Source organism: Lycorma delicatula, chromosome 1 (assembly GCF_047948215.1).
Source record: "Lycorma delicatula isolate Av1 chromosome 1, ASM4794821v1, whole genome shotgun sequence".
NCBI lineage: Eukaryota > Metazoa > Arthropoda > Insecta > Hemiptera > Fulgoridae > Lycorma > Lycorma delicatula.
The window spans coordinates 135,305,039-135,427,993 of record NC_134455.1 but is presented as its reverse complement, the minus strand read 5'-3'; the positions used below and the strand labels follow the sequence as shown (position 1 = coordinate 135,427,993).

Below are 122,955 nucleotides of genomic sequence, written 5' to 3'. Positions count from 1 at the left end.
GGAGTTGCAGGTGAACGAAACATAAAACTATTAAATTTATACATATAAGAACTCCAATTTAAAGAACCATCAAACACATTTCGAACATGACAATCTATTTAAGTTGGCTATAACATCTGCACACTCACATCTGTTTTTAACATCTCATTACAATTTTAATTAGTTTTACCTTAGTGACCAAATACCTAATGTCTTATCATTTGTGTTATATCTTGATATAGCAACTGATGATAGATCCAGTGGGTCCGAAAAGGCCTTTTTGAATAACAAAAGATTTTAACACTTAAAGGTGAGATCAATCTTATTTTTTACATAGGTGCGTATACAGTGATTCTTAAACTATAAATAATTAATTGTGATTTGACACACAGGACATGTTTAAAATATATATATAAAGAAACCAAATCAATGCTCATCCCTTAATTTACAAGAACATTTCCAAATCAGTAATTTTAACATTTTAAAAACATCTTGAATGTTATTTCATCTTTAGTACCAGATATATAGATTACTGAAATCCAAATTTCTTTATAATAATATAGGAGATATTGCTTTATCTTAAAATATATAAGTATTTAATGAATTAAATATATAAATTTTAATTTAAAATAATAAGCAAATATGTTTAAAGAATAACACAAGTTATAAAGCGGTAGCATAGATTTGTTAATGAACATAGGCTATTAAAAAAAAATTAACCTTTCGAGGTTGGGCATTACAAACTGGTTTCTGTAGCAAAGTATAAGCTAAGCTAAAAATATTGTTATTTTTCAGTCAGTTACATTTCATTCTGTACTATTAGAGTAGTATGGGTGAAGTAAGGAGGTGATTGTTGCAGCTCCATATAAATGGGTATTTTGGCGACACCATTCTTTAGAAAGGGAGTAGACAAGCTGGTGTCACAACAAAAGTGCTTGAATTTGGATGGAGATTATGTAGAGAAGTAATGTAAATAAGTATGTATTTTGTTTATTTTTATTACCTGACAAAAGATTAATCTTTGTATATAAAAATAAATTTTCAGTCTACATTGGGTAAATTTGTTTTTAAAATAATTGGATCATAAGTTAAAAGTGAATACTTTCAGCCCCAAGCCTGTGTATTGTTTACTTATTTCTACTTAGTCATTGTAAAAAAAAACTAAAGTTTACAATTGTTTAATACCCAAGATCAAGTATACTTAATATTACCTATATATGTTTGAAAGTTTAGAAACTACAATGAATCAAAGAACAGATGCATAGGACAGTCAACAGTATTAACTAGGACATACAAATTTCAGTTGTTATATAAAATATCATATACTTATAAATGAATTTATTTTTATACTTTCATATCAATTTTTATTTAAAAGTATTCTTAAGTTGAATTTTTACAAAGACGTGGTCTATTTATAAAATAAAGGAGATATTAGAAAAATTTTATATGGGATAACAATTTAGATGTATGCAGAAGTAATTTTACACTAATGATAAGAACATTACAAAAAATAGTTGGTATTCTTTGTTTACATACACATTAAATAGTGTGGGATTGAAAATGTAAACTAATAAAGATTGAATAAATTTCTAATGTCCTATAATGGTACATGATGATAATGAAGCTCATAGATATACAATAATAATCGTTTAATAAAAACTGTTTAATTACAAAAAAAAAAGTTACCATTTTCCAAAGATTAAGCCCTAAAATGAAATATTACAAAAAAGATAAAATGGCAGTGTGTGATACTACATCATTACATACATAAATTATGAAATTAATAATACTATCATGAGAAAATTAAATTGCTCATTAAAAATAAAAAAAAAAAGAAGCATATGAAAATAGCAGTCAAATCTTCAAGGTTCATCGCTTTATAGCACATTTAAATAAAAACAGGAATTCTTAACTATTTAAATATAGAAATCTACAAATTACTGACTAAAGAATACATTATAAGAAAATCACTTGTCCTTTCAAAGACAATACAAGAACACCTACTGTAAGAAGGTAGAGAAACTGTACTTTCTAACTTTAAATATATTTAAATACCAGTCGGTGAAAGAAAAAAAGAAATCTTATCTGAAACATCATCAGTCATCAACATTAGAGCACTTAGGTAAGTAAAATGTTTTATAAATCTGCATAATGAATACTATAAAAAAAAGGACAGAACAATTACATTTCATCCCAAAAACTATTATTATCCATTTCAAACACCTAAGAAATTATATATATGTAAGTATAATATTTATTTATTCTTCATCTCTGTTTGGTTTAACAGTCTTAATCTGATCAAAATTCATATTATCAAATCGATCAGCTGCTGTGAATAGTGATATAAAAATGCCAGACAAAAATAATTTAACTAATTTTTACATTTTATGCGACTACAAAGTTAAAACACTTCAAAACAATGCTTGAAAACCATATTCAACAGCAAATATATCTACACTACGTCAGCACATTAAGAAGTATACCTTTTACACCAAGTACCAAAAATACATTTACTCAAAGTATCTCAAAGTACATTTACGTTTTAAGAAGAACACATGGTATTAAAAATTATAATTTGATATTGGAAAAATGTAAATAACCATTACATTATAAATAATTTTCAGGCACAAAATAAACTTGAATACAATGCTGATTGTGATATTCTCCGATTTAAGTAATAAACTGGGAAAAATATAACATTATAAAGTCATTTTTATAATAAAAAAAATTTAATTTATCTAATAAAAGTGTATTTGCAAAATAAATCAATAGTAAGAGACAGAAAACAATTAGATGGGAGTGAAAGCATTAACAAAATAGTGAATCGCAGAAATAATATCATAATGAATAATAGCAGAAAATAGAATAACCAGAAACAAATAATCAATAATAAGAAATAAACTAAACAGAAACAAAAATAAGTAACACTATAATAAATGCATTATATAATAACTTTCTTTTAGTAATGTTTAACAACCTCTAAATTACATAAAAGTAAACACACGCATATACACACACACATACACACATCAAAGTTTAAATATTAAACAATACACACTTCATTACAACTAAGATTAATAATGATATGGATAATAAGCTAATTCTAAGAGATAAAAATTTAACAATTATTATTGCATCCATATGGTAATTTTTCATTAACTGACCTAGCACCACTCTCTACTTTAAAAAATATAGAGTAAGTCATTCTTCTTTCATTCTCCATTAACAACTGAAACACTGTTTAAACATCAAAATATAATTATTACTTACCAAAATACTGATATTCTATACTGCCCAAAATATTACCACTACAGTCATCTATAAAAATATCCTTTAAAAAGTATATTTTTATTTTGATAAAAACTTGATATAAAATTACATTTTATTCTGAAATAAGCAGTTATACTTATTATTATTATCATTATGGAATGATTAAGCGAATAAAATTTCACCCGTTCAAAAAGAGGAGAAATTTATAAACATCTTTTTCACAGTTTGGTATGTTTAACGTTATCAGTCCAATAATTCTGAATTGTCATCGCTTCTAAACTATTTAAGAATGAATCATTATCCAGGCTGTACATTTCTTCAGAGTTGTCCTGAAAAAAAATAATTAATAATAAATTAACATTTTAATTACTTATCTGTCTATCAGATACATTAATATGTTTTGTAAAAATTATCTATGCAATCAGCAGTGAAAATGATAAAATATTAATATTTTCAAAGAAACTGAAACAAATTAATATAATTCTAAACTTGCATAACTTTTACTCCCAATTCCAGTTCTCTGGTAACACTGACAGTTGTTTTTTTTTCATTCTGATATAAGCAATCTCTACACACACGCATGCACACACACACACACACACACACACACGCACATACACATACATAGAGAGAGAGTGCACAAATGCTCATGCAGACACATATACATACACCAAAGTTAAATATTATACTTTGGTGTATGAATACTAATTTTTTTTTTGTCTTCAATCATTTGACTGGTTGATGCAGCTCTCCAAGATTCCTTATCTTGAATATTATATGGTAATCATACTTCTTACTATTATTATGTATATATTCAGTGAACATCTTAATTATGTCACAAGAATCAAGGATATCTAATTTAGTTAATGCAACACTTGAAACAACAGAGAGATGCACAGCCTGTCACACCAAAACCACATCAAAACATTCACAGCATCTCCTTCTATTGTTTATTGTCCGAAGTTCCTTACCTACAGTAAATAAACTATCTCCTGCTTCATTCTTCTGTTCAGTAGGAAATAGACCAATACCTACTCTTACTGTATAAACTTTGGCATGCCAGTAATATGAACATGAAGAATAATCCTGAACCTGGTCATGTACTTAAGAAAAATCAGAATAAATAATATTGGATAAAACTTTAAGTTCACTTACAGCATATGTTGTTAACACCAGCAAAAATGACTTGAGCTATATCCTATTACACAAAAGTTAAAATGGTATAAATACTTAGAATATGGTGTACAGCTCAGCATCAAATGTGGATTTGCTGGGATAGAATCTAATCAGTGAAGTTGTCCGATTGAGATGAACAGACAACTAATTAGTTTTTTAGAATATCATCAGTATATTACAACCACATCGATACTTACTTCATACATAAGAGAGGTGATTATAATGTAATGCACAGTTGCCCATACCTTCCAAATAAAAAGACAGTCAAATGAAACAAAGATGGCATAAAAGTACATTTTATTTGCTACAAAAACGTTTAATTTATTTTTTGAATAGTCAGTATTTTACAACTATACATTTCTCCCACAGATTCTCTCATTCCTTCAATGAAGAAGGCTGTGGTCTTTCGTTGATCCGCGTGATCTTATTGCATCCTTTAGATCATTATCAGTGATGAAATGAATTCCCTGAATATCACTCTTTAATTCCATTAAGTGAAAACCATAGAGCGTCAAGCAGGGTGACTGTGGAAGGGGTTGAATATGTTGAAATTTCAAAATTTCAACTTCACAAGAGATGATAAACTTTATCATCCTGTAAAATCACTGGCTCTATGGATTGTTGAACAAACATATACATCTCCTAAGGTGTTTTAATGTCTCAATGTATTACACAGAATTTACAGCCTACACACTTCCAGAAGTCAAGTCATATAGATATATTTAGAATCCCAGAACACTGTCAGGAAAATTTTTTTTAAGGAGAGTTATGTTTTGAATTTTTTGTTTGTGCCAAACCAAGCACTAGTATTTCATGCTCTGCCGTGTTTCTTAAAAGTGTTAGTAATGCACCTAAAATTTATATTCAGTCACAATAGTGAAAAAGAAATCATCTCCTTCATCATGATAACTTTTCAGAAGCTGAACACAACATTTTCTTTTGTTATTGTTTTTTTTTTTTTTGTTAGTTTGCATGGCACAACCGTAAACAGATTTTATGTTTTATGTTAGCCCAGTTGTGCAATAATGCGTCCTAATCATTCTGGTATGCCTTTCTGGGTGATGGTAAAGTTGTGTGATGCATTGGTTATTTTGGATCAATTCTTCTCCCTCCTTTCAATGCTTCTCATCAGTCACAGAAACTGATCGATCACTGCAAAATTCATCTTCAACGGTCGCTATACAAGCTTATGATATATAAAATTTGACTACCCGCTTACTCTAAGTACTCTGATCAACAGTTTCATCACCAATAAATGATTTTAGACAATGAATGTCACTAGCGTTCACATTTTTCAGTTAAAATTTCAATTGCCTGCAAACAGCAAGCGCACTCAACTTCGTAACAACAGCAACTGAGAGAAAATGAAAAGGCATATATCAATAATTTTGGAATTTTAATGCTAAGGAAATGAAACTACAAAATGACAGCACATGTTGCTTTTGCGACACTTTGTTCTGTTACATTCCACTGTGCATTGCATTTCAGCCACTCGTAGTAAAATTAAAAAATCCTAAAAATATTTTAATTGACTAAAAATATTTATGATTACCTTCAAATACCTAAAAAAAAGCAATTAATTAAATGTTAGTTTCTCAAAATGTGTCAAATGCTCATAAAACAGTAAATCTCATGAAGATATGGTATTATATAAGCTTACAGTTATTTAAAAACTTAACAATCAAAAGAAATAAATAACAATTAGGAAACTACACATTCCATACTTAAGTAAATTTAAAAAACAGACAGGATAGCCACAGTAATTTTTAAACTTTTGTAAGTTTTAAAATATTTTCCTCATATATATTTATTTTTTATAAATTATCATCATTTAAATTATATAATAAACACAGTTATATAATGTATATAATCAATATATATTTTTAATATATTATATTTAATAAATAAAAATTAATTTAATTTTTTAGAAGTGTTAACAAAAAAAATTGACTTGGAGGTTCTAGAATATGAAAGTAAATAAAATAAATTTTATAATTATAAACAGATGTTTTTTTTTGCAAAAAATGCTTTTGTGTTACAGCACCCGGGTCAAAAAAAATAATAAAAAAAGCCCCTTCTCGGACGTTAATAAAACACGGGTTAAAACAAAGATGGAAACAAATATAATAATAAGATTAAAAATAAAATAATAAAAGAAATGTGACCATTACGTTAAAATATATAACACTAATAACAAAATAAACATTAAATTTTATGAAGATATTGATTTTCTTAGAAGTTATGATACCTGGTGTAGTACATTCTTATTATTTCTTAGGATGCAAAGAATGTCTGTCTCTCTGTAATTTGAATTTGCAATGTAAGGCCGCATAACACATACACTCCACAAGGGTGTGGTGCACCGTTAAATGGACTGTACACACCATTAAACCTCAAACGCACAGTGCTGCGCTTTTTGCTGACATCAGGTATTTGTCAGTAGCTCTTATATATCCTAATCGTAAGCGACACAGGACCACTTTCTCTTGGTGAATTTTTCTACATGAAGAGTCCCACGGTAACACCATATATTTGATGTGTAAGAGTTTATTATCCACTATAGCAGCCCAGTCACATTGCCATCTTCTTTGAAGAATATGTTTAATGAAATTAATAAAATCCGTAATAACATGAATGGTGAAAGACAATTGGCTACATGTATCTTTAGCAGCTGAATACACATGTTCGTTACCCAGGATTACCACATGGCTAGAGATTCAGCAGACATTTACTTGCATGTTGTTATGATTCAACTCAGAGTTATGAATTTCGGTGATACTAGGGTGTCTAGAATACAAATTTTCTAAAGCTTGGAGTGCACTACATGAATCACTGCAGATAAGGATGCAACAGTGTTTTGACTTAATAATATTCAAAGCCATACTGATGGCATACAGTTCTGCATTGTAAACATAATGCCAGGCAGTCCGAGCATATATGTTCTGTCATTTACAACAAAAGCACATCCATTGGTATCATTCTGCTTCAACCCATCTATGTATATTACTGCAACTGGGTTTGTCTTGGACAGAATATGGTAAAATGTTTGTTAAAAGACGGAAGGTGTTAATTTCAACAGAAGCACAGTAAAAAATGTACAGGTTATTTTGAAGCTGGATGTTTGTAGTGACCAAAGACCAGTAGACACAGTGTTAAGAATGATGTAGTCAAGGAGGAAAGGAAGATGAAATCTATTTTAGGTGCAAAGTAAAATTTTTAAAATATTAATAAGGAGTTATTTGAATAAATGCTAGCTGAGGCATTAGAAGTAAATTGTTAGATTGATTTTTTCTATGATGTTACCTTGGAAGACGTAATACAATTGACAATATATTTAAAATAAGGCAGCTGAGAAGGAAATCTAGAAGATTACACAGTTCCTCTTTATATATTATTTTCAGAAAGCCTTTAATTCGATTAAAAAACGATCAATTGTTGGCAGTCTACAATGGATGGGAATAAATGAAGAAATTGAATATCATATTCATTAAAAGTAGACCATCAATACAGAAGTTCATGCAAAATTAAAAAAAAGGTAAGGTAAGGAAACATAAGCTCACCAAAAATACTTCCTTCAATTTCTTAAAATACTTTTAGTAAATTAAACTGGTCTAAGAGAGAAGTAATTTAAATGGTCAGTAACTTTAATTACATGGAAATATTCTTCTACTCACATTCTAGTTATCAGGATATTGCACATTATACAATAAAACACATTTTCAGTGTTAATGGTTGTAATTATTTCTCAATTGTAACTATATTTATCACCTTAACTTCAAAAGCTATAAGAATATAGTTAAGATTTCATGCATAGAACAACTTTAACTTGATCATAAAACAACCTTTTAATGTTTGTTAATGATCATGTTGGATTTTTCATTTCCAGGAAAGAAAACTTAAAACTAAAAGGATAGAGTAAAACATTACACTTCTTCATGAGCAAATTTAAAATTTAGCAATTTATAGCAACAGTAATGTTTGGTAAGAATAAAGATACGCATAGTAATAATAATCTTTGCTGTTTACGTTTCATTTGTTAATTAACATTAATCAAAAAATATTTGTAATCATTACCATCAAAGATGCCTAACATGAAGTGTAATGCCTGTTATTTCAAGCCTAGGAATACAATTACAGGTTTACCATTGCTAATCTTTTTTGGCAAGGAAAATATGAACAAAAACATTTTTGTTGCAATATTATTTCACGATTTCCATACTTGAAAATTTAATTAATACTTTACTACATTACTTTAGAAGGCAGATATTCAACTTGCCAAAGGGTCAACCCACTTGAAGTGACCCAAGAGTGGTTGCTTGACAAATTCAAAAAAGATTGAAACTTACCCACTTGTTTTCTACATGTCTCAGGACCTTAAAACTATTTTTAAATCTTTTATTTAAGCAGTTTACCTGTGACAGCCATTTTTGTTACAGTGTGCACACCTATTTTTGTGATTGCAAAGGTTAACAGAAAAAATTATAACTAAAAAACTATTGATCCTGGAAGGATGAAACAAAAAGCAATTTATTCATATTTTCTCAAGGTCAAAGATTGATCCAGTGGTTAATTTACCTATATCTCTTCTTTCTAAGAGAAAATTATCAATAAAGTTGAACATGAAAAACTGTGAAATTTCACTTTTGGTCATTTTTTTCAAGAGGCATAGATGGCATACATAGTTTGAGTTATTATTTTATATGTAGGTAGATGTTAGCAGTTTTACCACAAATAATATTAATGGTGATATACTTACACCTAATTTTTTATGAATTACAAATAAAAAAGTTTCTTGTGTATTGTACTAATAAAACAGTTATAACCTCTAAAAATCATGAAAACCCTGTTACAATAGATACCATTTTGACTCGCTAATTAAATACTCTAAGGGGGTTTCTTGTCTTCTTGGCAATTTAATATTTTTTATACTTATTACTATAGTTGAAATAGTCTTGTTTGAATCATTCAACTGTAGTGATCAGGTTATAACATGTGCTTGAAGCTATTCATGTTGCATCATGCTCCTTTATGCTTATTGTATCATTTAGCTTTGCAGTTACAGACTGATCAGTCTGACATTATTCAGTGACCAGTTCACATCTTTACAGTGTCTCAAATTTCATCCTGTGTTTGGAAGTGTTTATTAAATAAATAAGTTTTATTTAATAATATTATACTTGCAAATTTTAAAATCAGTTACATTTTTACACTATTTGCAACTAATTTCATATAAAACAACGAAAGAACAATATTCCATAAGAATTTATGTGAATGAAGAGTGTCAAAATATTATACTGGTACAGTGCCAAAAGAACTCAATTTGTGAACTTAGTGATGAAAACAAACTTATTTTTTTACGTGTTAATTTAAATATCACTAGTGTTTGTAAATATTGTGAAAAAAGTTTATTGACAAAATTCAGTCACCTGCATGGAAAACAGTTAAGAAAAACCTAAGACAAATAACATTAGAGCAAGCTCTTAAGAACACATTTTTCCAAATTTAAATTTAGTTCCTGGAAAGTTTCTTTGTGTTAACTGTTTCAAAAGTATTTTTTCTCAGCAGAACAAAGAACTATATGAATGTAAATTTTCCAAGCATTTTTGAATCAAAATTTTATTAGGTTGCTGGTACTGGTAAAGTTATCATTAAATTACGATCTATAATTAATAATTAAAAAAAAAACTACTTTAAAAATATTGAAAATGTCAACTTCAACAACATAGGGGCTAAATATAAAAAATATAAAGTGCAAAGAAGACAAAAAACTCCCTTGGGGTACTTATTTAGTATTTAAAATGGTGTTGCTTTTAACCAGTTTTTCATGATTTTTGAGAGATTATAACTTTTTTAGTTACAATATTAGTTACTTTATTAGTACAATACATAAGAAAATTTTATATTTATCATAAATATCTACAAAAACACTGCAAAACTGTGCAAATTTGAGATTTTTATCACCAGCCCCATCATAGTTATTTGAAGTCAAAATTTTATTTTTTTAAAATTAGTTTTAAAAAATTCATAAAAATTTAGGAGTATGTATATCACCATTAATATTATTATAGTAAAACTACTAACATATACCTATATATAAAAAAATAATTCAAACTGTGTATGCCATCTGTCTCTTGAAAAAAATTACCAAAAGTGAAATTTCACCATTTTTAATGTTCAACTTTATTGGTAATTTTCTCATGGAAAGAAAAGAGATACATAAAAAACCACTGGAATAACCATTTACCTTGAGAAAATATGATTAAATTTAAAAAAAATTTAAATAATTTTTTGTTTCATCCTTCCAGGACCAATAGTTTTTTAGTTATAATTTTTTCTGTAAACCTTTACAATCACAAAAATAGGTGTGCGCACCATAACAAAAATGGCCACCACAGGTAAACTTCTTAAATTAAAAATTAAAAAAAAAGTTCTATGGTCCTGAAACATGTGAGAAAAAAGTGGGTAAGTTTCAATTGTTTCTGAATAGGTCAAGCAACCAGCTTATGTTTTTTTGGGAAACTTCAAATGTTTTTATGGAAAACTTTGAATGTGTAAGTATACTTCTAGAAATGCTTAGAGAAGTGGTATAATACCTTCAGTACTGGTCAGAAAAAAATAATATTCAAACGTAATTAAAATCCTTTGATAAGAAATTTCTATGCAATTATCACTAAATCAGACTTACTTGTACATCTTAAAAAAATTTATATTATCTGACTATAAAGTATCAATCAGAATTAAATAAAATGCAGGACAAAATAACAAAAAAACAAATTTTTATCACATCTCTAACTTTTCTAAAAAAAGATGATTGTATTTTTTAAAAAGTGAAATATTAAGATTTTTCCCTTAGATTTATAAAACATCAATACATATTACCCATAACCAGTAACAATATACTTACTCGAAGGGTGCTGTCATCAATGTAACCGCTTGAATCAGCATTACTGCATTTATCACTTAATGTTTGTGGTTTGTTCCAGTATCTGTGTCGGTATACCACGAACGATACAGCACCTTGAAAAAAAGAAACCAACAGTATAAAAACAACGTAGCAAGCAATACTTAATCAAGTTGGTAACAACAACTAATTATAATATTCTATAAATCCAACCTGAAATTAATAAAGATTTAATAAAAAAGTGTACAATTAGTTTACAAAGATCTTTCATAAAGCATAAAAAAAGCGTCAAATAATGGGCAGGCAGGAGTAGGTTTCGTGATGAACAAGAAGATAGGGAGGAGAGTGGAGTATTTCAAGACGCATAGCGATAGAATCATTGTAATAAGGAGAAAATCAAAACCTAAACCAACAACGATTGTTAACGTCTATATCCCTACAAGCGCCCATGATGATGATGAGGTAGAGTGTGTATTGATGAAGCAATTAAACACGTAAAAGGAGATGAAACTTTAATAATAGTTGGAGATTGGAATGCAAGCATTGGAAAAGGCAAGGAAGGAAATATAGTGGGTGAATACGGGCTGGGCAAAAGGAATGAAAGAGGGGACCGACTTATATAGAGTTTTGCATGAAGTATAATTTAGTAATTGCCAACACCCAATTTAAAAATCATAATAGAAGAATATACACTTGGAAAAAGCCAGGCGATACTGCACGGTATCAGATAGATTATATCATGGTTAAGCAAAGATTTAGAAATCAACTCGTTGACTGCAAAACTTACCCTGGAGCAGACATTGATAGCGACCACAATTTGGTGATAATGAAATGTAGATTGGGATTTAAAAACCTGAAGAAAAGGTGTCAGATGAATCGGTGGAATTTAGAGAAGCTTGAGGAAGAGGATGTAAAGAAGATTTTTGAGGAGGACATCGCAAGAGGTCTGAGTAAAAAAGATAAGGTAGAAAATGTAGAAGAAGAATGGGAGAATGTTAAAAAGGAAATTCTTAAATCAGCAGAAGCAAACTTAGGCGGAATAAAGAGAACTGGTAGAAAAGCTTGGGTTTCAGACGATATATTGCAGCTGATGGATGAATGTAGAAAATATAAGAATGCTAGTGATGAAGAAAGTAAAAGGAACTATCGGCAATTAAGAAATGCTGTAAACAGGAAGTGCAAACTGGCGAAAGAAGAGTGGATTAAAGAAAAGTGTTCAGAAGTGGAAAGAGAAATGAACATTGGTAAAATAGACGGAGCATACAGGAAAGTTAAGGAAAATTTTGGGGTACATAAATTAAAATCTAATAATGTGTTAAACAAAGATGGTATACCAATATATAATACGAAAGGTAAAGTCGATAGATTGGTGGAATATATTGAAGAGTTATACGGAGGAAATGAATTAGAAAATGGTGTTATAGAGGAAGAAGAGGAAGTTGAGGAGGATGAAATGGGAGAAACAATACCGAGATCTGAATTTAAGAGAGCATTAAAAGATTTAAATGGCAGAAAGGCTCCTGGAATAGACGGAATACCTGTAGAATTACTGCGCAGTGCAGGTGAGGAAGCGATTGATTGATTATACAAACTGGTGTGTAATATTTATGAAAAAGGGAAATTTCTGTCAGACTTAAAAAAAAGTGTTATAGTAATGATACCAAAGAAAGCAGGGGCAGATAAATGTGAAGAATACAGAACAATTAGTTTAACTAGTCATGCATCAAAAATCTTAACTAGAATTCTATACAGAAGAATTGAGAAAAGAGTGGAGGAAATGTTAGAAGACCAATTTGGTTTCAGGAAAAGTATAGGGACAAGGGAAGCAATTTTAGGCCTCAGATTAATAGTAGAAGGAAGATTAAAGAAAAACAAACTAACATACTCGGCGTTTATAGACCTAGAAAAGGCATTCGATAACGTAGACTGAAATAAAATGTTCAGCATTTTAAAAAAATTAGGGTTCAAATACAGAGATAGAAGAACAATTGCTAACATGTACAGGAACCAAACAGCAACAGTAACAATTGAAGAACATAAGAAAGAAGCCATAATAAGAAAGGGAGTCTGACAAGGATGTTCCCTATCTCCATTACTTTTTAATCTTTACATGGAACTAGTAGTTAATGATGTTAAAGAACAATTTAGATTCGGAGTAACAGTACAAGGTGAAAAGATAAAGATGCTACGATATGCTGATGATATAGTAATTCTAGCCGAGAGTAAAAAGGATTTAGAAGAAACAATGAACGGCGTAGATGAAGTCCGACGCAAGAACTATCGCATGAAAATAAACAAGAACAAAACAAAAGTAATGAAATGTAGTAGAAATAACAAAGATGGACCACTGAATGTGAAAATAGGAGGAGAAAAGATTATGGAGGTAGAAGAATTTTGTTATTTGGGAGGTAAAATGACTGGACAAAAAAAAAAACAAGCATAAAACGAAATAACTCCTGGACTTGCCCCTTTGTTACTAAGGTGGAGAGTAAGATGTGGCAAACCCAAACCGTGTTTTAGAGAATACCCTTGCATTTCAATTGTACAATTCATGAAAGGAAGAACATACTGTTATTATTGGCATCAAATCTTAGAGCTACAACTTTGGATTTGAAGAATAAACCACCAAACAGGCCTTGCAGCATTCAAACACCCAAAAAAAAAATCTAAAGAGTGAGAAAGACATACACAATCTCCATGATACTCGACTCTTAAACATATTGCAACTTTGGAATTGAGAGCTCAAACTGTGAGAAGAATTTTACATACAGACGTGAAGTTTTATCCGTACAAGATGATGGTCACACATCAACTAAATGAACGACACTGGATGAACGGCACTGCATCTTAATAGTCTATTCTTCAAAATAATCAAGCTAGCTCATTTAACAGGCTTGCTAATATACAGAAAACACTCATCAAAGTGATTCACAGTGACAGGTGCCAAGCAATGAGCTGGCACCCCATTTTTGTATCCTGGAAATTTTTTCTGAATTTTTAAGGGAGTCACAAGAGACACTATGCAGCAGAAGAGACCCAATATATTTATAGAGATTATAAATAATTAATATTACATTCAGTGACAAACAAAGTCTGTAAATAAAGTAATGAGGCTAATGTTTTTTGGCAGTCAAAGTGGCAACACTATAAAAAGTTACTAGTAAACATATGGTTATACGAACAGCTGAATTATATTAGGTATTAATATTTTTAGTCTATTGTTGCCACGTGAGATGTAAACAAACATTTCGTGAAACGAGTTTTTGTTGTGCGTTACAAAAATGAGTGTTACTAATTATGAGCAATATTGTGCAATCAAGTTTTGTAATAAACTCTGTGAAAATGCTATTGAAAATTTTTTTAAATTTAAAAGAGCAAATGGAGATGATGCTCTATCACGAGCCTAAGTTTTTAGCTGGTTTAAAGCATTTTCAGATGGCCGGAAATCAGTTGCGGACAATCCATGCTCTGGAAGACCATTAACATCAAAAAATAATGATGACAATGTTGAACGAATCAGAGATACAGCACGGTATGTATTGGTGAAATGTGTTCTGCTTTGGGGGAAAAAATATTGCAGTGATTAACCCTATCTTAAAAGATCAATGTATGAATTAAATTACAATCGCATTTAAAAATGAATGCTTAACATTTGATACAATTTAATATTTTTCTAAAAAAACAAATACATAAAACAAAAGAATAAAGAGTAAAAATTATTTACCAATCACACTTGAGATAATAAGGATGCCAACAGCTATTCCACTGATGATTGCTATATTAAAACCTGATGTTCCTTCAATTGATTTCATCGTATGACCATCTGCATTAGTAGTAGAAAATGTTTCATTAGTTTCTACTAAACTTCCATTAACTCCTCCCACATTAACACTACCTGAAAGATAAAACAAAACATTAACATTAAATTAATAGTTAATAATTGACCTTAAACTGGTAAACAGGTTTGGAGGAAGCAGTTCACATCAGATATTCCAGTAATTTTTTATACCAATCTACCCTACTTGTAACACCAGTTTAGGCTGTAACTTATAACATTACTATAACTAATAAGCCTATAACATTAACACAAACCTAAAATGGTTATATCAATTAGATTACTATAGTTATTTAGCGAACTGGAAAACATAAAGACTTTTTTTGTGAAGGGTTGAAGAAAGAGGTCACAAGAATTAAAACAACTACATTACATAAAGGACTTGGATATACCAACTTCCAATTAACTAACAAATAGGAATATTTACTCATGTTTCAGATTCTTTAATTGTTTTCTTTTTAGGATTATTTTATTTTTCTTTGGTATTTAAAAAAAAAAAAAAAATCTGACATTCTATGGGCAAAGTTCCTCATCAGGGCTTAATGCTGCAAGATCTCAGCTTGTAGCAGAAAAAAAATATGGCCAGTACTTCTTTAATACGCAACAGATATAGAAGTGAAAAATATAATTGCATTTACATGAAGTATTGTTTTTTTTTTATTATTTAAAATTAATTAATTGTTGGATGAAACATTTAAGAAATTTTTTTGATCTTACTGAGAAATCATCTGCTTGACAAATTTGTCACGAATGAAGAGAATGGAAATCTACTATTGTAACTCTTTATATGCATTTTTAATATGAAAAAAAAAACTGTTAGGCACTAAAACTGAACTGCCTTAAATGGAAACAGAGTCATGGAGGGGAGGTAGAAAATAGTAGCAATTTGTTTGGAAGAATAGTAAAAGTAAATAAAAAGCATACATACCTTCGACAGATATCAGCTTTCTTTTTCTGTTTAGCCTCCAGAACTATCATAAGGTATTACTTCAGCTTCAGAGGATAAATGAGGGTGAAGTGTATGAATGTAAATGAAGTATATTCTTGTACAGGCTAAGGTCGACCATCCCTGAGATGTGGTTAATTAAAACCCAACCATCAAAGAACACCAGTATCCACAATCTAGTATCAAAATCCATATAAAAGTAACCTTTACTCGGACCTGAACCTTAGAACTCTCAACTTCGAAATCAGCTATTTGCAATGATGAGTTCACCACTAGACCAACCAGTGGGTTACAGATAAGATCTACATCAATGTATATTAACTGATAAAAAGTTTCCTTAACTACATAATTGTTTTCTAGTTCTTTATACAAATATGTTCCAAAAGAAAATAAAACAATCAAGAATAAAAACTTTTCTTTAGTTATTCACAATAACTGGTAAAAATTTGGTATTGATTAGATAAAATTCATTAGTTCTTATACAAACTAAACTGAACATTTTTATAGTATGTTTTTACTTATTCAATAAATTAACATTTAAAGGAAGATAAGTTTTCCTTAGACCAACCCCCTCCCAATTGTTGTTTATCTTTCAATAAAAAACATCAAGGTAAATTAGAATCAACAAATCAGTGTAGTAATCAATTTATGACTACTAATAAATATCATAAATCCTGAAATATTAATCAAATATTAGTTAGAAATATTAGTTATCAAATTTCAATTTAGAGGATTAAAGAACAATCTGCTGCAGTCATATTTAAATTGTTGGAATAATTGTACTGATAAAATACTTATCACTTATTCATGGCTGTGATAGAAACAGCAGAAGCAAACTCAATCTACTACTACAAATATAATAGCATACATTCCTGACGGCACATGTAATCATCAATAGAGTTTGGTTTTGTGGTCAGATATTGTTATTTAAATTTAATTGATTATGCACTTAATTTAATAATTCATTTTTATGGAGTAATTCTGGATAACCTCTTGTAACACATTTAATTATGAAAATTTAAAAAAAATGTATAACATATGTTTTCTATAAATCCCAGCTTAAAAGCTACAATTTTGGAAACTTAGAATATAATTAAAAATCAGTGGATCAATTTATACATCTATCTTAAATTAATTTTTTCTAATTCATATAGGTTAATTCATTAGAATAAATATTATATATAAATAGTGTAAATAAAATGGTAACTTAAATGTTAATATTACTAAAATTGTTGTTAAGATATTTGAAAATATAAAACTATTTTTTGCTAAGATCACTACAGTTTCTATGTTTAGTACCACTTACTTTTCTTAGCTTATTGTATTCCTAGTACAATAAATTTTAACAATGAAGTGGTTCTGAAACACTCAACAAGAGACAAAAAAGTGAAAAAAGGTAAGCGGTACTAAACATAGAAATTAATATTACTAATATAACAAAAAAAAACTTTTTTTTTATTGGCAATATAGGCTAGCACTCATTTACAGTCACTCAACATTTTTTTAATAAGATCAATATTATAATATAAGGCTAGCCTGATCAATATTTAAAGAATTTCAAAATAAGAGATAGAAATGATAAATTTATCAGAGCGAAAAGTGGAGTCATCTTCAATAATGTCTTTAATTTTAAGTTTTTTAACTGTTGAGGATTATTTGTTGGCCAGTTCAGAGCATAAAGATGAATATAAATAATCTTCATAACCAAATTATATTCATTTTTAGCTTATTATAATTGCAAAAGGTCAGACTTTTTATGCTGCCTCAACTTTTTGAGCACTTTCAACAATCATTATCTATTAATTCAATTTTAAACTTAAAAAAACCGTAAAAAATATAAAATCAAAATTAAAATACAAAAAAAAAAAAAATAATAAAAGAACTGATACGGTTGAAAATTTTATATTAAGATATATATATATATATACCACAGAGTTTTAAAAAATATAACAAAATTTAATTTATCATAGTGAATTCAGTTTAACTATGATGAAATATATTAAATATTTCATAAATTATTCATAATAGAATTTTTAATTTGACACAAGTACTACAATAAGACATATAACACAAAATAACTATTAATAATTATGAAACTACAGAAATACAAATGTAAGAAAATTAATTAATGTAAAAAATTATGAATTCAAAAATTAGTATACAAAAATTGCACTGACATGTTTCATAACAGTTCATTAACAATTCTAAACCCATAGCAAAACATAAATTAATATGTAACATAACTAACACAAAAGGTAATACTTGAAAAATTAATGAATAGCGTTAAAAAGATAACAAAATTATCTACGTACTTATAATGCTTGTTAGCCAATAACTAAATGAAATTTTTTTTAGTTTGCCAGCATACTGATAAAACTTGAAAATAAGTTTTCTGTTCATAATATAATTCATAAGATACAAGAAAAATTTCAAATGAAATTAATTTTCTTTGTTTTATATACTTAAATAGTTTTATATTTTTATTCTAAATTTTAAACATGTACGTTACTCAAATTAAGAAATAAAATATCTAACAAAAAAAATCCCACAAAATATTATTAAACAAAGAGAGTAAATATACAAAAAAAAAGTATTACTCTTATACAGGGTTTTTTTTTCTTTTGTCTTCAGTCATTTGACTGGTTTGATGCAGCTCTCCAAGATTCCCTATCTAGTGCTAGTCATTTCAATTCGGTATACCTCCTACCTCCTACATCCCTAACAATTTGTTTTCCATATTCCAAACATTGCCTGCCTGCATAATTTTTTCCTTCTACCTGACCCTTCAATATTAAAGAGACTATTCCAGGATGCCTTAAAATGTGGCCTATAAGTCTGTCTCTTTTTTTGACTATATTTTTCCAAATGCTTCTTTCTTCATCAATTTGTCACACCACCTCTTCATTTGTCACTTTATCCACCATCTTATTTTTAACATTCTCCTGTAGCACCACATTTCAAAAGCTTCTAATCTTTTCTTCTCAGGTACACCAACCGTCCAAGTTTCACTTCCATATAAAGCTATGCTCCAAACATGTACTTTCAAAAATCTTTTCTTGACGTTTAAATTAATTTGTTTATGTAAACAAATTATATTTCTGACTGTTGGCTCATTTTGCCTGTGCTATTCAGCATTTTATATCGCTCCTGCTTCGTTCATCTTTAGTAATTCTATTTCCCAAATAACAAAATTCTTCTACCTCCATAATCTCTTCTCTTCCTATTTTTACATTCAGTGGTCCACCTTCATTATTTCTAGAACATTTCATTACTTTTGTTTTGTTCTTGTTTATTTTCATGCAGTAGTTCTTACGTAGGATTTCATCCATGCCGTTCATTGTTTCTTCTAAATCTTTTTCACTCTCGCCTAGAATTAGTATATCAGCAAATTGTAGCATCTTTATCTTTAACAGTACCTTGTACTGTTTCTCCAGATCTAAATTGTTCTTTAAAATCATTAACTGCTAGTTCTATGAAAAAATTAGAAAGTAATGAGGATAGGGAACATCCTTGTCGGACTTCCTTTTTTATTACGGCTTCTTTCTTATGTTCTTAAGAAACTTCATATCAACAAGAATGATGATTTACATGCAACAACTAATGTGACAATCAAATGAAGTATCATAGCAGATAGTGTTTAAGGCAGTGAACAAATTAATGCAAAAATAAGATCACACTGATCTGTACTAATAAAGTAAAGGAAGAAGTTGTTAACAATGGTTGGGGTGAGGACAAATTTATTGAGAAAAAAAAAATGGTTTTGAAAACTCAATCGTGACCTCAATATAATCATAGAGGTCTCCTTTATGAATAATGTTGAATTTGCTCTAATACTTGGCAACTCAAAAATAAATTTTATTAAGTGACAAATTAATGATATACTAACTGGAATCATTTATTAAAAAGAACAAATACAAATAAAAGATTATTCTCAATTATTTTTGCTAAATACAAAATTTTATTTTCAAACAAGCCTTTGTAAACTAATTTGTTAACATTTGGTTTTAATTTTATTTTATTACTAACCCTTTTTAAATTCTAATATTTTTAAAATGTATTTCTATTTACTTGATAAATGATGAATAAGGTTTGTAACTACATTATTTGTTTACATATGTATATATTAATTTAAGCAGTATGTGCTTTAACAAATTTGTGGATTATCCTGATTTTTCAATTACTATTAACCTTGCCCTTATCATTAATACGGGAAAAATCACAAATAATTGGAAGCTTCTCTTCAAATAATTTTGTACACAGTTTAACTTTTATTAAATACCTATTCATGGCTTAATTCTTATTATTTCAAGTTTTAGTAGAACTGAGGGTTCTCAAAAGTAATGCACAAACATGTGGTGCAATGATTATTTTCTAAAATCCTTTTTCCCAACTAAAGGATCCTCAAAACATTTACATTGTGGGTTTCCTCTCGAAGCAGATTTAAATCATGCAACATTCCATAACATGTATGAAATTTTGGTTTTGCAGTCTTTATAATCAACTGATGTAACTGCCATAACTAGCAATCATTTATTGCTCACTTCATTTTTTCATCTACGTTTGAGGATAATGGCATTTAGATAACCAAATCAAAAACTCCTTTTATGTTTTAGTGTTGGTAAAAAAAATAATTAGTATACTGCTACTATCCATAAAAAATTCCATTCGGGATTTACTAATTATCCACTATGGACTTATTAACATTTAAGTAAGTTAAATATAAAATCTGAAAATCTGGAGACACTTACAATGCTCCAGGTCAGGTAGGCCTTGTTGTACTTTTGAAAACAAACAACTTGTTGCAGAAACACTAATAAAAAATCCCTCAAATAATGATCAGAAAGGCATCTGTTAGGTAGTAAATACCCAAAACAAGTTTATAAAAGATTCTAAAGGAATTGAAATTTGTTACTGACCAGGATTACTTTATGTATTTCCTAAAAATGATTTTGGTAAAAAGCTGGAATTTTCTGAGAAAATAAATATTCATTGTGAAACAGATTCTCGATTCTCATATTTGCTGATACGGTCTGACGAAACACGCTTCAAATTGAAGGGTCTAACAAACCGTAATAATTGTATTTAAATGGTCTGATGAAAATTTTCAAGAAATATGGAGAAGCTGCTTAATATACGTAGAGGACATCATTAGCATGAAATCACAAAAAAACTGTTGGACTTATTTATTTGATGAAAGTGAAACAGGAAATTCATTTCTCAATATATTATGACTTGCTGTCCTGAGCTATTAAATAGTCTGTGTTTACCATTCTTATGTTTGACAGCTAGAAATGTCACCTCCTAATACCTCAACAATTAGGGCACCACCAAAAAATAATTTAATGCCAACAATTTAAATACGCAGAGCATCAAGTGATTTGATGTTTTGCAGTTTTTTTTTCTAGGGAATAGTAAAGACATGGTTTGTTTTTTTTACTTGCTATATTTTAACTCACATGTTTTTTCAATTAAAATTTTTTTTCATGTTTGTCTTCAAATTTTGTATTCTTAATTTAACATACTTCCTCATATTGCCTATTGATGAGATTTTACACAGTTACTAAGGTCAGGTGACAATACAATATTTCGCCATTACTTTTGCAAAAATCCCCCCATATGGGAGTAAATTAAGGATGCAGGTGTAAAAAAATTGCAAAATCTGCAAAACAGCTACGCAGGATTTTAAATCCAAATTCACCTACTAATTAAAGTCATGCAATGTATGATAATAATTTGATTAATGTATGACTAAAATGTATGAAGCAAGTTTTTAAACATTTTTAAAAACTTGCAATATTATTTTTAATTTGAATGTCCTGATATATTGAAAAATCTGATGATTTTAAAAGTTGGGACATAACTTCATTGAAGAAAAGTATAATTGTGGTTAAATGTCATTCCCACAAATGCATAAGGTCAAAGTATAACACTTTCAACATTTCCTCTGATGTGTATTAAATTTCCAATAAAAATATTTTTTTATTAACTATTTTCTTATTATTAATCAGGATACTGATATTTAAACCACCTATATCATTGAATTTTGAAATAAAAGTATTGCATAACCAAAGAAATGTTTTTGGAAAACGGAGCAGGATGTGCCCAGTCAAACAAACAGTTAATAACAAAAATGTCATAATACATAGTTACATCCTCCTAAAAGTTTTGTAATAATTAAAAAAAAACTGTTCATAGTGAAAAAAGGAGCAACAGAGGGGAATGAAAGAGGGAGAAACAAATACAATAGAAAGAGAAATAAATTGAAACTAAAACAGTAGATAATTGGGCAAACGTTTATCCAATCAAGGCATGTCAGCAAAAGAAGATGTGCAGTTAAACCTGCTACTCAAACTTTTTTACTCTTGATTATTCAATATTTTTTCCATTTCCCTCCCCCTCTTCATAAAATTAAATCTCATTAAATATTAAAGTAATAAACAGATAACTCAAATTTGTTATGGGCATAAGCTAGTATTTACAAGGCGCAGTCCAAAAGTAGGGGCTGATGAGTTGTAAATAGGGATTGGCAACACTAATCTGTTTGGTCATGCACAGTAACTTTAAATGGACTGTTAGGCATGTAACTGCCAGATTGCTAACAACAGATTGTTGTTTGCCTACACAAGACAGTATGTTAAAATGAGTGTGGTAATAACAAATCCCACCAGTTGTGAAGTTCGATCAGTGATTAGATTTTTAAACATATGAAGATACAATCCTGCTAAAATTCAACTGTGTGGAATGTATGGGCCTACTGCAATAACTGAAAGAAAAGTGAGGCAATGATGTGAATTTAAGGAAGGCCATTCAAATGTTCATGATAACCAGAGAAGTGGCAGGCCTAGTGTCTAGACGGACAATCTCATTGAACGTGTGAATGCAAAAGAGAGACAATCATTACTTTACGATTAGCAATCTTTTACTAGAATTTCCAGAAGTTTCAAAGATAACATTGTTGAGAATTGTGACTGACACTCTATGTTATTGTAAACTGCATTCACAATTGGTGAAAAAATGTTGAAAAGTGCTCATAAAGATCACGGAGGGCATCTGCACATTCTTAACTGCTTTAAACCATGAAGGCAATGAATTTTTCCCCATTTCTTCACTGGTGAAGAAACATGAATTTCATATGGCAATGCTGAGATAAAATAGCAACCTATGCAGTGAGCGTCATTTTGGTTCACCTAAACTGAAAAAACTCAAACAAGCCCAGTCGCAAAGAAAAATTTCTTGAATAAGATATTTCATTCTTCTGGGCCAATTGCCGATAGAAAAATTTTTAAAAATATTACTGAACAATATCACAGTTGGGGTACTAATAAACCTTGCTATCACAAATTACCTTATGTTTTAAAAGAAATTAACATGGTTGAAAAAGATATTTTCATAAAATATTAGTCATAGAAGATATACCTATTTAAGAAGTTGCTAAAAACCATCAGAAATTTTCACAATAAGAAAATAAAAAGTATGATTTCAGTACACTGGCTCATTAATATACTTTACTATTTCAAAACACAAATTCATTACTAATTTTGAATATTTTATTATGTAATAGTGTTTATTGGATGAATACATTTTTAAAAATGTGTGTTACCATTAATATTTAATTAATATGCTTCTGTCTACACTAAATACAAATACCAATACTACACAAAAATTTGGTTTACCTACTTTTTCACAGAAAATAACATTCATATGTTAGTTATGATAAAAATAACATAAGCCAAAAAAAATGAATAAGGTTTAAACTTGTTTGGTGTTAGTGTGTGTGTGTGTGTGTGTGTGTGTGTGAGTTTATTTGTGCACGTGTTGTGCAGTGGACAATTAGAATCTTATTTCTAAGAATTGGAATTTGTTATCCACGTTGATAATATTGAACATTGAGTTGATAACATAAAACAGTGAGAGGTAATTTAATTTTAATTTGATTACTGATAACTGAAGATAGGTGCTTATCATAGCTTGATAAGAGACTTTTATAGCTTTGTTGGTAAAGCTATTGTTGTAATTAATTTAAGTGATTTGAATTGAAGTATATTGAATTTATTTTATTTTAAATATAGTTGTCTAAATCAAGTTTGCCAGAAGAAGCAGAAAAGGAGTCTGAGTTTCCTTCTCAATGAAGTCGAAAGTCAGCTAGGTCGCCTAAGTTGACACTGGCATCCAGTATGATGGATCTAACAGTAAAAACTGACAATACAGTGGTGAGGGTCCCAAGAGGAAGGTGGAGGTCATTGAAACTCGTAGTGAAGGGGATCTCACAGAAGGGACAGATATGGACCGCCTTCTGGAGGCCATTACCAGATTGGTAGAACTTTGTCGCTGGTACACAAACACCAAAAGAGAAATTAAGAAGTGCACAGTTCTGGTCAGTGAGAGTGAGGTATGTGGAAATTGTAATAAAAGAGCTGTACACATTATTGCATCCCAGTATTATAGGGGAATGCAGTAGTGGTGAATCGCTGAAGGATGCGGCCACACAAACTACGAGAACCATCAACAGACAGCAGTTGTCACAGATAGAGGAGGGTGTGCCAGACGAGGAAGTCCTGGACCTGGTTATCAGGAGGTGGTCAGGGGAGTGCTTTAAAAATTGTGAAGAGATAAAGGGGTCCATCTTTGAGGCCAGTGGTGATATTTTAGCCACATATGATGTAACGGAGGATGGCATGACAAGCCATAGTAGGAAACTGCTGGACAGGGTCGCCACCATATGTAGGCTGGTGAGGCAATCTAAGCTGAAAAGGGGTCAGCTGGTAGTGGAACAAGGCCTAGCAGAAGTGTTGATGGGATATCGAAGAAGATATCTACGGCAGGGTGTACATAGTGGTAGTGGACACTAGGGTTGGAGAGAGTAGTTGCAGAGGACTTACATAGAGTTGTAAAGAAAATGCAGGAGTTTAATGCCAAGATTATATATCGCTCAGTGGTGAACAAGGTAGGCGTACTTCTTAAGAAAATGCTAGAGTACCATGGTAGAAGGAATGGTGGTAATAGGGTTGTGTATTTTGACAAAGCGATAGTGAACAGAGCAGCGAGTAAATGGTTGCAGCAGCCGTGGAAGCACCGAGGAAGGTGGAGAAAGATGGCTGAACAGTGGATGTGCTGAGGAGTGCAGTGGTTTATGAGAATGGTGTGCCAATCCTAACTACCGGTAAGACAAATGGATTCGTATGGGTTGAGCTTCCAGATGTTGCGATCTTTTCTGTTTATATTTCATCGAACTCTGGTCTGGATGATTATGAGCAATGCTTGGAGGATCTGGCCGGCTGATTAACTCTCTCAAAAGGATATAGTCATGGGTAGTAGTCTTAATGCAAAGAACATGTCATGGACCATAGATGGTGGATTCTAGAGGAGTATATAACTGAGTTGGGTTTGGTGGTGCTCAATAATGGGACAGCTCCTACCCTGGAGAGGGTAAATGCATGCTCGTTTATGGATATCACGTTTGCCTCGCTGAGGTTGGCAGAGGGGTCATGGTGGGAGGTGCTAACTGGTTTTAGATTGGGGACGATGGGTCTTATAGCGTGGCAGCTGACAGGAGATTATGTTCAAAAAAGAGCCTAGCTAGGCTTAAGAAGTTGGTGAAAGAGCGCTTTGGTCATCTGGAAAACGTCTTCCCCAGCTACCTGATGATGGTGGTATCAAAGGCAACAGAAGAGTCGCTGGACCATAGAAGTCTGCAAAGAAAGAATGTATATTGGTGGACTGCTTGGTTGATGGAGGCAAGAAGATGCTGTATTATGGCCAGGAAACAGCTACAGCAGGCCAGAAGGGGGTATCACAGACATCCTATGATGAGAAAGGAGCTGGCTGAAAAAAGGAACGCTTACTGGAGTGAAATACTACACAGTAAAAAGAGGAAGTAGAGAGAGCTCCTAGACAGGTTGGAGAATGACATATGGGGTGATGCCTTCCAAATTGTAAATGGTAGATTTGGTAGGGCATTACCCATTCTTGCCGAGGAGGTTCTTAGGAACCAAACTGATGTTTTGTTCCTTAAAGGTGACTGGGTCATCCATCAAGAGGTAACTGCAGCGGATATCCCTGTATTCAGAATGGGCAAGCTGCGACAGGCAGCAGGGAGACTGAAAGCTAAAAAAAGTCCCGGCCTCAACCGGGTCACTAATGAGGTTGTGGCTGCAATGGTGGAAGTTGCTGCGAACCAAGTGCTGGCGGTCTTCAACCAAATACTCCTGGATGGTTGTTTGCCACCAGAATGGAAGGAGGCCAGGGTGGTCTACTGTGGAAAGGTGGAGGAGAGGTAGGAGGGCCAGTCAGATACCGACCTCTTTGCGTATTGAGTTAGTTGCCTAAGCAAACTCTTCGAGAGGCTGTTGGTGAAGCGTCTCCGAGATGAAATACAATGGAAGGGAGGCCTTAGTGAATGTCAATATGGATTCAGGAGAGGGTGTCATAGCTAGGGTGATGAGGATTGTTGATGAGGTTGCAGCGGGTTCTAGGAGGACAAGATGCATCCCAGCAGTGGTGATGTTGGATATCAAGAATGCATTCAACTCACTGCTGTTCAGGTGCATCATGAATAAGTTTATTTGGAAAGATTTCAGCTCCTATCTTGTGTGAGTCATTTCAGGACTCGCAGGAGGATAGTTGGGTCATGCAGAGGGCAAGGAGGTTATGACCAGTATGGAGCACGGTGTCCTGCAGGGTTCGGTAATTGGACTGATCCTGTGGAACCTAGCACATAATGGTGTCCTCAGGTTGCAGTATCCTGAGGGAGTTTCGGTTTCCGGTTTTGCCAATGATGTCTCCTGAACAGAACAGAGAAGATAATCAGGAAAGGTGAATGGGCCATTCTATTGTTCAATAGATGGTTGGCAGGCCACGGCATTATTTATTTTCAGCCATGGTCTTGCTGAAAACAAAGCTGCTGGTGATGGCCGGGAGAAAGGGACTCTCCCCGTCAGGCTACAGGTATAGGGGTCCGTTATCGAGCCGGTCAGTAGAGCCAAATACCAGGGAAGCAGTCGACAAGGCAGGTAGAACAGTGTCGGCTGTCTCAAGGCTCATGAGCAAGGTTAGTGGGCCAAGCTCATCAAGAGGAGGATGCTGGTGGTGGATCGGTTCGTTGCCTTGTATGGCATGCCAGTGAGGAAGAGGGTGTTGTGCACAAAAGTGGCCGTTTGGAGGCTTGCAGGGCTGCAGCACCGACTGGCAATTGGCGTTACTAGGGCTTACCAAATGGTCTCTACAGAAGCAGTTCTGGTGATTGCTTTGCTTCCCCCTATGGAGCTCTTGGCAGAAAAAATGAGTGAGAGGAAGAGAAGGGATGACAAAGAGGATGTCCAGGAAGAAGACGACAGAGCGCTGGTAGAAGATATGGACCGGATCACAGGGGGGTCTCTGGACGAAGAAGTTAATAACAGATATCAGGCCTTGGCTCAGACATGAGCACGGGGAACTCATGTTTGCGCTAACCCAATTTTCATCGAGGCATGGTAGCTTTAATAACTATTTATGCGGCAGGAGGAGACAGTTGTCTGAAAGCTGCCACTATTTTGGAGAGCGGGATGCCGCATACCATACTGTCTTCTAATGCCCAAGGTGGGAGGAAGCCAGGATGATGATGATGTGGATGCGGCTGGGAGAGGTTACCTCAGATAATATAGTGGAAGTAACGCTTCATGGTGAGTGGAACTGGTTAATAGTCAGTGAGGTAATAGGGAACATCATCTGAAAGAAGACCCTGGAAGAAGTGAAAGATGGGTGAGGGGTGTTAGTGTTAGGGCAGGGAGGACAGCCCCGTTCAGGAGGGATAGGATGCTCCCACCTTCAATGATTGAACGGGAACTCCTGGGGTCCTTAGGTGAGGAAAAGAAACACCAAAACCCAGTCTGGGGCACCGGATTAGAGGCAGGCGCTTATTAAAAGACCCAAGACCCAGCCACAGGAGGGTGCTGTCAGGAACGACATAGCTAGGTCTGAAATGGCCTCCCAGGGGAGTAGAGGAAAGTGGCATCCTCAAGGCCATGTTATACGGGATCATGGATCGGGCCTTGAGGGGTATAAAAAAAAATTAAAATCATGCTGTGAGCAGGAGGATATGGTAAACATTTTTGAAAAAATGTTTTAAAAAATCAAAGAATCGTTCAAGAATACCAAACAAATATGAATACACTTTTAGAAGCATTCTGGTATGATTTCATTTCCTAACGTAACATGTTCTATTTTTATAATTTCATTTAATGAAAAATATACTTGTAAATACAAAAATACATAACCCCAATTATTTTCTCTAATGAGTTTTTCACTGTATATCTATAAATGCAGGTACAGTATAATTTACATAATGGTGGACTGCACATTCCAAACACAAAGTAATTCTTCAAATGCTTGTGTTAAATTATAATAATTAAAAGTTAATTTATCATAACAAATCAATAATTACTTCATAAATACTCTGAATTGTACATTCAAAGCTCTATTAAAAAATAATATTACTGATGAAAAACAGAAATAATACAACATACTACCAATCAAGAAGAAAGTAACATTTTTCCTGGGTATAACAGTACATAACATTCCTAACCACCTGGCAGTTCCAAAACAACTGGAATGTCTCATGAGATAGTAACAAAGGATATGAAGTAAGGGTAAGATGTCAATGAATGAAATTATATTTACTAAACTAGACACCATAAATAATAACAGACATAGTTTTCAATTCATTAAGGTACTACTGGCATTTTTTGCTAACGACTTGACAGTTAATCTTTAAAAATAAAGTAAGTTTTAAAATTTGCCAAACAGTAGCTACACATATTAATTAATATATACAGTAACTTAGAAAAAATTTAAAACTGTTTACTAAGTAACATTCATCACAATTAAACTTTTGTTACAGATATGACTTTATATATGAGAAGTTACAGAATTAAAAGAAATGACTTACTATTGTCATGTAAAGGAAATATGTCTTCTTCCTCAGAAACAACTTCAGGTACAGCAATGGCAGAATGACTTTTTTCTCTGCCAGCAGAGTCTTCTGGTTCATCACTCATTAAAAAACTTGTATCATCATTAGGTACAATTCCAAGTTGTTGTGACTTTGTGTTTTCTGTGATATCATCACTTAGATGGTTAATGAGAGCTTTCTTTTTTGATTCATCAGAATATTTTACAACTGGATTTGAAACATTTTTAGTGAATGATTTACTCTCTTGTAACGTTTTACTTTTATTTGATTTTAATGAATTTTTAAAGATTATAGATGAATCTTTTCCCACTTTTTCTGGACTTAATGGTATATCGATATCCACATTGGAATTTGTTTTTTGTTTGACATCTGTTTCATCAGTATCTTTCAATGAATCATTGCCATTTTTAAGACTTGCACTGACGTAAGTACCAACAGTCCTATTATTACTAACACTTCCTGCTCTATAATCTGCACTTTGGTCCCCATTTATAGGAGATGAAGGGAATGAACTTAAGTCATCAACTGATGTTGATGACCTATACTCTTTATTTTGTAACAAAGAGATTTGATCTATTTGTGTACTTTTTAAATATGGTATATCAGCAAATGTATTACTACTACTATTATTATTATTATTGGAATTTGTATTATGATTATCCAATTCATATGCACCCATTCTTCCATGGTGATATAATTTTGATTCTTCTTGTCGCATTTCTAATGACGATACATGATCATTGATATGGTCGATAGCAGATAACTTAAAAGAATCTTTATCTTCATTTTTTAAACCTATATCATGTATATTTAAATGTAATTTATTTTTTTGTGCTTCTAAGCAGTATTTATCACAATTTTCAATTTTGCTGACATCAGAATTATTTACATTATTCACAAATATACCATCATCGTTAGAATTAACTGTTTCATTCTTATCAAATTTAAAATTATTTAACTCAACTCTTTCTAACTGTCTATCATCATCATTATTATTATTATTATTATTATTATTTTGTACACTTAAATCCTCATTAGCAAATGAAGTCATTTTTGGAAATTCTGGTGAAATTAAAGTACGAAATGTTGGCAAGAGAGCAATATTTCCTTCAAGAGGTACAGATGATTTATTATCACCAACAGTAATATCCTTCTCCTTTCCTGAATCAGAAGAATCTGATGTGACTGCTGCTGCAGCTGCCACTACCACCCATAATACTGCAACAATAAAAATTAAAACAAAATAAATAATTTTAAACATAAATTACAGAAAAGTTAAATTAATTCATCAGCAGAGTAAGTGATGAGAATTTTCACCAATCACCTAATATTACAACCATTCAATGATGATGTGAGATTCATATTCCAAGGTTGAAACAACTATAATTTCAACTGAATGTTAATATGCTTAAATTTAAAGGTTCAATTAATCTAAATTACTGATAATTGTACGTTCTAAGATTGAAAAACACTCTCTAACAAAAATATGCGAATAAATAAAAAAAAAAGAAGAAACTTAAGAAGAAAGAAAGGAAAACAGTCTTTTGAGATAAATATTTAACAAGAGGAAAAAGAAGGAACATAAATACACTAGATGTAAGTAATTCAGCTTCTTTAGGAGTAAAATTAAAAAAGAAAGACAAAGCATTGCAAGAAATTTTGTGGTACTTAACCATTCCAGATATTCACAATCAAAATTGTAATATTACCAGAATTAAGAACCCTAAAAGAGCTTTTCAATGGTCAATCTAAACCAGGTTTGAGGTTTTTACATAGATATTTGGCATCTGCCAAATCTGTCTACCCAAATATCCTCCCTGGCTAACCAACTGCAGCAATTCATTATGTTTCTCATTCTGGATTGTCTCCACATTTTCTAATCTCATCCTTTTTAATGTATTTATAATAATTTTATCATTGCGAAGTACATAATTACATCATATAGCTCTGTGAGCTATATGATTCATAGAGTTGACAGGAGTACAAAATATATGAACGAGATGGTTTACAAGTGATAAAGATACCAGATATAGTCAAGTCTTTTATTTGGGTAAGTATGTAATAATACATTTAGAGATCACATCAGAAATGGGTAAATAAGCTATTAAATGGTTAATAAAGACTGCAACCAGCATTTGCCTGGATGTATCAAGGAAAATCGTGGTAAGATGTTGATTAGATCAACTTTAAATGTTATATTCACAATTATAAAATAAAAATAGTTGCGATTAAAGTCCATACTAATTATTTAATATATGATGAACTGAGAAATAATGTTAAGGTAAGATATATAAAGACAATAAATATAAAAAAATAATTCACAATTCAGAAGGCGTTAATAAAAATTATTTGTGTAAATATTTGCCTACGTGTTGATCTAGAAACAGAAAATTAAGATTTTTTTAACTGTTTTATTTAAAAATTAATAATATACAATAATATTTTACTTATAATTTTAAAAGAAAATCTTTTTCAATAAACTGATGAAATTTTTTTTTAAGTAGCTCAATAATTTCTTAAAAATGGAAGCATAATAAAGTTCTTTCTAGTACGTTAAAATATTGTGTTAACTAAAAATAAACATTTTTTTTTTTGATTTGATAAACAACAATATACATAAGCATGATACATATTTAATAATGATGGACCAGCTTAGCATTTTATTAAGTTGCATCAAAGCAAAGCGGTACGGTTTGATTTTATTGCGAAAATCGACTGCGGAAACAAAATCGATTTGATTATCCCAAGATAATTTGTCTTCTAATAAAAAAACCAAAAATTTCACAATATAGGCAACATAAATACTACAGTTAATAATGGGAATTTTGTTCAAATGATTCACAATCTTACAACTATTTGAGAAGATCAGTGCAACATGTTTATCCAATTTGGAAGCTAGATGGTTACAATCCATCCAGAAAATAATGTTTTAACTGCTAATGAAGAATTTTTAAGTTCTCTTTTAAATAATTATCTTCCGGTATAGATACAATTGTTTCCACTGAAAAGAGGGTAACAATGAATGATTCAAGATTTTGAGGGTGATCATTAATAAACAATAAGAAAATCAAGGGACGGAGTCCACTTTCCTGTAGCACTCCATGTTCTACCTCATGAAGCAAGGACCTAAATTTTACATTAGTATTCTTATCAAGAAATGAAATTTCCACTGCCTGTTTACATTTGGAAGATATGACTTTAACCAATTATAAGCAGCTCCTCCAGTATCATAGTTAACTAAGTTTTCTCATCAGTAAAAGATGAGGAATGAAATCGAATCCTTTACCAGCGATTGGAAAAAATTGAAAAAAGGATTTTTTTATCAACATTATTCAGAATATTCTTTATAAACTGGGAAATAGCTATCGATAGACAATATTTTCCTAAAACCAGGCTGAAAGTTTATAAACATGTGTTATACTTCTCAAGAAATATTTAATGCCTATTTTTCAAACAGTTTGCAGGAATTCCAATACCTGCTAAATTTTTTTATTTAAATACAAATTTTACCTCCCTGGAAGTCAACAGGAAATAAAAATATTAAGCAGGAGTATACATAACAAATACTAAAAATAAATTTTCATCCCAAAAATGTTTTTGCTGTAATTTTTCCCTAAAATTTCCTAAAAACTTTGATATATTTTTTCTTAAGTTATCTCTAAGTAAATGGAAAATTTTTAAATATCGTAGCATGTCACCAAAATTTCCTCTGTTTAAAAAAAAAAATGTACGTTAACAAATGTAAATAATGTTACATACAAGTAAGAATGAATGTGGAAAATATAAGAATGCTAATGAAGAAAGTAAAAGGAACTATCGACAATTAAGAAATACTATAAACAGGAAGTGCAAACTAGCAAAAAAAGAGTGGCTTAATGAAAAATAGTGTTCAGAAGTGGAAAGAGAAATGATCATTGGTAAAACACACGGAACATACAGGAAAGTTAAGGAAAATTTTGTGGTACACAAATTAAAATCTAATAATGTGTTAAACAAAGATGGTACACCGATATATAATAGGAAAGGAAAGGTCGATAGGTGGGTGGAATAAACTGAAGAGTTATACAGAGGAAATGAATTAGAAGAGGAAGAAGAAGTCGAAGAGGATGAAAGAGGAGAAACAATACTGAGATCTGGGACCATTAAAAGATTTGAATGGCAGAAAGGCTCCTGGAATAGACGGAATACCTGCAGAATTACTGCGCAGTGCAGGTGAGGAAGTAATGCACAGTGCTGATATGTAATATTTACGAAAAAGGGGAAGTTCTGTCAGACTTGAAAAAGAGTGTTATAGTCATGATACCAAAGAAAGCAAGAGCAGATAAATATGAAGAATACAGAATAATTAGCTTAACTAGTCATGCATCAAAAATCTTAATTAGAATTCTGTACAGAAGAACTGAGAGTAGAGTGGAAGAAGTGTTAGGAGAAGACCAGTTTGGTTTCAGGAAACGTATATGGTCAAGGGAAGCAATTTTAGTGCTCAAATTAATAGCAGAAGGAAGATTAAAGAAAAACAAACTATTATATTTGGCATTTATAATGCCAAATGTAGACTGTATAATGTATAATGTAGACTGGAATAAAATGTTCAGCATTTAAAAAAAATCAGAGTTCAAATACAGAGATAGAAGAACAATTGCTAAAATTTACAGGAACCAAACAGCAACAGTAATAATTGAAGAACATAATAAAACAGGAGTCCGACAAGGATGTCCCTATCACCATTACTTTTTAATCTTTATATAGAACTAGCTGTTAATGAAATTAAAGAACAATTTAGATGCAGAGTAACAGTACAAGGTGAAAAGATAAAGATGTTACAATCTGCTGATGATATAGTAATTCTAGCAAAGAGTAAAAGAGATCTGGAAAAAACGATGAACAATATGGACCAAGTCCTACGCAAAAACTACCGTATGAAAATAAAGAACAAAATAAAAGAAATGAAATGTATTAGAAATAATGTAGACGAACCACTGAATATAAAAATAGGAAGAGAAAAAATTACGTAGGTTGAAGAATTTTGTTATTTGGGAAGTAGAATTACTAAAGATGGACGAAGCATATTAAATGCCAATAGCAAAGGTGAAATGAGCCTTCATTCAAAAATATAATTTGTTTACATCAAAAATAAATTTAAACATCACAAAAGCATTTTTGAAAGTATATGTTTGGAGTGTAGTATATATGGAAGTGAAACTTGGACGATCGGAGTACCTGAGAAGAAAGGATTAGAAGCTTTTGAAATGAGGTGCTATAGGAGAATGTTAAAAATCAGATGGGTGGATAAAGTGACAAATGAAGAGGTGTTGCGGCAAATTGATGAAGAGGCATTTGGAAAAATATAATTAAAAGAAGAGGCAGACTTATAGGCCACATATTAAGGCATAGTGGAATAGTCGCTTTAATATTGGGGGACAGGTATAAGGGAGAATTGTGCAGGCAAGCAACGTTTGGAATATATAAAACAAATTATTAGGGAAGTAGGATGTAGGGGGTATATACTGGAATGAAGCAACTGGCACTAGATAGGGAATCTTGGAGACCTGCATCAAACCAGACAAATGACTTAAGGTAAAAAAAAAGCTAGAAGTACATTTTTTTTATTTTGTAGGAAATTTTTTGTTATATTGGTTTATACATTTTTCTCTGTGGTAGTAGCATTGTTAGCTGTAACAAGTTTGTTTTCCAAAAAGTGATCAAAAGCTGTATGTTACAAGTCATAACAGAAAATAATATGGTGCCCTTACAGACACCACAATTAAAAAAGCTAAGTATTATGGAAATACTATTTTGGCTAACACACAAATGAAAGTGCAACTGAAATGAAGCAGTCAATTTTAGCTACACTTAAAACATTGCACTTCAACTGATGGTAAACCTACACATCATAAGTACTTAACAGGAGAGGAATCTTGGTGGTTTTATAACAGAGTGCAAGCACATGGTAAAACTCCTGCGGAACATAAAGATAATATGAAAACAACCAATCAGTCTAGTCTGTTTGTTTTGCAGCATATTGAACCTATATATGAAAGATTAACAGCCGACTGCTTTCAAGACACTAGAGGACTAACCCAAAGCACTAATGAAAGTTTGAATAATTGCATATACTGAAGATGTAACAAAACCTGAAGTGCTTCTCGAAAAATCAATGAGGTGGCTGTAGCAGAAGGTGTTGGTGAGTACAATTATGGAAATATATCTATTTTATTAGCGATGGACAGAGCCAAGGTTTCCCCAGGCTGTTCATCCAGTATTCTTGTATGAAAAATGATTGGGAGAAGAAAATGGAGAATCACTAAAATACAGTCAAACACACACCAAGAAAAAAAGAAGGTTAGGTTTAACGAATTTAAAAGATAAAAATCATGTGCAGGAAGATGTAACATAACATATGGAGCAGGACACTTCTGATTCAAAGTGAATTTTAGTTTTTAATTGCTGTTTGTCTAGTTAATATAATTTTGTTGTTTTCCACAAATTTATTTTTTCCATGTTTTCATTTGATAGATCAATCATATCTTTGGTTCTGTACTTGGTAGAAACATAATTTTTTTTCCAAGTGTTAAAAATTACATGATTATGTTCGGATAGAACCATTTATAGTGTTTTTTTGTAAAAAAAAAAACACAGTTATATCAATGAACTTGACTTTTCATCAAAAAAAAAAAATTAAATAGTTGCTTAGAAGCAGTATATTTTTAATCTGTTCTTAGAGTTCATAAAACCATGAGAGGCCTATTAAATGACACTAGTTTTGTTATTATAGGTTCAGTACTAATGAAATTATAATTTCTCCAGCAAATCACTGTTTTTGCCACTTCAACCCCTATGTCAGGGGTTGTAAGTATTGGAGTTGAAAATTATGCTGCACACTACTCATAACTGTTGTAAACTTATGACAAAAAATTGTAACTATAAGTTTTATATTTAAAAAAATACCTTTTAACATATACTCCTTAATTCATTAATAAAACCATTTCAGATGACTGGCTTTGTCCAAGTCAATATTATTGTTATTTGAAATACTGGAAAAGAATTTAATAATCCTCTGCTACCTAAACAGAGGATGAGTTTGCAGAAGTTTAGTTTCCTAGTATTTTTGGTGAAGATATTTGACCTGTTTCATTTCCAAATCTACTTTCTTTTTTTTTTAACTGCTCACACACTTTTAGAATTATTTTTTGAATTAAATGTTAAGGTATAATACAATGTTAGAATTACAAACTTTAACATAAATTTGTTCATAATTTTTCAAATAGTCTTGGATATTATCAAACAAATTGATATATTTAGATATTAAAGGAGATTGCTTATTGAAAATTGAGATTTTGTAAATCTTTTCGTAATCTATGGCATATTACTTTTTAAAGGGCAAGCTAGAAAAAAGCTTGTCTTGAAAAATATTAAGAAAATTGTAAATTTTTCATCAGTTACAATTAAATTTGTATTGTTGGCCTTGTTAAAAGAATAAATAAAAATAATCAATGTCCCATCGGACAATCATTAATAAATAATGATACTGCAATGTGAGTGCAAGTATGACCTGAAAGACTGTAATCTACAAAAATGAATCAATAACTACACTTATTTATCAGTAAAAATACATCAATATAGAAACCAAGGTACTTGTAATTGTGGTCGGCTCGAAGATAGAAATAATAAGTTTCGCTCTCTCAAGCTAAGTTAATAGTTCATTTGCATAAGATTGGAATTGAAGTTAATATTAAAATTGCCATACATTATGTTAGATTTATTAGAAATTTTAAAACGGGTTTGCAATTTTAAAAAGAGGTATATGAAGAATTTTAAGATAGGAGTTATTTCAGAGACAGAAAAAGAATCCCTCTTATCATTTACAAAAATTTCCAATGACAAAGCTTCAACCAGAACAATTTTACAAGCACTGTTTAAATGCAACCACACAACATACAAGTCATGAGTACACATTGTACAGGAGAATCACATTCGAATCCATAAAGGAACAATAAGACAACGTACTGAAAAGTCTCTTTATATCCATTCATTTTTCTTCATCTAGTTTCAAACACCACTTCATTGATGTCAAAGCAAAGAAAAGAGGAACTTCGCTAAAAGATGTCATATTGATGACATTCGTATCTTTTGGAACTTTCTCAAAAAAAAAAAAACAGAACAAATTTTCACGAGTAGAAATGTGGGATGTCAGATTATTATTTGATGCTAATAAATATGAATTATGTAGATCAATATTTAGAAAATTAAGAATGTAAATTAATCCTTTGAGTTTATTTGTGAATGTGAAATCTTTTCTAAAAGGTTAGTTGCTTAAAAAAACACTAATATCCATCCTCCAACCAGACAACAGAATTGTTATTGTGTAACTTAACACAACACTTTGACTTACAAGAAAATGCCTTAAGCTTCCATTGGCATTTTCAATAAATCGTTAAAATATTTAAAAAATCTTTCCACTAATTTATTTAGAAAACAAATGATTTTCTTTTAAAATATAATATGACTGTTGATGAATGTTTAAATAAAACAATTTAAAAAAAACCTTAACTTTCTGCTTCTAGTTCAAATAATTTTCAGAATACCTTAACTTTAAATTTTTTTTACATTTATTTCTTTACATATTTACCTTAACATTATTTCTGAATTTATGTTAAATAATTAACATGAACTTTAATCATTTTTATTTTATAATTGTGGACTTTTTTAATGCTGATAAAATCTTACCACGGTTTTCCTTGATATATATTCAGGCAAATACTAGGACAGTTTCTTTTTTTTAATCCACCATACCTGCCCATTCCTGAAATGATCTGTATAATAAATTACTTTGCAGAATTAACAATCTGTTTATATAGCAGTTAAATAATGACAATGGTTATATTTAAGAACCTTGGGGTCCTGTACTGCTATGTATATATCTTATACATCTTAAATTACATTTGTGCGTTATAAGTCTTCCAATTTCCCTATTCCCATAACATTCACTGTAACTGCAACTATATTTACGAGTAAGTATCTGCATTTAAGACAACCTTTTTACTTATGATATTTAAATTTTTTAAATTTACTTTGGGCATTTTACATTTTTCTATGACTTATTAATTTTTAAAATAGTTATTTTTTGGCACATAGGAATAGTTTTTTTATTTTGTTCTATTATTACCTTAGTTGATTTTATAACTAAATAGCAATATACTTTTAACATATTTTTTCTGGACAAAGAAAATGTTGTTATTTTGTTGTTATTGTATCTTATGTCATAAGTTATATCGTAACAGAAAAGACTACTAAAAGAAAAAAAATTTCCTTTTATTAATTTTTATTTTTCACTTAAAAGACAATTTTTTTATTAAAAAAAAAAATAATTTCAATATTAACATTACTATTGTTGACAGCTTTTAACTATATAAGTTTATTTAACGAGTAAGAAACTTAAAACTGAACCACTACAAAAAACAGTTGTGACATATGACATTTTATGAATAAAATGAAAATACAAATTAAATTACATTCTGTATTTAAATTAAAAAGATTTTATACATTTACCATATTTTTAAAAATGTTGATTTTCATTTTTATAAAAATGAAAATCATTTTTTTAAAGGATGTTCAAAGTGACTATCCTGCATAGGAATGCACTTTTGTGTTCAAGTGATGATAGTGACACTCACCTGATGCAAAACAATGCATCAATGTCGTCAATTTCTTGTTGAATGTTTGCCTCCAGTTCACTGAAGTGGGGATTTAATCCATAAACACAATCCTTCAAATAACCCCCAAAAAAATCAATTACAAAAATCTGGGGTACATGGAGGGCACCACACTCTGTTGACAGTTCATTTTTCTATAAAATCTGCATGAATGTCTGCTAGTGAATCGTTTAATGTGCAAGATATTCCGTTATAATAATAATTACAATGCTCAGTCTAGTTTGAGGAAGCCATACTCTTCTTCTGATAACTGAGCGTAGAATTCTTGGAAAATTGTTTGGTACACTTCTGTATTGACAGTCCAGTCAAAAGACATCAGCGCCACTATATGATTAAAAGAAATAGCATACCCTTTTTTGGTGTAAAGTGGAAATTCAAACACCCAGCGAGAATTTCTGGTCATCAGATACCTGGTGTTAGGCGAATTAAAATGCCAAGATAAATGAAACCATGCCTCATGTGACATGAAATATAACATCGAGTCTATCGGTCCATCGACAATGTTTTTGAAAAGCCACTCGTAATAATTAAGACATTTTGGTTTGTCTGTATTCTTAACTTGTTTCACAGTTGTTAACAGATCAGTTTTCTGATATTGTTACACAATATAGTTTCAAATTTAAATTGTGAAGAATCTCATGGCAAGATGTGTATTTTACATTACTTGTGATAACTTATGTAAAGATTTTTTTGAGGTGACAAAATATCTTTGAATATCGACCTCTGGAGTCCTAACAAAAAGTCAACTACTTTGAGTACCGTTTGAAATCGACCATGTTATATTAATTTTTAACCAAATTTGTAATGCTCTCTTTGCTCGGATACTAACATTTGGAAATTTTTCTGCAAATATTTTATGCCTTTCTTGAAAGAATTCAGAACACAGATAAGCTTATGCTGCAGCAACCCTTTCCTCATTCTAATAAGGCATTTTAGAAAAACACAATTGCAAAGAATGCAACTATACTGCACTGAAGCATGAACAGTTTAGAACTGATAACAGATGAAAGTAGAAGCACACACAACCAGTAGTAATAGTAAGAGCATTAAAGTCACACAAAAACTGCAGTTTGAACTGGCTTGGCTCAGTTCAGTTCGGTTTTTTAAAATTGGTCAACTGACATAATATGTATGTATACTGTAATTAGTATTTTAATTAGACAACATAATTAATAAACATTATTACAAACATCATTGTAATATTAATTACAATTTTTTCATTTTATTATTCAGTAATCTAAACATTTAAAGTTTTCCTTTGTTTTCAGAAAATCATAAAATTAATTTGAATATGCATAATAAATAATTTTTTATAAAAAAAAGTTGTAGTCTTATATAGATCTTTTAACAAAAATTGTTATTTTTATAGCTATAAATTGTTTAATATTATTAAATTATATTTATATTAAAATTAATTATATTTATATTATTAAAATATTTTACCTTAAAAGAAAAATTAATGCTGCAACTAAACTTTTTCATATTTTTTTTTTATTTTTTTTATATATTTGATGATATTAAAGTAATTCTGAATCTTCTAAAATATTCAAGCCTCCATGTCTTATATAACTTTATTTTTTCTTACATTTTCACTAATGTAGATAAATTTTTATTAAATATTTATAACAATAATAATACTTACAAGAATCCGGAAAAAACATACGGAAAAAACGTGTGTGTGTTTTTTCACATATATATATATATATGAATTCATGTTTGGTTTATATGAAATAAATCCATTTTGCTTTCAGTATGCCAGTTACATAATAATAATTATAAAAAACCAAAAAAGAAACTAAATTTAAATATTTTCAAATTGTAAAAAGGTAAAAATTAAATTAAATTTATTTTACTTTTTATAAATATTATTATTATTATTATTATAAATACTACAATATAAAAATTCATCTATATAATAAAATTGACAAATAATAAAAACAGGTGCACTTGGGGAAAATGAGAAAAATATGGAAAAGATGAAAAAAAAATGATATGGTGTGGTCTCAAGTAGGTCACTCCGAAATAAATAAAAATTGTCTCATTAGCAAATAAGTAAAAAAAATTAAAATTAAAAAAAAACAAGGAAGCTCAAACTAAAGACTTCTCGATTATGATATTGAAATGCTCAACACCAGCTGCTACTGCTATGATTGTAGTTATACGGAAAAGCTACTTGAACCAATAAAAAAATTTTTTAATGGAATTTACTGCAAAATGGAGCCAAATTGGAAGCTGCCATTTTGGATTTCAAGCAGGATAACTCAAAACTACAAAATTTAAGACCAAGAGTTATAAAAAAAACTCGTAAATATGCAAGGACTAAAAATAGGTGGAATTTTAAAAGGTAAACAATTTAAGTGCTTATGATAAAATTAATTAGAAGATACATCATTGATAACTGATTTTTAAACAATTCGATCGACTTATATGAATATTCCAAAATCTGGTGGCTACTTATTTTTCACTTTCAGTCTACCTCAGCAATTTCAGTTACAGAATTCTACATTACTTTGAATAAAGAAAAGAATTGTCTAAAAATAGCCCAAACTTTACAACACAACGCATTACTTTTCACTTCTGTAGAAAAGAGTAAAAATTGTAATGCAATAAGTCACACAAATTGAAATCTTAACAGTAAATACACATTTTGAAATGAAATATATATTTAGAATAAAACAGGATTATGTAATCATTCGGTTTCAAGCAGACAACAATAAAAGTGAAATGTAGGCTCATTAGTTGTCATCACAAATGTATTTGGTAAATAACTCTTCCAAGAAATCTGTAAGTTTTTTTTAATGCATATCTACTTTTCAAGGAGCACTCGTAATTTCAGATAAATAAGGAGATGATACTTTCTATGGCATTAACAGAGTGGTTTCAATCAAATTGCAGACTAAATAAAATACTGTACATATTGCAATACTGTAAATGTTGTTTATGAAGCAATCATATAGGGTGTACAAAAAATAATATATTAAAGCTATTTAATATCTATTAACTTTGAACTACAGCTATTAATCACAAATAAAATAAAAGAGTAACTGTTACAGTTTTTCCCTACACGTGTTCAATGTGAGCACCCTTTTGTCATGTGACACATATAACACGATAGGAGAATTTTTCCCATACTTTAACCCACACGTCTGGAGTAATGGAAGTGACAGATGCTTCAATCCTGTGCCTCAAATCAAGTAGATCAGTAGGTAGTGGACACACATACACAAACCCTTTATAAAACACCACAAGAGAAATCACATCAGAAAATCAGATCAGGTGACCTTGGACACTACTGCAAACAAGCTCTGACACTGGATCCACCTTGAACGATGGTTCGGTCAGGGAAAACGCCATTCAACCGACCATGTAATGAGATCCCAGTGAGGAGGTTCATCATCTTGTTGCCAAATAAAATTCTCTGGTCCCTTTTGCAGTTGAACAAAGAACTGTGTACATCCTAGTAAACATCTCCTGGCTAGCTTCAGTGTAAAAGAACGGCCGGCTGGTAAACTTGTTGTCAGGAAAGTGTACAGAAAAGATTAAATTTTTATGAATTCCTTTTACATTGTAACAGCTCACAGGGATTTTCTGATTCCCATATACTGATATTATGTATGTTAATTTTTCCGCTAAGATGAAATGTAACTCGCCATTTAACACGATACAATCAAGAAAGTTGGCAAACACAAGGTAATCGTTAGGCTTCTAGCCTGTAAATGGTATGGCTGCATTTATAATCATTCCATATTGTTATCACTTCCACTGCTAATTCACAGTTGGCCATCCTAACAGACCTTTTAAATCTACGTAGGAAAGACATCAGGTATCCTCAGTCATCCCATACTCTTCCCTTTTATACAGACATCCAGTCGTTTCAAACTGATTAAGCTATCGACAAATGTTACTGCCACTCACATATCACATTTAAATTTTTTACAGAACACAAGTTGAACTATAACTACAAATTCACATTTAGCAAACTGCAAAAACAAAGAAGGCTTTCTGTTCAGGAGTCACCATCTTTGGTAGTAGGCCTGTCAAAATGCAAAGAAAGGGAATCAATTTATGGCCATACGTTTTGATTCCAGCCTTAAATCAACACTGAACACCTAGTCCAGTAAATATTTTAACAAATTAAAACTCCAATAGTTTCTTTGTACACCTGGTATTATACACTGCACCTGAATGGGCTCATAAAACCAGGGCATTGTACTGAAAGACCAGCTTTTGTTTTATATTTTTAAAACTTGGGAAACGTACAAACACTATCAAGGAAGTCACGTAATTACAGTTAAATTGATATAACTGTCATTTGATGTAGACCATCACTTGAAGTGGCCGATCAACTAGAACCACAAGCATAAAATTAATAATACATGTTTCAAGCCTAATGGGACCAGATAAGACAAACCTGATAAGCACATAATAGTTTTGGTCACAGTAATGAGGTTAGCCAAATGGTTCTCTCCCCATTAATATGTTATTTAATTTCTTACTAGACATAATAAATTTGAAAAACAATTTCTTACAAGGAACAACAAATTTTAATACCACTTGACTTAATCAGGTCTATCAAAGAACAAATGATTGGATTAGTAGGTTTAAGAAGAAAGATGTCAAAAACCTTGATAAAATAAAAAAGATGAAACAAAATCAGTTATGTGACTGCAGTATATGCATCAGCGACATCCTGACAGCAATTTAGGTGAATAACTCAAGTAAATGTTAAGTGAGCATGGAAATGTTAGAACTCTGATTAAACAATTCAGGATTAGGAAGGCAAAAATGATTCAAGTACTAGGTTTAGTAAATGATAATTCCAATAAGGTGGAGTCTCCTGATTAGAATATCAGATGTATTATTCTCCTCTTTTTCTTTTTCTAGGAAATTGCTACAATAAATTTTAATCAATGATTACTGAACCATATGTAAGATGCTAAACAGCCAAAACCTTAATACAGCTTCACTAAACTTGAAATTAATATCTCACCATGTACAGAGTAACAAAAAATCCAATACCAAATTAAAGAATCTTCACAAGAATGAACAACAAAATATAATAAAACTTTTCCATCAGATGGTACGTTTCAATAAAAAGGTGGTGTTAAATCCTCAACAAAATAAATTCATTAACACCTTCCCAATCACTCATCTATTTAACAATGAATATAGTCACTGATATGTAAAGAATTTGTTAAAAATATTTAGAGAAATACATCACTGTGATAATTTACACCAACAAGATATTTTATTAACATACTTCTGTCACAGTAACTGAATTATCCTCATCTACAGCATGTGAATAAATATTAAAATGAAGAAGACTTTACAACTCGAGTTGTTCAATAACTAAACAGACAAATGGCTGTAGAAAAATTATTAATTCAATAATTATTAATTATTATTAAACTAATGCTACTTTTTAACATAATCCCTGGATAAATTTAGCCATGTGTCCCATCTTTCTGCGAGTTTTCTTATTTCAGTAATAATGTGATGTCCATCTTGGTGTCTGGGTCATTCTTGTACCAAATTTTTGACCTGCTCATTGATGCTAAACTTGGTGTCATATAAAACTCTTTGAGAGAAAAAAACAAAAATAAAATCTCATAGTTCGAGATCAAGACTGTTAATGTGGATATGGCAAAACCCCAACCCAACTTCTGAATAGCTTCAAACACTTTTTGAGTGGTATGAGGGCACATGCTAAGCAAAAGAACTACATCTTTTGAGAGGGAACCAGGATATTTCCTCCTTATTGTGGCTTCAGTTTATTTTCTAGCACGTAACAGTAGTATTTGTTGTTGATTCTACATTGTTCTTCTAGATAATCACAAAAAAAATTAGACCTTTATAGTTTCAAAACACTGTTAGCACCACTTAACCAGCTGATCCACAGGTTTTCAATTTTTTCCTGCCAAGCAAACTCCGACATTTCCATTTCACACTCTGACATTTGGATTTAGACTCAAAAGGATATATCTAAGCCTCATCATGAGTTGTTATGAGTTCTAAAGAAGAACCTTCTGCTAAAAACTGTACTTCTGTAGACATTCTAGAACACTAGTTCCATAAAGATGTGAATTCAGGTATCTTTGTGTTTTTAGCTTACAGACTTGAAACCCACCTTGAACACATCTTGGTTTGATAATTCAGATTATTAGAGATAATGGAATGAACAGTGCTGATAATCACACTAAAAATTATCAACAATTTCCCAAATTTTTATTTGTCTATCCTTACGAGTAAGATAATTAAAGCAATTTTGCAAAATGTTGGTTCAAACTTCCACCTGTCTTCTACTATGGCAAAAATCAGTGACACCTGTTCTGCCCAACTTAAACTGTTCAATCCACTTACAAAATTTGCACAACTAATACAGTTTTTACTATATTGTTTTAACATCCACGAGTAAATTTTGATGTTACATCTTCAGAAAATAAAAAAAAATCTTTTTACAGTTTTACATCCACAGAACATATTTCAAGTGAAGCCAACAGTTTTAATAAACAAAACCGGTTATAATAATGGAAATTTTTTTTTCAAACACTTGATATTTTCTATTGCAAGGATGCCAAATTAAACATCACTGTTTCAGTTAATTCTATTAAATAGTTCTCTGCTGTCATTATTTACCTCTAATTATAATGACTCTTGAACATGATAAATTATAACAGATCAGAAGCTTAAAAACAGGATATAATTAAGGGTAGTAGTAAGGAAAAGAGAAGAGCACGGGGTTCATAATTTCACTAACTCCAATTAATACTAATAATCATTATTGTTGAGATAAATATGACTAAATTCTAACATGTTAGGAAAGGGAAAATCCCTTCATGTATTTTTTGCTAAATTTTGCATTCAATTTATTGAGTTGTGTATGCTCCAGTTAATGCTCGATAGTTTATTATGTAAAGTACAGACATGTAAGAAAAACATACACAAAAATGTAATATTTAGAGTTGAAAAACTAAGAGCATGAACACAAAAAGCATATGCTTAAATAAATGCAGAGAAAACAGAAGTTTTGGAAAAATTAACACTTAATGTAATTTTCACAGAGGTGTCTTACCAGAAAACTGACTCAATCATCAAAAAAGTTTCAAGTATCTACTTAAACATTTACTGATATTAAAAGAAGAAAAGTTTTTTTTTTTACTGTTACATAGCAATTTTTAAACAGTTACTAATATAATACTTAAATTTGCAATATTTTTCACTAGGACAGATTTACACCAATTTATAAGCTTTACAATTCTGATAAAGCAAGTTTTAATTAAGTAAATAAAATGTTAAAATTTAGAGCAAAAACAGCCCTAATGTTAGACAATATGTAGTAATGAACTACTTTAAAATAGTTTTTTCCAACAAGCAATATTACAACTCATGAGCTCAACCATGGTCTACGTAATGCGTACTTTATCACACTACAAGGCATCGTGACCAAAACATTCTACGAAAGATTCATATTCAAGGTTAAAGATTTCTAAATAACCATTCCTGTACATCATAATAATAGTAAAAACTTCAATCCTCATTTTTAAGTAAACTTTACTAAAATCCAATGCCGAATATATAAGAAACTGCCCTAAACTGCTACTTCAAAGTAAAAACCAGTACAACATGGTGTTTGAGGGCGACAGTTTTAAGTTAGATAACTAGACAATTTTTAGAAAATATTATTATTATACTCACAAAATTTATTCTTCAATTTAAAAAAAAAACAAGGCAATAAAATAAAAAACCATCCTAACATTTGTAACTTTACGCAATTAAAAATCTAAAATTATTATATGGTTAATTTGTCTATATTTACAATGCGAACAAGCATAGTATTAAAAAAAAACCAAAACTGAAAAACTCCCTATAAAAATAACTTAACCAACACAAAGATAATTAAAAAAAAAAACACAACAACAAATTAACACAAATAAAACTCTTTAGAAATTGAACAGTTCAAACTTCAAGTTTTCAGATTCCACTTACCACTCTTTTTCAAATGTCAGAAGAAACATTTTACAGTTTACTTTAACAAAGAACAACACAATATAATGAAATAATGTAAAGTTTCCTATCAGTAGTAGATTAGTTTCTTACAATTATTACTAGACTGAATCTTCAGTATATAAAGTTTTGGGGGACGGCAATTCTTGCACATGCTTTGTTTTGCATAGAGGTAACTGGATGAATGATGGTTAATAAAAAACTCTAAACCCAGACACGGAATCATCGAGCCCAGTGCATTTGGTATAGTGTTAATTAATCTCCAACTGCTACTAAAGGACTTATATTTGTTATCGCTTAGTAATTTTAGTGGTTGTTACTCAGATAACTGGGTACTTCCCTATCAAGTTTGTGTAACAGATTTTTTTACAAAAAGTATTGTTTTTTTACCATAAATTATAGAAAAATTAAAATGAATATTAATCAGCCAAATATATACTAACCATTAGAATAAATTAATCTCATTTTCTAATTACAACAAAATGGGATGAATCTATAACACAACTAAATGACTTTAGAGAGAACAAATCTTGAACACTAACCACTGACAATATAATTGTCTCAACTACTAGAACGGTACTGAATATCAATGTATTATTTCTGTCTAAGAAGCTTTACAAATGTATAATCCAATTTTAAGTTATATCACTTTCTACTCCCTCAACTACACTTAGGGTTGAGCAACCTAGTTTAACATAATGCAATAAAACAAATAAACACATAATTTCTTAGTTAAATAACCTACACTCTAAACAAAATGAAATTATATAACAGTTTCCACTTACCAACAATCTTTAATAGTATGTTCGAGCACTTTCAGATCAGTAATCCCTACTCAGGAACATTGATGTGTTATAATTATAATTATTTACTTCACATATTATTAATTATATTAACTTGAATTTTAAAAAGAAAAATTATAAATATAGCAATAATCATCAAAAGGTAAAATAATGTCAACACTAACCGTCACGTCAGTATGAAGGTCTCAATTGTTCAATAAATAATTTAAAATAAAATTAATTATGTTAAAATAAAATTAATTTCAAATGAAATAAACATTTGATTCTCTTGTTACATAAACAAAACAGACAGTAACAGTAATAACTAATGAACAGTATAAATAATGAACCACACAAAGTTCATCTTCTAAAACATTAATAACCCTTACACCCCTAACATTATTAAAATTATTATTTTTATTCCAAAAACATGAGGTCTCAATAAACATTGTATAACTCAGTCAGATCAGCAGTTTAACTTATCCAATATTGATTGGTTAACTATTCCTCACACACCATTAATAATTGAACCGTTAATGATCACAGTAATACAGGTATTCAAATCCAGTAAAAAGCACTATAAATAACTTCAACCAGAATTCTGCAGCATCATAAAATGTTTTCTTAAAAAAGGTTATACATCTATCTGCTCTTATTTACAAGTAACTGGGCATTAAGATAATATTTAAAGAAAATAAACTGTTCAGTCAGGTCTTCCCTGGAGATTGCTTCTTATCGCTGAACAATAAATGACTAAAACTATTTTTGATAAATTAGGTACTGCAGATAATCTGTACAAAAAACAAGCAGTAACTGATAGAACGAACACACACACAAATATAAAGTATAATATTAATATACTTTAAAATTCAACCTTTTACAATCCAAATTAAGGGTATCAGTTGTTTCTAATTTGGCATTACTTCAAGGTTAAACATTTACAAATGAAATTAATAATATTATTGTTTACATCTCATTTTCTTTTTTTACATCAATTTTATTTTCATTCATTCTATTTAAAATGCGGGTATAGGCCAACAAAGAAAAAAACATAGTTCATAAAAAAAAAACCAACAGAAAGAAACTAATAAAATAAGAATAAGAGAAACACAATCCTCCGTGACAACACATTCTTTCATCTAGAAGGTTATGGGTTATATCCTGGTCAGACTTGAAACTTTCTTGAACACAATAAAATTTATTTTTTATATTTTATCATACAAAAGAGAAAAGTGACTACAGTCACTTCAATCAGGACAACCAGTTTTTAATCACTGAATAAATAAATCCAAAAATATGAGTTTTATTTTTTACTTCAAATTTTCTAAATAATTTTCATTAAGCTTTGAGTAAAAATATTATGTATATCACAATGCATTAAACTGTACAATTATGGTATAACAGTCTGACACTTTAACACTATATAATGATTATGATAAATAAATAAATAAATATATATAATCTCAGAGAAAATCTTGTACTTAATGGGAAACACCTGCAATGAAACTGCTAAACCAACTATCTCTATAACATAACAAAAGAATAACTGAAATAGATCCATTTTGTAAATAATATGGCTTGATCACAAAAAAAAGTGTAGAAAAAAAAAGGAAGCATGCAGACTTAATTTTACTATTAACCGTTACATATGGAATTGGTATAGAAAAAAAAAATTGTTTATGAAAATAAAGAAATGCACAATAATTCTTCATACTGTTTTAAAATAAGTTTATTTTTGTCAGAAAGATGTTTGTAGCAAGTATGTACGAGGTCTGTAAATAAAGTAATGAGACTAGTTTTTTTTCCACCAAAGTGGCAGTACTGTAAAGTTACTAGTAAACATATGGTTATATGAACAACTGATTTAAATTAGGTATTAATATTTTTAGTCTATTGTTGGGACATTAGACGTAAACAAACTTTTCATGAAATGAGTTTTTGCTGTGAATAACAAAATGAGCTATACTAATTATGAACAACATTGTGCAATCAAGTTTTGTGTTAACCTCGGTGAGAATACAACTAAAACTTTTCAAAATTGAAAAGGATGTATGAAGATGACCCTCTGTCAATAGCCCAAATTTTCAGGTGATTTAAACTATTTTCAGATGGCTGGAAATCACTTGCAGGCGATCCAAAATCTGAAAGACCATTATCAAAAAGTTCACCTGTTGAGTGAATTAGAGATTTGATACAATATGACAGGTGATTAACTGTCAGAATGATTGCAGAACAACTGAATTGGAACCACACCACAATAGTCCATCAAATTTTGACAAACAAATTGGACATGAAAAAAGTTTGTACAAAATTGGTCCCAAAAAATCTCACTGTTGAACAGAAAAACAACAGGATGGAAGTGTGCTGCGATCTTCTACAGCGAATTGAAACTGATCCTGATTTTATAAAAATTTGATTACTGATGATGAATCTTGGATATTTGAATACAACCCAGAAACAAAATGTCAAACAAAGTCCCAAAAAAGCAAAAATGAGCAAATCAAAACCATGCTAATTTGTTTCTTCAATAGCAATGGCATTGTCCATATGGAGTTTTTGCCTACATTACAGACCATAAATTAATATATTTTCAGAGAAATTCTTGAAAGACTGCAGAAAAGAGTTGCCTGCATAAGACTAGCCATTAAAGACAACTGGATGCTGCATCATGACAATGCACCTTGTTATACTGCAATCTCAATTAATGAGTTTTAAACATTTCTATAGTTCTTCAACCACCTTATTCACCTGACTTGAGTACATGCAAATTTTTCCTGTTTCCGACTTTAGAATAACACCATTTTGGAGCAATAGAAAAACATTAAAAAAAATGTAACCAAAGGATATTCCAATTTCTGAGTTCCAACACTGCTATGAAGAGTTGGAAAACCATTTGAAGCGTTGCGTGACTTCCCAAGGGAACTATTTAGAAGATGATAGAATCCACATATAATTTAATTGTAAAAATAAAAGTTTTTCTGAACCAGTCTCATTACTTTATTTACAGACCTTATATGTATGTATGTTGGCCTGTATTTGGTCTTATAACTCTGGACCCATTAAACGATATTCTTCAAACTTGGTAGGCAGGTACTACCTTCAGGGAGAAAGAATGTGTTAAATTTGTACAAAAATTAGAAAAATGAGTGAAGGTGTTTTGGCTGAAATTAAATTTCAAATCTTTATTAGGGTACTCTTGAAAAAAGGTTGGTCTTACATAAGTTGAAGTTTTTATTACTTTTATTTTACCAAACATTTTTATTTAATGTTCACCCAACTCCCCAAAAATGATTTTATATATTCTTCTTCTTTTAACTATATCTTGCTTTAGCAAATGGGTTAATGAGAGTTTTTTGCATCTACATTTCCTACATCGAAACCACTATAAAACTATTTTTTTGTCCATCCCACTCCCAATGATCTGCAGTAACAAAAAATATTTTTTTAATTAAAAAATAATTTTTTGATAGCCCTTACTCTTTAATATTTCTTTTAAAAAAATTAGCCTAAAATGTTTGCCATTCCTTGAAAATTAAAACTTTAATTTTAAGCATCTTTGTACTTTTTAATCAGTTTTAAACAATTCTTTTTAAATTTATTACAATCACTTAAAAATTATTTTATTAACAATTAATTTTATCTTCTTAACTATGAGAGCCCCAAAATGAAAAAGAATTTTTTTTTCATTTTTCAAAAATATAAAACTTTAGTCCCACCAATCAACGTATTTTGTATTTGAAACTATAAATAAATATTTTAATATAAAAATGTGAAAAAAAAGAATTCATAATTTTGGTTATTGTTTTTCAATAAAAAGGAATTATTTATCATAAAGATACAAGAAGAACTTAAAACGATTGAATTGAAAAAAAAAACTTTCCGACTCTGGCTTTGCCGAAATGATTTTCAATACATAACTTGACCAGAATGTAGTCGAAAAAGTTATGCAATTCATTACCGGCTCTATTATAACATTATTCACTTCTCCGCTACGCTGAATAGTTTTAAGTTTTCAGATAAAAAATAACAAAAATTTTAAATAACAAATGAACAATTTACTTTATAAACCTTGTAAATAGAAGTACAAAAAATGTAATTTAAAACTTACCTTTCAAAAATGAAACAGACAGAGTCAAATGTAGCCAGCAAAACATCATAATGTGCACATTTTGCTTTGCTTTAACCCACAGCCTGTAACAAACACACAGTAAATACACTGCTGAAATTTAAAGAGTTTAATGCAGATATCTTGGCATCCAACTTATTTCCTTATATAGATAAGGAACTTTTTAACAATAAAGGTAAAGGAAATCCTTTATTATCAAGAAAAGACAATTTCCTTCTTTCCATTTTAATGTATGGTAGTTCATATCTTACGTCTTTTACTTCCAAGTAACATACCATCACATGTTTTAAAACTATATACTTTTTATAGGAATGAGGATTACTAATGATAACACATCAAAAAAAAAAAAGTAACTTCACTTTTATGATATTATCTACCCAAAACATAAGAAAGTTTTTTGGCACTTACTCGGGTTAAAAAAACCGTTATAAAACCTAAATCAAAAAAATTAACTTATAAAAATACAAACATCATTTTAAAATAAGTTCTCGTTAATTTAGCTCAACAATAAGTACTGATATACTACAAGTTAAATTAACCACTACTTAGTGAAATTATAAATAATTAAACATGAACCGATACGAGTAGCTAATTAAACACAATCATTTTTCATTTTTGTAATAATACAACTCAAGAATTGTTTGAATATTATATAGTAAAAATTTAACTGAAAGGCATGTAAAACAATAAAATAAAACACAGCCCAATTAGAATACATATGGTATAAGCTTATACGAGACAGCATATCCATTTAATGCTTGGTACTTTTTCACATAATTATTTCATGTATTTATATTTTAAATTAACGTGGACTTTAACCACAACTACTTTCTATTTTACAATTAATTGTATATTTTGTGATGGTGGTCTATTCAAGGTTTTACAGTATTTTCATTGGTTCCTCAGTCCATTCAGGCGTTTTTTTTTCACCTACCATTCCTTATGTGATCTATAGAATGTATTATGTACTGATTGTAATAAGAGATCTATTCATTTACAAAAAATTTAATATTAATAGTAACTTACATATTTAATAAAAATATGTGATTAATAAAGTCAATTTTTATGAAAATCTATATTTTATCAATAGTTTTCATATTCTTAGAATGAAATGGTTCTGTATGCAATATTGACTAACATCTGTGTCAAATGAATTATACTTTCAGTTACGTACTGTACACTGATGACAAGAATTTGGCTCATTGGTAAAAATCATTAATAAGTTAATTAACAACACACAATTATTATTACTATTTAATAATCTACTTTTATTAGTAGCAGCAAGCATAATCTATTCTAAGTTTTGTTTCTACATTGTCACGAAATAAATAATTTCTTTTGTATCCTTTGACAAGAGGCTATAAATTAATTTAATTCCCAGCAAGAGCTGTCAGCTTTTGAAATGAAAGGGATTTACTTTAAAATAATATATTAGGGGATGTATTTTGATATAATTCAAAACACATTAATAACATATACATAAAAAGCTTTATTTTCTAAAAGAATACAAAAAAATCTGATTTGGATACCACATGACTACCTTTTAAGCCAATTAAATTACATATACATTTTTTTTTTTTAAATGAGAAATACATAAAATTTTATTTCATTAATAACTTCTAATATTTTATCATATTTTTTTTTTATTTTTATTATTGAATTATTATTTATCGTAAACATTTTTTTACAATTAGAAGTTAATAATTATTAATAAATCAATATATTTAAATTAAAAAAAAAAGTTAAAAAAAAATGGAATTGAAGTCTGATTTGAACCAATGTGCATTCCTCTTGTAAGATCCAAATATTTCATTAATTAGAATTTTATTTGGCTATAACTCTTGAACCAATGTAAATAAGTACCACTTATAATAAAACATTAAAAAATGCTCAATGAGGGCTTATTACTGCCGTTAAGAAAAAGTCCAAAATCCAAATTTTTTGGACTTTGGGCTTTTTTGGACACTCTTGGTCCAGTCGAATGCAATCAAAAGAGGAGGTGCACAACCAGATGTTACAATAGTCCTAAATGTAAAATTTCAAAATTCTATGGCTAATTGTTTTTGAGTTATGAGAGAAACATACATAATTTCATAAGTACGTATAAACATCAAGCTGAAACTAGTCAAAATGGATTCAGGGATGGTCAAAATGGATATTTCCGTTGAAATCTGAAAACCAAATTCTTTCGCGATCGCAATACTTCCTTTAATTTGTACAAGGAAGTAAAAATAATTTATTCACCTTAGAATATGATTCTAAATTAAATAAAATACAAACCACCAAAACTCAGGAACTAGATACAAGATCTGTAAATAAAGTAATGAGACTGGTTCAGAAAAACCTTTTACTTTCTATCCAGTTATACACAGACACTACACCTTTGAAATAGTTCCCTTGGGAAGCCACAAAATACTTCAAACAGTTTTCCCACTCTTCACAGCAGTGTTAGAACTCAGAAACTGGAATATCCTTCAGATGGTTGGTTACATTTTTTGTTATGTTTTCTACTGTTCCAAAATGGTGTCCTTTAAGGTATTTTTTAATGTCGGAAACAGGAAAAAGTGCAGTGTGACAAGGTGCATTGTCATGATGCAGCATCCAGTTGTCTTTGATGGCTGGTCTGACATGGGCCACTCTTTTCCATAGTCTTTCAAGAATTTCTAGGGAAACATATAGATTTACAGTGTCCTGTAAGCAAAAACTCCTTATGGACAATGCCATTACTATCAACGAAACAAATTAGCATGGTTTTGATTTGATTCATGATAATGCACCTTGTTATACTGCACTCTAATTAAACATTCCTGTAGTTCCTCAACTACCTTATTCACCTAACTTGAGTCCCTGCAACTTTTTCCTATTTCTGACTTAAATAAACACCTCAAAGGACACCATTATGGATCAGCAGAAAACATTAAAAAAAAAAATGTAACCGACCATCTGAAGAATATCTGGTTTCTGAGTTCCAACACTGCTATAAGAGTGGAAAAACCATTTGAAGTATTGCATGGCTTTCCAAGAAATCTATTTTGAAGACGATAGGGTTCAAGTATAATTGGATAGTAAATAAAAAGTTTTTCTGAACCAGTCTCATTACTTTATTTACAGACCTCGTAAGTTAAACTTACCCTATTAATTTTCAATAACAAGTTTTTGCGGTATCCTGCATATTCAGTAGTATTAAATTCTAGATTTATAACATTAAAATTTACTATTTTTAATAATTTTTCATGTTGTTTTGGAAACTGAAATATATTCCCATTGTCATAATTAAAATAATACTATAAAAGTACATGTACTTGTGCTGTCCAGAACTGGAAATACAGAATATATGCAGAATACGATTATACGAGTAGAAAATTAAAATCGCATCAGAAATGGTAGATAATCTATTCCATAGACAACAAAAAAATAATAATATGCTGCAGTATCTATCTGGAAGGATCAAAGAAAAACTATGACGGAATCTTGATAAGTAATAATACAAATTTTCATACCTAATATGAAGCAATAATGACGTGAACTACATGAAGATAATAAAAAAACAAATTGAAATTGATAAAGAAAAATAGCGTAACTTCCCAGTTTTGCCCTTGACAGTTTTTGTATTTTAAATACACCACAGAGTTTTCAGATATTATTGACTTAATAATTTAATTTATTAAGCAATATTTGGTTATGATCATTTGGTTTTGATTTGGCTTCCTTGATTAAATGTCTTTATTACCTGAAATTAAGCTGTATTAAAAGAATAAGTGAGAAAAAATATTAATTCTTAGTTACCTTCATTCTACAATGGGTTTGTGTTGACCTTGATCAAATTATGTTTTTATTATCAAAATTACCTGTAATTACAGAATAAAAACTTAAAAAAACAAAATATTTAACAAAAAAAATTTGGAAGCATTTGATCCCCATGCTCGACATCTACAACATCAATTTAATAACGGATCCAACTTGCAAAACAGATAAAGTATCAGAATTAATAAAAAATTTTAAAAAAAGACTTCAAAATTCTGAAGTTGACTCAACTGGAACACCCCTTTTTTTAAAAAGTTCCCATGTGTCAAAATTCATATTGGCTATGGCTAAACTAGAATTTTCAATTGAAAATGATAGTTTAAAAAATTGGATTTTAAGAATGGTTCCCATTCAGCACCCACCCCCCTGTTTTTGTGAGGCTAAAAGTTTATTTATTAGAGTAATTATTTACTTCAATTACTTTGCCCAATTTGGCACAATATTATTCCACAAAACTAAAAAAAAATTATATTTACAAAAAAAAATATGTTATCACGATGCCTGCCCTCTTTTTTGATGGAAGCAAAAGTGAAACCAAAGCTGCAACATAAATGTAGCCAAATATCTACACAAAATTTGAACTTCTTTTAAAGATGGATTTTTGAGGTTCAAGGCAAAATTTGTTTAGAATTAATGATAAGACTTGAAACTTTGGAATTTATTAAGTTTTTAAAGTATTTATTAAATAATTTATTTTATTTTATTTATTTCTTATTATTTATTTGGTTTCAGGAAAAGTATAGTGACAAGGGAAGCAATTTTAGGCCTCGGATTAATAGTAGAAGGAAGATTAAAGAAAAACAAACCAACATTCTTGGAATTTATAGACCTAGAAAAGGCATTCGATAACGTAGACTGGAATAAAATGTTCAGCATTTTAAAAAAATTAGGATTCAAATACAGAAATAGAAGAACAATTGCTAACATTTACAGGAACCAAGCAGCAACAGTAATAATTAAAGAACATAAGAAAGAAGCCGTAATAAGAAAGGGAGTCTGACAAGGATGTTCCCTATCCACGTTACTTTTTAATCTTTATACAGAAGTAGCAGTTAATGAAGTTAAAGAACAATTTAGATCTGAAGTAACAGTACAAGGTGAAAAGATAAAGATGCTACGAATTGCTGATGATATAGTAATTCTAGCTGAGTGTAAAAAGGATTTAGAAGAAACAATGAACGGCATGGATGAAGTCCTACGCATGAACTACCACATGAAAATAAACAAGAACAAAACGAAAGTAATGAAATGTAGAAGAAATAATGAAGATGGACCACTGAATGTGAAAATAGAAGGAGAAGAGATTATGGAGGTAGAGTAATTTTGTTATTTAGGAAGTAGAATTACTAAAGATGGACGAAGCAGGAGCGACATAAAATGCCGAATAGCACAGGTGAAATGAGCCTTCAGTTAGAAATAAAGTTTGTTTACATCAAAAATTAATTTAAATGTCAGGAAAAGATTTTTGAAAGTATACGTTTGGAGTGTCGCTTTATATGGAAGTGAAACTTGGATGATCGGAGTATCTGAGAAGAAAATATTAGAAGCTTATGAAATGCGGTACTATAGGAGAATGTTAAAAATCAGATGGGTGGATAAAGTGACAAATGAAGAGGTGTTGCGGAAAATTGATGAAGAAAGAGGCATTTGGAAAAATATAATTAAAAGAAGAGACAGACTTATAGGCCACATATTAAGGCATACTGGAATAGTCGCTTTAATATTGGGGGACAGGTATAAGGGAGAATTGTGCAGGCAAGCAACATTTGGAATATATAAAACAAATTGTTAGGGATGTAGGATGTACGGGGTATACCGAAATGAAACGACTAGCACTAGATAGGGAATCTTGGAAAGCTGCATCAAACCAGTCAAATGACTGAAGACAAAAAAAAAATCAAATTATTTAATATACTTTCATTTTATAAAGCTCAATTTTATACAATTATAATACAGAAAGTAAAAATTATAACTTTCAAAAAACTCCTCATCTTTTTTTTTATTTTGTCAAAAATTTAATGTCTTTAATGTATACACAATTTTTTAGCTATTTCCAAAGAACTGCTGTTGAGCTAGTTCGAAGATATTAATGAAAATACAGGCCAACACAAACGTGTATTTACAAATTGTATATGATTTTTTTTGTAATTTTTTATTTTTATTTTTTGGACTAAAACAGTCTTCAAATGCTAACATTTGCAAATATCAATATCCAAAATTTAGAAAAATTGGTATACTTTCCCTTTGTGTACTGCTGCAATGGCAATAAAATTATAACCAAGAAAGTAAAAATAAACTTTGAAGATGTTAACTGATGAAAACTGAAGTATATTAAAAACAGAACATATTAAGCATAAGAAAAAATTCTGGGTACGTAATATTATTTAAAATAAAACTAACAGATTAGGTCTAACACATAGTTTCTATAAAAGGAAATATTTTAACTAAATTTTAAGTAAACTCTTCAGAATATATTTTTGGATTACTAAATAATATGTTAAGGGTAATGAAGCATACAGTCCTTTCCTGTAAACCTACAAGAAATATACAAAACAAGAAATAGCCAAATTAATAAGTAGAACATCATGAATATAATTCTGTTGTCTGGTTTGATTCAAGATAAATTCAACACTTCTTTTTTTTTAATGATTTATTTTGGCAAAAATAAAATGCACTTTTAAATGTGAACAAATAAAAAAACAGAATTTTTAATTTACTAAAAATTGGTCTTTACAAATATTTACAGCCACCAAATAAATATCTAAATGCCTATTTTTGTGTCATTAAAACGTGTCTAACTCTCTGACAAAACATCTTTATATAACATTATGCTTCTAATGGGAGTAACCACACAATACAAATTTAATTATGATGACAAACCTATATTTAAAGTGAATTAATATAGTTGATCTTGTTGCACAAAAACAATTTTATCTTTTCTTTATATATATGTTTGTTTGTCCTGTATGCATTCCTACATTCATCTAATTGTGATGAAACTCTGGTGAATTGTTGTGCACACGCCTGTGAAGGTTTCTGAATTAGTTTGGACCCACTAGGTGGCACTGAGGTCAAGACATTTCAAAAAATTGTATTTATGATCAGATTTGGCTCATATTCCAAATAAATATTTTTACAAAAAATGGAAAAAGGGAAATAGGTGAAAAGGGACAAAGAGAAGAAGGGGAAAAGAGAAAGGGTCAATTTTGTGAAGTTCCGTAATGTTCAGTTTTTTAATGTTTTATCAAACTTTCATTTAGGTTCATTTAATCTATATAAATATATATATACTCAAATCTAGCAATGGGGAAGCATTGCTGGGTCAGCTAGTCATTCCATAAAAATGAATTGCTTATCTAGAAATGCAATTTCATTGGCTATAGACTAATTAGCATTATTATTAATGTAAATAGTTTATCAGTAGGTTTACCTGCAAAGCACACTGCATATTTTAAACAATAGATAGTTGTATAACTAATGAACAGAAAATATAAATTTTCCTCGGTAAAGTAATTACTATTTTCTACTATATATTCAGGGATATTGGCAGCTAAGAGATTTACAATTAATAACTGTTATTTTGACAATACTTAGAGCAGAGAATGAAAGAACTTCTCTAGAGCCCTCCACATCCTAACATTCCAAACTAAAGTAAAGCCTATCTTAATCGGTTCTTAAAAAAAAAATGTTTAAATAGAAAAAAAACTTTACATTATTAAATTCAACCATTTGTTTATGATTGGTAATTTACAACTTTAGCTGAAAGCAGTTGTTCTATAATTACTAAAATTCTTCATTAAAAGGTGTGCTAAAATAAAATTATTTTATGGAGACTGCTTAAAAAAGGGAATGTATTTTTTTTATCTATATTTAAATAATTTCTAAAAATTGAGAAACAACAGTGAAGTCATCTCATATCAGTTTAATCCTTCTTCCACAAGGTTGTATCAATGAGGCACTCTCTTTGAACTGTGCGTGCCAACAGAGGCTTAGTGAGGAGGCAGTGTGAATTACCCAATTTGACATTCATCCATAACATACTGGAGAACTGAGGCATGTTTCGTTTGATAGTGTCATTCTTAATTTGCATTCTTACAGAACAAGGTCAAAACTGTCATACATGACACAATCTTATAGTAAGCATCACAATTTTTCCAGTTCTCTCAAGGACGATTTTATTACAGCTTATTTTCTTTCTAAGTATTATGGCTATCCAAGTAGATTTATACCAAATGAAGAAATTAGTTGCAAATTACAGCGAGAGGTGTTAGATGAAAATGAGGATAATGATATCAATGATACCTGCAGTGAAACAGATGATAAAATTTTATCAAATGATAATTATGTTCCAGTTGTGTCTCACATTCTGCAGATGATTTATCGAATATTAACTGTAATGATAATCATGGTATGGAAGAGGATTATGAATATGACAGAACAAGTTATGTTGGACAATGGTGACAGAAATTTCATACTTCTGTAACTATTTTGAATGATAAACATTTCATCAGTGTTTACTCCAGAACACAAAAGAAGAACATTATTTCTCACATTCTAGGACCAAAAGAAGCTGCATGAGGATTTACTCAAGAACTTAAAATATTTTTATTGTTCATAAGCAATGCCATTATTGACTGTATTGTGTTATAAACCAATGAAGAAATGATGAGAAAAACAGCAAAGTACACAATGAAACAATGGTACAATTCTAAAGCAAATGTTTCAGAAATAAAGGGATTATTAGACCTTTTGATAATGCCTGGAATTCTAAGAAAACTCAGGGCTGACTCTAACACAGATGTTTTCTTCTATTTATGATCTGCCAATCTATCAGTGTGCAATGATACAAAAGATTAAAATTTCTCCTGATTGCATTTTGTTTTGATTCTAAAATTACTCAAGAAACAAGGAAGAAAAAGAAATTCTCTATATTTTGAGATATCTAGACCATATTGAACAGAACTGTAAACAACACTACAGTCCGTACAGTATAAAAATATTGATGAAACCTTCCTGAGTTTCAAGGGAAGGTGCCCATTAAAAATGTATATTCCTAAAAACCAGACAAATACAGACTAAAAATAATTTCCATGTGTGATTTAAGAACATTTTATTTTTGTTGAGGGATCCCACACAATGGGAAGAAAGAAAAGACCAAATCCCTGTTTTACTTACAACTCAACACATAATGACTCTAAATGAGCCATTGAAGGCTTAAACAGTAACATCACTTTACTGACAACTGCTTTTCATCATGAAAGTGGGCTGAAAACTAACAGAAAACAAACTCACATTAGTCAGAACAAGAGAGATCCCTATTTTGATGTTGAGCGGTAAACCCCCACCTGGCTCATGCCAATTTGTGTATGAGCCAGACAAAATTTTGTTTTCTTATACTCCTATGAATAACTAAATAATTCTATTGTCTTCTATCCATTCTACCAGATATGTAAACTAAGAACCTCAAACTTCAAACCTGAACTTATTTGAATTGTACAATCTCACTAAATGAGGTGTGGATGTCTTTGATAAACTGTCATTAAAAAACAACCAAAAGAAGAAGCAGCTGTTGGCTGCTGTTATTTACGAACTATGCCTATAACAAGAAACTGTTCTGGTGAATAAGATCTGAGTTTGCAGCGATAGTATAATTTCACTGATAGCAGTTTCACAAGTACTGTTATCTTCTGTCCCTTAAGAGCTTTATAATAAAAAGATGTTCTTTTTCAGTCTTCATGCTATGCAAAGTTTATGTTCAAGAATACCAATAAACTGTATATTCACCAAATTGTTCTTATGCAGTTCTATTGTTGGTGGAGGAGAAAATTTTTTATTTCCGTTATTTTATTTTTCTGTTTTTCTTGAATACAATGTTATTATGCACATTTTTTTCATTCAGAAACAGAGAAAGAATTTTTTCATTAAGAAAAGTCTAGTGAACAATCAACGTTCAATAAGTAAGTTCTGTAATTTTCTTTAACTAAAAAACTTAACTTTTTTTTCAAAGAACCTGGTAATTTTTTTTTGACATATTGTTTATTCAAGTTAGTATTGCTATTGTTTAATATATTGTTATTCAAGTATTTTTATTGTTTATACTTATATCAGCTTGTTTACATTCAAAATTTACAGTAGCCATCAATTTAATTAACTGAAAAATGTGTTATGTAATTTGCCTAAGCAGACAGCCAGATCTCTAAATTAGCAGCAGGATTTTATCAATGAAACATTTTTCGTTTGCCACTTTCAATAAAAAGAGACCAATAAATGCTATGCTTGTTTATCAAAGTTTATTCTTATTTATTCCAGCCCAAACCAGTAATATTACCAAGAAATAAGACCTTTTTGGGGACTGTGTCAAATACCCAGAATAAAGCCTTGGGAAGTAAGGGTAAACCTGTATGAGTCAATTTTATTGCTTTGTATTTTTGAAAAAGTAATTTATCTTTTCCATATTTTTCCTTACTGAGACCTTAAAACTAATTTCTTACTTTTTTCTTTAAAGGATCAACCAATTTTAGACCATGTGCCTACTATAAATTTAGTTTTTACAAACAACTGCACAATTAAAACTTTCCTTTCAATGCAGGCAGTTACAGACCAGATTAAAACCACTTTTCTTAGTTTGAAAAATAATATTAAAAAGGTTTCTTTTGCTTTCTCCTATACAATTAAACTTTTAAAGAAGAAACCATAACTCTTAGGACCCATTGAAACAAATTCAATTATATAATCATCACCTCCTAATTCATATGTCCATTCACCAAACATCTGGTTTCTATTGTATTTTCATCATCAGATAGATCAAAAATTATTCTTACTTTTGAAATGAACTACCACTTTTTAACTGCTAAATACTTATACAGAATATCCACAGAAATTTAATAATACTAACAATACAAACAGAATAAAAATAAGAGAAAGAAGTAGTTATAAAATAAAGTAAGAGGAGAAAAAAGAGAAAGTAGTTGGAAAATGGATAGGGGTGAGTTAACCCTCAAGTGGTCACATGGATGACAATGGTCATCCACACCTGTATAACTTGCTACTGTGTATTTGTTTTAGTGACAATGAGGTTAGGGCACCATGAGTCTGCAAGCGAGGTCCCATCCGTCAGTTGGTGTTTGGCCTCACTGATGTCCAGTGACCCTTTGTTTTGTGTAGATGACAATCATTCTCCACACATGTATTTTTGTTTTTGTTTTTTCTTTAATTTGTGAATAATTCGTACATTTATAGTCATACATCGTCAGTTTGTTGTCTTTTGTTATTTTGTGAGATCTAATTAATTTTTCATCCATGTGACCTTTCCTGTAACTTTTCATTCTGCATTTGGCAGGTTTACTTTTTTTGTCTATGTCTGAAAACCACTTCTGATTTACTTATATTATTTTATACGTAGCAAATTTATAATTTTTAAGACTATTATTTCAAAGGTAGCCCATACAAAGGTAAATTTTATTAATTTATTTGTTTTGTCACCTTAGCCTACCTTCTTTTAATTTATTTTGTTTTTATATTGCAGAAGTAGGGATTCTGGTAATTTCCATTATAGTGGAGAAGAGTTCAGACCCTTCTGTTTGGAAACAGCAGCTGGAAGAGGGCAATTTAGAAGATAACCTCTCGATGGCGATAGTGACCTCAGTGACAGTGACAACAATAATTTAGTAGCAGATACCAATAATTCAGAGACAGAACAGAATGCAAGTGACAATGAAGAAAGGCCAGGTCAGCGATTCAGATATATTTGTAGGAATTAACAGAACATCTAAGTGGAGTAAAAAAACCACCCCAGAAAAATGTGAAAGTTCATTCACACAATATCATAAGCCATATACCGGGGCCTAAAGATAGAGCTAAAGATGCTAAAACAGAAATGGATACATTACAACTTTTTGTTGATGACGACATAGTCAAAATTATCACAGTTAGTAAAAATCTCTATATTCACAAAATAAAGGAAAATTACTCTCAGGAAAGAGATGCTCGTCCAACTGACGAAACTGAGATTAGAGTCCTCTTAGGAATGTTTCTTATCGGGTCGCGCCATTATAGCAGAACCTGTACATAAAAAATTTGGGATAAAATTTGGCATAATTCCAAAGGGTGTGGAATAGAAACCCGTTATCTCGCTATAAGTGAACACAGATTTCATTTTCTGATGCAATGTCTCTGTTTCGACACCTACCGTATGAGAGAAATAAGGAGAAAATCGGACAAGCTGGCTCCTATTTGCAAAATTTTTGATGAAATTATAAAGAAGTTTCAACAATATTTTACACCAGGGGAATACCTCACGGACACATGAACAATTGCTTCCTTTTAGGGGAAAGTGTTCATTTCAGCAGTTTATCCCACGCAAACCTGTCAAATATGGGTTAAAGTTATTTGCACTAATTGATTGCAGGAGGATGTACACAATAAAATTAGAAGTTTATTAGGAAAAACAGGAATCAGGGCCATATTTGGTCAGCAATGCATTAAAAGATTTTGTTCATCTAGCCAAACCAATTTATGGATCTAATAGAAATCTAACGGGGGACAACTGGTTTTCCAGCATTCCTCTGGTGAAAGCATTGTTTGAAAAAAATCACTTATGTTGGAACCCTAAAGAAAAACAAAAGGCAACTGCCGAAAGAGTTCCTTCCGAGCAAAAACAAGCAACTAAAAACCTCAGTTTTTGGGTTTCAAAAAAATAAGACTCTCGTATGATACAGTCATAGGAAAAATAAAGCAACAATTTTGGTATCTTCTATGCATGAGGATAGTTCTATCTATAGACATATCTACTGGCGAACAAAGAAAACCTGAAATAGTCGGTTTTCATAATCATTCAAAAGTCGGAGTTGATGTAGTTGACCAACTTTGTGCTAATTATTCTGTTGCCAGAAATACAAGGAGGTGGCCTGCTGTTTTATTCTTTAACCTTTTAAATTTGCCAGGAATAAATGCGATGTGCATATTCTTGGCGAATAATGATTACAAATAAATTAAGAGACAAATTTATCGAATCATTTTTTTGGGAACTAATTTGATCTCAAATACTAAGACACATACAAATTCCTCAGGTGCCAGTCAAAATCAGGAGAAGAGATGCATTATTATTCAAGGTAGATGTACCAAAATGTAATCAGCCAGAAAACAGACCAAAGGGAAGATGCCAGATCTGTGGCCGCTCTAAAAATAAAATTACAAGAAGAGCCTGCTGTAAGTGCCAGAACTGTGTATGCCCTGGTCACTGATCTAATGTTCGTGACATATGTATTTAGTCATGGTCCATTAAATAGTAGTATACCGATGGGAATTTCACTTATGGCATTTGCATCGGTGGCATCCTGGCCAAGGTGGACTGGAATATGTCAAAAGCCAAGGTTTCAAAGATGACCAGTAAATCCCATAAGGGCTCAGAACAGAGGGGAGTGGCAGAGGGTGTCTTCCCCTATGGGGGCAGGATATATATTTATTAGTCTAGTTTTATTTATTACATTTTACTATTGTTATCTATTAATATCTGTGTAATTATATTATAGTTCTGACAAATGTTCTTTATAAAAAACATTGTAAATACAGTCTAATTCTTTATACATTTTCATTTTTGGTAATATTAAAAACACTATTAATGTATAATTTTTTTTTAACCTATATTATGTTTATAATACAAATGACATTTAAAGAAACAAAAAAAAGGGTTTAAAATTAGAATACTTAGTGGATGACTATTGTCATCTACAGGACCTCTCATCTCATGTAACTTTGATACATGTGACCACCTGAGGGTTAAAGAAATGTTTTATCATAATACAGAAACAAAAATATGAATGAATAAAAAGTAGTTACAAATAACATTCCAACTGTAGAACTACACAGTAACATTCCAACTACAAAGACAACAATAAAAGATTTTTTTGGAATGGATTTAAAAAGAGTAACCAATGCTGAAATAATTAAGAGACTTTTTACAGAAAATATGGTACATCTTGTTACAGATATAAGGATCTAAACTATGCTGATAACTACCATACACAAAAAGGATTGTTTAAGTCATAACAGACCTTTTTTGCGACAACATAATGATTTTAACATTTTAGATGCAAAAGATGGTGAACTTAAAAATGGAAAATTAATGGTTAAAAATGAAATTTGTGGATCATGTAACATGTATTTACGTGGTTAGTTTTCCAAGTACAAGTTAACAGGGAATGGGGTTAAATTTACTGTAAAAACGTATAAAATTAAAACAAATTTTAAGAGAACCGGAAGCTGTTTTCAAGGGATACAGAGACAAATTTATAATTATATATAAAGTGGAAGTTACAGATGTTAAAATAAAACAACTTTTAGATTTACCTGGAATTTTAGATAAAATTAAAAGAGACTATTATGTTTTTTTGTTTTGGATGTTAACACAGGATTTTACAGGGATATTTAATAAAAGAGAAATGGAAACATATTTCAGCGAAAATTACAATTTTTCCGTAGCTAGTGATAGGTTCAATTAAAACACCACAAAAGTAATTGTTAAAAATTACTGCATTGTAGAACTAAATTGCTTAACATGGCTTAATTCCACCACAAGAACTAAGATTTATGACAAGTTAATTTATCATTTAAACATCTGCTGGAGTAAATAAAATACCAGATAACCACATCATAAATTTTGTACACTGTCCAGATAAGAGGTTAGGAGAAACTTTTAAAAATGAAAAATCCAAGAGGCATGAGAATAACAAACTTGAAAGCTACAATTACAACAAAGATTTCAAAGTAGACTATTACTATTCAGTTAAAAGATCTTTTAAGACATTATGTAGAAGTTTTTAGTAGAAATTTAAAACAGCTTTGCAACGAAAATACTGATGATGCTAGGAAGGCCAAACATGTATGTTCTGTTGCCAACCACAAAAGCACAGCCAACAGAATTAACATTTGTAGAGTCATCAATATAAACTGTAGCATAAGGATTCACACTGTTAATAATATTATAAAATTCGTTTTGTAAGATAACCAGATTTGTGTTCTCTTTATGACAAAGATCAAAGCAGTAATTAATGAGAGAAGGCCACCATGGGGAATAATATGGAGCACTATTAAGGACTGGAGGTAATTGTATATTTACTGCTGAGAAATGGTGCTGAGCTCTGAAGCTTAGTAGAGCAGTAGATCTAGGCTGTTCCTGGTAACAATTATCAGATTATATTTCCTGGTAATGATTATCACATTATATCACGCTGTTCCTGGAGAATATCACACTGAAGGTTGAATGATTTAGGTTGGATGATTTGATTGCACTTTACTGCGAGCCACATTGGAGCATATCATTTGCTTCCGTTTATTACAAGAAAACTCACCACTGTCCACCAGCAGATTTACCACAGGGTTTGACCAAAAACAAGAGACCTGAATCGAGAGATATGGGAAAAGCCCAAGGTTATTATGCATTTTACATCATAACATAATATCATATGGCAGAGAGATGTAAAATAATAGAAAAGAATTGGACAACCTCCAGGCTGGAGAAATTTAACAGAAAATTAAATTTCAGGAATAATAAGGAAAATGAGAAGAGAGAATAAGAAATGCAAAAATATGAGAAAATCTTAAGCAGAAAAGTACATATTAAACTGAAATAATAGGATGTGTTAAGAAAGCTTATGAGAAATAACTATGAAAGAACTGTATGATTTTACTCCGGAAGAAATTATGTCATTATATCAACTAGAAAGATTATAGGAACTGCAGGGATGAACCCCAAGGCATAATATTACAAACTACACATTACATATTACAATTACAAACTAATCACTAAATACAGGAATTTCCTTCCCAAGCAAGTTAGATGAAGCTCCCCCGCCAACTGGTCGCTAAATTAATAAAAAAAAGAAAAGACCCAAAAATAAAAACAAAATAAGTTAACAATTACACACTAATCACTAAATAAAGGAATTTCCTCCCTACACAATTTAGATGAAGCTACCCTTTTCTTGGGTGACCTAAATGGTGCAGAATGAATAAGGAAAACTTTGGGTATAGAATCAGAAATGGAGTCGGGAGAAAACTTTTCTTTTAATCAGGAGAAAGCACACAAAAATGTTAATTCTTAAATAATAATTAGGTATATAATTATGAATGACCATCATTAACCTGAAAAAGAAAAACCAACATCGAGAATATTATGTAATACAGATACATTAACTAAATGATAAAAAAAAATTTGACAATGAAAAAGAGCTTTTTAATAATAGCAATGCACCCGCTCATATAAAAGCAACTGCACAAGAAAAATTAGATGAATACACTACCAACTGCTTCCACATTAGCTGTATTTCCAGATCTAGCACCAAGTGATTTTAATGTTTCCAAACATGAAGAAGATTTGTCTGCTGAAAAGAGATCTGCACTGAACAACAAAGTAATCAATTAAACAAATCCATATTTTGAAGGTTTTGTTTTTTTTCTGCTGATGGTATAACAAAGTCTGAATATCACTGGGAAAAGAGAATAACACAAAAAGGAAGCTACATATATAGGGTGAGCAACACAAAACCAAACCCATAATGAAACTGCTACTCAACACTATTTATGAAAAACTCTCACACGACCAGTGTATGTTTATGTTATTACTGATTGTTGCTGCCATTTGTCAGGTAGTTACATCTCAGGAACTGAGACTGTACAAGACTAGATTTCATTTACATTCATACATATCACCCTCATTCATCCTCTGAAGTAATACCTGAACGGTAATTCCCAGAGGCTAAACAGGAAAAAGAAAGAAAGGAAGTTACATGTCAGCAGTACAGCATATGTTTTGTTGCTGTGCAGTATTGTGAGTGCAGTCATGTTTGTGTAAAATACCTTATTCAATCCAGGAGAGGATAACTATAGTTGAGGCCTATATTCGTTCTGGAACATCTGAGCTACCATATCGAGTATTCATACAAAAATTTCCAAATGCCTTTATCCCAGCGAAGAGTAGCATACACGATTTAGTTAAAAAATGGTGTGCAACAGGTTTGGTTTCAAATGCAAAACAAGATTAGCAACCTTCCATTAGGATTCCACAGGCCACTGCCGACACTGAAAGGAGAATTTCTGCCAATCCAAGAAAATCTCTTTGCAAGTTATCCCAACAAACTGGTGTTAAATGCACATCTTGTCGAAAAATTCTTCATGAATTAAAATGAAACCATATGGCATTACAACTGTTTAACAATTGAAGAAGACAGACAACCGGAACGACTTGATTACTGCAATTGGCTTCTCGAAAACACTGTTGGTGGACAGATAGAGTTATCTACTAGTGACTTTTTCCTTTAAGGCTACTTAAAGGAGAGAGTTTATGCATCTAATCCCCACAATATTGATGAACTGAAGGTGAACAAATAACAAGAAATCAATGCAATTGACAACGTTTTAGTCAGATGACTCTCAATATGACCATTCAAGCACAAAAGTGCATCAATGCCCAGATGGTCATTTTGAACATCTTTTGTAACAATAAGGTAAATAAATGCAGCATTTAAATTATTTTTTATGTTTTTCTTATTTAATTTATCTGTATCATTCATAAAATTTCATTCCAATATACCCTACCAGTTCTGCAGCGGTTACATTACAGGTTCAGTTTTATATTATTCACCTGTATATTAGCTATATAAAAAGCGTTTTTCAAAAGATTATGTTTTCATCATTATTCCAGAAAAGTATCAATCAATCTTAAAAGGTCTCGATGCTGCAAGACAATGTTCAATCACAAATTACTTTACTAACACAGCAAACACTAAAGAAGCCAACTGGTAAATCCTTCCAAAATCAGACAATAATCCAGCTTTTTCACCTTGTGATTTTCATCAACTAGATCTACTCATGCTATGATTGGGAATGACTAGGAAAAACTTTAGGTATAAAATCAGAAACAGCATCAGGAGAAAACGTTTTTACCAGAATAAGGTGTTTTTTAAAAAGATGGAGCACACCAAAATGTTAATTCTTGGATAATTATTAGATATGTAATTATGAATGACCCTCAGATAACAAGTTTCCTATCTCACAGATTAATCTAATTAAGTTAAAAACTCTTGACTATTCACTTAGCAATTGTATTAAATTAATTCCTATAAATCTATCTAACACAATCAAAAAAATTCAAAGTAGGTTGTAAAAGATAAACACAAGAAAGCAATCGAGGACTTATTAACACTGTTAACTATTTGTACTAAATAATGTCAACATACAAATGATTAAGTACCTAATAATTAAAATTAAAGAAAAGGAAGATAAATATTGCATATCTAATAGGGAGGCTTTAAAAATTTTTGATTTTTCAGTATTAAAAAAAATGGAACCCAGTCTCCCGTTTTGCTTTTCATAAATAATATGTATTCAGGGTCATTATAAGGAATGACTTCATTCTTGAAAATCTGTAAAGAATTATAGTATCCAATTATTACAAACATTCAAAATCCAGTTTCCATATTCCATGTACAAACTTCAGAGCTTCTGTGGTGAATTAATTCATTAAGCATAAAAAAATAATAAATTTTGTTGCCTAACTAACATAAATGGCTAAAGAAGAAGAAATATGTTTATTTTCTTATACTGAAGTACCAATGTACTGTAGTAACAAAAAAATTCATCAAATTTGTAGTAACAAAAAAATCTATTTCATCAAAAACTCTAAATTATACTCAGTAATAACTGCTACACTACTAAACACACATACATATATCAAAGCAATTAAAGTACTAAATTTATGCCTCCAGTCAAAACAAAAGACTTTTAATTGCACCCAAATTGTCATGCAGTACAGTTGTATCAGCCAGTTTTAAATAACGTTACATTATTACTCATTAGTTCTGTTATTTTTGGGTTAAAAGATAATATAAGATATCAATTATAAAAATTATGATTTTTGACACATCTAATAAAAAAAAATATATATATATATATATATAAAAATTTGACAGAAAAATAGTTAGCACCATCACAATACACAAACATAATAAACTAGCACCTTTAAATGAATTTGGACAACATTAAAGAAATTCTCAATCCATTGAATAAGACAAGAGAAAGCTATACTTAATTAAATAATTAACAAAACTAAGTATATTTTACTACAACCTTTTGTAACATTGATAAATAGATTACTATTACAACTCCCAGTATAATAACTTTTATATTGTAATTTTTATTTCAGTATAAAAATTAATTTGATTAAAAACAACAATTTTTTTTAACACCACTGAATCCATTTATTGCAAACTGCTATCTACCCTGTGCTCATGGTCTTTGAAAAAATAAAGAAGCTTAATTTTTTGTAAGTCCTCTTCCATCAATCAATTAGGTATTCAAGAATTTTTATTCACAAATATTTTAAATATTTAAAGTTATTAAATCCAAAACCAAGATAATTTATAATTATTTGTCAAATGGTCAATAATAAAATTTTCAACTTATGGGGTTTTTTATAAACAAATTTTGCATGAAACGCAATGTTGGAAAATTACTTTCAATATTTTTGGTAATCCGAAACTTTCAAGGAAAAACTAATGGACAATCTGTTTTTAAATAACCTAAAATACAAAACATTTCAACTAGCTAATTATACGTTAGTTAACATTAATTTCAATTAAATTATTACACTAAAATTATTCTACCTCCATTCAGAGTGAAATTTCCCAATAATAATGTCTTATCATAGTTTATAATAAACTAAGATATTACTAACGTTATTAGTTGTAGTTCAAATTTGTAACTTTATCAAGCTATTATTATGGAAATTATTATAGTAACTTCGTCTTTTTATGAATATTTAAAATAATAAATGTACTTTTATATCCCTTTACCAGTCTTTGACAACAACAATATTCCCTAAACTCAAATACTTTCTGTAGTCAAGTCAACATCGTTGTGAAACCAAAAATATATAATAATTACAAAGTGTTTCCCCAAATATAAATATTCTTGGAACCTAAAGATTTTTACCACTCACCTGTTTTCGCAATCTATAGCAGCAAGACGTATCACGTGTTTTATAACATTGTAGAGAAATGTTAACCTTTATCTTCTTTAAACATTTGGAAAAACAAATATTCGTAATAAACTAATCTAAAATGCATGAACAATAAGGAAGACTGTAAACATTTTCGATTCAGAAGCTATAATATGTCATCTAATTATTGCTCAATAAATCTACCTCGAACATTGACTGTCAAGGTTTTATTCATTGCCCAACATACCGTAAACAAACGAAGTGTCACTAAATAAACAGTTATCAGAAATAAATAATTAATTATTTATAAAATAATCAAAATCACATTTAACTAATACTAATCACGGTTTGTTGTACTGATAGTAGCTACACGATAGGTCTACCACCAAAACAAGATCAAACACTGGCTGCTTGTCAAATCAAAGATAAGTCCTCGGCTATCTTGATCTTTCCAAATTGTTTTATTTCTTCCAAATGAAAACCGTAACAATGTTTTCTAACGTAAAACAATAATGAAATTTTACTTTAATACGTGATTTTTAATTTCTTTTCAAAACAATATTTAATGATAAACTACAAGTTTGAGAAATATATTCGTTTTTATATGATGAGCTCATTACAGTTTTCAAAATAGAAGAAAAGCAGATTTTTTTATTTCCAGAAATCGCATTCGAATGTTATTAGTTAATTTTAAGTTTTAATTTATTTTCTTGATGTTAAAACTAATCTGATGCATTTAGTTAGATATATTAATAGTCAATTTGTTAAGAATCCTCTTTGGACGTTTGAAAGCTTCGATAAAGGAATTTACATTTAGTCATTGGTTAAACATATGAAGTGCAAGAATTAAATAGATGAACATGAATGATTCATTCCGAGATAAGTTTTTAAACACCATACAGACACACAGCATTATTAGTTAATTTGGTGTATCCTAATTGCCTCTTATATGTTCTTTCTGTTATTACGGATAAAAACTATTCATCGTGTTGATGAACATTTTTAATATTTTAAAACTACCAATCAAAATGGTTTCCCGTATCTTCTTTAAACATTATTGAAAACAAATATGCTTATATATTTTAATTAAACTATTCTAAAAAAATTAAATGAAAGTAATTGCAAACATTGCATTCAGAAAAATGCAGTATATAATAAGGTATTGTATGCAATAACTTGTTAAACTTTTTAAAGTCTAGGAATAATTTATGTTTTCTAAAAGTTAAATTTATTCTCTGGAATAAAAATTAATTTTATAATGCATTTTATCAATGGCAAAATTTATAATAAATAAATATCTTTGTATTAGAATGTAATATTGCTTTAAGAAAAACTACAAATATAAAAACAAATTATAAGATAAAAAGTAGAAGTAATTAAAATTCATATTACTTAAATATAAGCACATGAAATAATGTTAAGGCAAAATTATTTTGAATACATATTTATATACAGATACAATGAGATGAAACGACTGGCATTAGACATGTAATCTTGGAGGGCTGCATCAAATCAATCAAATGACTGAAGACAAAAAAAGAAACTGAATGCAGATAAAGTTTTTTTTTTTAATTAGCACTATTTAAAAATTAATCAACAGAGAAATATTGAAGAGAATAATTGTCTTTAAAAATTGTATTTTTAAACAACTTTCAAATAGTGTGGAAATGTATTAAAAATGGCAAAAGAATAATAAGGCTCTTTTTTGTAAGCTAAATTATTCGTGTTGAATTATACAAGAAATTGTTTGGTTTGGTAAAATCAATTAACAATGGATTTTTGTTTTATTTATATAAGTGACCATTCTTTTTAACAAACAAGGACAAGTTAACTATTTTATAAATATAGGATTACACTCCTCCTCTATGAATCATGAGACCTTGCCGTTGGTGAAGGGGCTTGAGTGCTCAGGGATACAGAGTAGCTGGACCGAAGGTGCAACCATATCGGAGAGGTATCTGTTGAGAGCCAGACTAAGGAATGATTCCTGAAAGAGGGCAGCAGCTCTTTCAGTAGTTGTTAGGGGCGTAAGTCACAATGACTTAAACGGCCATATCAACATCACTCAGTCCTCTGAGTACTGCGCAGCTGAAAGCAATGGAAAACTACAGCTGTTTTTTTTTCCAAGAAAATGTGGCTCTGCATTTTCAAAAGCAATAATGGAGTAATAATACCTTCCTTGGTAAAATATTCCGGAGGTAAAATAGTCCCCCGTTCGGATCTCCGGGTGGGGACTACTAAGGAAGGGGTCACCAGAAAAGTAAAAAATAACATTCTACGAGTCGGAGCGTGGAATGTTAGAAGCTTAAAAAAGGTTGGTAGGCTAGAGAATTTAAAAAGGGAAATGGATAGGGTAAACGTGGATATAGTAGGAATTAGTGAGGTTCGGTGGGAAGAGGAAGGCGACTTTTGGTCGGGTGACTTTAGAGTAATTAACTCAGCGTCAAATAATGGGCAGGCAGGAGTAGGTTTCGTGATGAACAAGAAAATAGGGAGGAGAGTGGAGTATTTCAAGACGCATAGCGATAGAGTCATTGTAATAAGGATAAATTCAAAACCTAAACCGACAACGATTGTTAACGTCTATATGCCTACAAGCGCCCATGATGATGATGAGGTAGAATGTGTATACGAAGAGATTGATGAAGCAATTAAACACGTAAAAGGAGATGAAAATTTAATAGTAGTTGGAGATTGGAATGCAAGCATTGGAAAAGGCAAGAAAGGAAATATAGTGGGTGAATACGGGCTGGGCAAAAGGAATGAAAGAGGGGACCGACTTATAGAGTTTTGCACGAAGTATAATTTAGTAATTGCCAACACCCAATTTAAAAATCATAATAGAAGAATATACACTTGGAAAAAGCCAGGCGATACTGCAAGGTATCAGATAGATTATATCATGGTTAAGCAAAGATTTAGAAATCAACTCGTGGACTGCAAAACTTACCCTGGAGCAGACATTGATAGCGACCATAATTTGGTGATAATGAAATGTAGATTGGGGTTTAAAAACCTGAAGAAAAGGTGTCAGATGAATCGGTGGAATTTAGAGAAGCTTGAGGAAGAGGAGGTAAAGAAGATTTTTGAGGAGGACATCGCAAGAGGTCTGAGTAAAAAAGATAAGGTAGAAAATGTAGAAGAAGAATGGGAGAATATTAAAAAGGAAATTCTTAAATCAGCAGAAGCAAACTTAGGCGGAATAAAGAGAACTGGTAGAAAACCTTGGGTTTCAGACGATATATTGCAGCTGATGGATGAACGTAGAAAATATAAGAATGCTAGTGATGAAGAAAGTAAAAGGAATTATCGGCAATTAAGAAATGCTATAAACAGGAAGTGTAAACTGGCGAAAGAAGAGTGGATTAAAGAAAAGTGTTCAGAAGTGGAAAGAGAAATGAACATTGGTAAAATAGACGGAGCATACAGGAAAGTTAAGGAAAATTTTGGGGTACATAAATTAAAATGTAATAATGTGTTAAACAAAGATGGTACACCTATATATAATACGAAAGGTAAAGTCGATAGATGGGTGGAATATATTGAAGAGTTATACGGAGGAAATGAATTAGAAAATGGTTTTATAGAGGAAGAAGAGGAAGTTGAGGAGGATGAAATGGGAGAAACAATACTGAGATCTGAATTTAAGAGAGCATTAAAAGATTCAAATGGCAGAAAGGCTCCTGGAATAGACGGAATACCTGTAGAATTACTGCGCAGTGCAGGGGAGGAGGCGATTGATAGATTATACAAACTGGTATGTAATATTTATGAAAAAGGGGAATTTCCGTCAGACTTCAAAAAAAGTGTTATAGTAATGATACCAAAGAAATCAGGGGCAGATAAATGTGAAGAATACAGAACAATTAGTTTAACTAGTCATGCATCAAAAATCTTAACTAGAATTCTATACAGAATAATTGAGAGGAGAGTGGAGGAAGTGTTAGGAGAAGACCAATTTGGTTTCAGGAAAAGTATAGGGACAAGGGAAGCAATCTTATGCCTCAGATTAATAGTAGAAGGAAGATTAAAGAAAAACAAACCAACATACTTGGCGTTTATAGACCTAGAAAAGGCATTCGATAACGTAGACTGGAATAAAATGTTCAGCATTTTAAAAAAATTAGGGTTCAAATACAGAGATAGAAGAACAATTGCTAACATGTACAGGAACCAAACAGCAACAATAACAATTGAAGAACATAAGAAAGAAGCCCTAATAAGAAAGGGAGTCCGACAAGGATGTTCCCTATCTCCGTTACTTTTTAATCTTTACATGGAACTAGCAGTTAATGATGTTAAAGAACAATTTAGATTCGGAGTAACAGTACAAGGTGAAAAGATAAAGATGCTACGATTTGCTGATGATATAGTAATTCTAGCCGAGAGTAAAAAGGATTTAGAAGAAACAATGAACGGCATAGATGAAGTCCTACGCAAGAAGTATCGCATGAAAATAAACAAGAACAAAACAAAAGTAATGAAATGTAGTAGAAATAACAAAGATAGACCGCTGAATGTGAAAATAGGAGGAGAAAAGATTATGGAGGTAGAAGAATTTTGTTATTTGGGAAGTAAAATTACTAAAGATGGACGAAGCAGGAGCGATATAAAATGCCGAATAGCACAAGCTAAACGAGCCTTCAGTAAGAAATATAAGTTGTTTACATCAAAAATTAATTTAAATGTCAGGAAAAGATTTTTGAAAGTGTATGTTTGGAGTGTCGCTTTATATGGAAGTGAAACTTGGACAATCGGAGTATCTGAGAAGAAAAGGTTAGAAGCTTTTGAAATGTGGTGCTATAGGAGAATGTTAAAAATCAGATGGGTGGATAAAGTGACAAATGAGGAGGTATTGCGGCAAATAGATGAAGAAAGAAGCATTTGGAAAAATATAGTTAAAAGAAGAGACAGACTTATAGGCCACATACTAAGGCATCCTGGAATAGTCGCTTTAATTTTGGAAGGACAGGTAGAAGGGAAAAATTGGGTAGGCAGGCCACGTTTGGAATATGTAAAACAAATTGTTAGGGATGTAGGATGTAGAGGGTATACTGAAATGGAATGACTAGCACTAGATAGGGAATCTTGGAGAGCTGCATCAAACCAGTCAAATGACTGAAGACAAAAAAAAAAAGGATTACACTATGTATACTAAGGGGTGCCAGATAATGAGCTGACTTTCCATTTTTGCTACTTTAAAAACATTTTCTGACTTTTTGAGGGAGCCCTGAGCTAACATATACTTTATACAAGGATAAATGTACGCATAATGAGTCTTTAATAATGATGACAAGCTTACTGTTTTATTATGATGCTACAAAGCAAAACAGTAGATTGATTTTGTTGCAAATGAAATCAGTTTAACCCACAAGTATCATCTAATAAACACCCAGAAATTTCACTTCATAGATAACAGAAATACTATTATCAATTAGAGGAATTCTATCTACACGAGAAGCACTATGCGGTTATACTGTATTTAAAGTTAATTTGTTACAATCCAAACAGTGAATAATTTTTTGAGTTTCTATTTTACAATTTTCAATTCATTTTTAAATATTCATCTTCAGATATAGATACATTTGTGTTGTCTGCAAAAAGGGTTTCAATGAAAAGCTCAAGATTTTGAGGCGAATCATTAAAATATAAAAAAAGCAAGAGACCAAGAACACTTTTCTGAGGCGCTCTGTGTTCTACATCTTGAAGTGAAGACTTAAATATTGAATGTGTATTCTTATCAAATGGTGAAATTTGAAGTACTTGTTCATGTTTGGGAGAATTTGACTGCATTTTTTCTGTCTTTTAATTTCAGTTTTTAGGCTTACTTTATTTAAGACTTTCTTAAATAGAGTTCAACTTGATCTTATTTCAACATGCCTGATTTAAACTTTTTTCAAAATCTCATAATTAATGATGTAAACTCTTTGGACACTACTCAGCCAAAATAGCAGCAGGCAATTCATGTTTTGGTCTTCCCAACTAGTTTCAAAAGTGGTCTGCTGTACTTTACTAAAAAAAAAATAAAATTAGCAATTGTTCCTTGCTGAAAATGGTCTATTCCTTCCGTATGAGATCATCACTATTCCGGCCCCCATGTGGAGGTAACTCAAAAATTTGAAATGAAATGTGTGGGATTGCGGAAGATTTCTTTAAAGAGCACGGAAAAACGAATCTTTTGAAGTAAAAAGATTTCCGTCATGATAACCTTAAGCATAATGGCAAAAATATAAGTAACTGAACAACAGAAATAATGGAGCAATTTTTTATAAACTGTATTGAAACTGAAAGGTATATATTTATACCAGGGTTATTCAACCTGTCACAGAGATGGCACAAGTACGCATATGTCTAAATAACTATGATGTTCGTCAATTACTATTATCTAGTTCACATGCTGCAAAATTTCAAATGTGTGCATTTAACTGCTTGTTTGTAGCGATTGAGTGAAGCAAAAATGTTTTTACTTTTTTTTAGAAATTAATTCAATTTGCAAAGTTTGAGCTCTTAGAAGCACTTTATTTGAAAAGGTCTAATCTTGACAAACATACAAACATACAAAAAGAATTGAGAGTCCACTTTAAACGATTCTTCCCCTTATGTCGACGGTAAAATAGTAGGCCACTGAATTTAAACGTGACTGTACATCCATTTAAGCTTATGAAATCTCAGGACGACCTAAAAACGCTACAACCAATGAAATTGTGATAAAAATCCACAATGTTGAATTGAATGATTGCTGACTGAAAGTACATGAGCTTGCTGATATTGCAAACATATCGATAGACATGTCATTTTACATGAAATTTTGGTATTAAAATTTTCTGCTTGGTGGGTGTTACGTTTCAAAATGCATTTGACTGAAATGTGTGAAGGGTGTGTTTTTATATTTATTTAAACGAAAGATTCCATTGAGTTTTTTCAGCATTTTATAAAAGTGAATTAAACATAGTTTCAAGACCAAAAAGTGGGTGAGAGCTGGTGAGAGTGCGTTAAAGAAAGCGAGAACGGTTCCATCTGCAGTAAAAGTCATTGCTATGGTTTTTTGGGATTCTTGAAGCGTGGTGCATATAGACTACCTGAAAAAAGACAGCAGTATCTCCGAGGAGTATTACACTGCAGTACTAAACCGATTGAAGGGTATTATTCAGGATAAACCTGAAGTTTTGCTGAAAAACTTCACGACCTACACTTAGAAGCTTTTCCGATGCACCATATTCACCAGATTTGGCTCTCGGCGATTATTTCCTCTTCTCAAACTTGAAGAAATGGCAGCTGGACCAAGGTTCATTTCAAATAATGAGGATCAAGCTGACACAACCGCTTATTTTGAGTTGGACAAAGTGCTACTCCAGAAAATTTTAAGCCTTTGTTTTAAAATTATGTAAAAGGAAACAAACAAGCATAAAAAGAAAATTTATTCAGAAACTTGATAAAATCCTAACAAAACAAAATAAAACATTTTTTACTTATTGTAACCTAAATTGTTACAATTCAAGCTTCATTTATTCATTTAAAAATGAAATCCATTCTTCTTGTTTAAAAAAAAAAATGAATCAAATAATATAATTGGAAGCAGGATAATAATCTAATTATACACTTTATCATGTTCAAGAATATGGTACACAATTTTTAAGCACAAAACACATGGAGTAAAAAAAAACTACCTTCGACCAGCAGGACAGGATCGGCACTGTGGGAGCGACAGTGCTTTCTCTCCCTTGCAGCCTTGTGTGCATGCACACAACAGCCAAACACCATGCTGCTGGAACTGTGAAGCGCACAGTTCCATACCAAGATTTTTCTATCTTTTTCATAAACTGGGGGATGGCTTCTGACATTAAGCTTAAGGATTAAATATTGTATAAGTATAAAGAAAGAATTAAAGGAAAAAGGATTCATTATATTAAATGTTATCGATATCAAGAGGAAATAGGGGTGCTGCAGTTCCATAGTGCCTATACGCGAGTCGCTACTGAGCTGCAGTGCATCGTTTGCTTTCAAGTCCACTCCGATGAAATCATGAAGTCATCAGAAATTAATTTGACACTTGAAAACTAAACATGGATCAAAAAAGCAAACCCTTGGAATATTTCAAAAGAAAATTACATACTTTGAGAAATCAACAAGCTTATATTTGTAAATCAAATCATACTGATAAAAGCACACATGAAGCATCTTATGTTGTAGCATTAAGAGTAGCTAAGATGTCCAAACCCTCATACTGCCTGCTGCAATTGATATGATCAGTGTTTTAATAGGCATGGAAGAAGAAAAAAAAAATAACACTTTCCAATGACACAGTACCAAGGCAAATTGATGACATGGCTGCCCATGTTCGTGATCAAATAATTCAGTCAGTAAGTTCAAGTGAATTTTTTAGAATTCAATTTAATGAATCCATAAATGCAGAAAACTTTCCTTAGTTCTTATGTTTTTTGAGTTATGAATACGATAGGGACAGATTATCAAAGAAAATATGTTTTGCAAACCAATACTTGGTCATGCAACAGGACAATGTCTTTTTGAAGTTATTAAAAATTATTACCTACAGATTGGATAAAATGTATTGCAATGTGTGGTGATGGTGCAAAGCCAGTAACAGGAAAAAACAGTGGATTTCTAAAAAAATTAAAAGATCGTCTTATACCAAGGGTAAAATGAATGCACTGCTTCCTTCACAGGCATGCTCTTTCCACAAAAAATATGCTGGAAAATCTCAAACTCTTGTAAAGCTGTAAAAAGGGTTAATTTTATTAAAAGTCGATAGTTTGCCAAACTATGCAGTGAAATAGGTGAAAAGAAAAAAATCTCTTCTTTTCCCTACACAAGAGAATGTTAATCTGGTTATTAGCACAAGATGAATTAATAAATATCTTTCCAGGATAAACAATCGCCATTGTCAATTTTTTTATGGAATAATGAGTTAATATGTTGATATGTTAATATGTAGATTAGTAGATTACTTCAAGTGCTTGCCATTTGTTTCTATCTACATATAACTTATTTATACCATAATAATAATCTGGCATCAGATAACAATAATTACCTATAATGAACAATTTAACCATATTTTGGTTTTTTAATTGAATTTTTTAGTGTATGTAAAATGCCATGCCTGTTTGGGTCAAATCTGGACCTTCTTGAAGAAATGATACATGTGTATTTATAATATAATATTATAATTTATGATATTTATAACATTAAATGAGACGAAGTAAATTTTAATTTATGGATGTCATATATATTTTTAGTAGTTGACGGGGTGCGCCTACCCATTTTATTAAATATATGACCAGTGAATGGTTGGGATACATAAGCCGGTGGTATATGGCACCGCACTTAGTCTGCTCACGCTGTTAGGTAAGCTCTAGGAGCTATTTAGGACACTGGTCACTAAACTGTTTCGAGGTTCAGTAGCCGTTTGTGGCACAGACATTCGGTCTTATGCTTTAGGGCGACTGAATGGGATGGTGGCAGGAGAAATGCCAAGCAAACATTAAATGTATATAATATTCCCCCCACAGAAATAATAGTATCTATTGAAAGTTCAATAGCACTTTTTCTTCTTGCAAGAGACATAAATACAAGATTAGATGCTACTAATTTTTCTTGATGTACTATAATCATCCTCTAATTTTAAAGTAAATAAAAGTTACTTGTGATGAACATAAAAAAAAGAATTTCATTATATACAATGAAAATATATTAAAATTTCACATTACTGGAAACAAAAGTTAGTTAGGTTTCAGAGTAAGGTTTTAGATCAATTTTAATGGTAAGATGAAATACTTATCTAAAAATGATATTTTGAAGTTTTTATTAATTCCAAACACAAATAAGATTTTATTTGTTAAAATTATATATATATGCTTTTTTTAAAAGCAATTCTTTTAATAATCATATTCCTCTGTACCAGTACAGATCAATTTATATTTAATAGATCAACACTAAGTACAGAACAATTGAAAAAAGGATTATATAATAAAAGTGCTTTCACGAATTTAATTCACATCAGGTGCACACACACACACATATATATATATATGTTACAAAACCATCAAACTTGCAATCCATGACAATATACTGCCCATTCACTTTATAATTTCATGTTAAAAATATTTTTAAACTAATTAAATTTTTTAAACTTTTTACTTTTAAAAAATAGTAGAGTTTAAAAAAAAATATTTATATATATATATATATATATATATAATAATTTTTTATATATATAAAAAAGAGCCAGAGACAGACTAAAATTGAGGAAGGAGAAGTCATTAAAAATGAAAAAGAAAAAGCATTTTACAGAAATTTTCTGAAAAATTTGAAGGAAATTATAAATATCACATCACAACAAAGTTAATTAACACTAAATGATAAGTTGGAATAATTAAATGAATCATTTAAAAAAAAAAAAAAAACATCCTTAATATTCTAGACACAACTGCAAGTTATTTAATGTATTAAGTGGTTTGGCTATATGAATGTTAAACAATATTTTTTTTTTTTTTTAATTTAATTTAAGTAATTAATTTTGTGAGCAGTTGCCCTCCTGGATATCACCATTGTGTTCATTATTCTCATGCTTGTAAGAATAATACTGATCAGTATATTGTAATTTCTTCAGATTACATTACACTTAAGGTAAGGTTAATTTGGTCAACACAGGACAACTTTCTGAAGTATCAGGTTTCAAAATAGTCATCCCCCATCTTAAAAATAATAATTATAGCTGGTTTACCTGTCCATCATATGGTACCTTGGACATTTCTCAACCTGATTGTATAAAATATTTTAGTAACACATTTGATAAAAATATGAAATTCGATATGCATATTAATCAACTAGTCTGTCCGTATATTCAGGATAATTTCTACAAATGTAAAATTCTTAAATCAATTTTACCAGAGTGCAACTAAGAATTATTTATTATGCTGTAGAAAAATTTTTATTATCATATGGAGTGTGATAATTATTATAATTGTATACATTATCTATAATTATGTCAATAAATTCTTTGTTAAGAATATATTTAAGTAAATCGTATCTTTTTCTGACTGCATCATTTTATTAATTATTTTGCGTTAATAATTTAAAATGTTTCTTTGTCATAAATCTGTTATTTCATTTATAAAAACAAAAACTAATTCTAAAAAGATTAGCATAGTCTACCAATACTAGAAACAGAATTGTTTAAAAGTATCCAAGCTTTTTCATCTATTAGTAATTGTTAAAAATTCTCAAATCTTATAATTGAAAATATATATGAGGTCGACATAACATGTACTATTTGTCACTAATTTTATTATTATTATTATTGTATTATTAGATTGGTTATTACTAATGACTTTACTGTTGGATGGTCATTATGCAGTGTATCAATTAAATACTGTAACAGCCTATTTGACAAGTTTTTGATGTTTAATATCTGTTGATTGGTGAACTGATCTATTAATTTGTTTTTGAATAATGACTAGTCAGATTATTATTGTGTGACATAGCAGTTCAATAATGTTATTTTTTTTTTTTGCTCTTGTTTTCTGTTATGAATATAAATTTATTTTTTCTTGATGTATAACACTTTGAAATTGTTTGCTGTAATTTTTGATTTGAAAGAGTATTTCATTTTTTCTCTTATATTGAAAGATTTAATTTCTGAAATGCCTCTACTGTTGATGTTCATGACACAAGTTGATGATTGTAATATATGTACTTCTTTCAATTGTTTTATTTAATTTTATAAATTGTTTTGTAATTTTTATTATCAAATATATAAATAAAAACCAATAACACTGATAAACTTAATCATAAGACAAATATATGATAACAGTTTATGAAAAACTTGACAATGCATCCATCTAGTTTCATATATTTCAGTTTTCCTCAGATTTATTTTTTGTAGAATTCTTGAATAAAATATAATTAATGGAAAACAGCACTATTTTTGATTGAAATAAAACTCTGTAATAAAAATTATTGTGTGTTTTTAATCTATTTATTCATTCAAATAATAGCAAGTTGTAAACTCGGCTACAATAAACTGAATAAAAGCTTTATTCTGATTGGCACTTAATAATAGATACATAAATCAAGTCGAATATTTGGATATTAATTATTTAAAATGTAAACATTTTAAATTAAGATAAATACATGAAGATACTAAATATAAAAAGTAACTACAAAATAATTCATAATTCAGAAGGTGTTAAAAAAAATTATTTGAGTGCATATTTACACATAGAATGTTCAGCTTAAAAGAAACACCATCACTTAGTTTAGTCTATAAATAATAGTTTATTTATTGACAAATGCTTACATAATAATTTAGAGAAGGTTTTGAAAATGATGTCCATCCACTTCTATGCTCTTGTCAACATGTTTAACCATGTTCCTGGCTACTCTTACCCAGTCTATTTCCTGGATGGTATTTGTAATGTTTGTCTTCAATTCCTGCAGGGAGTGTGGATTGCTCCAGTAAACAATTTCTTTTAAGTAATCCCACAGAAAGAAGGCTGGACTAGTCAGATCAGGGGATCTTCATGGCCACCATCCATTAGAAATAATTTTTCCACCAAAAAAATCCTATAGCATCTCTGTACAAGAGCAAGCTGTATGGCAAGTAGCGCATCCTGTTGCAACCAGCAGTCACGCTCATTCTCTTGCAGATGCAGAAAGGCTATGAACTGTTGGATAATCTCTTGGTAGATAGCAGCATCCAGAGTTTTTTTTAAAAAAAAAGGATCCTATTATTTGTCACCTTGAAACTGCACACCATACATCTATTTTTTGTGGGTGTAGTGAAAATTAAAAAAAAAAGTGTGGGTTTTCAGTACATCTGACTAATAACACACTCACCAAGGGGAAACTACGCCACATAAGCACCAAGGGGAACAGGTTCAGTCCAACATCGAACTTGTTTCACAAAATTGTTTAACCACTTCTAAATAATACTTTTCACAGATGCTTCCCTTTCAAATTTCTCCTTGAACCTTCATAGATACACAACATAAGATTTAATCTGTAAATGAGTTTCCATCACAAATACATTCTTCAACAGTTAACAACATTTTAACAAACAACACACAATTACACAATTTTGTTCAAAAACCAATGCAAGACACAGACTGATAATATTTAAATGTGCAGACAATAAACAGTCCTCTCCAGAACAGCTCCAGTTGTACCAACATCTTCCATATTATTTTACCCATCACACAACAATATATGCATTTTAACAAAAATATGCATTTAGTATAAAATACTGAGTGAAGGAGCCTCTTTAAGTTAAACGCCCTGATTTTGTTCAATAGAGATGTAGATAACTTAAGTTTTCTTTTTTTTTTAAATTAATTACTATTATAGAAAAATCCATTGAATGAGTATGTTGTTTCTGTAAAAGAAAGTCTTTAATTGTATTTTAAATAAATTAAAAGATAAAAATAAACAAATTTTTTTAATTTTTGGTTATTTGTTTAAAAATAGCAATGAAAGAATAATAAGGCCCTTTCTTTTAAAATGGATGTAAAGAGTTCAGTTTTACATGAAAACATTTCTGTTGTCTGCTGCCATACAAGTAGGTATTTTATTTTTTATTTAAGATAAATGACTCCTTTTTTAGCAAAGATTTAACATTTATAATACATATGGATAAGTTAAAGTTACCAACAAAGAGAAAGATGAATTTTTATGGCAAAGTTTTTTTTTGATGTTCAAAGAAGTGATATAAATTTTTGCAGCAATTTTAATGTGATTTGCAATTCAGATTACATAAGGGTTCAGATTAGGAACATTGCTAGATAATTACATACATAATTAAGTATTCATAAATCTGGACTTTATTCATAGTAATATTTAAATGGAAATAATGATATTTTTCACGTTAAAAATTGTGCATAAATTAAATATAAAAACTATGAATTTGTTATAAATAAATATTTTTTATTCTGAATTTTACATAATAATTCATTAAATAAATTATATAAAATATAAATATCATTTCCTGATGAAAAAAATGTTATCTAGTTGATCTTCACTGTATTTATTATATAACCAGCCATATAAAAATGATAATTTCCTTTAAAATGGTTCCACAGTATTTCTGAAAGTCTTTTTCTTTTAAATAATCATATTCCAAAGATATAGCAGTTCTAAATAGCAAGAAATTATTTATGAAATTAAGTTAACTGTTTACAACATCCGCTTTATTAATGCACTTTAATGTAATTTTTTATTTCAGTGCTTATTAAGATAATAGCATACTACTCAAAGTGCTGAAATGTAGACCATTGTTTGTTGTGAATTAATGTGGTATAATAGATGTGAATGTAAGACTGACTTTGACTTCTTGCACAATGAAGTTGTTTTTAATTTCAGTAATTCAACTTGTTATCAATAAACTGATAAGCCCATAAATTATTTTTTTTTAGTTGTACAGCCGATAAATTTAAATTATTCTTTTATTTATTTATTATTTTTTATAAAAATTATGAGAACCAAATGAAAATTAATTTCTTCCCAGTTGATTTCAATTATCAGGATAACATGGTCTTCTAAACTCTTGTCCGACTTCATGAAGCCATTTATTACAGACTACAAAACAAAAACTCATTAATTACACAGCTCTTTGTACATTTTTAATCACAGTATTTTTGAAGTTTTGCTGTTATGATAAAATTATAGTACATAAAAAAGTTATTTAAAATATTTTTAGTATAGGTTATAACTATGTTTTAATTTATTTTTTCTACAGCTGGTACCTGTACCACAATGAGGGTAATTATGAAACAGATTTTCATTACGATACAGGTGTTCAACCGATCAAAAGTCTACTCTTTTCAACAACTGACTAATCAGAAGTGGTGGGTGTTTAAAGTATCAGTTGCTTTTTTACTTTGATTTTAATCCAGTTTAGTAATTAGCAAGCAGAAGTTAATTTGGAGGTACACTGATAGGTAACAAAGTTTCTATATTATACTCTTTGTCCTTTGGTAATGATATCAGATTCTGAGGAAGAATATTTCTTAACACATAAAGATATTAAAGAAAAGGCAGAACTTATGACTAGTAATCTATTGCCACAGAAATGTATTGTCTAATGTGTTTTTTGAAAAATTAAAAACAAATAGTCCGTAAACAATTTGTTTTATCATTGATCTAAATCAATAATTCCAATATTTTTTCAGCTGTACAAAAAATACAGTATGTAACTCTAATAATGGCCACTAGTGCACTCTTGCAAAGTTTATGACACAAGTTATGGTGAGTGTCTAAGTAACTTTGCACTCATGTATTAATGACTATCATTATAAGCTTGTTTCATAATGTACTATTATAGTACATAATTATAATGTTAATTAAAATAACTATAGTGTAGATTATAACTGTTTTGCTCACATTTCCATTTTTGCTAAATCACAGATTTAATATTGCATATTATCTACTTTAAATACCCATGCAAGGAAAATCTAGTATTAATAAGGTATGGGAAACTCTTAAATAACTTTTCAACAGTTAAACATAGAAAAATAAAATTTAGCAAATGCTCCTACCTCCAAACAATCTATTTTTTGGTATGAGACAATCACACCTTAAGCACCTAAGGAGGATCCTTGGTGACAAAGGCAACCCAAAGGTTTTAAATGGTAAGGGTAGGATCGTAAACCATCATTTTAACTGGTTTATACGAGGGACATTCAATAATTAAAGAGACAAATTGATAGGAAAAAACTGTGTATTTTTACAAAATGAGACTTTTACTACTTCTCAACATAAACCCCATTAATATTAAATACATTTGTCCCAATAATGAACTAGTTTTTTTATACCTGATGCAAAGAAATCTTGGTTTTGTTGTTTGAGCCACTTTCCCACAAATTCCTTGACCTCCTCATTGTTGCTGAACTTTTTTCCATATAATACCTCCTTTAGTGGACCAAACAGATGAAAATCCAAGGGAGCCAAATCTGGACTGTAGGAAGGATGTGGTAGTATCTCCCAACCCATTTTCTCAATGGTTTCTTGGGTCACCTGGGCAGTGTGAGGACAAGCATTGTTGTATAGCAATATCACGCCTTTTCTTATCAACATTTTTCTCTCATTGCTGGCTTTACTTTTTTCATCAACATGTCCGAGTAGTAGACACTGTTTATTGTACGCTGATTTTCCAAATAATCACAAAAGACAGCACCTTGGGCATCCCAAAAGATGGTCAACATGACTTTTCCCGCTGTTGATTACATTCTGAATTTCTTTCGGGCAGGTAAGCTGGTGTGCTTCCATTCCATGCTTTGTCTTTTGGACTCTGGTTCAAAATGGTGAGCCCAAGTTACATCACACATTAAAATGTTGTTTAGAAAAGAGTCACCTTCCCTTTCATAGCATTCTTTCAAGTCTGTACACACTTTGAGTCTTATTTCCGTGTGTTATTGCGTTAATTCTTTTGGGACCCACCTTGCACTTGTTTTGCTGTACTTGAGCTTGTTACTGATAACATTATATGAACTGTGCCAACACTTACTACAACTGTTTTTGCTATATGTTCAACTGTAATATGTTGGTCTTCATGAATAATGTCATCAATGCAGGTTTCAAGAAAAGAAGTTGACACTTCAACCGGCTGGCCAGGACGTTGCTCGTCAGTCACTGAGGTTCGACTGTTTTGAACTGTTCTACCCACTAATAAAAATTTTTGTGGTTCATACAACTTTCACCATACTGTAAAATCATTTGAGACAAATTTTAGCTGGTTTTTCACCTAATCTTATCTGTTTTTCAGAAAGCAAAAAACAGATCGCGCTGAATATTATTCAACTAAGGTGGAAACTTCAAGTGGACATGTCATCGTTAAATGCAATATTGAGGTTATAAACAGAACAATTTTTATCTGTCAGCTGTTCTCAGCTCATCCCAGTGATACCAACAAAAAGTCATTAAAGTACAAAACTCTTACAAACTGTTTCATTTCTACATCAATTTGTCCTTAATTATTAAATGTTCTCTGCAATACATCCAAAGTAGTAATTCATACTGAAAAATAGATTTCTTTGAGGTAGGAGCATTTGTGATAAATTTGATTTTTCAATATTTAATGATTGAAAAGTAATTAAGTTTTTCACATGCTTTATTATCACTCTATGTTTTATACATAATATATGTATAAATATATATATATATTTATACATATAATATATATGTGTATATATATAAATATATATATATATATATATATATATATATATATATATATATATATATATATATATATATATATATATATATATATTTATATATGTATATATAATATATGTAATATAATAATATATTGTTTATATATATATATATATTTTTTTTTTTTTTTTTTTTTTTTTGCGGAGAATGTATTGTAATGTAAATTCTCTTATAATTAATTTTAATAATTTATCTATTTTTGACAGCCTATATCAGCAGTAAGTTAACCAGAAACTAAAACAAAATAAATAATTATTCTTTAATTTCCTCTTACAACAACCTGTTATATTTTTAGTGAAGAAGCTGTAAAATACTTAAAAATAATCAAAGAGCACCTTTAGGTATCAAAGTGTGTCTTCAACACACTTCCTTTGAATATGTCTATTTTCCTTTCTTTTGTTTGTTTTGGTCAATGATAAATTTACCACATAAGACTGAAGCATGTGTGTGGGAATATGAAATGGATATTTTTTAGCATATAAAAATGCGATCCTTGACTGAAATTTGAACCCAGAACCTTACGAAAAAGATAAAGGTGCTATAACTGGCTATGAATGCCAGTGTCATAGTAGCTCGATGTGTCTTACCCTGATAAAGGAGCTCTGAAAAAAGTGAACATATCTTCAACATTGATTACACAACAGATTAACTCATTTATAACAACTCAATAGTATCAGATCTTAAATTTAAATACAAAACATTAGATGGAATATTAGTTTCTCATCTATATTTTAGGGACATAACTTCTGCCAATATTAACTGGAAAAAATAGAAGATAGAAAGGTAACACAATAAAGTTCTAATCCTAGCTATTTAACTTTGCAATTTTTCTCTCAAGAGTTTGAAAAACTAATGAAGTATTTTAAAAAATCACACAGCAATCTCCCAGTGATTCAGTATTGAGTTTAGAGTGAGTAAAAAGTTAAACTTGAGTATTAAACATACAACTACCTAACTTAATTTTGGCTGGAGAGGGAAATTAATTTTTCAATTCATTATAAAAGTTTACGTATTAGAATACTATTCCAAAGATAATTCTCCATAAACTTTGATTGGACTTAAAATGGTTTACATTCAAATAAACTTTTCTCTGGACTTCTACCAACCTTCTGGTTCCATTTCTTTGGTTATAATTTTGAGTACATTTTTTTACAATCTATCTGCTTATAATTAATTACTGCTTCGTAAATAAAAAAATGAAGAAAATGTCATTAATTATTAATCTTTAAGAGAGCCAATAGGTTTCTTTCTTAGAAAGAATTCTCAAAGAATAATGTTCAATGTTTGTAGTTCACATTATGTTTTGATTTTATAGAAATTATTGTTAATAAAAATGCATTTCTCTTTTAAACGTTGTGTGCATAATTAAAAAAACTTAATATTTCTTAAATTTGTTATGTTACTTCAGGAATTTTTCAAATTAACTTTTGGAAACTTTAATCAGAATATTTTTAAACGATGGTTGGGGTTGCCTGGATGTGTCCACATAAATTTCTCTAAAAAGAAAGAAACTGGTCAGATAGGGAAGAGTATACCACTTTTGAATGGAATTAATTGTTGTTTATATTATATTCCAACCTGAAGGCATTTGAGGGTCGCTTAGCAGTTGTCTGATTGATCTAAAATTTTGCGCAGCCCAGTTTTTTGTTGATTAGAACAGGATTACGAGAAGGAATTAACACTATTTTAACTTTTGGAAAATTATGTATACCTAAGGGTCATCCTAATATATTAGCACAGTGGTCAATATGTTGATCAATTATTTAAATTTTCAAAAGATATATATATATATATATACATAAAAACTAAATCTATTGATTTGCAGTACTCCAGCAAATACTTCCAAGAAACTGAGACCAATAATTTCTGACTAGTGAACAAAAATGATGGATGTATGTAAAATTTCATATTTTAATTAATGTTCATTTATTTTAATTTCATATTATAATATTAAAATTGCATATTTATGTAGGAAAAACTATTAGATCTTTCTAAACTAGATTTTCTGAACATTTTAGATATTATAAAACCAATCAGAAAACTAGGTTTTTATAATGTTTTCGACCATCTTATTAATAACAAATATTCAATATCTGGTATTCAGACAAATCTGGAAATATTAGAAATCAAAAAATATAATATGAATGCAAATAGATTTAATATAATAATATATAATTTAATATATTATATATATAATATATATGAAGTAGATTTAATTTAATCAACCTACAGGGTATGAGGATGGCACAATTATAAAAGCTGCAGTAGATGGCAGCACTTTATCATACATTGTTAATGTATAAATCAATCTATTTCAAATCTGTACAGTAATGTAACATTGTAACATTGCTTGATCACACGCATATTTATTATTCTACTTTAAAAAATTTTTTAAATTTTTAATGTTTACCAATGCTGCTTATTTTTTCTCATAATTTTCCAAAATACTTTCAAACTGATCACAATAGATGTTAGCAGTGATAGTCTTTCTCATTCCTAAATACTTTATAAATGATTTCTGTGGAGTGCATCAAAAGCATATGGATTTTTTTGTTGAGAATTTGGAAAGTAATTTGGAAATGCAAGTGAGGAGACCACTTCATGATTATGTAGGAAAAACTATTAGATCTTTCTAAACTAGATTTTCTGAACATTTTAGATATTATAAAACCAATCAGAAAACTAGGTTTTTATAATGTTTTCGACCATCTTATTAATAACAAATATTCAATATCTGGTATTCAATATCTGGTAATGGGTCATGAAGTACATGACCCATTTCTCATTGCACAGTAAAATTAAATCAAATAAAGGTTCAATTTTTTACTGAGTGAGATGAGAAATGCATCTTGTAAGCAATTGCAATTTGTTCTCACATGTCAAACTATGGGGCACCCATTTTCTTATCTTCCATTTCCCAGCTAAGATGTGATCTTATGTGGTTTCTTCATGTTATGTCTTTGCCATCAAGTATGATGCTCAATAATTCTCTTCAAAATATTTGCAAAAATCAAAGGTGGTATTATTTTATTCCCTGATCAGTTTGAGGTTAACCTACACAATTTTATTTCATAATTGAAAATTTATAGTAGAAAAATGAATGAAACCAAAGAAAAGTTCCATTCTTAATTTTTTTAACATGTGTGTAACGTGCAAAACAGTTCTAAAAATATGTCCCCTGTCTAATGCCTTATTATTAATTAAAACAAGGACTGTTTATAAATTAACCTTCGATTGAGTAATAACAGAATAAATAGAAAAAAAATTTACTTATATACTTTTATTAATTCTCGACGAAGCTCTATCCAAATTCAAAAACTCATTGTATTGTGATACCAACTTAACTAATCCCTCTTCAAAGAATGGTGCGTTTAAAGTATTCATTTATTCACTGACTCCGTCCATGAGTTCATCATTATTTCTGAAGTGTTGAGTAACCAATTAATTCTTTGATTTTGTGTACTGATGAAAATCAAATGCTAAATCAGGACTGAAAGATGGATGGTAAAAAAATTAAATTTGCTACTTAACTTGTTTAATATACTTTTAGTGCTATTATTAATGGTGTGAGGTTGTGCATTGTCATATAAAAAAAAACAATCTCATTTGTTAGCATACCTTGCTGTTTATTCTGAATAATTCTTCTAAACTTTGTTAATGTTTCATTATAAAAGTAAGGTTATTATTGGCTTCACAAATTCTGCCAAAAATTTCCTTTATGGTTGTAAAAATCGGTAGCCATCTTTTTTTTTGTTTGAATTGGTTTATTTTAATTTTTTGGGCTTGTTCACAGAGTGACTGAGTATTCATTGTTTGAAGTGTTACTTTATCTCACTATTGACAAACTGAATTCACATCTTGTCCTCATTACAAAACTGACAAGAAATTCCAATCCTTTATTCCGATATTACTGAAGAAAAATCAAAGATGCTCCTATCTATAGTTTTTATTTTTTTTGGCATCTAAGTTGTTTAGGTACCAATCATGCACAGTACTTAGGAAACCCAATCTGTCTGTAATAATTCTGTTAAGAGTAAACCTTGAAATCTGGGGAAAATGTTCATTAATTGTGGCATTCATCACAAATGGCATGTTCAATTTTCTTTAAAAAATTCATCATTCACAGTGAAATGTTACTCTCTTTCTTCCTAGCTGTCCACATTAATAAATTTACTGCACCATTCTCTCACAGAAACATCACCCATTGCATTATTATTGTAAACAATGCACAGCCGATGGTGGATCTCAGCTGCAGATATTACTTGTGTTTGCAACTATGTAATGCAACTTTCTTTCTTTTTTCTGTTTAGCCTCTGGGAATTACCATTCAGGTATTACTTCAGAGGATGAATGAGGATGATATATTGAGTGTAAATGAAGTATAGTCTTGTACAGTTTCAGTTTGATCATTCCTGAGACGTGTGGTTAATTGAAACCCAATCACCAAAGAACACTATATCCACAATCTAGTGTTCAAATCTGAATAAAAGTAATTGCCTTTACTAGGACTTGAACACTGGAACTCACAACTTCCAAATCAGCTGATTTGAGAAGATGCGTTCACCATTAGACCAACCCAATGGGTTATGTATTGTAACTGGCAGGAAGCAGAATTCATCATTTACTACTCAAGTGATATAAAACAAAATAGTGGCAGACTATATTTGACAATATTTAAGCTTAGCTGATGTCTAGTGTGTATGCACTTTGTTGCTATGGAGCTGGTTTGTTTGTAATGGCTGACTGGAGGTTAATTTATATATAACTTGCGTATTTTCTCACAGTCCTAGCTCTATGTAAAAAAAAGAACAGTTCTTTGATTATCATTAGTAATTTTACAAGTAAGCTAATTATGGTCAGTATGGGTGTATTTGATAATTAAAAAACCTGTAATGTTCATTTTTGGAAATTGTCTGTAGTCATTAAAAATAACTATTATTTCAACAAGGATAAAGTGATACTAAAAACTAGAAAAATCCTGTTTTCTTTGTAGTAAATTATTATTTTTGTTTTGGGTTCCATTACACTTTGTTTTCGTGAAATAATTGAACATATTATGTTAATAATGAAAAATAATAATATATATTCCATATTTCCTGAATTCTTTACATCTGATGAATCCATAAGACTTGGAAGTGGCATCCTAGAAACTGAATAGTATGAACCAAGATAGAATGCTAATGGCCAAGGCTTAACATTCTGTATTTTTCTTCTTTAGCAACTTTTCACTTGTTTGTATGAGATTGTTGTTTCTTACCCTTCTTTTTCTTTAATGAAACTCATCCCTGTGAATTGTTACTCATTGATATTTTTATTTATACAGCCCCATCATCAACTACTTTGATTATTTCTAACTCTTATTTTCTCCACTTACGCTAGGTAAATGCACATATTTTGCATACCTTTTTGTAACATTCCAGTTTGCTCTGTGGGTAACTGTTATATTAGTGTCACATTCTCTTGTTTATCATTGTTCATATTTCAGCACCAATCAATTTGGGCCCTCACCATAGTTTTATGTACTTTCCATTTTAATCTAGCAAAAACTCTCCTATCAATTAGAATGATGGAGACCTTATCTCAATTTCACCATTTCTTCTTTTTTTTTGTTTGCTATCTCCAAACAATTCGTCATCTTCCACAAAATAAGAGAACAAACATTTCAGTTTATTTCTCTTACATTCTCATCTGAAATTTGTATTATTATTTTTTGTTCAGTACATTTAAGCATATTCTTCTCCATATTTTCAACCTTCTGTCTTCAAACACTTTTCAACTCGCCTTTACTCTTGTCTCTAGTTCCTCTCATCCATTAATATATCATCACAAAGTCCTGATTACAAAACTGCTTTTCCAGTTTTCCATGCCTAAACATCCATAACCAGGTTCAAAATATTAATCCTTAATGATGATCCTTGATGCTGTTTATATATTTATAAGAAAATTTCTCATATTCCACCTACATTTATTTACATGTTTTCTTACTTATCATTAACTTGAAATTTAAAGTTTTTTAAATTTTAAAATTGTGATCGAGACCATCCTCAGTAACTCTGAGGATATTGCAAATCACTGAAAATGGTCACAAAAATGGCTGAATATGTATTATCATACAATTTGGTTTAATGTATTGCTACAAAATTTTAATTTAATATTACTGAGCTGTCAGATCGCAGTAAAAAAATAATTTTTAATTATTGTATTATAATTTTTGAAATCATTTATTTACCATATGTACTTTTAGATCTCTTGTAACTGGATCCAGTGGTAATTTCATCATTATCTGGTGTTCTACCTGGCAGTAGGTCTCTTGCGCCATCATTACCTCCATCTGTATCTCTCCCTTCTCCTTTGTCCCCTTGCAGTTTCCAATCTTCACCTTATCTATGAAATTCATCCTTCTTCTTCCTCCTTCTACTGACCCTTCCAATGCAATTGTGAAAATTCTACTACCTCTAAATATATTAGAGTTTCATAAAGTTACATAGTTTTCTTCCCTTTTTTATACTTTCCACATAAATGCTTTTTCTTCTTTAAACCTGTTCATTATTTCATCACTCCTCACTTTATCTGTCAGTATATTTTCTCCATTCTTCTTCATATCCAAATCTCAAAAGCCTCAATCTAATCCTTTCCCTCTTCTTCATTGTCCATGTTGAACTTCCATACAACCCATATGTAGCATCTGGCTATACTCTTCTTCAATCTTAAGTCTAGATTTTTACCATATACTATTTTCCTCTTCTTACTGAAGGAAAAAGAAACCTTTAGTAATAAAAGGAAATTGCTCTTCTTAATTTTATTTATATTATGCCCTTCCAAACCTCTATCACTACAGTCCACAAATATATGTAATTTTTTATTTTTTCTACATTTCCTTCACTTGTCTTTTACTATAAAATTTTCTTTATTGTTTACTTATTTGTTCTTTTCTTTCTTCTAATAAATTTCTTGTCATATATTCAATGCAAATGTTGAACAGTGTCAGTGAGAGACAGCATTCTTGCAGCACTTCCATTTAGTTCAACCCAGTTACTATTCTTATTTATTTTCATTGCTGATGTTTGTCTCGTGTATCATTCTTTAACTAATCTTCCACATTTTCATTCTACTTTTTTCTCCTTAAGATGTTCCATCATTTTCCATGTAACATTATTATTCCATGTAACTGCCTTCTCTAAATCTATGAAATACACACCTCTTCCTCTTTCTAAACATTTTTCTTTAACCATCCTTAGAAACCCTATGGTATCTTTGGTTCCTTTCTCATTTCTGAAGCCAAACTATTGTTGAATATTTTCTATTTTCAGAAATAAAACCACTGGGTTGGTCTAGTGGTGAACGCGTCTTCCCAAATCAGCTGATTTGGAAGTCGAGAGTTCCAGCATTCAAGTCCTAGTAAAGCCAGTTATTTTTACACGGATTTGAATACTAGATCATGGAAACCAGTGTTCTTTGGTGGTTGAGTTTCAATTAACCACACATCTCAGGAATGGTCGAACAGAGACTGTACAAGACTACACTTCATTTACATTCATACATATTATCATCATTCATCCTCTGAAGTATTATCTGAAAGGTAATTAACAGTAATTAATAAGAGGCTAAACAGGAAAAAGAAGGCGAAAGGTATAAAACCAAATTATTTTGTTTTTGTTTCAATTCACTATCTCATTCTTGATTAAATTACTTTCTACAAAAACTTAATAGCATGTGACATTTACTTTTAAGTATCTGTATATTATTTATATGGATGCATATATATATATATATATATATATATATATATATATAATAAAAATATATATTAAACAATAAAAATAGAAAAACAAACTATTTTATGTAGTTGTTAGTGTATAAGTTATTGTTATATTGACATTCATTACACAACATATTCAGATTGATTATTCTTACTAAAAGCCTACGATATCCATCAGTAGTATTTCATCATTGTTATGAAAGTATTACAGACACTGGCAGAAGATCATTTACAATATAAGGTACCCTGTAAAATTCCTTGATGTCATTTTTCTTATCACTGAGAAAAATCTTGGGACACAGTCACTATTTGAATGTGAGTCAGTAGAACTGGTGACTGTTAAAATAACAGGGGAACTGCAGTAGGTGTTGAAGTGGATTTTAATAATTACTCTTCTGCTAGTTCCATATGAATAATTGTGGATAAGATAAAGAATCCAATTTATGTAAGTTTAGTTTTTAATCTAAAGAATGAATGTGAAACAAAACTATTTAGGAAAACAGTGGCAATTTCTACATCAAGAGATTCTTCCCCTCTTTGTAAATTGTTTCTGATGCACTATTTCTTTATAAATTTTGTTAATATCTGAAAAAAAATCATTATGCATGCTACTGAATATATGTTTATAAAAATAAATTAGAACTAAATTGCAGCAAAGATTTTCCCAATAATCAATGTAATTATTCCATGGATTAAATATAATATATGAAAGCAAAAATGAATTAAATTTTCTCATTAAAGGATTTACATTTTATGAATAGCATTTTCTTTATTTATTTCCTTGGTTCAAGCAAATATATTCGTTAGAAGAGATTTCTCATTAATTTAGAATTGTATTTGGAAAGGTTTGGTTGTATTTGTTTTTAACAATTTAAAAATTTATTTACCCCATTTTGAACCTGCTAAAACTGGACATGCTGCATGGAGGGTCCTTGAATCAGTTTCACCGTTAGAATGCAGATTATACCAAAATAGAGCTGTTCCTTTTTCTGGCCATACAGACATATTTAAGCTTGGAAATACTGTTGCTCCACCTTGATTTACATTACTCATCTAAAGTAAACAGGATACAATTTTATTATTATTGTTGTAAAAATAACAAAAATAGTAAATATGCATATTATTATTTTGCTTACTTTTAACTAACATCCGACTCAGTCCTCCATAAACTCTTTCTTTACTTATCCCTTAACTGGCATGGTGGGGTCTTTTTTGACCCCTCCCAAGCTTTTCCTCCACCCATAAAAGTTGTTTACTAATACTTTTTATTTATTTATAGATTATTTACAATATGTTATTGTAAAATCTTACAAGTCAGAGTATTTTTGACTTATTTCAATTAACATTTTTTAGTATAAATTAAAACTAAAAGTTTTTTTGTATACCCTAAGTAAAACACCTTTTCTTAAAAAAACTAAAATTATTACTAACTTAATTTCTATATTTTTGTAAATTTTAAACATACTATTTGACTGCTGTTAAAAAAATAAACCAAATATCAATTAACAGGCTGAAATCTGACATGAAAACTTTGGTAGACAGCAGTAAAATTTTTTTTTTATTATCTTTTCTCATCAGTTTTTACAGTTTATACAGACTATTTCGTTAGTGCTGTGGTCCTTGCAAACACCTCCTAAACATTTAGAACACCTTTCAGTGTATTTTTGTCCTTACTTTTTGGACACAGATGACACCTTCGCCTTTCTGAAGGGCCTGGATGCTTTCAGACCTGTAAGTTTCTGTAACCTTTTCACCCTTTCCCGGACTCTTTAATATTACTGATCGACGTTTCGGGGCAGGTTCTGTTTTTGAAATCGCAGAATCAAATGGCTGTTTATGTGTTGTCTTCCAAGAGATAAGAGAAATTCCCGCCTTTCCATACAACCAATTGGATTGACAGCATCAAATACAACCCTGGAATTGACTCCCCCAATATTCATTACTGCACACCAAACAACCTTCTAGTGCAATGACCTACAAAATACATTTTTGATCTAAACTACCTACTCCAACTTTGGTCATATTATAAAAATCTATTATTTTTCGTTTTTTATCTTCTCAATTCTGGAGAATGGATTTATCGTGGTGCATTAAAGAAATCAATATTAGTGCGATTTTTTTTTTTTTGGCATGTCAGATACAAGGGTTTTACCTGCTGTGAAAGCAAACTCACTGGTGTATAGTTTTACTTTTTTATCAGACAAGGAATTTCTAGTTTATTATTTTTTTCATGGTACCAACATAAGTCAAACCTTATTTTTCAGTGTATCAGAAAAATCAGATGTAAAATCAATATTGGATAAACTTTCATCTAATAGTCTGTCAATTCCACTTAATTCACTTTTTAAATTGTCTGTATCCATATTCACTTGACAATTAATTCACAAATCAGCAAGATGTAATACCTGAAGCAATAATAGTAACTTAGGCAAAAAGGTAACGTAAGTAGCATGGCCCAGAGGTCTGTAATTCGGTAGCAGGACGCAGCGTGTATTTGATTTGGCCACCATCTGACCTAGACTACCAAACTAGGAGAATACCTGGAGAGTCAGCTTCCTGGCTTACTAACCTAAAAAAAAATATGAAAAATATTCGTCTGGGGTCAAAAAAGACCCCATAATGCCAGTTAAGGGTTATTATATAATGTCTTTTATTGATTATTTTTTATGAGAAGTCTAGTGTTAATGGTGCCAGTCTTGAATTTCTTAGAAAACTTCTTTAGTGTTTTATCAAATACTACATATCAGATTAAAAATCACTTGTAGACCAGCAATAAATCTATCTATTTAATAAGTGTTTATCCGATTCTATAGAAAGAGTTAACAATATTAAATATTTGAGTGTTGCTTTGGGTAATGGACTCAAGTGATATGCTCACACAGATTACTATGTGCAAAAATCAAAGTTTTTAACCATTCAATTTGGAAAAATAAGCAAAATTAAAGATGACTGAAATATTAAACAAATTCAGTTTGAGTATGCTGAAACTTTATTCCAGTACTGTATGACAGCCTTTAGAATGGCACTTAATACTCACATTTATAAATGATTAATTATTCAAAAATATCTTTTAAAAGCGGTTTTTGGTCTATCATATCCTTCCAAATAGAATCGTTTTCAAAATATTGCCAGTTCTTCAATTTCATGTACAATGTTTAATTTATCACATATTAAGAAATAAAAATAAATTCCAGTCTTATCATAATAATTATAACTTTTAACCAACTACAAGTTATATGTAAATAACTTGTTCCAAACGTTTTTTTTCTTTAATAGTCACCAGAAGACAAATAGTAAACTCTAGAAGCTAATTAGTAAATTTAACTCCTAGTAATCTTTTTCTGATTTTTGATTAACAAAATCAAGTATTAAAACTAAGAGGAGTAAATTAAAGAAATTTTTACTTGAATTGTTAAATGAGGGCTAAGCACTTTTGAATGGCTTTTCTCTTTTTCTTTTCATTTTTTCTTGTCTTTTTACCCTCTTGTATCTCTGTTCCGATTTTCTTGTTTACTTAAAAAAAAACTTATTTTTCTAATTCTGCTAAACTATGCTGCAAGTGCAAGAGCATGTTTCTCTAGTAGTTTTTACCAAATGAAATTAAATTTTTTTATTGTGAATGATGTGCGACATAAAAAAATTTGATTTATTTGTTATCATATATTTTGGTAAATAAAGATCAGTTTTTTTTTTGTTAAATTTTAAACTCACTAAATTTGGCCAAAAAAAATTATAAAAGTATAAATACAATATAGATGAAATATACTATTGTCCATACATTAAAGGAATTTAAAGCCTAAACTTGGAAAGCAGTATTATTATTGCTAAAGTATTTTTATAATTTATCTGAGTTCAATTTCATTAACGTATGGTTTTGAAAATTATTGAAGAACTACAGAATTGTCTGTCACTCGGGTTTTTCAAAAGGGGGTCAAAAGGTTTGTTAATTGAGGTGAAAATCCTGGCTGGAAAAGGTAAATGGTTAATAGTAACTCATGTTGGAAGAGAAAATGGGTTTTTGTACGACGGTTTATGGGTATTCCAGATCTTCCTAAGAGTATCACAATGAAATGAATGGAGACAATTTTATGCAGTGGTTTAAAAAAATTGTTGCTGAAGAATCTGTCATAGTAATGGATAATGCACTGTACCGTTGCCTGAAAACTGAAAAAAATTCCAAATGCTTTGACCTGAAAATCAAAATTTTTCGAATGATTAAAATTGCTTACACTGAAAACATATTAAAAATAGTAAAATCAGTTAAACAAAAATATATTTATTAACAAGTAGATGAAATTGCAAAATCAAAAAATTGTGTCGCATTGCGTATTCCTCTACTCCACTGCAATTTTAACTCAATAGAATTGATAGTCAAAGGCTACATTGGGAGTAATAATACAACATAGTTAATAACACAACAAAGTTAAATAATGTAAAAGATTTATCGATAGAAGTTAATATAGCAGATGCAAATGCTTGAAAAAATTGTATTCAACATGTAATTGAAATGAAAACAAATATGGAAAGCGAGCAGACAGTTTACATGAAAATATTATTGAAGACACAGTGATAAATTTGGGAAATAATTCAACAGACAGTACCTTATTGGATATTGAAGAAATACTCTGAAGTAACAAATATTTTTTTGTTTTACTTGATGAAATTTTAATATAGTGTAATGTACTTTCTTACAATTTTTATTTTTAAAGTAAATATAATTTTGTGACAATTTTCTAATTTTATTACAAGTTATTTTCACTTCATTTTTATGTTAAAAGTAAATAGAAGTGTTTTTTCTCAAATGGACTGCAATAAATTAAATTAGTATCATCTTACTGTTAAGTTCTGGTTTGCTGTATGCTTAAACAAATTGTAGCTACAGGTAACTGCTTTATGGTTGGAAAGAGAATAAACCTATAGAGAGAGGATGTCAAAGGAGTGGGATATCAAATAACAACTACGATGTATAAGATCACACAGATATTTTACTAGCATAAAGACATCTTACCTCTTCCCACCTACCTTACATACTGCCTGTCAAAAGTTCTCTTTCTGTTTATTTCCAAGAAATAAACTAAAAGTGAAACATGTTTACTTTGGGTAGACAAATCTCATATTCTGATAGTGGGCTGACATGTATAGATCAGTCAGTAGTGGGTAGCTTAGCAGTATTAATGCAGGTGTTGTTTAATGTATAAATGTATGTATGGATTACACACTTTTTCTTCTCCTCTTTGATGATTCTAATGCTTATTAAGCAAGGCAGTTACATGGGTCTGATTCTTCATCTAAGCAATTCCTTAAAGTTTCAATCAATGTTTTTCCTAACTTCTACAATAATATTAATAAATTTATCTAAATATCGTGTTATATTAGTAAAAGTGATTTTTAATGGATTACTTACATAAAACAAAACAGTGGCAATTCGATCTCCAGTTCCTCTGGCATTAAATTTTTCCTTTACTTCAGGCTGAAAATAAACAAGTATATTAAACGAATAAAAACTTTTTCCAACCAGGTAGTGAAAATAATGCTGGTTTAAAATGTTGAACTATTTGATGTATGATAGATATAACTAACTCTTATTTCCTTTAAATAAAATATAAATGACTTTTGTATTAGAATAACTAATTATTAGAACTAAAGATAAGTCCCTTAGATAATTTTAAATCAAATTCTTTTAAATGCATGTTGAAGATTTTTAAAAAACAGAAAATATTTAAGTTTTGCTGTAAAGAATTTACATCTCTGTGGTGAAATGGTGTAGCATCTTTGACTTTGATTTGAAGGTTCTGGATTTGAGTCCTGGTCATGCAAGGCATTTTTTCACATGCTAAAGAACTCATTTCATTATTATGCATTGGTAGCTACTATAGACTGCTATTCAGAATAAATGTTATACATGTGAGTTAATTTGTTGTTGGCCTTCTCATCTTTAAGTTAATTAGAAAAACATTCACCATATTTATTTATTATTCAAGGAACAAATTGTAAATATTTCATTTCGTTACAAAAAATTTTGTAACAACATATTAACTGAAGAATTTTGAAAAAATAAAAAAAATAAATTTTTTTTTGCAGGCGAGATTTGATTACTCTTATATGAAAGAATTACATATGCTTTGTAAAACAAAATATTAATAGGACCACATTATTTTTATATTCTGTTTATAGATTTACTGTATTTTTCGGTAAATATGATGCACTTTTTTACCTTAAAAATGGGGTGCGTCTTATACAATGAAGGTAAAGGTTATTTCCTCTTTTCAAAGTTATACGAACTCCATTTAATGTTCCAAGATGTTTATAGCGGGTAAATGACGCGACTGAGTTGTACATGACCTTCACGTGACTTCTAGTACGTCATTGGCTCAGAACGGGGAGTCCCAATTTAACTTGCATAATCTCTTACCCAAGTAATCAGTTACAGACGTTTATCAGTATTGATTTGACGTGTTGCGATAGTTCGTGTTAGTTTGATAGTTTTTAGTGATGGAAAAAATAGACTAAATTCTTACACTTCAAGTTACAAATTGCAGGTTGTAAAATATGAGGAAAAACACGAAACACGGAAGCTGAAAGACATTTTTGACCTCCACCTACCGAAAAATGATTAGAACTTGGTGTGGTCAGAAGAAATGTTCAATTTGCATAAAGAAAAGCGCATGGAACATGGTCAAGTTGCAAAATGGCCAGAACTCGAGACCGAAGTTATAAAATGGGTGCAAGAAAATCGGCAAAATGACATTTCCATTTCAACAAAAATGATTTGCATACATGCAATCAAAAGTAGCCTGTAGTAGTAACATAGACGATTTCAAAGGTGATGCGTCATGGTGTTACCATTTCATGAAACGTAGTGGACTTTGTATGCGAAAAAAACAAAAATCAGTCAAAAAATGCCAAAAGAGTATGAAGACAAAATTATTTCCTTTCATAAATATGTGATTCAACAACAAAAAAATTACAATTTTGAAATAGGACAAATAGCCAATATGGATGAAACACCACTAACTTTTGATGTACCCTCAAAAGCTGAGAAAGGTGAGAAAAGCATTACAGTCAAAACCAGTGGACATGAAAAAACACACTACACTGTAGTTCTTGCAGTATGCTGATAGTACGAAGCTGCTGCCAGTGATCATTTTTAAGTGGAAGACATTGCCTAAAGAAAAAGTACCAACAGGAGTGGGTGTACATGTTCATGAAAAAGGTTGGATGGTTGAAAGTGGCATGAAAATGTGGATAGAAAAAGTATGGAAAAGAATGAATGGGGCACTGTTAAAGAAGAAAGCTTTTCTTGTATTTGATCAGTTCCAATCTCATCTGAAGGAAACAATCAAACAAAAATTCCAAGAGTGCAATACTGAACTGGTTGTCATACCAGGAGTACTTGCATCACAACTACACCCACTTTATGTATCATTAAACAAGCCCTTTAAAGTCTTCATCTGGGAAGAGTGAAACAAGTGGATGATGAAGCCTGTTGTGCATCAGCTAACACCAAAGGGTGTTCTGAAACGGCCATCAAGTGTGCAATTGGCTTAAGACACCGTGATCAAAAGTGAATGAACAAACTATGGTTAAATCTTTCTTGAAATGTGGAATTAGCAACACCCTTGACGGAAATGAAGATCATTTCTTGTATGAAGAAGATGATGATAAAGACATTGATGAGAAAGAAGATTCAGATGACAGTGACATGGGATTTGCAAGTTTCTGAAAAGTTAGTTTATTATTTAATCAATTTTTTTTAATCATACTTTAAATTTTAGTTTTTTTTCCAAAAAAATGTATTAAATTTCTTCGGTGTGTCTTACACATAGGAGCGAGCGTCTTATACACTGAAAAATATAGTATGTTATATTACTTTCAATGACTTTTGTGGCTGTAATCAGAATAATAAATTAAGTGAAGAGATGTAATTATATTTATTTCACATCCTACATTTAAGTATGCACTTTTGCAATTTAAAATCAATCAGAAATAACATTAGAATGAAAAACAGCAGCACAACATTCACTGTAGATACTTGTAAATATGACTGAAAGGAACAAGTGGACTGAAAGGACAAAAATTGTTATTAAAATATTTTATTTCAACAATTTGGTTTATTGTTAAAAATTAGATTTTAAATAGTTTTCATCACCAATACTCATCATGGGCAAGTCACAATTTTTTTCTTAATAAAAAAAAGGGAAATGATGATGCTAAGTGAATAAAGTGTTAAAATTTAATTTTTTTTATAATTTTATTATGGCTGAGAGGGAATACAGGGTGCAGCATTCTACTATTTTGTTATTGCTTTTTTACTTTAAGGTAATACACACTGTTTTTTAGTACCACTATAACATACAATTAATTTTAATATTATAATATTAGTCAAAGAGTGTTCCAAACATTACAATATTCTCTTTAACTTATAAAATATTTTAAGCGATATACATCAAACTCAATACTACATATGTTCAGTATTTTTGGAAATTGTAGTTCTAGAAAATAATCAATTTAAAAAAAATATTTGGTTGAATAATTCATTTTAACTAGCAGTTTAGATTTCCAAGGGAATGTATATTTTGGTGCAATAAGCTGTATAATTTGCAGCTTATTTATGTACATCACGATTTTCTACAAGCCCTCCAACTCCATGTAAGTTCCACAGTTCATATCATCCATAATCTGAAAGATGTACCTCAGCCTTGGCCTACCTCTAGTGTTTTTCCCTTCCTCAGCACTTTCTATTATTGTGTTAATTAACTCATCATGCGTTAACAAATTGCCAACCTACTTATATCTATTCTTTGCTTTAAAATATTTAAAAAGGTAAGGTTTCACCACATCAACTCTCCTTAACACATCATCAGACTATCCACCCATCATACTTTTGCCATACTTTTACATTTTATTATCTGCCATAATAATTGTTCTAAAAAGATACATTTATGTGCACTTCCCGTTAAAGCCCATCAGGGCTAGGTACGGGGTGGTGGTGGTGTGACTTCCCCTACGGGGTTGGGATGTCCTTCTTTACTGTTCTGAAATAACCTCTAGGTTTAATAGAAATTAAAAAAAGTTTTGTCCTTATTCCCTAAGAAGTCTTCCCTTCTATAACAACTTTCTTTATCTTGCAACTGGTGCATTTTATTCTAACCCAACAAAGAGAATTTTAATGAAGAATGTGAGTTTTCTCTTGGCTACTCATGAAACATAATAAAATCAAATTTTTAATTAGAATATATAATAAATGGAAAAAATGTGCAGTAGCAAAGGCACTTACATAAAGAGAAAGAATCAAATAACGTTACTAAGAAAAGTGTAAGACCTATCTGTAGGAAAAAATGAGAAACTGAAAACCAGAAACACTAGATTGTTAAGATGAATAATATATGTATTAAGATGAACACCTCTTTTGGTTGTATCCCTCATAATATCACTACAGTTTATATTAATTGTAAATTTTTATAATAATATTTATGTAAATTATATTTAAGGTAGAAATATAAAGTAACTTCCCATTATAATGGATTGATTAAAAATAAATAAAATGTCAAAAGTACAGCAGATATCATGTACTTAAAACCTTGTTAACATATCATGTAAACAACTACCAATCTTGAGTGCAGTTCTAAACCTACAATGCAAAGTTGCACAACATACATGTTTAAGAAGAATCTTATATATTATAATTGAAAATTTTATTTGTTTTTCATTATGTTGTGGCTGTTTATGACCTCATCCCCTACGCTATATTTTATTTTGAAGTAGACTGAGTTACCATTTTGTGGAACATCCCCAACTTATAGCCTCAATGAGTGTTTAACAAACTAGTTGTTAAGATACCAGCTGTATTAACTACCTGTGAGCTTTTCTATCATGGGAATTTTTACCACTTCACTGTCATCTTTAGTTAATAAGAAAACCAATAAAAATCAAATTAACTGATGTCCAAGACAGGAATTTTCCACTTTTTTCCCAGGTGAATCCAGAAATAATAATTTATACTGATGAATTTATGAGGTGATTTGGATGACTGTTCCTTTATTGTTTGGTTATGTAGTTTCATGTTTGGTCATTTTTTTACATGTTTAACATTTTTTTACTACATTGTAGCCATACTTAAAAGTATATTATGACCATAGTTATTTTAGCCCCCTATTATACTGAAAATGAACACTATCAAATTCTTGTGTGCTTGTGTTCTATGATTCAGTGACAGAATACAAGAACTTATGACTATATTTATAATGGTCTTCAAACACTGCCTGATATATTTACATCTCATTCAATACTATCAAACTTTCTTTTTCTGTTTAGCCTCCAGAACTACTGTTAGGTATTACTTCAGAGGATGATATGTATGAATGTAAATGAAGTGTACTCTTGTACCATCTCAGGTAGACCATTCCTGAGACGTGTGGTTAATTGAAACCCAACCACCAAAGAACACCGGTATCATTCAATACTATCGACACTGACGCATCTGTCTTTCTGTTAGATATGCAATACATCTATTTATTTCTGCTACACTCCAAACCTATTGGATCCCAGGAAATGAATAAGGTAATTTAACTTGTGCTCAATCAATTTGCACATATAATGTTTTTCATTCTAACCAATTATGTTTTGCAAACACCAGCTGAAAGCAACTTGGTAGAATGAATGATAGACAATTTAATAGTAAGCTGCACCAATTAAAGATAGTGTTCTGTCATGGAGATCATCAGTGTAAGACTGTCCCTGAGAAGAAGTTGCTTTTTGTTATTTACATCTGGAGCACAACAGATTAATGCATGGATACCTAATGTCATCTGAAGATGCTCCAATAACTTGCTCTAAAATAACTGCTGTAAAATTGTGTATATTAGAATGTACTAGAATTTTTTCAGATCCTGATTAGTGATAAATGTATTAAAAGTTAATTAACTACTTTTTTAAATAGCATATTCATTGCTTCTTGAAAGCCCGCATTGCAACAAGTAATGCTAATTTTACATTTAAATTTTTAAAAGACTTAGGGAGAAATTTTTGGTTCCTTTATCACTAACAACTGGAGATTTTGTTTTGAGTATATTAATGAACTACAAAAATAGCTTATGGTAAATGAAAACATCATAGATAAAGCTACTAATTATTTTTAATGTGAATAATAAGAATCAGTTTAAGTTAAACAAATTTAGATTTTGATGGACTGGTTATTCTACCATCAACCGATCCTAAATATTTTTTGTTAACAGTTTAAAAAAATAAAAATTATTGAAAAATACTATCTTACTAAGAAATGTACTTTGTCTACGAAATCATACACTAATCTTTCACCAGTGAATTATACAAACATTCTAATAACTTATCTGGGATACAGAATCAGTGGAATCAACTATACTAATATTAAATTCAGTACTGATTTCTCTTTTTAAATATTTCATGAATTTTTACATTTTGCTCAGTAACTTCAAGCATAAAAACTTAAGGACTATTAAAGAATGCATTGAGTCACAAACAGAAAATATTCTTTTTGTCTAAACTGTATGCATTATTTTACAGCCCCAGCCCCAGCCCCATAACACTCTATGCGCTTACTGCAAGCTACATTTGAAGGCCTGATAATGTCACACATATCTTGATGATTCTACATTTCATTACCTTAACTAAGAAACAAGTTTTGTAAAAAAAAAAGATGCTGGTTACCACAAAATCCTCCCTGGTTTTTTGGGAGCTGTAGATGAGAGGAGGTTAAAAAGTTTAAATATAAATATATGGCAAACAAATTTTTAAAGCTTATTTAAAGATTAAAAAAAAGATCACATCAGACTTCAATAAACTGATGTGTTAAAAAAACAGTGGCTAGTCAAAGTTTGAAAAAAGTACTATTTACTGTAGTTTAAAAAAGTGAGTGTTTGAAAAATTAGAGGCAAGTAAGTAGCTGGCAAACTACTGCCAGTATTGTTTCCAGTATTCTTCCAGTATTGTTTCCAGTATTGTTTGGAATGGTCAGCTGGCACTAAAAACTCACTGATAAATAAAATTGGCTAATAATTACTGATGAAACTGAAATCAGCTGTTAATATCAAGAAGTGCTATAAATTGATAAAAAATAATAATTTTTATTTATTTCAAAAATTAATCTAATGGAGAAACTAATAAATAATTTAATAATTAAACAATTTTTTACTTATCTAAATAAGTAAAAGAATCATTAATATATGATTTAATATTAATTCTATTAGTCTACTGGTGAACTATTCATTATTGTCTACACTATCATCATTTTTGCTTAGTCTCTTTTATAGTAACCCACTGGGTTTGTCTAGTGATGAACTCATCAATGCAAATTAGCTGATTTCAAAGTTGAAAGTTCTAAGGTTGAAATCTATGGATTTGAATACTAGATCATGGATACTGCTGTTCTTTGGTGGTTGGGTTTCTATTAATCACACATTTCAGGAATGATCGACCTGAGACTTTTCAAGATTACACTTCATTTACATTCATACATATCATTCACATTCATCCTCTGAATTAATACCTTACGGTAGTTCCAGAGGCTAAACAGAAAAAGAAAAGTCTCTCTTACAGTATATTGTATGGTAGATTTTCTTAGCACAACAAAATGAATCATTCTGATTAAATCAAGATAGAAATGATCTTTCTGCATGGTTAAGCTCTTAGATATAATTCTCATATTCATTTGTTCAATTAAATATAACCACATAGGCTAACATCAGCTGTTTACTTGTCAGGTTGACAAGAAATTTACAAATAAGTTTTTTAAAGGTAGATTTTTTTTAAGTGATAGACACCCAACAACAATGAGAGGGGTAAATCAAATCTGTTATTAAATAATTACAATAGATCATCATCAATCAATTTATACGATTTTAAAGTTGTGCTCTGTCAAGTCTGCATGTAAAATATTCAAAATAAATATGTCTCATCCATATAAAATAAAATTATTTCAAGAGCTCTATGAAAACAAACTATATAGAAAGCTAGAATTTTGTAAAATAATGTTAACAATGTAATGGATAGAATTGTGACACTTATGTTTTAATGATAAATATTTATTTCCTATGTATGATAACTAGTTAATCATTCTAATAGTGGGTAAATACAAACCTTTGTCATTTCATAAATACATAGTCAGCATTTATAAATCCTAAATGTTTGAGCAGAAATTTACTCAATTGTGTCACTGTACCATTTTTTATTAATGAGTCATTAGAAGTTTCCAAATGATTGGCCATGTTAAGGGAAGATATTATTCCAGAAATTATGGATGCCAATCAAGGCCAAACTGAAGAAAACCATCTTATTTTTTGAACAAGATGGGGAACCACCATCCTCCTCATTATTATTACTTCCTCATTAGAGTTTTTGAGTAGTAAATTTGAAGGAAGACAGGAACAAAGAGGAAATATTAAATGGTCTTGCTTTAACAGTACTTGTCTACTTTAGATTTTTTCTTCTGGGAGTATGTGAAAAATATAAATAAGTTTGCAAATCATGAAGAACTGAGGCAGAGGATTGTAAATATATGTCATGCAATGACATGTAATGATGATACATTATGAAAGGAGAGTTTTACAAAAACATCTATAACTCTTAGGAAAATATGGGTGCAAAATTTGAACATTTACTGTAAAAGAAGTAAATAACACTATACATCTTTCTTAATTTTTTAATGATTTAAGGTGTAATTAAAAAAGTAACAGATAAATTAAAAAAAGCTAGAAAAAGTTTTTGCATTTTTTAGTTTTTTTTAATGTTTGTTTTTAGATACATTTTTACTTTCCCACCTAGTACTATAGCAATATAAGGGAAAATATGGTAATCGGTCCAGTTTGTGCATATGTGGATTCACTGGATCTTTAGGGGTTTTGACTCCTAAGGAACCCAAAAAACCAGATGCGTGTGTGTGTGTGTTTGGTTTTCAGTGTTAGCCTCTAAATCACCTTATATCTCCAGAACTACTTGGCCGATTTTGAACAAACTTGGTCAGATTACTTCTACATATTGGGCACTGATGCCATTAAATTTCAACTTAAAAGGTCAAGGGATGAGGCTCAAAGTTTCGCCTAATTAAGATCTTATTTTTGTTAGGCAAATTTGTTAACAATTAAAAATAATAATATTTCCTGAAAAACATTTTGAAAAATTGCATCTCCATTCCAAAAAATGCTCTAAATAAATTAGAGGCTAAGCGGGTACAGTGTCATTAGTATTCCCTCTCATCACAAGGAGCACTAGTGTAGTACTGACATACAGCTGCTGTAGTCATTTTCTTTCTTTTTCTGTTTAGCCTCCGACACCAGCTATGTTTATAACCTCATAGGTGAGAGGTAGAATTAAATAAATGAATAATATTTAAAGTGAAAAAAGTATTTAAAGTGGCCCACGCAAATGAAATATGGTATGCACACGCGTTTTAGTTATAATGATTGACTTAAATAAACAAAAAAATTTATTTTTAAATAAAATGATAAATATTTTTAATTAAGTCGTGTGTAAGACGTGCATCAGAAAAATATCCTTGTGATGGAAAAGTCCTAACGGTGTTGTCAGCTTTTTTTAGTATCGGCTGATTATCAAAATATCATAAATAATGCTGGAAACTCAGTCAGATTACCAATAACTTAATACATTCCTATTTGTAAAACTTTAACTAGCCCCCATTTTTTTAAAATCAATTTATTGAGCTTATATTAGCCTTTTTTTTTAACTTTTTAAATACTTTTGAGCCACCTTCATAACCTACAACTTCCCAAAAATTAGGGAAGTTGGATATTGTTTGAAAAAAAAATAGTTATTATGTTTATGTAAGTACTATGAAAATTAAAATTTTTCATGTTGAATTATTAAAAAGTAAAAAGGATCTAGAAGACGTTTTGAACAAGCTGTAAATTGTAGCATATAGAATTATTTTTTTGTCAGAATACTAATACATACCTTGATTATGCATAAACATTTAACTTTTTTATTTATTTCATAAGATTGAAAAACAGTGAAAAGAAGTCTTTCTTATGGTTTGCATTTACTTAACAGCACAAAAAAATAAAATTATTTAGGAAAAAATTATTACATATATTAAACCTTCTAAAAGAACAATTATGCTACTAAATTCAGGCTTAAATTTTATCATAATAAAATAATTTTAGAATAGCTATGTCTACCTAAAAAAAAAATGATAAAAGTACCTTTAAGTAGTCAACATGTACTGAATAATGGCCTCCAATGCCATAATTTCCAACTTGTAAATCTTCTGCTGTTGCTGTTGTCAGAGAGGTCATATCTTCAACTCGTTGACTAATTGTGGCAATAACATCATCTTCATAATCTGATAACCAGGCTGATTTACTGGTACGATAGTTACTTGTGATTGAACCATTTTTAGCATCTTGAACTTTAGCTCGCTGAAGCTAAAATAAACAGTTTTAAGGTTCCATTCACTAATTATGTCAATTATCCATACTGAGTTAGACAATAAATTCTTTATGAATTAGATTAAAAATTCCTTATGTAAATGACTTATTTACCTCCTTAAAAATTTGTTAAAATGACTGCTTCTAATAATTCAGTAGTCTACTTGTTCATAATTGATTGAGTAACATTGTTAATAATTGTATTTAAAATTAGCACTAAATACTGTACACTATAGTGTATTATGATTGACATAAATATAAACATTTAACTGACAACTGTCAATTAGAGGTGGATTGAAAATTGATAGTAGAAGATTCAAAATTGAATCTTTGTGTTTTTTAGAAATTTTTTCCTTGTTAATATTATTAATTGCCAATTTGGCTTCTACATTAATGAATTCATCCTTAAATAATTTTACATGTAAAATATTATGTTGTTTATTGTTAACATTTTTTATAGCACTACAAACATTATCTCTGATATCATTTTTAACTTTCTTGGGTTTATCTACCATTTTTAATCCTTTTTCAATGCTAGCCATATTAACAGGTTATGTCTTTTTAATATCCAATTTAACCTTGTTATGTATTATTAAATTGGAAGGGTTAAGTAAATTTTGTTCCTAATGACAAAATATTAACTATTTACTTTGGTATTTTAATAGTTGCTAAATTTTATACCCAATTTTCATTAAATTCTTTAAATTTTGGTTTTGATTTCATTCATATTATATTGTCAAATTTTTTAACATTACTGCTCAAATATTATTGAACATTCCTTCGTATGTATGTTCTTCACACACAACAAATTTTTCATACACGTTTAGTGGCAAAACCAATTTTAATTTGTTTTGTTCTTTAAAATTGTTTTATGCAATACCTTTTTTCTTTATTAATAGTATCATTAATTAATAAATTCAATAATTTCCTCTTAAACATGTACATAAAGCTTTTAAATTTGTTGATATTTATCCTTAACTCCAGTTCAATATTACCTAATTGGAAGTTCATAAATTTAGAAAATACATTGTTGCTTCTAGACTTTAATAGGAAAATTGTTCTATTTATATATTTGGCCAATTTTACATTGAATTGACTGTAATTAAATTTACTTGTCATATTACCAACTATATGACAAAAAAAAAATTGATCACAGAGACTTAAATTTATGAGCTGTTATCAGATTTTTCAGAATTTCAATGTGAGATTTATCAGAATCAATCTAAAAAAATTGCTCCATGACTACGTATTCTTATACATATGTATACTACATAAATGTACATATGGGAGGTTCCATTTTATTTGGAATTATTTTGTTTTGTATATTAATTTCAAGAAAAATTGATTTATGGGTACTCCTATGGTGTTTGAAAAAACCAGAAAATAATAAACTGTTTCTATGAATAAATACATTATATCTGTAATGTGCATTTTCAAATGTAGTATGAATGCTTTAAGCATTGAGATACAGAGAATCTCATAAACAAATGGAAAGAATTTTCAGGCCATGTTCTCTACAAGAGAAAATAAAGAAAAATATTCATTATTTTTTTAATTATACTTTGTGAAAAATGTTTCATTTCAGTTTAAAATTATAATTAAAATATTTTCTACCATATTTTGGTTAATTTTATTTTTAATAAAAGTCAATTTTTTTTAAACTCCTAGTCATGTTTTATTGACATTATCTACAAAAATTTTCTTATAATTCTAAATTATTTACAATTTTTTCTGTAAAAATTTTATTTGTTTACTGGCAAGTTAACAAATTTATTGTATGCCAAACCTAAAAAATGTCATTTTGCTGCATGAGATTTTTGTTTTACAATAATTTTCTCAAAAATGATAAAAGATACAGTTCTGGAACTGGTTTTATTCAATTTTCAAGTCAAACCCATATGAAACCACCAAATCTATTCCTTAATTTAAATTCCAATATCACTTCATTTTACTTTAGGAGCAGAAATCTGAGAGCGTAATTTTTTGCAAGTTATTTCTCAGAAATGAAGCATTTAGGAACCTATGCTAATGTGAAGCTTTATTTATTTTCACTTGTAGAATATATCCCGAAATTCTTTCTATTTCTTTCTGAAATACCTTGCATTTATATAAATATATTATTACCATTGTTATAGATTATAACCGACAGGAGTCGTTAATTTGATCATAATTCATAATAAAAACTACTGTAGGTTTAAAAAAAGTAAAAAGTTTTTACAAATAATGAAATAAGAATTAATTGTACAGTATATTCTACTTTGAATTATTTCCAGTAAATAATACATTTACTTTCCTGTGGGTAATTACAAATAATAATAGATACTAATTTAAGACACTTACTCGAGGCTCAGCTAACTTCTGAATAGTTTTTATTTCATTATCTGACATAACATCTCTATACAATAGAATTCTTGGTTCCAGGTAAGCTTCTTCTTCTTTCAAAGGTGCAAGCCTAAAATCAAATAATCATTAATAATTTTTATATTAAAAATTTATGAATGTATTTATTTAATGTTTAAAAAATATTAACATCATTGAAGCACCTTTTTGGGAATGAGTATTCTTGGTAGTAATTAACATCTTTTGGAATCTCTTTATCTTTAAATCTTTAATTCTTCCAAAGCTTCCAAATAATTATACTTGCTATACTAATACATGGAGTACAGTTGTTACCAAATATTGTTATTTAAAATGTTTTTTGTTAAAGCAAAAATGTCTCATTAATCTATTCATTGACTGTTAATTACATTCATAAAATTATTTTCTAATAATTTTTATGAAAATCTTGTATTAATTATACTTGTATAAATAATATCTTGTATTAATTGCATTGCATAATGTAGATTATGAGAAAGAAGTATAAATTTATCAATAATGAAAAGAACAGCAATATGGATATAATATCATAGAGTTAGAAGTGAAGGCTAAAAGGTAACACATACTGGAGTGTAATAGAAGAAAAAAATCTCAAACAAAGCAAAAAGTGCTACCATCTTATAGTTCCAGTCCCCTACTACTAATATCTTAAAACTTGTTGACTCATGCCCTCTCATTTTCTTTCAGTTACCACTGCTATGGAGTTGAGAACACCTACTTCATCAATACTCTAAAACAATGTGCAGTTATTGAATTTTTAAAAGCAAAAACTAGTGACATTCATTGCTGTTTAGAAGCTGTAATAAAACTGTTGATTGAAGTACTATGAGTAGGTGTGTAACAAAATTTTGTCCATCAGAAGCTATTAAAGCAAATATTGAGAATCAAACACTAAAAGGAGATGGAAGTACCTCCTTTTGATGCTTTTAAAACACATATTAAAACAGCTTAGGGGATACGTATATTGTATTTGACAATCTATAGAGTCAGTAATTCTGCAACACAATAAGGTTTGGCCACGCCATTGCATACAAACGCCAAGGCTCTTGTGAAGTAGAAATTTGAACCATACTCATACTCACCACATTTGGCTTCCTGCATTTTTATTTTTTTTTGCAAATAAAGAGGGATCTTAAGGATATTCATTTCCTAACAGGTGATGAACTGAAGGATGCAGTAAGGTCATGGATCAAGGAAAGACCACAACATTCTTTATTGATGGAATGAGAAAAGTGGATCCCATCAGGAGAAATGTGTAGCTGTAAACGGTAACTGTGAAAAAATAAATGTAAGCTAATATAGAAAATAAAATGCTCTTTTATGCCATATTTGTTTCATTTGACTACTTCTTTTCATTTGTGAGTTATGACCAACTGTGCATTACATTTTAGCAATCCCTTGTACAACTAAACCTGCAGAGAAGAAATCCATGAGATGATGATATAAAATTTAATCATATTAAATATATGAGGTCTTATGAAAAGATCCTTTCAAAATTCAGGAAAAACACTTAAACTGCCAGATTAATTTACCAGTCACTCCCTTGTGAAAGATATATGAAGTTACAAATCACATCACATAATTTAAGTAAAATTACAACATAACCTGCATATCAGTTTTACCGATTCACTTACTTTTATGCTAGTTAACTGACTGGAATTGTACCAGCTTATTTCTGCAATTATGAAATCATTTTTTTTTTTCACTTTATCAATACTGAGACAGTTGTCAGGGTCTAATTATATGACTTTGCACATTACAAACTGTCCCAAATTATCTCTTTTTGTTCATTTTAACAATAATGTAAAACATGCAAATTAGTCAAACAAAAAATATGAATATGAAATGGGATTCATGAATTAAAAGTCTTGTATGTTTCAAGATCAGAATAATAAAATAAACAGAATTCCCATTAACAACCACAATTGCAGATTTAAATCAATAAAATTATTGATAAGTATTACACTGATAATAACTGAAATCAACTAGTTATCAAGAAAATAAATTAAACATGTAAAATTTAAACGTGAATTAGAAGGTCAGACTGTAATATTGTAGTGTATGATATTACTGTTATGCTTTTAAATGTTTTTCTGCTTATATTTACATTTATATATATAATTCTATTGCAAAAGATATAATGTATTTTAACTTTCCTGTCTAGCGCTATAGTATTAGAAAGCAAAGTATTGTAATCGGTCCAATTTGGGAATATGTGGTTTTCACTGGATCTTGACATAACATTGACTCAGATCCATGTCTCAGATCTCTTCCACATGTTTGTATGTATGTGTGTCAGAGCTTGTATGAAGAGTGGAAGAACCATTTGAAGCATTGCATGGCTTCCCAAGGGAACTATTTTGAAGGTGGTAGAGTCCATGTATAACTGGATTGTAAATAAAATGTTTTTCTGAACCAGTGTCATTACTTTATTTACAGACCTGATACATTAACATAATTATACTGGTTCATCCATTTGCAGTATACACTCCAAATCCTCTATCATGCAATAAAAGAATAAATTAGTTTTACCTAAATATTAGTTCACTAGTCAATCAATTTTGTCAGGTTACAATATTCAATTAGGTGCGCCCCAACTAATTGGAATAAAAACTAACCCTAACTAGTACCACACTGTTTGTATACAGAACAAAACTTAAATGGGTCGCCCCTCAACTACCTTAACTGAAAAAATTAAAATTTAATGTAACCTTTAGGAATGCAGTGCCCCCATATGAAGGTGGGTATCTACTAAGTGACATGTTTACCACTCATTCTATGTAATGTATTTAAATTTGAACATTATAATTTAATTTTGGAAAGGGTAGAAATCCTAGGCTACCTCACTTACGAATATGACTGCCCTGGGGTACTTACAGAGAATTACACAGGTCTGGATACTGCCTGCCATGGCATAACTTCACCTAAATTGCTCTGGTTAGCAGTTTACCTTCAGATGGAATGTAAACTATTCACTCAGATAACACCCAGCTACACTTCGAATTTAAAACTACACTATAGAATCAGTTTTGAACATTTCCCTCTAGTTCATCATGATGTGCCAGCCTCTGTGGCACAAGTGGTAGCGTGTCGGTCTTTCAGCCAGAGGTCCCAGGTTCAAATCCGGTCAGGCATGGCATTTTCACACCACTACAGATCATTCATCTCATCCTCTGAAGCAATACTTAACGATGGACCCAGAGGTTAAAAAAAAAAAGAAAAAAGTTCATCACGATGTAACTACCTCTTGCGCTACACACATATGACTGCATGCTCTCCAGGAATTTATCATCCATTGTGAAATGACAATTTCCAAGTGTTTATCACACTTGCATGTGTGCCCTATATAAATTCTCTATCTACATCATTTTTAACTCACATTAAAACATTTATTACAATTATTATCTTAAGAACTAATTTAATTCTCTTTCAATCCATACTGTTACAATAATTAGAAAATTAAATATGTTAACTTTTTCTTGTGAATATTTTTATGAGTGAGCAATCTTTTATAAAAAGAAAAAAAGATTTATCCCTAACAACCCAGACTACACAACTGTTTTCATAGAACTCAGTAAAATACTTAAGCTTATGAGAAAGAGCCTTATTATGCTTTCATGGTATTTTTAATAGATTATCAAACCATTTAAAAAGTTTCCCCCCCAATTTATTTAAAATATAATTAAAAAATGATTTTTACAGAATCAATATACTGTTTTGATGAATTTTTAAATAATGCTAATTGAAAAAACAACATTATTTTTCTGCATTCTGTCATGTACATTAATAAATGCTCAAAATATTTTTCAGTAGTACCTTCCGAGTATGAATTATTTTGTAATGTATTTTTTAAAATTATTATTATTTTTTTTTTGTATAATATATTTACTTTAACATTATTTATTGTGTTTATATTTAAACACAATATTAATATTTATATTAATATGGACTTTAATCATTCTACTCTTTACCTTATAATTAATATTTTTATATCTATACTCTACCTTACTAATATATTATGTACTGATCAGAATAAAAGCTCTATTTTTTTGTATTATTATTCCTTATTACAGAAAAAAGGTTGATTATAATTAATTATAACATACTTATAATATGAGTATATAAAAGTTATAAGTACCTTAAAAATGGAATGTTCCTATGAACATACTGACATTTCATTTTTGATGATATAACTGATGACAAAAATAATTCTTTTCGACATAACATTTCATAGTTATATATGTCTGGTATCCACTTTTTTTTACAACTCTGATAAAAAAAAAATATATATATAGAAAATGAAAACAAGGAATTGTTTAATAAGTCAGATATATGCAGTAATGTTTTAATAAATAACATGTTTCAATCATACTGCTTCTGATTTATAAAATAATTGTTCCAATGTCTGAAATATGAATATTTCCATTAGTTTATTTACATATATTATAGTAATTTGTCATCATGAATGTTATGGGTAGATTCAGCCTGTTCCATAACCATAGACTCTTGGTTTTGCAGTTGTTCCTTCTATCTCTTCATTGGCCATCCTATCCTTCCTTCTCTTACTAACTGCTCTGTAGTTCCAGATAATCTTTACAATCCTAGTCCCATCCATCCTATCTAAATGACTCATCAACCCCTACCTATAATTTGCAATCATATTTTCAATACTGTCAACTCCCAACTGTTGTCATATTATATTACTTCTGATATGATCTTTCAATGAAACTCCCAAAACTATATGTAGAAATACTCATTTCTGTAGCTTCAATTCTACGATTTTGATGTGATGTAAGAGTCCATGTCTCAGATCCATACAACAATGTTGATTTTATACAATTCATTATGGTTTTATACAATTTAATTATTATTTCCTTTCTTTCTTTACTAATCAACATTCTTTGGATGGAACCCAGCAGCCTCTAAAATTTATGCAGCTTATTATCTACATCATCTGATTTAAAAAAGGACAAATGACAGCTCAGATAATTAAATGTCATTATCTGTTCTAATATCTCATTATTAACGACTATCTTTGTTTACAAGGGTTCTTCACCTATGAAGCCCCAAACCTTTTGTTTTGTTAGTAGATATTTCTAAGTTATATTGACGTAGTATGGAATGAAACCCAAAAACTGCCAATTGCATATTTGCTAGACTAACCTGGTCATCTGCAAACAGCATTGTGTCCAGAGGGAAACTGTTGATCATAAAATGGGATTTTGAAACTTTTTGCCAATTTTCTACAGCATTGTCAGTGTAAAAATTAAATGATGTAGAGAGTAACAGACACCCTTGTCTGACTTGGTCTATTTCCCACATTCTCCCAACAACTTGCTCACTCAGATTTACACCAATGCAAGTACTATAATACAAACTCTGTATTATCCTTATCAAATGTCCAGGAACGCCTTTCTTTTTTAAAACTTCTCACAGCTTCACACAAGAAACCTTAAAATAAAAAATTGTAGCTAATCATATTGATTGACAACTGGCAGAGAATGTGACTCTTATCCCTAATATAACACAAACAGATGGTAATGTCTGTAGCATAGGAAGTAATGCACAGGGATCATTTTATCTATTAACTCAGATGTACAGTTCAGCAGAGTAACAAATGTTACTTTGTACAATTAATTGTGGAATGATCTGTTTGGTTTGATTATTATACCCATTGATTTTGTAATATTGCAACTTCTATCTTTCTCTCTTTTCTCCATATAAGGATAAGAAGGCTTGGCAGATCAGAGAAATCTGTATTGATGGAAATTTCTATTAAATTTTTTTTTTCTCAATTAATTAAAAGAGAATACATTATTGTCATTAATACATACTTAGATATACACACTAATATCTGTCCATAACACTTTTGCCAGGCATAATTTATAAATAAACATTACATTTTTGTCTTACTATTACAAAGAATTTTATAATTATTTTATAAATAATTAATTATAGTTTTGAACTTATCCATAATATTCAATGATTTAACTATCACATTCACTTGTAATTTTGAGAAAATGTAGGATCTCTGAGGTAAAACCTGTTTAGAGTTCTATCTTCAGTTAAAAGGCTGATTATTAGACATATAAATAAAATCATGTAGATTTATATATTATCCAAAATTAATCCTACTGCAGAACTAAACCTCAGTCCTTAAAAGGGATAATGTATTACATATAATAAACATATGAATACATGAAGAACATAATCTTGAGTCTAATTTAATCTATGTCATGTTTATTCAAGAATTTCTATAAAGATCTATTGTATGGGAATTTTACTTTATTTATAATAACTGTAACATTTCTATCAAAAAACTTACTCTTTGTAGTGACAAAAGAAACTATTTAAAAAAAGTATGTATATTTCTTATGTTTTGATTCCATTTGGAAGTTTATTGTAAATTCTAGGTGGTAAAAAAAACCATAACATTTTATGTGCAATCTGGCTTAGGCCAGGGAAATAATCAATCCCACTGGGTTGGTCTAGTGGTGAATGTGTCTTCCCAAATCAGCTGATTTCAAAGTCGAGAGTTCCAGCGTTCAAGTCCTAGTAAAGGCAGTTATTTTTATATGGATTTGAGTACTAGATCGTGGATACCGGTGTTCTTTGGTGGTTGGGTTTCAATTAGCTACACATCTCAGGAATGGTTGAACTGAGACTGTACAAGACTACTCTTCATTTACACTCATACGAATCATCCTTATTTATCCTCTGAAGTATTACCTGAATGGTAATTCATGATGGCTAAACAGGAAAAAAGAAGGCAAACAATCAGGATTACTAAGCACACCTCTACACTTATTTTTATGACTACATAAATTTCTCCTGTACTGTTGAATAACTTCAGGAGCTTGTATGTAACATGTATTAATTAAAGATTGTTTGCGTAATAAGTAAAGGCTGAGATGATTCTATATTCCCCATTTCATAAATAGTCAAAAAATGTTTTTGCTTGATAACTATTGGATCTATGTTTGATTCATAAGTACTTACCAATATGCTATCCATAGTCAATTTATTACGTACCAAAGAAAAATACAAGTACAGGTTACAACCACGTTACCCATATTTAGAAAAAAAAAAAAATGAATAACATGAAGTAAAGGGGTAAGCATATTGATTGACAACTGAAAGAGAATGTGACTCTAATCCTTAATATATCACAAGCAGATGATATGTGAATATGTGACAGATATGTGGGTATATTCAATTATAAAGTAATAATGATTCTGTTTGGTTAGGTTAATTTAATTCTTCAGTTATTTTGCAGGAAGCCCTTTTTTAGGTTAGCTTATACAAGTATAAAATAATAATAGTCCCCCGTTTGGATCTCCGGGTGGGGACTACTAAGGAAGGGGTCACCAGTAAACTAAAACATAACATTCTACGAGTCGGAGCGTGGAATGTTAGAAGCTTAAAAAAGGTTGGTAGGGTAGAAAATTTAAAAAGGAAATGGATAGGGTAAATATGGATATAGTAGGAATTAGTGAGGTTCGGTGGGAAGAGGAAGGCGATCTTTGGTCAGGTGATTTTAGAGTAATTAACTCAGCGTCAAATAACAGGCAGGCAGGAGTAGGTTTCGTGATGAACAAGAAGATTGGGTGGAGTGGTGTATTTCAAGACGCATAGCGATAGAATCATTGTAATAAGGATATAATCAAAACCTAAACCGACAACGATTGTTAACGTCTATATGCCTACAAGCGCCCATGATGATGATGAGGTAGAGTGTGTATACGAAGAGATTGATGAAGCAATTAAACACGTAAAAGGAGATGAAAATTTAATAATAGTTGGAGATTGGAATGCAAGCATTGGAAAAGGCAAGGAAGGAAATATAGTGGGTGAATACGGGCTGGGCAAAAGGAATGAAAGAGGGGACCGACTTATAGAATTTGCACGAAGTATAATTTAGTAATTGCCAACACCCAATTTAAAAATCATAATAGAAGAATATACACTTGGAAAAAGCCAGGCGATACTGGAAGGTATCAGATAGATTATATCATGGTTAAGCAAAGATTTAGAAATCAACTCGTTGACTGCAAAACTTACCCTGGAGCAGACATTGATAGCGACCATAATTTGGTGATAATGAAATGTAGATTGGGGTTTAAAAACCTGAAGAAAAGGTGTCAGATGAATCGGTGGAATTTAGAGAAGCTTGAGGAAGAGGAGGTAAAGAAGATTTTTGAGGAGGACATCGCAAGAGGTCTGAGTAAAAAAGATAAGGTAGAAAATGTAGAAGAAGAATGGGAGAATGTTAAAAAGGAAATTCTTAAATCAGCAGAAGCAAACTTAGGCGGAATAAAGAGAACTGGTAGAAAACCTTGGGTTTCAGACGATATATTGCAGCTGATGGATGAACGTAGAATGCTATAAACAGGAAGTGTAAACTGGCGAAAGAAGAGTGGATTAAAGAAAAGTGTTCAGAAGTGGAAAGAGAAATGAACATTGGTAAAATAGACGGAGCATACATGAAAGTTAAGGAAAATATTGGGGTACATAAATTAAAATCTAATAATGTGTTAAACAAAGATGGTACACCAATATATAATACGAAAGGTAAAGTCGATAGATGGGTGGAATATATTGAAGAGTTATACGGAGGAAATGAATTAGAAAATGGTGTTATAGAGGAAGAAGAGGAAGTTGAGGAGGATGAAATGGGAGAAACAATACTGAGATCTGAATTT

At 30.1% G+C, this 122,955-nt stretch overlaps 2 protein-coding genes across 3 annotated transcripts in view; both read right to left on the bottom strand.

Annotated features, from left to right (window-relative positions):
* Positions 1–2,755: 2,755 nt before the first annotated feature.
* Positions 2,756–71,872, bottom strand: LOC142322657 (uncharacterized). Its single transcript, XM_075361736.1, has 6 exons — positions 71,477–71,872; positions 51,661–51,743; positions 29,030–30,271; positions 15,051–15,221; positions 11,330–11,442; positions 2,756–3,578 (listed from the first exon to the last, which is right to left on the bottom strand). Exons 2-6 carry the CDS (start codon positions 51,707–51,709, stop codon positions 3,468–3,470), a joined length of 1,686 nt encoding a protein of 561 aa, XP_075217851.1. The 5' UTR covers positions 51,710–51,743; positions 71,477–71,872; the 3' UTR covers positions 2,756–3,467.
* A 13,523-nt stretch (positions 71,873–85,395) lies between these two features.
* Positions 85,396–122,955, bottom strand: part of LOC142322645 (prolyl 4-hydroxylase subunit alpha-1-like) — a 67,406-nt gene continuing 29,846 nt past the window's right edge. For both annotated transcript variants that reach the window (XM_075361727.1, XM_075361732.1), the window contains exons 7-12: positions 118,392–118,522; positions 114,218–114,329; positions 111,653–111,874; positions 101,866–101,931; positions 97,349–97,514; positions 85,396–86,065 (exon numbers count right to left, since the gene is read on the bottom strand). In XM_075361727.1, the coding sequence (XP_075217842.1) occupies positions 86,001–86,065; positions 97,349–97,514; positions 101,866–101,931; positions 111,653–111,874; positions 114,218–114,329; positions 118,392–118,522 (762 nt within the window). In that variant the 3' untranslated portion in view covers positions 85,396–86,000. The remainder of the gene's footprint in view (positions 86,066–97,348; positions 97,515–101,865; positions 101,932–111,652; positions 111,875–114,217; positions 114,330–118,391; positions 118,523–122,955) is intronic.

Bases quoted from the DNA above. Each gene is read 5' to 3' on its own strand.
- LOC142322657 (XM_075361736.1), bottom strand. From the start codon at position 51,709: ATGATGTTTTGCTGGCTACATTTGACTCTGTCTGTTTCATTTTTGAAA. The intron at 30,272-51,660 runs GTAAGTTTTAAA...TTATTGTTGCAG, and splicing joins GTCTGTTTCATTTTTGAAAG to TATTATGGGTGGTAGTGGCA. The intron at 15,222-29,029 runs GTAAGTCATTTC...TTTATCTTTCAG, and splicing joins ATTTCCTTTACATGACAATA to GTAGTGTTAATGTGGGAGGA.